This window comes from Asterias amurensis, chromosome 13, assembly GCF_032118995.1.
Source record: "Asterias amurensis chromosome 13, ASM3211899v1".
In the NCBI taxonomy this organism is placed as follows: Eukaryota; Metazoa; Echinodermata; class Asteroidea; order Forcipulatida; family Asteriidae; genus Asterias; species Asterias amurensis.
This window is the reverse complement of record NC_092660.1, coordinates 20,118,483-20,233,934: the sequence shown is the minus strand read 5'-3', so window position 1 is coordinate 20,233,934 and position 115,452 is coordinate 20,118,483. Positions and strand designations below refer to the sequence as shown.

General features: G+C 38.8%; 3 protein-coding genes across 3 annotated transcripts; 2 read left to right on the top strand and 1 right to left on the bottom strand.

The window, feature by feature from the left end:
* Nucleotides 1-3,873: 3,873 nt before the first annotated feature.
* On the bottom strand, nucleotides 3,874-30,932 carry LOC139946241 (uncharacterized). Its single transcript, XM_071943862.1, has 9 exons — nucleotides 29,794-30,932; nucleotides 15,612-15,695; nucleotides 12,140-12,361; nucleotides 10,693-10,879; nucleotides 10,018-10,094; nucleotides 8,849-9,697; nucleotides 8,086-8,162; nucleotides 6,412-6,531; nucleotides 3,874-5,904 (listed from the first exon to the last, which is right to left on the bottom strand). The coding sequence occupies exons 1-9, from the start codon at nucleotides 30,725-30,727 to the stop codon at nucleotides 5,698-5,700; spliced, it is 2,757 nt and encodes a 918-aa protein (XP_071799963.1). The 5' UTR covers nucleotides 30,728-30,932; the 3' UTR covers nucleotides 3,874-5,697.
* Nucleotides 30,933-31,949: 1,017 nt separating this feature from the next.
* On the top strand, nucleotides 31,950-83,532 carry LOC139946240 (dedicator of cytokinesis protein 7-like). The gene is made up of 41 exons (XM_071943859.1): nucleotides 31,950-32,007; nucleotides 34,725-34,821; nucleotides 35,277-35,452; nucleotides 36,220-36,412; nucleotides 40,511-40,720; nucleotides 41,409-41,494; nucleotides 42,363-42,429; nucleotides 42,964-43,188; nucleotides 43,793-44,182; nucleotides 44,398-44,491; nucleotides 45,258-45,420; nucleotides 46,001-46,118; nucleotides 46,925-47,137; nucleotides 47,690-47,791; nucleotides 48,615-48,665; nucleotides 55,881-55,967; nucleotides 56,585-56,801; nucleotides 57,303-57,470; nucleotides 62,552-62,838; nucleotides 64,004-64,099; nucleotides 65,239-65,379; nucleotides 66,056-66,169; nucleotides 66,901-67,205; nucleotides 68,399-68,717; nucleotides 69,438-69,620; nucleotides 69,877-70,024; nucleotides 70,918-71,014; nucleotides 71,580-71,676; nucleotides 72,827-72,961; nucleotides 73,372-73,524; nucleotides 74,198-74,356; nucleotides 74,603-74,715; nucleotides 75,118-75,298; nucleotides 76,196-76,339; nucleotides 77,399-77,530; nucleotides 78,019-78,153; nucleotides 78,887-79,067; nucleotides 79,933-80,078; nucleotides 80,657-80,800; nucleotides 81,090-81,196; nucleotides 82,135-83,532. Exons 1-41 carry the CDS (start codon nucleotides 31,955-31,957, stop codon nucleotides 82,361-82,363), a joined length of 6,456 nt encoding a protein of 2,151 aa, XP_071799960.1. The 5' UTR covers nucleotides 31,950-31,954; the 3' UTR covers nucleotides 82,364-83,532.
* A 9,717-nt stretch (nucleotides 83,533-93,249) lies between these two features.
* On the top strand, nucleotides 93,250-109,655 carry LOC139946034 (uncharacterized). Its single transcript, XM_071943617.1, has 16 exons — nucleotides 93,250-93,384; nucleotides 94,423-94,574; nucleotides 95,515-95,790; nucleotides 96,552-96,678; nucleotides 97,622-97,782; nucleotides 98,433-98,617; nucleotides 99,477-99,648; nucleotides 100,298-100,389; nucleotides 101,676-101,802; nucleotides 102,522-102,620; nucleotides 103,333-103,474; nucleotides 104,737-104,891; nucleotides 105,384-105,542; nucleotides 105,957-106,109; nucleotides 106,667-106,821; nucleotides 107,162-109,655. Exons 2-16 carry the CDS (start codon nucleotides 94,487-94,489, stop codon nucleotides 109,235-109,237), a joined length of 4,167 nt encoding a protein of 1,388 aa, XP_071799718.1. The 5' UTR covers nucleotides 93,250-93,384; nucleotides 94,423-94,486; the 3' UTR covers nucleotides 109,238-109,655.
* The last annotated feature ends 5,797 nt before the right edge of the window (nucleotides 109,656-115,452 follow it).

The window sequence follows — 115,452 nt, the reverse complement described above, 5'->3', positions numbered from 1 at the left end:
TCTCGGTTGTGTTGAGCCGCAACTATGCGTTTTTCGTGGAGGCCACCAAACTGGCAGTGTGAAACAAAATCAAAATTTCGGAGAAAATAACAAAAACGCCCAGAGTAATATTTTAAATCTATAATTCGGTTCAAGGAACAACTTCTTGTCGAAAGTTAGGCCTAAATTGTGAAAATTGGAATGAATTTACAGGCACAGGGCATTGGGCGTGGTTCAATAGACTGAAGAAAGGTAGCACTAAAAGTCAAAATACTACTGTTTTTTGTTTTATTGTAAGGCTTCATGCGCCATAAAAACGCATCATTTCACATGACTTTCATGGTTCTGGAGATTGACAGTTAAATCTGAGACAGGAGTCACTGTGTCAATCATCAATAACAACCAACCAGTCAGAGAGTATTAATATAGTTTTTCTGAGATAACTACATATCTTTGGTGACTTGAACAAGAAGAACTAATTTGTTGAAGAGTTTTTATTTTTTTGAAATTTATTACCCTGGTTTTTTAAGGAATTGTAGTTCGTGTAATAGTGACATACGTTTATATTCAGCAAAAATCACAAACCCTTATGTTAAAAAAATACCTGGGTAGTAGGCATATAAAAATTGTTTGAGAAAACAAATATTGTTTTTAAATTACTTGTATAAGTGACCTTTCGCACTGTAGAAAATTAAATACGGACCAAAGTTTTGATGATACGGCAAAAATGCTTTGAAGTCTTCGACTAAAATGTCAAAAAATGCTACTTATAAAAAAAAAATACCGCCACACATCTTTAAAATAAGCCATTAAGGGCCTGGACGAAATGCTAAAAATATGTAATAGATTAGTAAAGTAACCATTCGTTGTGGCTAGAAATTCACGACACGGATCGATAAATTGTGGATTATTTTAATGGACAGCTAAAAACTACATTGCTTCAGAGGGAGCCGTTTCTCACAATGTTTTATACTATCAAAAGCTCTCTATCGATCAATAACAAGTAAGTTTTTAAGTTAATATTATTTGTTTTGAGTAATTACCAAACGTGTACCAGATTTGTTATGTTTTGCTTTTGTGCTTACACGCATAATGATATTGGGCCCATGTTGCAAACGTATTTGCGAGCCATTGCAGAATTTATATAATTTTCCAAATGTTTGCTCTCATATCAGAAACAATTCTTTCACACAAAATCACAAATGAGCCAAAAAATATCTTAAGACAGAAAAAAATCACTTTTATTTATTCATTAATTTCAACAAAAATTTACATTTACAACATTTATGATGACTTCTACAATGTATTTGCACAAATAATACTATATACACATTAATATTTATATGTTTGATGCTGTTATTGCTTAATGGTACAATGGTTCCCAGGATACTTTATATGAAATTTAATAAGCTTATTCCAAGTCAAACCATGTTTTTTTAAACTCTTTGGAATAGGTAATGAAGAATGATTATGGCCAACAGTTCTCTACAATAACACAAATTCAGTCATTTGCAGACCAGAAAAGGTATTTTAAATGCTCCGAAAAAACAATTGTTTCAAATCAGGGCCCAATTTCTTAGAGCTGCAAAAGCACAAAAAGTACCTAAGCACAACAAATTTATGCTTACCAGAATAAGGTTACCAACCAAAAAACTATCTCACATGTTCTATCTGTGGCTGGTATCCTGCTTAATTTAAGCAGAAATATTTTCAGCTTAAGCAGCTCTATGAAATTGGGCCCTGGGCTCTAATTCAACACTTAGAATTCTTGTTGGCAGTAAATGGACTTGATGCTCCACTATAATACAACAACATGAACAAAATGAACTCCCTTTCACTACACTACTTTAAAAAAAATACAAGGAAAAAGAAAGGTCACAAATAATTGATGAAAAGTAATGGACTCTTCAAGAGAAGAAAAAGGAAAAAAGAAAGAAAACAACACCCAATGCATGAAATACATGTACAATGAGATACACATTGTGTGTACACATACATGGCTTCTATGTTTAACTAACTGTTACTAGGCCTAACTTTTATTTTATTCATAAAAAAGTAGCTTCAAAAAATGAATATCCGGCGATGCTCCTTTAAATGAGAATTCGTTTTACAGATGAAAATCATAAAGTTATTTCCTATGACTGTAGTACAGGAATAGACGACAGACACCAATGGTTTACACATGATAGAAGTCATGAATGTATCAGTCACAAAGACAAAGACAAAGTCTACCATGTGCCATGTTGTCATTTCCAAGAATCTTAAAATGTAGGTAGAATCGAGTCACTATGAAAATGTTAGAGTTTGTTAGGTTGGGGTACCATGGAAGTGTCCTGGCTAAGCGGTTAAGAGCATCCAACTCAAGCTCTGGTGTTTCTGATAAGCAGAGTCTGGGTTTGGGTCGGTCATGACACCTGTCTCCTGAAGCTAGACACTTAAAGGAACACGTTGCCTTGGATCAGATGAGTTGGTCTATAAAAAGGGTTTGTAACCGTTTGTTAAAAAAATGCATATGATTGTGATTCACACAAATTTACCTGAAAATTGCGTGGTTTTCCTTTTATTTTGTGAACTAACACAGTTGGCCATTTATGGGAGTCAAAAATTTAACTCCCATAAATGGCCGACCGTGTTAGTCGACGAGGTAAAAGGAAAGCCACGCAATTTCGAGTGATACTTGTGAGGATCATCATATTCTGCTTGTACAACACCTTTCAACCCATATGCATTTTAAATAACAAACGCTTTTCAAAGACCAACTCGACCCATCCAAGACGACGTGTTCCTTTAACCATTGCTTTGCCTTTGGATTGGACACAGAGATTAACGTCACAGTAAAGACCATAATACACAAGCTATCAAATCTTGAGTTTTTGTTTTAACATTGCTTTGAATAGAACTTAAAAGGTGAGATCTCACATGTAATGTCTGTTCTTCTAAGAATACCGCAAGTAAATTCCTAATTCCATTGCACAATAAAACAAAAACAACCTTTTAAAAAACACAATACAGTTAAACAATAATCTGCTGGTAAACATTGGTAAAAATAAAAACTGACAATACATTAATAAATTAACTGTTATTTTCATTTTTGTTAAGTATAAGCAGGCTTAGCCTCCGTGTGGTCAATAAACATACAAACCATATTTACATATTTTGCATTTTTTTTTAACTTAAGATTACATATTCACAGATTTGTCTGAATGCATCCTCTTTATTATTTAATGTTTTTGAGTTGTCAATTCACCAGGCAGGCAATGCATATGATTCAGGGTTCAAATGTCACACTAGACTGAAGGCCTGGGGCCAGTGATTTTAGCATCGGGCAAGTAAACTCAAGACTAAACAAGTTCGGCTGTCTTAAGTTTTCAATTGAATATTAAACAATACCGCACTGTGTAATAAAGAAACAAATTGTGTCCAAAGGCTGAGTTTGGGTCTGATAATGCCGTTCATACTTAGTATGAAAAACAAATTAAATAAATCTTCTCTTACATATCTTAGTTAATTCAAAAAAAAAGTTTAAGGCATTCTAAATATTGTGCAGCAAGTTTTTTTCTCATTTAAAATCTGATCTTCTAAAAAAAATCTGGTCCAGCAAGTATTTTGAGCTCCAAGCCCTGCGGTCTTGTGAATTTTGTTCCCAAAGTTTGCACCCTGTGATTGTGTTCTTATGAAAGAACAAATAAGGAAGAAGACTTTTGAGATATTGCTGAATTGAGATGGCAAGTGAAGAGGAACTAAATGTTTCAATACGATGATAAGTGAGGAGTGGCTCTTAGAACGGACCGGGCAACGACCAAACCAAACACTAGATTCCATGTAGTACACATGATTTATTCTCTTTGGTTTACAAGGAAGCAAGAAAATAATATATATATAGCTTTTACCAAAGCTGTTGCTATTGTCAATGCTTCCTAAGCATTAAGATGACGAAACAACTTGACGAAATGCAAAACAACACGGGGAATGACCAGGCACAGACAGCTTTGTACATTGTCTTTCAGTTTTCTGTGGCACTGCTTTATAGAAAAAAGGTTTAAAAAAACCAAAACAACAAAGAGGAAAGCAGCCGATCAGCTAAAAAGTTTGAACCAGAGAAAAAAACCCATTCCCAATCCTCATTTTGTATCAGGTAAGTAAACACATTGACATAAAAAATGGAAAATAACAAACAAATATATAAACACAATTGGACAACTACCGACTTGAACTTTCTTGAAGAAAATACAAATAAGGGAAGGGGAACAGGGTTAACTTGGACCAAGAGGCAATAGCCATGTAGCTGTTGAGGCAGTAGTGAAAATGACTGACTTTAATTCTCTTGAAGAATCTTTGATTTCACAGGGGTAGATTTCACAAAGATAGTCCTACCTTAGCACTATGTCTTAGCAGTTTTTTAAAACTTAAGTCTAATCCTACTGTAAGTTCGGACGAATAACTCATCCTAGCTCAAGATAAGACTAGTCTTAACTCTTTGTGAAATCCACCCCTGGGTTTAGACCAAGAAGACATTCAACGTGTAGCTGTAGTGTGTAGTGAAAATGACTGACTTTAACTGACTTGAAGGAAATACAAATAAGGGGCACTGGGTTAAAGGAACAAGAAGACAGACTTTAACTGGGTACCTGGTTAATTCAGACTAAGAAGACATTAAAGGCAGTGGACACTATTGGTAATTACTCAAAATAATTATTAGCATTAAAACTTACTTGGTAATGAGTAATGGGGAGCTGTTGACAGTATAAATCATTGTGAGAAACGGCTCCCTCTGAATTAACATAGTTTTCGAGAAAGAAATAGTTTTCCACGAATTTGATTTCGAGACCTCAGCTTTAGAATTTGAGGTCTCGAAATTAAGCATCTGAAAGCACACAACTTCGTGTGACAAGGGTTTTTTCTTCTTTCATTATTATCTCGCAACTTCGACGACCAATTGAGCTCAAATTTTCACAGGTTTGTTATTTTATGCATATATGTTGAGATACACCAAGTGGAAAGATTGGTCTTTGACAATTACCAATAGTGTCTATTGTCTTTAAACATGCATCTGTAGTAAAACCCTCCAATTAAGTAAGCTTCCGGTTCCTGAATCAGCAGCAAACACTACAACCTATCTTTCTATCCTGCCATATTAAGTCTGATATTAACATTCATACGAAAATAAACCAATATTCAAGACGAGTTACTGTCTCCTATTCTGAAACCTAATTTAAAGGGTCTGGGTACTTTTTGTAACACAAAACACAACGTCCACAGATTTATAAGGATAGCAGAAAGCTTCCCTTAAAATACTATTTGCTGAGGTGCTGTAGTTTTTGAGAAATACCAATACTGATAAATAGGTTTTACATTCAATTCAATTTCAATTTGATAAATATGTTTTACATGCTAAAATAATTTTCGTCTTCTGAGACGAAAATAATTTTTCGTGACATTGTTTTACTCGTTCTCAAAAACTATAGCACATCATTAAGTAATATTTTTTAAGGGAAGCTTTCTACCATCTTTATCTTTAAACTGTGTAAGTTTAACTTAAACCTGTGGACAATGTGTTTTGTGTCATACAAAAAGTACACAGGGGTGGATTTCACAAAAGAGATAAGACTAGTCTTATCTCGGCTTAGGACGAGTTACTCGTCCTAACTTAGGACTACCCATACGCTTTTAATATATCCTAACTTTTTATGAAATCGACCCCAGACCCTTTGTATCTCATCAGGAGTCCAAGAATACAAAGTCTTCAGTCTCTCGTACAGGTGCAATGAGTTGGCCGTTGTGGTCCACATGTCGCACCCTCAGGTAGCGTTCTGGTTTGTCCGTGTCGATGGCATGCTGGCTGTTCCAGTCTTGACACTTACCATCACGCAGAATGAACATGGGGTAGTCCCCTGATGTGCCACTTAAGCTGGGGGACTGGACAATCTAGAAAAACAATCAAAACAAATTTGGTGTGATTCAAGACTGTAAATCTTCTCTTACTAATATTGTTTTGTACGACGCCTCCCATCAGTACTTGTTTGGTGTATGTGAAAACCATATGATTTGAAACTCCAGTGGTGTGACAACTAGGTCAAGAGTAAAAGAACATGGCAAACTGCTTTATCAATCAAGAACCTATTATTACTCTGTTTTGCTAACAGCAGTCTCAGGTCATTTTTGAACCACATTTTTGGCTTCGACTTAGCATCCACTATTATTTTGAAGCTTCAAACAGACAGACAGTCCCTTAGTGGATTGATGGGACTTCTCGATATTAACTTCACTGCCGCAGAGTGAACAAAATTGTGCTTACCAGAATAAGGTTACCAACCAAACTACTGTGTCACATGTACAACTTGAGACTGGTATCCTGCTCATTTCTGCTAAGCAGAAAATTCTTCAGCAATATTTTCTGCTTAAGCAGCTCTATGAAATTGGACCCACTCTTACCTTTGGAATAGTTTCACAGAATCTATGGAAGTCCTCCTCCGTGCGTAAGTAGAAACCGACAGTACAACTTGGATCCATCTTTGAGATGGCCATCTTTCTTGGTGACATACAATGAAACGACTGAAGAGGAACAACAATTTAGAGATGTCAGGTTATGAATCGGTTGGTGCAGATAAATTTGATTAATGTCTGGTAAAGTGACTTGCCTGGTCACGAGTGAATGCTAAATTTTAATTCCTTGGGTCTGAAACAGTGTTGCATGGGTAGGGGGTAGCCTAAACATCTGGTATTTTGAGGCACATGAGTTATGTCAGGACAGCCCTTTAGAACCTACTGGTGGCATCTGGTACTTTGAGGCACATGAGTTAAGTCAGGACAGCCCTTTCGAACCTACTGGTGGCATCTGGTACTTTGAGGCACATGAGTTATGTCAGGACAGCCCTTTCGAACCTACTGGTGGCATCTGGTACTTTGAGGCACATGAGTTATGTCAGGACAGCCCTTTAGAACCTACTGGTGGCATCTGGTACTTTGAGGCACATGAGTTATGTCAGGACAGCCCTTTAGAACCTACTGGTGGCATCTGGTACTTTGAGGCACATGAGTTATGTCAGGACAGCCCTTTAGAACCTACTGGTGGCATCTGGTACTTTGAGGCACATGAGTTACGTCAGGACAGCCCTTTAGAACCTACTGGTGGCATCTGGTACTTTGAGGCACATGAGTTATGTCAGGACAGCCCTTTACAACCTACTGGTGCCATGCACACATGTGCCTTCAACCTAAAATATGCACAGGCCTGTATGCTTCGTTTTGAAAGAGCAATGGCACCAAGGCATTTTCTTCTTGGTAAAGGGCACCCTATGACACGTATGAGGAAATAGTAAATTTCTAAAGGAGCATTTCAAGGGCACCAAGGCAATGACCAGGGGGCATGGAGGCAATGGCCTTTATTGCCTCCAGGTTGCCTCCATGAAGTATCAGGCCTGTGCAGTGCATGCCTAATGTTGCATATTCATACACAACAAACGCTTTCAAACACCTGCAATTGGGAACCTACTATTGTCCCTCTTTTGTTTTGCAGCAGCTCCCATCGTTTTGTACACATTCCCCAACTTCGCCAATCCTGAGACCCTACTGTCCTTAAGGTTACAAGTCCCCGGTTTGAATGTGCTTACCTACCAAAACACATACAGTCATGTTTGTTTGTAAAATGGGATTCATTAATGAGTCAGTCAACTCACTTGATTCAAGTCTTAGATTGCGGTTATTCTTCTGCATCTCAGCCACGAAAAACACCCCCACATTAATAGCTATCACGCGCCCTAACTCGCAATCTAGGCTAAATGACGAAGGCTAAATGACGAAGAAAGATCACAAGAGGGCGCTGTTTGTAGCGGCTATCTAAAAAGCCACGATCAAAGACTTGGAACCAAGTCTAACTCACTGTGTACATGAATAACCAAACTTGGGATGAGAGGAAAATCAAAAAGTCCTCATTGGGAATTGAACCCAAGACCCCTGATACTCCGGGCTCATGCTCTACCAACTGAGCTATGAGGTACAGCGATATACTCCCTTAGGTTTCCCTAAAAAACACATTTTGTTCTTGGTGCTGCATGGATATGGATTGACAACTAAACACAGAACAATGACGTGACTACTCGTACTTACGCTGAGTGAGAATTCCCTGGTTCTCATATCTACAAATGGCTGGCAGTAGTGTGGATCCAGATGAATTAACTTCTCTTCTATAAATAAAATACATGTACATCACACGCTTAATTATTATATCTTTCTGGTACTAGTACAAAGGAATTTAATCATTGTAGCTCGCAAACCTGTTAACAATGGTGCTTGGTTTGTGAGCCAGAAACACCCCACTCTTCAACGATAAGTGTTCAGGGTTCTTTTACTGCACTGCGCTGCATAAATGTCTCATAATTATTACAACAAATCCCACCAGTACAAGGGAGTTATGGCTAATGTCTCATCCAAAAGACAAAGCAATTATGGTAAAATATCTTGCTCAAGGACACAAGTACCATGACTGGGGCTTGAACCCCCACTCTGCTGATACATTAATTCGGTGCGCTTAACCTTCCAGCCACGCCACGCCACGCCACGATACTGACGTCATATTTACAAGAACCAGAATGATTTTCTGATACATGTGGTTAATAAAAAGCTAAGAAAATAGAGTTAGCCGTTGCAAACTGCTTACCAACCAAAAGGACCTATGGTATAAATGCAAAAACTCGTTAATGGCTTGACGTTTCGACCCCAGCAGAGTCTTTCTCTTTAGCCTTCAGAAAAAAATCTGCTAGAAAAAATCTGCTAGAGTCGAAATATCAGGCCATTAACTATTTGTTGTAACGGAAAGTAACTAACAATGGAACTACAAATGGGGTCCATATAAGCTTCAATATACAAGTACCTTGGAATCCAACATAGTACAGTGAATGCCTCGGCCGTCCGCCCATTATCCCAATACAGCAGTCCAAAGTGAACAGTTTCTGAATGGAATTCACATAGATTGGGTTCACTTCATCACCACCGAGCCTAACAGGCACCAGGATCACCACGGCACACCACGGTGACCTCTCAGTCCTCAATGTCACCTCTTCGGGTGGTGTACGTGTAACGTCCACAGACGGTTTCACCACTTTGGGTGAGGTACTTGTATTTTCCACAGACGGTTTGACCTCATCAGTTGGATTGTGACTGACACCTTGGTGGACATTCAACCTAGTGTCATCGCCCCCCTGGGGTGATTGTTCATGGCCGTTCCTATTCCGGAGCAAATGGCGATTTGGTTTTGGGGAGACTACAGGAGGGCTTGTTGGTTTTCTCTTGGTTTGGTTTGTGTTTGAGGCAGTACAACAACTGGGGTAGTCAGGTGGTGGGTCTAGAACTTTGGTATGAGTTCCGTTAACATCACTGTTTCTTGTGGTGTGAGTGTGGGCCGGACGCTTGCCGTTGCGCTGATGTGACTCAACTACTTCCTCAGTCCTTCCGTTGACTATGATACTGGTATTCACCGGGGAGTGAGGCATCGGACTATGGACAACAGCCGAGTGAGTAGACGTGTTCACTGAGGCTTCCACAGTCTGTGGAATAGGGGTACGGAAGGAAGTGGTTGGGGAGGGCGTGCGGTTTGGAATGTTGGGGGATAGGGTAGAGGGTGATATCGGGGAGGATGATGTTGATTCTTGGTCACTGTAAACAGGCTGCAACGAACATGGACGTTTCCTCTTGCACAGGTCTAGAACATCTTGCTTGTATACTGAAAAGAAATAAACCCATCAATCCAGTTAACCATTGACTAGAGCAGGATTTGAACCCGTAACCTTCAGATTAACATGGCAGTGTTCTTTCGCCAACTGAGCTATCCTTCCCAAAGGTCATGGGTTTGAATCCCACCGAGTAATACATGTATGCCTGTAGTTTTGTTCATAGAACTCGGGAAAGTACGGAGTATACAATGCTAACACACATCGGTGTAAGGGTAAAACCAAAATTAATATTCTTTACATTGACATCTATTAGGCCCCAATGTTGGCAGTTTGGGTAAACTGATAATCATGAACCCTTCTACACACTCACTTGTACAGTCTTGAGCGACATAGACAGAGACTTGCTCTAGCAGTGGGTTCAGCTCTGTTGCTTTGTCCATAGCTTCCCTGTAATGAAGAAGAACACAAACCCAAAACACAGTTTTACATTAAAATGGGTTCAACCTTTGCATTCCTTAAAAAAACAGACAGGGTTTGCCCAAAACCTTTTTTAGTGACAAGCTAGCAGGACCAGTTCGCTTGTCATTTCACTAATTCGTCAGTTTTTTCACTAGTTCATGGCCTGACGTTTCGACCCTAGCAGAGTCTTTCTCGATAGCGAAAGAGACAGCCTTTAAAAAGACTCTGCTAGGGTTGAAATGTCAGGGCATTACATGTAACTACTTTATGCATTTATACAAATGGTCCCTTTGGTTGGTAAGTTGTTTGCAACAGCTAATTCTATTTTCTCAGCTTTTTATAGTTTGTATTTCAAGAAATATGGATGCTCTTCAACAATGAACAAGCCAGCCGGACCACTTACATGTAGAAGAGATTTTTGACAGGTCCTCAGGTGTTTTAATGGCCAGCGGACTACTGTTAAGGGAGAACGCTGATACAGGTCATTACTCATATCCTTGACTTACAAGAATGCTGGTCAGGTAGATACAACTACCCCAACTCGACCAACCTATAACAAAATCAAATAACATCTTTCAGGACTCACTTGAAAATATGTGCCACAGACGCTGGGCCGTACCAATCACCAGCTTTCTTGCCAGAGCTCCTGCCAAGCTCAACCAGTCTATGTAATGAGAATGGACTCATGTCATCAGGTTGATCACCAAACCATCTGACAATCTCATGATGGAAACGTTGCTCCTGGGTCGTCTGCTCATTGTAGTAGTTCCACTCTGAGGAGACAAAAGAACAGAATACTTTTACTCTTTAATGCGCTGACAGGCTTTAGCCACCGGTTTAAAGACACTGGACACCATTGGTAATTGTCAAAGACCAGTCTTCTCACTTGCTGTATCTCAACATATGCATAAAATAACAAACATGTGAGAATTTGAGCTCACTCGGTCATCGAAGTTGGGAGATAGTAATGAAAGAGTGTGCTTTCAGATGCTTGATTTCAAGACCTCAAATTTTAAATCTGAGGTCTCGAAATCAAATTCTTGGAAAATGACTTCTTTTTCAAAAACTACTCCACTTCAGAGAGAGCCATTTCTCACAATGTTTTATACTATCAACCTCTCCCCATTGCTCGTTACCAAGTAAGGTTTTGTGCTAATAAATATTTTGAGTAATTACCAATAATGTCCACTGCCTTTAAATCCCTTGAAAAAAAAAAGTTGAACAAAATAGTAAAAAATAAAGATCGCATGGCCACACAGTTTTCGGAATAGGAAAGAGGACTCTGTAAGATGCTGTGGTAACCTGTTTTTATGGGGTTGCCATTTGGCAAAAAAACCAACCCAAGTAAACAATTAATGAGTCCAAATGATAAATTTATCACTAAAACAAATGGTGCATGAAAGGGTTAAAATAGATGTGAAATTATTTGGTTTACCCATACACCTACATGGTGTGTTATTATAACAAACCTGTGAAAGTTTTAAGCTCAAACGGTCAGTGGAGTGACAAGAAAAAACTGGAAAAAATCCTTAAATGTTTTTCTGGTTTTTGGACTTCAGGATCAAAACTATTTGTTTTACTTTTAATCATTTCTCAAAAATATTTATATTTCAAGCATACATATGTTAAAGGGAGTTTCCCACCATGACCGTCTTTATATCATGTGTGCAAATTTGTGAAAATTTTAATCTTAACTCTTACCAATGTTACGCACCACCCTTTAATGAATTTGCCAAGCTTTTTAGTCATGACTTGTCTGGTTTTTTTTTCCCGAGGGCAAACATACCTAAAGCCAGGTACATACTTCCTGGGAATATACCTAAAGCCAGGTACATACTTCCTGGGAATATGATAACATTTCTTGACATCACAGGGCTATTTGTGCAGCGAATGTTCCACAGAAGTAAAACACAAGTCAACAGAGGCAAATTGATTTTTGCAAATGTGTGAAGTCACACAATTTGCATTCGCAGGAGGTATGAACCTGGCTTTACACAGGGTTAGGGCACTGTTGGGGATTCAAGTCAACGTACCTCTACCAAGAAAATGTTGCACCAGAGCCTGTGCAAGCATCATCTGACCACTACGGAGCATACAACCCCACCCACAGTCCGTGGTGTACGAGGATCCAGCTAATTGGGGGAACTCCCTTCTGTAGGTTAGCCAGATTAAGGAGGAGAATTCTCTCTTGAAGAGCTCCATGGCAGGTGACTTGACTGTATCCAGGCCAGGTACTAGACGCTCATCTTCTGAATCTGTACAGGTGGAAAATAGATAAAATGGTCTGGGTTCTAAGAAGATGTTTAATGTTTAAATAATCTTAAAGGAACACGTTGCCTTGGATCGGTCGAGTTGGTCTTTGAAAAGCGTTTTGTAACCGTTTGTTATAAAATGCATATAGGTAGAAAGATGTTGTAAAAGTAGAATACAATGATCTACACAAGTAAGCCTCGAAATTGCGTGGTTTTCTTTTTACCTCGTCCAATAACACGGTCGGCCATTTATGGGAGTCAAAATTTTGACTCCCATAAATGGCCGACAGTGATAGTTCGCGACGTAAAAAGAAAACCGTGAAATTTTGAGTGATACTTGTGTGGATCATTATATTCTACTTTTAAAACATCTTTCTAACCATATGCATTTCATAACAAACGGGTTCAAAAGCTTTTTGTAGTCCAACTCGTCCGATCCAAGGCAACGTGTTCCTTTAAATAATCTTAAAGGAACGAAATACGTTTGGTAATCACTCATAATGGCAATAAACAACTTACTTGGTTAGAAGCCTTCAGCACCTTATGATAATATAAAGTATATTGAGAATCCTTTCACTTTAAAGTGATGTGGTTGTGGACAAAAATGTTGTTATATGGAACCTGAGAAGTGTTTCTGAAAGTAACGTTTCAGATTGAGTTTTCCCAATTATAAATTGTTCTTCATGCATGGACAAATTTGCTCAACTGATAAGTTGAGAATTAATTTAAACTAAATTCTTAGAACTTTTACAATTTGTTGGTGAAAAATGAAAATGACCCCCCCCCCCCCCCATAAAAACTAAACAAACCTTGGGGCAGCACAACGATAATATGCCAAGATGTCAAGAAATTATTGTACTTTTGTCATATTATCATCAACTTTGATACAACAAAAATAAATGTACTTCTTCGCCCGTTAACTTTGGAATGCTCTCCCACATGCAATCAAGATCGCCAACAATACTGGTACATTCAAAACATTGCTCAAAACCCATTTATTCCGCCAGGCTTTTTATTAGATTTTTATATGGCTTTTTGACGACTTTCGTTTAGTTTCTGTTGTTTGATTTTAATTTCCATTTTAAAATATTTTTAAATTATTGTTAGTATCTGTATATTGTTGTATATATGCGCATCTGTACCCATATTTTTTATGAAACTTGCGCATAATAAATGAATAAATTATTAATTATTATTATAGGTATCAAGTACACACTTCACATCCTCTCAAATTTCAATTTGTTTTTAACTCTCTGGAAATTAATTAGTTTTTTATGTACAACAAAATTCAAGTACGGTTCTACTTGTACGTAATTAACCATTTCACCTTGGCATAGCAGTGAAAGAAACATTGCCAACGTACTGCAGGAAGGTATTTTAAGTGACCATATGTTTAACAATATAAGTCTATGTAACTTTTGAGTTCAGTGTTCCAGTGAATTTCACCCATTGTCAATATGGTATACTCTGTACTAACTAATCTAGATTAAACAAAGGTCAGTTCTAGGGCAAACTGAAGTATGTACACAGCAAAAAATCAGCAAAAAATAATAAATAAATACGGATCTATGTTACCTTGCACTTGCAGCACGTCATGTACATGTAGGTACATGCATACACGTAGCCTATTGATTTGTTGAAACACCTGGTTTCAGGATTGACTCATTTAAGCTATGATTTTGGTTTGACTATACACCAATGTATGATTAGTGTTATACACAATGTATACACAGTACAATCCCAAGTGGTTGGATTTGAACCCAAGACCACCAAAACTCTAAAGCAGATGTCTTTTACATGTATTACTGTGTGTCTAAAGACCGGTTCATACTTCCTGCGGATGCGATTGCGATACGAATGCTGACGTCACAAATTGTGCTCAACTCTCTTGCGAATATGGCAGCAAAAGAGGACTTGTGACGTCAAATTCACATCAAATTCGCATTGCATACGCATTCGCAGCAAGTATGAACCGGGCTTAACTCCTGCCCCAAATGAAAACACCATCATCGGGTGCCTAGTAGATCTTGGCATACTCGTTGGAGGCATTCCTGAGTTTCCAGGTATCCAAAGTTCTCCCCTCGATTATTTCAAGCCCTAATGTGCAATCTAAAGCATTATACAATGTAGATGCTTTGATTTGGATGATTCTGGTGAAATTAGTACTAAGAAATATTTTATACAGGGCTCGAATTTCACGCTGGACCGCAGGCCCGAGGCCAGTGATTTTAGCTTCGGTCCAGCAAACTTTATGTCGAACAAGTCCGGCGGTCTTGTGTGTTTTTTTATGCATACTAATATAATTATATGAAATATATTATCTTTCATTAAAAAATGTATTTCAATCTCATTTAAAATAGAAGTCTTTGCTTTACTTGTCGTCAAATCAGTGTTCTGAGCACACCTGCGGAACGTCAATCCGTCCTTTTTTCACGTGCATCAGGCTGCATACAAGTTTTCCATTCAGTTTACTCATGCCCACACCTTGTACATCTAGTCTCAAACCATTTATGTTTATGCACCCGGGGAGTGAGCAAGCGGGGACGAGGGAGTGATGTGTTGGTACCCGGCGCGGCGGCACAACTTAGTACAGCGATGTTTGTTTACCACTGACCATGTGTAAAGTCTGATACATTACAAAGGAGTGTTGAATTTGCATTAAGAAGGTCTGGTTGCAATACAACACATCCCTGTGTTGCATGGATTAAAAGTAAGGTCTTGTTGCCAAACGTCTTGCTAAGTATGGCTACCAACAGTGATGAGCTTCTGACTACTGCTGTCAAATTTTTAGTCAATCTTTTTATGACGATCTTTTTATGAATGCTGCACGTTGCAGTGTTTTGTTGGTGATTTGCCTGTCAAATCAGAATTTTTTTTTGAGGCGGCGAGAATGACGTGAAGTAGGTATATGGAACTTTATTGATTGGGTTTCACAGCAAAAAAAAAAGCCTCCTAAGGGATGAAAAAGGCCTGCTGTTCTATCGTGTTAACTTTTTTTTTCCTAATAAAATTTTGGTCTTGTAAAAAATCTTCCGGTCCAGTAAAAATTCTGAGCAACAAGCCCTGTGGTCTTGTGGATTTTTTCCCCAAATTCGAGCCCTGTTATAATACTTTTGTTTTTCTTGAATTGGCCAAAATTTGAGTATGGTATCGGCACGCAATTTGTGCTAGCTTTTGCATGGTGTCCATCGAGTACATTGTACATGATGTTTAATATTAACACCAGAGTGGTAAACCCTCCAATGGAACCCACCTTCAGGCCTGTGCATAAACGTCTTCCCAAAAATCCAGATCGGCTTAGCGAGACTGAACGCTGTTCTTGTCTTGACAGTCCAACCTGAAACATAAGAACAAGATAAACTGCTTAGGAGTTGGGCACAAAGTCAACAGTTAAAAAAGTTGAGAATAATTCTTGATTTTGTTTCATGTTGCTTTTATTGCATTTCACCGTTAATTTGCCTTAAACCCAAGATGGCGGTCGCATCCTTAATTTTGGCGCGAACCACGGGTATTGTTTTATCGTTTCATTGTTTATTATTTTAAAGTATAGTTTATGTAATTATTATTGTATATTTTGTATGATTCATTCTGTTTTTGGCCAAAGACCGGTACTGACGTCTTCGTGTGTCTTCACCCAACAGATTCACCGTTTTTGCAGATTCCAATTAAACCAAAAGGCAGAGATGGTTCTTGAGATTGATTTAGCCGAGTAGCGCATATTAATGTTGCACATGGTTGTATACTCCCCACCAGGGAGCTGAGATGGTTTAAGGAGTGAATTAAGGCCCAGTGACCAGGGGTAATAATGTGAAGCGCTTTGGGACGCCCTCCCGGTGTAAAAAGCGCTATATAAAAACAGGTTATTATAATTATATTATGTACTTATTCCGACGGTCACATAAAGAAAACCTGGTTGCTAAACACTTCAAACCTCAAGCCAGCTGTTATCCAACTCCGGGGAATATATGTAGAGTAGTGTGCAATGGACTAAAGTCAATGTCACACACAACTCCCTGCATACTGAGGTAAATCGAAAAGCCTCAAAGCGTAACTTGATGTCTTATTTATGAAGTAAGCAAGAGTCTCAGCAAGTGGGACCATCAACGGATTCAAAGTCTCATCATCAACATCAACGATTACATCACGATTACTCAGTTTATATTTTGTCAACGGAAGTACCAACGAAAGCACAAAAATGCGCTTAGTCAGGCTTAGAAGTCTCGGTCGTCTGTCAATAGCAGAGAATGGGGTGCGGTGTCACTAAAGTGCATTGGGGTAGCACCCTCTCTCTGGTTTTCAGAGAGCCCTGGAAACAACAGTGAGTAGGGATTCATGTCATGTCTATGACTAAACGTATCAAAACCTTTTAATACCGATATGAAAGGAAACTGTCCATTCCTGTCTCAGCTTCATTGAAAAACCGAGCTACCTTGAGAGAGGATAACATAGATAAACCAGCCAAACCTTGACCAGGTCAACATTCATTGTTGTACCGTTACTGTACCCTACGAAACTCTCCCGATAAACATCCGTGATAATTAAAGGGAAGGTATACGTTTGATAATCACTCTCAACATTAAAGGCAGTGTACACTATTGATAATTACTCAAAATAATTATTAGCATAAAAACTTACTTGGTAACGAATAATGGGAAGCTCTTGATAGTATAACACATTGTGAGAAACGGCTCCTTCTGAAGTAACTTAGTTTTTGAGATAGAAGTTATTTTCCACAAGTTTTATTTTGAGACCTCAGATTTACAATTTGAGGTCTCGAAATCAAGCATCCTGCAACTTTTGGTTAGAAGGCTACAGGAGCTTTCGATAGTATAAAGCATTTTTGAGAAACATTACACTTTGAAGTAATGTGGGTATGAACAGAATCGGTCTTTATGCCCCCAAATTTGAATCTGGGACAGATTGCGTATTCCTATTTAGGGATTATTTTTTCTGCAAGGGCATTATTATTAGCTGTATATTTTTAGGCAATCTCTCGAAACCTTTTTAAATGAAACCTTCACATGTTAGTTTTATTGTGTAACATCTACATAGGATTTAAACAATCGACAGTTCCAAAAACCAAACACCTGTTTAATTTGCCTTTAAAAACAATCAGAGTTTGAGTTTTCAGAATCATTTCGCATCATATCCTGGCAGGATGGACACTGATGGTTTGGCCTGAACTTTACATAGTTCATTGGTACCAAAAGAGCAATCCTCCAATGATGTCAGAAAGCTGTCACTGGTGAGTTGAAAGTTTTTCTTATACCGGTATTGACATTTCTGGAAATGTGGACTTTGTTATTTTTGGAAATAGAAGAGTGGCAAAGGATATGCCTTTCTGAAACTATTTGACTGAAATAGTCCATGAATAAGGCAATACAATGATCATGATTTATGTGTGTACAGTATTCGGACAGACGTCTACAAATTATTCTTGAAAATAACATTGTAACATAGAGTGAGTGAGAGTGTTGGGGGGGGAGGGGGAGTTGCCCAACACACAAAACTGTTTATGGTCCAGTATTTTTTACATTTTAAGTGGCACTGAAAGAGAGAGGAAACCAGCTGAACAGATGAGAAGTTGCAAGCATGCCAGTACAATAGCCCAAGAATGAAGAAGCTACAATAAAATAATTTGGGGGCTAATCATCCTTATTCGCAGCTAGAGCTAAATTGCGAACAACGTGTTCGAAAAGCAGGCATGCAAGGGCGCCTTCAGCTGCCAGCCACTTCAACCCATTATGACCACGGAGAACAGCCAAGATCGAAAGTGTTTAATTTTTTTCCGAGAGGAAAACCGGATGGTCTGGAAAACCCTCGTGGCACAGCAGAGAACCAACGCACAACTCAACTCACATATGGCCCTAGCCGGAAATCAAATCGGGGTTACCTTAGTGAGAGGCAATCGCTTTACGCACAAGCCAGCCGTGCCACCAATGTATTACAATGTATAACAATAAACCCAATTTCATTACACTGTTGCTTACCCTGGCATTTTGTTTATGGGTCTTTGCTGGAAACCATGGGCAGCATGTCGACAAATCAAATTCAAAAATCATAGAGGAGGGCTGCATGCTTGCAAAACCAGTAGTGTCGCTCACAACTATTCCTGACAAAAATATAATTTACTAAGGAAACACAATCAGACATCAGTCACACAATCCTTCAAATCAATCCTTTCAGCACAAACTTTACATCTTGTGATTTAAAAATTAGTTGTGACGCAGTGACGAATGTCGAAGTCGCAACTACTGTATTTGCTGCGTGCATATTCGAGTAGTAAATTTCACAAGTCACCTAGGCTTAGATCTGACTTACCATCTTTCACATTCTTCCCATAGAATATCTCAGAAAAGAGAAAACTACTCATTACGTAGTTTCTGCAGAGAAAGATTGTCTTCTTCTTTCCACTTCGGGCAACTTGAAGCACACGGTGAAGTTTCTTCTGAGGCATTTTGTCCGCTCACTTCTTGAACTTAAAGGTAATCACGCTGACTCTCTTGAAAGAAATTATGAGATATGATTCCGACACAATTTCTTTTTGTACATGTAGAACATCAAAGGTTTGAAGAGTTTCATCACTGATATGAAGGCTGATTAGCTATTTAGAAACAGCGAAACATCTCTGCTCAGTTTCGCTTTGGATTTCAAGTCCACTTTCAGTCACACGTCATAGTTAATGCAGCCCATCAAGATTGTGTACATACTCACAGTGAAGGCTCCACTCGTTTGATCTGAACATTGTTTCTTGATCAATACCAACTGCAGGCAAGATGAGGAAGGACCAAGTTCTCAAAATAAAGTTGTTGCGGTTTTGCTAATTTGTCAGTTAAGTATTTAGTGACTCATTCAGATGTCATTCCCTTTTATGAAAGTATTTTTGAAAGTGTCAGCGTTATATCTTTGACGACAGAAGTCATATCCTAGGACACTTTCACTCTAACAGTGTATTCCAATGATTCAGGAAATCCTATTGACAACAAAGTTCACAGTTTGTATTTCTGTAATCACCTGTGATCATGGTGACTGTGAATGTTGAAGACTCGAACTCAGTCGCTGGACAAAACCAAAAATCCCCTCAGCTTGTGAGTTTTTAAATGAAAGAATCAAACTCTCTGCTGACACAATATTGAAAGTAAGACAGCTTAAAATTCATTTCCTGCGACATACCAGAGCGAAAACATCTCACTACAAAACAATCCTTTTAGTTTCCAAGCAATTTTGCAGGGCTACATTTGCAATTACCAGAGTTTTGTTTTTTCGTAGGAAGCAGAAACGTCAAGGTTGACACCTATAGACAAGGATAAACACAGCCATCACAGACTTGCGTCGATACACAGCTTACTGTAGAACGTGAGCAGTCCTGTCTGATGACGAAGCAGAGTATGACCAAAAATCATGTGTACATACGGCAGTCAGAGGCCATTTCCTGTTGCCCGTTAGTCAAGTTCTACAGAGATCTTCCTTCGCCATCCAGTGTTTAAGAAACCACTCCCTCAACTAAGGAGCTCAACGTGGCTAAGGTTGAATGAAGATAACGTAAAACTTCCTCAAGGAAAGACGCTGTACTTAAATTCGGTTACGTAGGCAAGTCTTGTTTATTGTGCTCCAAAGGAACAACTTTCCTCAAAAAGCTCTTGGGAACAGATGCCAAGAAAAAAACACCTTATCAAAATAGATTTGAATAAATGCCAACTGCCTAAAACTACTTGATTCTATTTCTACAACTCTGAGCACACTTCTTTCTGCAGACTTTATTATTAATTGTTTGGGCTGATTCCCAAATTACATATTCCCATGTGACTGAAAGAGGGAGTCTTACATGTAACAAAACCATTCAAACATATCACGGTAAAACTTTGGGGAAGTTAAAGACAAAAACCTAATACAAAGTTCTGGCACGTATTTGGTGTAAAGTGTCAGATTTCTAAGCCACATCAGATATTGGCTTGATGACCTAATTATAAAAATATATGTTGGTGACAAAAAATTCTTGGGAGTTCCCTTTACTTTATGTTCAGAAAGTGATAAAGGAAATATTAATAACTTGTAGCTCATGGTGAGTAATCCTCTGCAAGACACAATGGGATTCTTGTTGGCCTCTGCATATGTTATGAATATTCAGTGAGGTCAGGCCAGATAGTATTTTAACTATGTTTCCTTGTTCATGTTGTGTAATAATCGCAGGCTTCACTGAATGCCCTTTATGTAGGCCTACTTAATTAGGATTTGGAGCAGACATGTCTGGACTGTTAAAGGCAGTGGACACTATTGGTAATTACTCAAAATAATTATAAGCATAAAACCTCACTTTGTGTAAAACATTGAGATTAACAGCTCCCTCTTAAGTAGCGTAGTTTTCGAGAAAGAAGGAATTTTCCAAGAATTTGATCTCGAGACCTTAGATTAAGAATTTGAGGTCTCGAAATCAAGCATCTGAAAGCACACAACTTCATGTGACAAGGGTGTTTTTTCTTTCATTATTATCTCGCAACTTCGACGACCGATTGAGCTCAAATTTTCACAGGTTTGTTATTTTATGCATATGTTGAGATACACCAACTGTAAAGACTAGTCTTTGACACACCAATAGTGTCCACAATAGTGGACACTGCAACCTGGGCCTAAGTTCATAGAGCCACTTTAAAGCACAAAATATGATCATAGAGGAAGGACCTTTTTCTATGATATGATCACTTATCAATCAATTTCGCGACCTCAATTTCGTGACTTCGCGACCTCAGAATTAGGTCACAGGAACCTACATGTAGTGTTGGATTCTCATCCATAAATCTCTAAACTCTAGCACAACTCTCTTGACCATTACTCAGTGAAGAAGGCAACCTGCAGCAGACCCCTGGGTCTTAGCAAACTGGCTGTATTCATCGCTCTGCAAATGGGCATACTCCGGGAAATGGCCATCCCTGCTCCGGGGAAGGGGTAAGCCTAAGCAGTAAAACCCTGGGGTAACCAGAAAAGAACCCTGTGGAATATGGGGCATACATGCGCTGGGATAACCGTGGGGTAAAAAGAGTCCTAGGGCTTCACAGGGCTTTCCCCAGAGTATTCCAAGGGGATAAGAGATACAGTGTGAAAACGGCTTTTGAGAGTGTATGGGCAATTTCTTTTTGCTAGGGTCACTTCCAAATTTGGAAAATCTTGGTATTTACGGTGAACTTTTTACAAGAAAAACACCAGGTCAACAGAGGCCATGGCTTCAGTCATGTAATTCCAGGCCCTCGTACATAATCCTCTGTACTGTGTTCAGCAAGACACAGAGCATCAACCGTGGTCTTACCATTTAAGCTGTCTTGTTCTTGTATTCTAAGACAGGGATATCCGACATTTGAGGGCAACAAACTTAATGTAACCACTTTAGAGTCATCAAGTACTGTACATGATACATGTAAGCTAAAGGAACATTACAGAATTGGTAAGAAATACACTTGTCTAAGGTCACCGATTTACATAAATCTTACACGGTCCAATGATGATGATAGTAAAAAAAATCCCTTCAAGTATTTTTGTCTGAAATGTTGTATTTGTTGAGAATTAAATATCACAACTAATTTCCAGTTTGGAGTTTATCGCTCAGTAGGCGTTTTATTCATTTTTTTGTATCAATGTCAAGCAAAATGGGCAATGGATTCTTCACTTTTTTCTTGTGATCCAGATGGTCGATCAATCTCAAACTTCTATATAGATTTGTCAGTTTATGGTGGATTACATAAAGTGCTTACATTGCCAGCAACTGTTTTGCTAACAAAAACCAATTCTGTAATGTTCCTTTAACCTCCACCACCAAGGAGTGCAATGGAAATGACACACTGCCAAGCTTCCTGATCCAGTTAAGGCATCAATGAGGGATACAGATGTGAAATGATGCTCAATGACGCAGTTTGCTAATCAAAGAAATCTTCCAGAGAGTATCTTCTTAATTGTGTCTTGGAATGGATCAGCAAGAATCTAAAGATAGCTAGTTTTTTGAAGTCCATTGTCCGCTTTAAATAATGGCTTAAAGGGAAAATTGATCTGAATGGTTTTCACAAAGAGTTAAAACTAGTCTTATCTCGAGTTAGGATGAGTTACTCGTCCTAACTTAGGACTCGCCTTAAGTTTTAATATCTCCTAGGACTAGTTAGGATTATAACACACCTCTTGCTCGTTCTGTATTCTGGTTGGCTGAAACACGGTCACGTGGGATTAACTAATATAGGCTTGTGATTGCGTGTTTTGCGGGAATAGTACCAGAGCGGGCAATAGTCTTTGAATATAGTGCCCTCAGTAACATCGCCCTCTCTTTACTTGAACCGTGAACAACTACAAAACTCATTTTTCTGTTCTTATTGACATTTAAGACCGAGCTGTGTTATAAAACACATATTGACTGGCATAATTCGGTAACTAGTGTTCGTCTATTCCCCTCGGGCCTGTGAGTGACCAGAATAGGGGCCTATTTCCCTCGGCCTTCGGCCTCGGGAAATAGGTCGCTCTTCTGGTCACTCAAAGTCCCTCGTGGGAATAGGCGTATACTAGTTACCTCGTTGCCAGTCAATATGTGTATACTAGTCCTAGTTGCATGTAGGACTAGTCCTTACTCTTGGTAAAAGTGACCCAAGGACTGTGTTAGCTCTTTTCATAGGAATCATCTGCTTTAGTGTGCCATATTTGCTTGTTTTATATCAGAAATAAAAGCTCCAAAGCCCTAGTATAAGGAGGCTGAATTGAGTTTTATTTTTACATCATTATAAGAACACACAAAAATATGAATAGTCAAAAAGAAAAAATACGTGGATATGATATTTGGACAACAATGACAGCAACTCAGACAATGACATGGTTCATCAAATGGTACAAACATTATTATGCCTTAACCATTGAGCAAAGTGTTCTATTAATATTGTTCAATCATTAGAGACAAGACTATTGAAGTGAATGTATTGTAAATAGTTTGCGTAGGTTTCTCTATGCACTGTTCTACATGACACTCACTCACTCACTTAGTCGACCCAAGTTGTCGCGTTGCCGCATGTTCGAGTCGGGCTCTATGTCTGACACGCCACACAACTATATCCTGACACACTAAGTTTTAAAATCTGGAATATTTTGAGGAAGCATCGACTTGAAAGTGGAACATGGTAGACCTAGCTGTATGGAAAAAGTTGAAAGTTCATGTTCATTTTATTAGCCGGTATTATTTGTTAGCCCCAACCAAGAGCAAGTTCGAGTGAGGCACTATAGTCGACTATAGTCGACCATTGGTTGATTTTGCCTGGTACCCAGGATGTATTGAATGCATAGGTAACCATGGAACATTGACCAGTGGTTGACAAATGGTCGCCACCCGAACTTGCTCAATGGGAACACAAGGCAATTCGTGTAAACAATACTTTGTGCGTAGTTCTTGGAAGAATACTGCTATTCCAAAAAGTCATGATGTTAATTGACATAAAAAAAGGCCCTTTCAGACAGTGTTAAGACCCCTCCCCCATTCCCCATTAAAAAAAACCCACCCACAACAACAAAAACATCAAACAGAGAGGAAAACCATCAACAAAAACTACCTCAATCCATTTAAAGCCAATGTACTTTTAATGAAAATTGTTTTGTGAACCAGTCATCTGTGCCTGTGAATATAATGAACACACTAGGTCTATAAATAACATATTCAGGGTTTTCTGGAAATGTCTGAACTGGGAATTGAAACAGCAATGCGAATAGCTTGCCATTCAGTTACAATTCAAACCAATATACGAATCATCCTTAAATGGTATCCTGTGTAGTCTACCTTGTGCTAGACTTGATGACAAGTCGTAAGTCAGTGTCTGATGCCAGCGCTGTCTATTACCATATTAACAATCAAGAACAATTTATAAAGCGCAAAACAATAGCAGATCCACTCTGCCTCAAGGCCCTGGAAAGTGGAAAAGTAATGTGTCTGGACCAGACAAAAATTTACAAAGCAAAGCGCCATCCACTCCAAAACACACAACCTGCCGTTCATGCAACAATCACAGTGCGATTATAATTTCATGCAATCCCCAATAGTCGTAGGTGTAATGTCTTGAGTTGGTCCTGCTCTAACACACATATTTTTTTATTGGGATCGAGGATGTGTGTACCGCCCCCAAAACTACTGTACGGTACACGTTACGGCACAACTACACGTACCGACTTGATTTCAAGACTAATTTACAAGCCCTACACCAATGCCATCAGTTGAGGCTAACAGATAAAGGATTATGTGATGTGTCATGGGGTTAAATGGATTATAACATGTCTTCAAGAAACACATGCTCAGACAATGACTATCTACAAATGTATGTAGCTTGTGGGTGTTACCTTATCTTCTATGGATTATCCTAACTAGACTTTAACCTACATGTACATGTACAAAATGAGGTCATGAAAATTGACAGTACATGTAGTACGTGTTCACCACTTCCTACGTGTATCTTTTTGAAATATTATGCAAATCTGTGTGAAACTGTGTTTGTAAACAAACATTTCATAATTTTGAAACTTAACAATTGAAGACATCATGTGATCTCCCTGTTCATACTGATGTAATGAAAGTATGACTATGATCCAACAAAATTCATGTTGACATTTCTTTTTATCTCTAATAATGTACTTTCTTTATTTCCCAATTTTGTTTAAAGAAACTTAATTAAAGAAACATATAATGCAAGATTATGAGCTCGTTTGTTTTCTATTAAGTGCATCAATGAACTAAAACTGCTGTCAAAGTTGAGGAAACCCCATGGATTGCAAGACGCAACAATCAACCATTGCTTATTTTATAAGCCACGATCAAATATGACTGCCTTTTACCGTGTGTCATGTACTAGCAGTTGAACACGCACAAAATCGCAATAAAAAAAACAGAACCTGGGGACCAGTTTAAAAATTTCGTTTTTTTTAACCCCCCCCCCCCCCCCACCAAAAATTGGTTGAATGGTGTAGGTTTTGTTGTTTGAGTCTGTGAGTTAATTTACAGCTCTAAAACCAATGATTTTCATTGCTGCCTAGAATCTTTGAACCAAGATCTTACAAAACAGCGCCCTCAGTTGTCAAGGAAAAACTACATTGCATTGTACATGTACCATGGTAATGGTACATCTTTGCAACTGTGGTTGTTATACCTCTGTACAAATTGTGAAGTTTGATTGGTCGAGAACGAATCACGTGCCGTGCAACAAATACGCATGTTACATGGCTGGCGACAGGCCGGGTAACATGAAAAGTGATGTACACCGCTGTACATCACCTTGATCGTTCCCAGCATTGGTCGATTTCGCGCTGTGTACGAAGTACCTGCGGGTTCGAGAAAATTGTTTCTCGTTCGTCTGCTTATTAAACAATGAATAGTCCGTCGTAATAATGTTTGAAGATGACAACAGAACTTCGAGAAGAGGAATAATAATCATTCAAAGGTATAACAAAACAATTGTTGCACGTTGTGACTGGGGTCCATGGGTTTTGTACACCCTCGAGGAAAAATGGCACCCTCGGCTTCGCCTCGGGTTCCATTTTCCCCCTCGAGTGTACAAAACACCATGGACCCCGTCCCAGCGTGCAACAATTGTATACTGGAACAGGCACACAGTCCTTTAAGTACATTTAGTCACCAATACATAGACAGGGGTGAGATTCAATACTAACAAAAATGCCTGAACCTTGGATACAAAGGATGGCATTTGAAATTATGGCATTTCCACCTTTTGATAACCCCCTGATTTTCTTCACCAGGCTGATATAATAAAAAGTCTGAATTCAGATAAAAGTCTGAAAATCTCATTCATTTTGCATACACCATGCTAAGAGATATTTTGAGAATTGAGAGCACGCCTGGAATTCCATGCAGGCCACCAAGGCCATGACCTCCTTTGCCCCTGATCTTGGCCTTGGTGCCCCTTTAAAAGTTTCCCATATACATTAAGATTTTCCAAACAGAATTGCCCTTTGCAAAATAAAAATGGCCTTGCCCTTTCAAAGTCCTCTGAATTAGTGCACGAAGCCAATGAACAAACATGATAAAGATCAGTCTGCAATCAACTTGTTGAACATGTTTCCCGGCAGTTTTCTGAAATAATCCTCAGAAATTTACAATCTTCAATCTTCCGTTGAAATTCGTGATGGTTGTAGCAATTTAATTACAACCAGATCCATAATTAGTTTGTGTGAAAAATAAAGCATTAAAATTGTAATGAGAAAATATTATTATCTGTTGCAAACTGCTTACCAAAAGGAACTGTGGTATTAAATTTGCTTTATTATTCAGTGTACTGTATGTTTCTCTGGATATTAGTTTAAATGAACTTGTAAACATGCAGTCAACTTTATGAACATGTTGATTCCCTGCGGTGTTTTGAAATAAACCGCAGAAAATTACAATCTTCAATCGCCAATCTTCTATTGAAACTAGTGATGGTTGTAGCAATTTAATTACAATCAGATCTATAAATAGTTTGCTTGAAAAATAAATTAAAATTGTAATGAGAAAATATTATTATCTGTTGCAAACTGCTTACCAAAAGGAACTGTGGTATTAAATTTGCTTTATTATTCAGTGTGCTGTATGTTTCTCTGGATATTAGTTTAAATGAACTTGTAAACATGCAGTCAACTTTATGAACATGTTGATTCCCTGCGGTGTTTTGAAATAAACCGCAGAAAATTACAATCTTCAATCGCCAATCTTCTATTGAAACTAGTGATGGTTGTAGCAATTTAATTACAATCAGATCTATAAATAGTTTGCTTGAAAAATAAATTAAAATTGTAATGAGAAAATATTATTATCTGTTGCAAAGTGCTTACCAAATGCAACTGTGGTGTAAAATGCAAAATGGTTAATTGGCTAATTTGCCATTATGTCAGGCTATTAATCATGTTTGCATTATTATGTATTTAGGGTTAGTGTAACGTATGTTTCTCTGGATGGTTGGTTTCCAAAGATAGATGAGAGTGAAAATTAAATATACTAAACTTGACTTTGACTGTACACAAATTTATGAAACATCCCCAAGAGTAAGATCTTCTTTTTAAACCCAAATAAACTTGAACAAGCAACAAAACATTGCACATTGTATATATATCTGTATCTGTTTAGTCCAAACTCCACTATCGAGATATAATGGGACAGGCTACGCATGGTGGCTACAGTAGTTGTAGACTAATAGTGGCCCCCCCCCCCAACCAGGGGTAGCATTCTCCCTTAACAGTGGCCCTCTAGCCAAATGCTTAAAACACCCGAAGACCAGTCAAACTTTTCTCCAAGTGGTCCGGCTGGTTAGTTCAGTGTTGAAAAGCAGCCCTATTTTGAAATAAGGCCAGTGAAAAATGTGATGGACTTGTATTTACAATTACGAGTCAATTGGTCCTGCTGGCCAGTCACTGCAAAAATTAACCCCACTATAACACAACTATGTGTGTAAAACATAGTTGTGTTATAACCCTTGGACCCCAGAGCGCTTCGTACCAGGTTTTGTTTAGTTACACTAGAAAGGTCAGAAACCTTTAAATACTTTGTGATGTACTTGCAAGTTTGATCAAGCATTCATGTATTTTGTCCACATAAACAGTTTGAAGCAGGGGCTGCTAATGCATTTCTGTAAAATGAAGCTGGAGTTTGCAATAAATTTAATAAGACATTTTTCCTAGTATGTGTCCGGTAGTGCATAGTTTTCTCTAAAAAGTTTAACAAACTCACTAAATATACTTGATTACGCTTGGCCTCCACTTTGCTCACTATAGATTCTCAACACCACACAAGAACCCCAAGCTTGTTTTGCTTTTATAAGCAATCATAAGGATTTGACAGTGCTGTCCACAATGGATTTGCATGGTTGTTCACTCATCTGCTTACAAGAACCTCCTGCAAGTTAGCATGTCTTTTGCTTTTTTTGCAACACAGCCATGCTACAGAACAAGATACTATGCTACAATGTGAGTAAAGTGTATTGCTTTATGAAATTTGGCTCAAAAAACCCACTTGCTTTTATAAGCAGTATCCCTTCACTCGTCATATCACAACATTCTGCTACGTCATTTTCTGCTAACAACTGAGAAAATCAGTCTTCTATCGATGACTAGAGCAAGCTAGTCGAAGCGTTGAGACCAACCCAAGAACTGACTCTGCGGTAGTACAGTTAATTACGACCCTATAAGCTAAAGTAGTAGTCCAAGGCTATTTCTATACCATCTGCCCAGGTAATACTAATTAATAAGCAGGACAGTTCTTTTCAGAACTGAGAAGTCTCCAAAACACCCTATTTCTAAACCATCCGCCCAGGTAATAGTTAATAAGCAGGACAGTTCTTTTCAGAACTGAGAAGTCTCCCGAACCCCCGAACAATTTATTCCGCGGTAGTAGAACTAAGCTAGACAGTTCTCTAAAAAAACAAACCTTACCTGGCATTTAGATACACACAAACCAAATATATAACTGAGAAAATGTTGCATTCATTTTGCATGATCAAAATAAAATCTCACTTGCCAAAATACGAAGGTCATGAGGGTCATGAGTAGTCTAGTCATGAGGTCATGAGGTCATTGATCGTATTGAGTGAATACAAAAAGCACCACTTGTGCTCAAAATTTGCTTATTGCCAACTAAGCCTGGGCTACCCGTGCAACAAGAGTCGAAGTCGCGACTATTGATTGCTTAGTTGAGTTGCGCGACTATCGTTTTTCAACTACTCGATTAATCGTGCCGCCACGACTACTCCAAAAAAAGTTGCCACTTCCTGCTTGGTGAACCAATTGTGTCGCTGATGAAAACATAATTTACTTACGAAATCACACATCAGTGACACTTTAACATCCTTCAATTCAATCTTTTCAGCGTGAATTTTACTCTATTGTGCTTGCAGCAAGCAATTGCCGCAATGTATCTTTGGCATGAAAAACGACTACATGTATTGTCAAAGTCGCTACTATTTGAGAGCGGGGCATGACTAGTCGAGTACCGGTACTAGTAAATTTCACTAGTCGCCAAGGCCTGTACTAGTGCCAATGTTGGGCACAAACTTTGAATTTGCGCACCTTTCAAAGTTTGCGCCCAACACCAACAAATTTGCTTTAGTGCTAGACCCAGTGACTGGGACGCTAGATTACTTTTTTCGAAATTTTGACATTATCGGTCAATGACAAAATTTAGAGGAAAAGTTTCCGTATGGCGCCACCACTTTTTCATTCGATATGAAATAATTTAGTATCTAATTTACCTCAATGAGATATCCTTTTTTGTAAAAATGAGTGAAAAAGTGGTGGCGCCATACGGAAATTTATCCAATTTAGAAAAAAGGAATCTAGCGCCCCAGTCACTGGGTCTAACCGTCTACCGATAATCTAGCGCCCAGTCACTGGGTCTACTTTAGTGCCAACACTGTTTCATTGCTCCACATGACACACCCACTTATACTTACCATATTTCATATTGTTCCACATGGATAAAAACTTGGTTTTCACTTTCTCCGTGGAGAGGTCATCAGAATCCTCCCCATCATCTCTCTGTGCGCCTTGGTCAGACAGCGCTCCCTCGTCAGACGCTGATCTGTGATAGGAGTGTCCCTTTTTCTCTCGGAGCTTCATCACCGAAGCCCGGTCTGTCGAGTTGCTGCGAAAATGCAAGCCCCCCTCGGAAAACCCTGGATTGGATTTGCTATGACTGTGAGTTCTATGTTTCCGCATTGATTTCTCACCACCCTCTGGCGGCACCAAGCTCGAGGAAGTTTTAATCACAGGTTTCATTTCTCTGCTTACTCGAACCATTCCTGAAGGTGTGCTTGCACCAATCTTTGAACTCGTACTCGTACTATGATGGTTTGTCTTTTTGTTTGATGGTTCAGATTTTGTCAGGTTCATCACATTTAAACTTCGGAAATTAATTTTACCAAAGGGATTACTGAGTGAGTGTCGAGAGTTCTGCTTGGGATTAAATGTTGTTGATGAAGACTGGGCAGTTTCTTCATCCATTTTCTTATTATAAATATCTTCACTTACTGGTCTTTTTGTTTTGGAAGTGGAATTTCGTGATGATTGGTTTTTCTCTCTCCGAGGGAGCTTTACTTGGCTGTGATTTTCCATGGTGGAATCTTGCACTTGCGTCAGCTTGGCATCCAGCATGTCGGGGGACAGTCCACTGCCGTGTCCAGTACGATGTGTCCCACCCTCTTTATGGTCCACAGAGCCTGTTGTTCCCCCGGCATCAGTGGGTGAACTACCCGTCCCATTCGCCGTGCTACCCGCCTGTGGTGTCTGTCGTCTGCCGATCACGCTATCGTTAAAATCCATTATCTCCGAAAATGTCTGTTTTGTGCTTTTCCAAACCTCTGACATAGGCTTGTTTAGAAACTCCATCGTTCTACTGGCTACATTGTAGCTAAAATCTCGAAAAAGCCCAACATTCCAGACGCAGGAATGAAGGAATTCACAGCGAAACTTTTTATTATTATGCGCAACTGAAAATACCTGTCACTTGGTAGCGGCCATTTTGCAAGATTGAACATCCGGAATGGTTGGTCATGTGACATAAAAAAAAAATAACCATCCATAATCCACACAGCGGTGTCTCATGATCTCACATCACGTAACAAGACGGATGCAAACGCACAATTAATCACTCATTTAATAATTACCCAGACAAATATTGTACTATTATTTGTAATATTTGTTCAGAACAAACCCTTCAAAAACAAAAAACTGAACGTTCATGATGAATTTGCAAAGAACGGGACCTCACTAGAAGTTTTTTTTTCTCCCGAACGGCAAATAAAAATCACAAAAATACCATGCAATGATGGATATGCCGCTGGAAGGGGTGTGGCTGGCCGCTAATTTGGGTGTGGTCCTGTGGGCGTGGTGCGGGAATCATTGGGTTGTTTCAATTATGATGAACATGCAGAACCAAGAATATTAGGCTTGGAACATCAGAAGGGGAGGGGTGTACAAGGTGTGCCCAACTTGGGTGTGGTCTTATGGGCGTGGTGGGAATATTTTAACTGTTCGAATTATGATGAGCAGTAGGAGGAATCAAGAATGTTATAAATTAACAATGTCAATGTCAAGGTATAGACCAATCCCGTCGCGCAAGTGCTGGGCGCCGCCATGGGTGCCGCGCGCCACTGCTGTCCTTGTGCCTAGTTTTGTGCACAAAGACATGATAAAATCGTTTTCCTTTTCACTCTTTATGAAAATTGAACATCTCCCTCGACAATCTATGCAATTTCCCTGACATGGCTACATGATATAATGATGTACTACATTCTTGATGATTTTTTAAATTATTTTAGACCGATCCGACGCGCACCAGAAATAAGTTTGCAGTAAAAAGGGTACTGGTGTGGGCGTGGCATTATTATACATGGTATGTGGGGAATTTTATTTATTTATTCATTTTATTTTAACAAAACAGATAGTGGTATGCATGAGATCGACGGTGGTATTTGATGTAAATATTCTTATAAACACAAGTTGGAGATTTTAGCATTTTGTAAAACAAAATCATTGAATGAAAACAGTTAATCGACTACCCGATAATATTGAGACCATGTAATCGATTCCAGTGGAAAGATCCCTCAAAACAAGATGGCGGCCTCCGGTGGGAAAGGACAGCGGGCGTTTGCCCAAAAGTTGAACAAGTGAGTAAATATGATCGCTAGATTTGTCTTCCTTTTTATTTGGTTTGATTTGCGGGTATAGTTTTGAAGCAATATATTGGTACGTATTAGATGGAAATAAAACAGTGAGTGTTTAGATCACAGAATTGGTGATAATCCCCGTCGGGATGCGGCTGTGTGCAAAAATCGTCTTGCATGCCTTGCGCGGGCCGCGGGATTAAGATTCAGGAAGTAAACAATGTGGTCATGATCTCAAGGATGGTCCTAGTACTACTAGCATGGAGGAATAAATTAGACCCCTCCATAGTACTAGCTACCTATCCAATAGCATTAATTGGCCACCATGAACCTTAACTACCGTTAACAAAACACAACAGAAAGAAAATATAAATCATGGGTTTTGTCTTTTCTCTTTTGTTTTGTTCAACTTCAACTAGGTACGTTCACAACCGCTAGAGGGCGCTGCGCGCGCTGGACCAATTTCCGTTAATGAGAAACTGTGCCGCGATCTCAAGTAGTGCGCCAGCCGTCGCATTCTGCATCGTGTTTTGCGGAGGGTTTTATGGTACTTCTACTTATGTGAAACAGTTCATTCATAAAATTAACCGGAACTACATTAAAGATGGCGATTTTCTGAAGTGTAAAAGTGAGCATTTTAACTATTCTTTCGGTGGATTTTTGGTTTGGAAAGTCAACGGAACGTCAAAATGTTGATAGTTTGGTGCACTTTTATTCAAATAAAAGGTACTTACAGACGTTAGGAGTTGATCAGAACTATATATTTGTTAAAATTGAGTCTTTTTTCATAAGTTACTTTTGGTTTGAAAACTGTTCATTGTAGCGCATTTTAGCGATCGGCAATTGAAAATGGTCATACGACCACGGGAAACACGCAATTTTAGGTCCCATGGCAAATTGTTGGTTTGGACGCTACGCGGCTTACGCTGGTCCCCGCTATGTTTGCGCGGTAATATATAAGCATAGATGGTACTCGGTATGGTTGATGTCAACAAACTTTGGATAGATTATTGAATGGAGGAAGGAAAAGGGGAATAATTTATTATTTTTAGTGAGATAAATTACTAGTTTTGTTAAAGATAAGACTGTTTGGTCTTACAGATTGCCCAAGGAGATAAATTATTTAAAAAACTAAGGTAACCTGACAGTGACATGATGATGAAATGAAACCTACCTCCATGATTTATATATGCTGAAACAAACATGGTATGGTTGATGATGTTATTCGGCTTGGGAGGGGGGGGGTGGGGTTACACAAATAAATAAATACATCATTCAAAGACACACCTGTTTAATATTTATTCTGTTATCAAAGCTTGGTTCATTCATACTGCTTCATGAAAATTGTTTGTGCGGAGGGAGTTCACTGTTTCATATTTTTAAATAAGCAGAGTGCGAACTAAAATTGAACTAAAAAAGGCAAATCAAATAGCAATCTCTCTAGAGCTTAATCTCACTGAAGCTTCACCAGATGTCATGGCTCTCGCTTCTTCTTGACTATCTACTGACCACATCCCTAGTACCCAGCAATAAATGGAAATCCTTTACAGAAGTACACTAAATGCATGATTGCAGCATTACGAAGGAAGATACCCTCTAGCTCGCAGGCACCCTACTTAATAAACTGCGACTTCACTGTAGTCTGCGCACATATTTGGTTAATACGCGCACAACCTAACAGTGCGTAGCCATAATATCTTCATACATTGAAGCCTACACTTTACCTGGAAGAAGAAAGAACTTCAGAATGTTAATATGTGTACACAGTAGTGATGATAAATGCAAATTTTCTCAGATTTTTCCAATCTTTTTGGTAAACGTTACCTTTGACCTTTGATTATGTGACCTTTCGACATCAAAAGGTCAAGTGTTTGACCCCATATCATTGACCTTGAGTCTGAGAAAGGTCAAGTGCTTGCTCTTGTCTTAATCTTGGAGTAGGTTGGAACTTTTCTCATTGTCTATTTAAGTTCCAATTTGATGTCCCTTAAACATGTACTCAAAATACACCTGTTCACATTGTATAGGGCATTTTAATACACAAGGTCACAGTTTTTTGTATGTAAATATGGGCCTAAAACAATGACCTTTGACCTGGCGTAACTCGTCATCCCATTGACCTATCCCCACAAACTTGGTGTCAAAATGAATGATTCAAAGAGACCTTTCCAACTAGACTAGTCACAGCTCCATCACATGTTATCTAAAATTTTGTGATTCTACCTACTTCAACTCAAGTTATTAATGATAAACCATGGGACCCGCCTTGGGCCAGTTAGCTCATTACCTCCTGACAAGTCCGTTAGTCTGGTGTTTCTCAATTTAATAATAGTCACTGAGTGGTATCTTTAACAGAAAGAAATGATGTTCAAGTGTTGACTATGTTTGAGTTTAGTATTTATACAATTCCGTGGAGTATAAAAATGTACTAACCCATAAACACAAAAAATATCAATCTTCTTATACTTAGTCCTTGTTCAAATAAAACAATTTACAGTGTAGAAAGCTCTTTCTCATGAAGATTTTGGTCTTTTGAAATAAATTCTGGTGCATTCAAAATGTTTAGCCACAAGCCCTGCGGTCTTATGAAATTTTACCCAAACTTGAGACATAGATTTACTGCAGTAGTTTTGCAAAAATGAGAATTTTTTGCATTATTCCCTTTTGGTTTTTTCCCCTTCAAATTTTAATATGTAGGACTTTGTTCTCTTTAAATGCAGAAACCAACCAGCTGCCGATATCCGTCGTCAAGTTTCATCCCATTATTCTGGTCGTGATCTTGCCCGTCTAGGAATAGGAACTTCAGCATCTGGCTCGGTAAAGAGACTTTTAACATTTTTTATTTCAATCTTCACTTGGGTTGTTTTTTGACAATACCTTAAAGGGAAAGTATACATTTTTTTGTAATCACTCTTAAAATAAACGACAATAAAATATTACTTGGTCAGACATGCATCAGCTTTCGATAGTATCAAGCAGTTTGAGAATCATTTGTTGTTAGAATGTTGTTAAGGAAAATATGTCAGTTTTTATCTGTATTATACAACATGGCTTAATAACCAAATAAACCAAATTCCCTTAGTCTTTGACTTTTTATTTGGTGATGTATTTTTATAAATCAAACCAATATTGAATTGAGTTGAATTGAAATACAAAACGTAAGGGTAAAAATAAATTATATTTCTTATTAATTGAAAGAGTTTCAGAAAAGATCTCTTGTTACTGTTTGTGTTCAAGCTGGTCCTTCAAGTAAGCTCTCTTCTCTTTTGTAGGTTCCGCTGTCAGACGTCGTTGATCCTTTAGACTTTGAAGAATTCCTAGAAGCAAACCGGATTCATTACAATCGAGATCCTTTACGTCATCTTCTTGAGTTTCCTGCTGATGATTTGGTCGTCACCTCTAAACCCAAAGAATGTCGGACAGTCAAACCATCATTGCCCGAACCAGAGTAAGAGATTTTACTCATTGGCTTTTATTTTGTTTAATTGTTTGTAATTTTAAAAAATAACATTGCCTAACATCGCATGGCCAGGCGTTTCAAATCAGCAGGCTACGACCAAACTTACAAAATTTGTCATCTTTAACGTGAAAATTGCCTGTGTTGCCGTTGTATAGCAGGCAGAATCTTTTTTGATCAGTTATCAATCATATTCCGAAGGGATGGCACATGTATGCAAGGAACAGAAGAAGGTTGGAAAATTGCTAGTGGAAAAATTTGCAGGAGGGCGTAGTTGGTCATTCTTGCCTGTGACCTCGGTTCAGTTTAGAACACAGTCAAAGTGGATTGTATTTGCAAAAATATTGGACAATTTGGTTAATATCAAAAAGCAAACCTTGAAGAGGTACAATTCTGCTGGCAGCCATTTGGTTTTCCAGAGTGTTTTCCTCATTGAGATTTATCTCTGGTTTTTAATCCTATGGGACATTGCGGTTGTTGAAAAATTTATGAGCAACAAGTTAAAAATGGATTGAATGTTTGTAAATACGTAATTATTCCACTAATGACAGTTAAAGTGAATAAATATTGTTAGTGCCAGCATCAACTGGTGGACGAGCCTCGAGGCAAGCCATACCCTATGATGGTGTAACAAATTGTGTACATGTTTAGAACAGTTCAAAGGAAAAATGTTGTAAAAGAATAGTTGTAATCAATTTCTCATCCCTAATTATTTTTCTCTTCACCTTTCCCCCACCCTTGCCTTGTCCTCATCTTAGTTCGGACAACAACATCCAGGTACGGGATTGTCTTCAAGCCTACACCTGTGACTGGGCAGTGGTCCTACGTAAATACCAAGACTGCGTCACAGCACACGTGGGCGACACACTCCACCAAAGGCAAATCGCACTGGGTTCAAGTCAGCAGGTGTTTGAAGTGGATGAACAGCTGCCGGAAGAAGAAGTTCCACAGGTAAGCTGAAAAATGTATAAATTAAGAATTCACACCTTACCAGGCATAATATTCTTTCCACTTAAGTCTGATATCCAATTTTTTTGCCCTTTTTAAAAATCAGAAAAATTTGATTAAGTAGCTTGAAAAGTGTATTAAAGAGTAGCTAAAGGATGCTCTGAAATATATGGTTACTACATTTGTCTAATAGATGGAGTCCATAGGTAACAGAAAAAGAATATAACGACTCTCTTACCTCACATTAAAACATGGTAAAAATGGTTTTTCTCCGAAACACTCCCAGCCAAAATTCTGAAAACGAGAAGTCAAACAAACCCGGGCGACCAAGGAATCGTGATGTCATCTGCGGCTATTTGATATGGAAAATAGCGCCCTCAATTTTCCAAAGCTGGAGAACTGTGCACAAACCCTATTGGGAAATTTTATCAGTGACGTCAAGGGGTCATTGCATATCATTATCATAGATAAGCAGTTTTTGACTCTCGGCTGAAAGGCTGCACGGAGATGTGCATTTTAGACTTGAACTATATATTACTAAATTACTAATTATTTAATACTAAAAAGCGTAAAATGGTTATTAACCGGTAGCTACGATGTCTATTTTTGGCTAAAGAGTTGGGGGGTGGTTGTGAAAAGAACCGTTGGTATCACCTCAAGACTTTTTAAGAGTTGAAACCAACGGTTCTTTTCAGAATCACCCAACTCATTGAGAGATAATCATTACATGATGTTACCACAGACTTTTCCATATCGTATTTCCACCATGCAAAGTTTGAAATGCTACTTGTTGTTCATGTTCTATAATTGTATATTTCTTGAACGTCAAATCAAGCCAATGCTAGACGCTAGCCGCTGCAAGACGCTGCAAGCCACATCTAGCTGTGACCTATTTTTGATTTTTCGTGCATTGACAGGCCTGAGAGGGCAATGCCGATTTTATTTTGCAAAGGGCACTTCTATTGGAAAATCTTAAAGTCTATGGGAAAGTTTTGAAAGGGCATCAAGGCCAAGACCAGGGCAACGGAGGCCATTGCCTCCGTGAAATTCCAGGCCTGCGTTGATGCTGTGTTTACCCGTACTACATGTTGTGGTTTGTGTTATGGTTGAATTACTAGCAGTTAACAGGTGGTGATGATATGGGTTTTGAAATCATGTTGCCATTCCTGTGGAAAGCTCCGCTAGCCATGCACCACCATACAGCCCCTGTCATCAGGCATCCAAAGAAGAGGGTGAGCGGTCTGCTAACCCAACAACAACAATAACAACAATACTAACAATACATCAGTCCATTCTTCATGGATATATATTTTTACTTATTTCGACCAAACCTCCCAAAATGGAGAAGCTAATATTCCCTGTTTCATGCATCTTTGAGCAAGTTTGAGTGTGCACCATGGTTAACTATTCTAACTCTAACCCAGGCTGGTCGACCATTTGCTGACTACCAGCCTCTGGACCATGGTTCATTTCGTGGTCCAGATAGATTGTTCTATGCTTACAATGTGTAAAGCGCAGAAGGGGAACCAGTGACTCTACAACGAAAAGCTGGAAGGCAATGGAAGTGTTGAATAGCATAGTACCATGGTTGACTAGGCTTCTAAACACGTCTTTTGAGTGGGTGGCACTGAGTGTGTCACTGCTATGTTCATTGCTCGTTATTGGTCAATCACAGGTCGACTAAATGTGGTCATTCGAACATGTTTCTTGACCAATAATTTACCGTTTATTACCATTTTACAATAAGTATATTTGATGTTGTAACTGTTTGCCCTTATGCGTTTGCCTTGCTTGCAGTATGGACCAGGTTTAACATTTCTTATAACTAATTAAAACACTGCCAACATTTCTATCAACTTGATTTAAGCATGGTCCTGCTTATGATTTGAAATCTATGATAAATGAGTGTAAAAATATGTTTACATTTTTGTGTTAGAGACACTATAAAGGTCCTTTATTACGCGGGGACCGTGGCCCAATTTCTCAAAGCTGTTAAGCACAACAAAATCCTGCTTAACAGAAAGTAGAATGTTTGTACTGTTTGCGACTGGTCCTCTGTTATTTTTTGCTAACCAGAAAAACTTGCCAAGCATCATTTTCTGCTTTAATAGAAGAAATTGGGCCAAGGTCTGTCATTATGTTAAAGTGTTTTTTTTACAAAAAAAAACGCTATTTTTGCTTTTGATTTTGTTTTGTTTTCTTGCAGGCACTTTATAATTAATGTAATTATTTTGCTTCATAGTGCCAAATTGACACCTTGTATCTTCTTAAAATTATCTTCTAGATAGCTTTCTTTGACATGTTAAAACTATCAATATTTTCAGTTGTATTTAAAAACAAGTTTCTAAATACTGCATGTTTACAGATATTTTTATTTCATACATAACTTGTAAAGAAAAACTTATATTTAAACATGATTCTTTATTTTGTTCATTTGAGACAAAAGTTAATGGGATGTTTTTTTTAAACAAATATTTTACCTTAAAGGATTTGGGTTTACATACTCAGTTTGAAGATAGTGATAGTAGCAAGCTTGCCTTAAAATATTACTTGCTGAGATGTGGTAACAAAAATAATTTTCGTCTCAGTGAGAGGGAAATTAATTTAGCATGTAAAAACGTATTGAACCAGTTATGGTAAAAATACCATAACTGGTTTATATATTTTTACATGCTAAAACTGAGACTAAAATGATTTTGGTGTTCAGAAGCTACAGCACCTCAGCAAGTAGTATTTTAAGGGAAGCTTTCTGCTATCATTATCTTTAAACTGTTTAAGTTTAATGTAAATCTGTGGACATTGTGTTTTGTGTTACAAAACAAATCCCAGACCCTTTAAATACTTCTTGTGGGGTTGATCTATTTGTTTTTGTTATTCGAAAATGAAAAAGAAAATGCATGTCATGATCTAACTTTCAGTGATTTTGCTGAACAAAGTTGAAGAAGAGTTTAAAATAATGTAAAATACCAATGTTGGACATCACACTATGGTCTAAATTTTTGTTCCGATAATTTTCTGTTCATTTTGGAAGGTTGATATTGTTCAGTCAAAACAGCATTAACTTGACCTTTTAACTGGTGGAATGTACAATGTACATACCTGTTTGCTTTTGGTGTCCGATGAATTATGTTTGAAACCAGATTAAATGACATTTTACACTGGTCAGAAAGGAGGTTAGAAACAAGCAATTTTCATCCACACTTCTATGAGAACTCTATCTATTATGAGGACTCTTATCTATTGGAAACTGAGTGGATCCCAAAACTCAATTTCACCCGAGAGCCTCTCTTTAAAGGCACTGGACACTATTGGTAATTACTCAAAATCAAATCAACTGTAAGCATAAAAACTCAATTGGTAACGAGCAATGAGAGCTCTTGATAGTATAAAATATGGTGAGAAAAGGCTCCCTGTGAAGCAACGTAGTTTTTGAGAGAGGTGATTTCTCACTCAAATTTTAAAAGGCTTCAGCTCTGAAGTTTTTTATTATTATTTTTTAAAGACACTGGACACTATTGGTAATTGTCAAAGACCAGTCTTCCCACTTGGTGTATCTCGACATATGCATAAAATAACAAACCTGTGAAAATTTGAGCTCAACTGGTCGTCGAAATTGCGAGATAATAAGGAAAGAAAAAACACCTTTGTCACGCGAAATTGTGTGCGTTTAGAACCATGATTTTGGGACCTCAAATTCTAAATCTGAGGTCTCAAAATCAAATTCGTGGAAAATTACTTAGCTCAAAAACTATGTTACTTCAGAGGGAGCTGTTTCTCACAATGTTTTATACATTCATCCTCTCCCCATTACTCATCACCAAGTAAGGTTTTGTGCTAACAATTATTTTGAGTGATTTCCAATGGTGCACTGCCTCTACCTGAAAGCACACAAAATTGTGCAAAAAGGGTGTTTTTTCTTTCTTATTAGCTTGCAACTTTAATGAGCAAATGAGTCAAAATTTGTACAGATTTGTTATTTCATCCATTTGTTGAGATACAGCAAGTGAGAATAATAGTCTTTGACAGCTATCAAATGTTTCCATTGCCTTTAACAATTCCCAGAATGAATCCTAATTTGTTCCAACTTGTGTTTTGCTGCAGCTTATGAAGCGAACCTCCATCCATCTTGACAGCACACCAAGAGGAAGCTGGGCTTCCAGTATATTTGATCTGAACAACAGCGAGGGCGACGCCCCGTTGCCACGCCTTCTAGAGCACACACCCGTAGAAAGGCAGGACAGCATCAATGAGGAAGTACGATCACAAAGTAGGCAACCGGATTTATTCTGTCTTTACCCTGGTGTTGAAGAGGTGAGTAAGATGTTTCTAGGCCGTACACTTGAGTCTTGTTAACCTTTTAAAATCAACCCTTTTGGGCAATTTTGCATCAAGTGCTTTGGGGTCAATTTCACATAGATAGTCCTAACTTGGGACCAGTCCTAGGACTCTTTAGGAGTTATTCAAAACTTAAGTCTAGTCCTAAGTTAGGACGAGTAACTCGTCCTAACTCGAGGTAAGACTAGTCTTAACTCAATGTGAAATCTACCCAAGGTTATTTTTTTAAACAACTCACAACTGGTTTACTTCTCATAAACTGGTTCACATTGTACACCAATATTAAGCTTACATGTACATATACATGTATGTGCGCCTGTAAGCAAGCGTGCATGCACTGAACCTACGTATATGCAGCATGAATATTCACTTACTTTACGATTGCAGGCCATCTACCCTACTCATTATTGAGCATATAGGTACATGTAGAAGAAATATATAAATAACAGACATCCTTAAACAGCCATATAATACTACAGTTTCACTCACATTCAAAAACGCATATCTGCCTTTCAAAAGGTACCCAAAAAATAATGTGCTTAGCATTTTTGATTCACACAATGAACAGATTTGAGAAAAATCCATCAATTAGAACACACAATTTGTATTGTATTTTCCTTTTATTGCAAATTTTCAAATATTTTCTAATAATTTATTTTCCAAGACTGATGCCATCGAAAGAAGGATGGAAGCTAAGATGCCGAGAGAGCACTTTGGATATCGCATCTTTGTCAAGTGCCTCACTCTAAAGTAAGTCAACCCATGCCAAATACATGCAGATTCAGCAGTCAGGAAGTAACCACTGGACCACTACACCAAAGTCCAGTTATTTTAGAACTTTGCTAGTGCATGATACTCCATAACTGAAGAAGTTCTGCACTAGTATAGCGATTTTTCAAAAACCTATTTTTGAAGATTTACACAGATTTGTCTCCTGAAGATGATGCGTACATTTATGTACACCATTATTGTTATCACTAAGTGTTAGTATCGATTCTCTTGTGGCAACCCATTTTGTAAACAACCCTGCCTGTATTTGTTGAGAAGAATTTCATATTATATAATTTGAGGCATTGCATGGTGAGGTGTCAATATATATTTGGTTTGCAGTAACACCATGTGTGTATCTACTTGCCATGCGGAGTTTGTTCTTTAGAGAACTGTCTTTCTATATTCTACTACCACGGAGTAGATTTATCGGATTGTTCAGAGATTTTTCAGTTCTAAAATGAAATGTCCTGGTTTTTAACTACATGTACCTGGGTGGAAGGTATAGAAAATTGGCTGGGACTACTACTTCAGCTTATAGGATCGTAACTAACTGTACTACCGTGGAGTCGGTTCTTAAATTGGTCTCAATGTTTTGACTAGCCTGCTCTAGTCATCGCCAGGAGACTAGTGGCAACCCATTTTGTCAAACAACCCTGCCTACAACCCTGGCTACAACCCTGCCTACAACCGCGGAGTGAGTTCTTAAATTGGTCTCAATGTTTGGACTAGCTTGCTCTAGTCGTTGTCAGGAGACTGTGAGGAGACTTATGGCAACCCATTTTGTCAAACAACCCTGCCTGTATACTTTGTATTTCTTGAGGTGATTTTCATATTGATATATTTTCAGGTTGGATCTTGAAGTGGAACCCATCTTTGCATCAATGGCCTTGTATGATGTCAGGGAGAAGAAAAAGGTTTGGTTTAATCAGCAGTCATTTTAGAAGACCTCAAAACTCCAGTATTGACCCCTTGCACGCGCGTCACACGCGGCGACTGATGCCACGCTCACCATGTTGGTGTGCAAGTTAGGTTTACATGTATTAACGCCGCGTTGCCTAAAACGCACACTTCATTGCATAATGTTTTACTGTCAGCTTAGTTTAAAGAGGAAGGGAAACATCAAATTTAATTTTGTGATGTATTCATTTTCAAATAGATAGAGTCCTCATGTGAGACAGAGTAACCTCGTGTTTATGTGAGGTGGAGAGACTTTGACATTTGTTTCCACTTGTAGGTACTTTTTCTATTGTAAAATGAGTACATCACAAAATCAAATCGGTAGTTTCCCCCCTGTTGGGCTGGACATGACATTTTAACACCCCCCCCCCCCAAAAAAAAAAGAAAAACCGAGGTTCAACGTTTTATACACTGATTCAACAATATTTGCAGTAAAAGCAGTTTTCTGATTACAAGAAAGTAAAACCGAAACCCCCCTTCCCCTCTTGCAGATTTCAGAAAACTTTTACTTTGATCTGAACACTGAGGCCATAAAGGGAATGATTAAGAGTCACCTTGGCTACCCCGACCCTTCCACCCTGGCCCGCATGGCAGTCTTCTCCACCACCTACCCTACTAATGATGTCTACATCGTCATCAAGCTGGAGAAAGTCTTACAACAAGGTGATATATCAGAGAGTGCTGAGCCGTACATGAAGGAACAGGACAACCCAAAGGTTTGTACATATTGTTATTGTTAATATCAAATAATAAAGCACAAGGGAAACTGACTAGGTAAATATTAAATGATGTGGGATTTAACAAAGAAATGTTTATTTAAGCAGGGTTCGAACCAACGGCCTCCGGATCAACGTGCCAGCACTTTACCAACTGAGCTATCCAGCCTTAAGTTGGCGGTTTCCCTATTTTGTCAATATCTTTGTCCAGGGTTGCCAGTCAGAAGCCATTCAACCGTTAACTGCCTTGCAGCCAGGGGATCACATGCAACTTTTTACTTCAGATATAAAAAAAAGAAACTTCTGAACAGAGATAATGACAATATAGGAGACCTAAGTGAAATGCTTTCAAAATGCTTTATACATTGTACCATCGAAAGCTGCTGTATAGGCTTCTAACCAATAGTTTTAATTGTCATCAATTGTCATCAATTTTACGAGTGAAAATTATACCTTCCCTTTAAAAACCCATAATAATGAATTTCTTACTTATAATGAATTTTTACTTGTAAACAAGGTTATTTCAGCCAGCGGCTGATAAACCGTGTATTTGTTTTTAATAATAAACCAGAATAGTGATAAGAATGATAATGTATCATTACAGCATGTGGATCGTGCCAAACAAAACGCCCGCTACTATTGCGAGAAACTAGGTGCCTACCGCATGCCCTTTGCATGGACTGCCGTGCATCTCCTAAACATCATCAACGGAGCCAACAGCATTGATCCCAACCCTGACAACACCGACGTAGACAAGGTAAAATCCAACAGCTTGGACAGTCGCAAGAAGAGTATCGGTGTTGATCATAGCTTCGGATCTCTTCCGAGAAAGCCAGGCGAGCCAGGGGTGTCGGCTAGCGTCTCGGGCGGGGCCAGTGGGAGCCTGAAGAGGAGCGGTTCGGAGAGGCGGAGTTTTTACAAAGTGGAGGATGATGCAGAAAATCTGGACACGTTCCACCCTGTGATGATAACAGTGTCAAGCTTTTTCAAACAGGTTGGTTTCAAATATTAACAAATATTTTTACTGTAATAAATTCTGTGTTGTTTACTAATTAGCTTGAAATAGACCAATCTAGAGATATACCGGTGGGCCCTTGTACTCTGTTACTAAGGCACGGCGATACCGTTTTTGGTTGATGACATGCAGCATCAATTCCTTGTTGCTGTTGTATTCAATGTATTACATATTTGTTTACTTCTTCTGTTCAGGAAGGAGAACGTTTGAGCGATGATGACCTTTATAAATTCCTTGCGGACCTCAAGAGGCCAACATCAGTCTTAAAGAGACTCAAATGCATTCCAGGTAAGACATACATTCAGCAGAGCATTTATAAAGCGCCTTTTCAAAAACATCAAAGCGCTATAAAATGACCAAACCAATGGAACTATACTACAACATATTTCATTTGATACAGATACGTTTGAAGAGATTTGTTGAACATTAGCAGAGAGTAATAATTTTTAATGGATATTGAGAGGTTGTTCAGCGTTTGGGGAGGAACATAGGTGAAAGTCTGGGTGTAAGCAAATGAGAGTGTTCTGATGGTTACTGCCATTGTTTTCACCTAGTACTCCCTCCTATTTCTTTCCACGCAATGTTTGTTTTACTGTTTTGGAAATTCATTAGAGTGGGATTTGAACCAGACACCTTCGGATTAACATGCCGGTGCTCTACTAACTCAGCTATCTAGCCCTTTGTTGGCGGTCTCCCTGTTTATCAATATCTTTGTCTTGGGGTGCCAGTTTGAAGCTATGCAGTCGTTTACTGCCGTGCAGCCAGGGATCACACCCAAGTTTATGATATAACCTGGGCCCAATTTCATAGAACTGCTTAAGCAGAAAATATCGTTAACACGTTTCTGCTAACACCAATAAGCAGGAACCCAGTTACATTTTGAACATGAAATATGGTATTTTGGCTGGTAACCTTATCCTGGTAAGCATAACTTGGTCGTGCTTAGCAATTTTTGTATGCTTAAGCGGCTCTATGAAATTGGGCCCTGGGAAGCAACAGCTATGGGATCACCTTAAGGGGATATTTTTATATGTATTTTATGTTTCCTTCCCAGGGTCTCTGAAACTTGATATCTCACCGATGCCAGAGAATCCGCCCTACTGTCTGACCCCTGACCTCCAGCAGGTCAAACCTTTCCCAGACATGAGAACGAGACCAACCCGTGAAATACAAGAGTTTCCATCCAGAGACGTGTACCACCCTCATAGTATCTACCGGTAAGACCTGAAAACAAAATTCCGCTGCGGGACTTAATAAATAATAATGATAATGTTTTTTGCTCGTCCAACATGCAGCAGTTCAGTTATGGGCTCAGTCTTCCAGAGGTTGATAAACAGGCTGAAACATCAAAACAATTCAAAACACTAGTGAAAACATATTTTGTAGAATCATTGATTTTCCCTTTACTGCCGTCTAGGAAAATGCACTCAAGTTCACTGCCCACTTTCATAGAGTTGATCATTTCAAGCAGAAAATATCAAAAACAATTTTTTGCTCAGCGCAAATGAGCAAATATACCAGTCATAGATAGTACATGGTTTTCTTGGCTGTTAACTTTATGCTGGTACGTATGCTAAATTTCGTTGTACTTAGCAACTTTTTGTGCTTAAGCAGTTCTATGCCCTGATGGCTTAATTATTGGATGGCTTAATTATTGGATGGCATAATTATTGGATATAATTATTGGGCATTATTGTTTGAATCCCAGTCATACACAAACTAGAGGTTACCAATAACCACTTACGAAAAACCAACGATGTATCATCCTTTAATTTTTTCACTGCATTTTTTTCACAGCAATCTGTTGTACATATACCCCAAGAATCTGAATTATTCCAATCGGTCAGGCAAGGCCAGGAATATCGCTGTGAAGGTCCAGTTCATGGCCGGAGAGGACCCTGCTACTGCAGTCAAGGTAAAATGAGACACCCATATACCCAATGCTAGCCTAGATGAAATTGTACTTGTTGGCAGTCAATGGTTCCCTTGTACAAGGGGGGTAAACTATGTTGTGGTAGGGGGTCATGGCCGAGTGGTTAAGAGCATCAATTTCAAGTTCTGGTGGTCAAGTCATCAGAGTTTGGGTTCGAATCCTGGTCATGGCATTTGGGTCGTTAAGCAAGATGCTTTACTATAGTTGCTTCTTTTCACTCAGGCTGTCTGGGGTATAAATGGGTAATTGCGAGGGTAGAGGTTGATATTGTGTGTCAAAAAGCCTTTGGATTGTTTCAGTTACTCTGGTGTATACTTGCCAGGGAGCTGAGCAAGATGAAAGGAATGTTATTGACACAATGACCAGGGTACTTGTGTCAAACGCATTGAGATGGTTATTGTTAAATGCGCTAAATAAGAATTTATCTTCATGTATGCGCTAATCCTCCAATCAGATTTGCGGAATGGGGTGTTGTTATAAACCTATGCTGCACGGCTAATATCACTACCTGCGTCTTGTGTGTTCTATAACACGCACCGAATTTGCTTGAAGATAAATATAGCGTGTCCGCGTCCCATATCCAACGCAGCTTTTGGCCTCGTTGGATATGGGCATAAAAAAAACTGAGCAAAATGAAAGGAATGTTATTGGCACAATGGCCTCAGCTCTGCAGAAACGCTATATTTTTCCGTATTCCACTTGTGCTTGTGTGAAAACTTGTATACTTATTATTTTTGTTTATTATTATTATTATTATTATATGTATACTGTTGATTTTTGTCTCACAGTGCATCATGGGTAAATCCAGTTGTCCAGAGTATTCGGACCATGCGTACACAGCTGTAACGTATCACGCCAAGTCTCCAGATTTCTACGAGGAGATCAAAATTGCGCTACCAGCTGACCTTGCTGATTATCATCATATTCTGTTTACGTTTTATCACATCAGTTGCCAACGGAAACAGGACGTTATACCAGTAGAGACCCCCATTGGACACACCGTGAGTACAAATAACCTCCGTTTACCACTTGAGCCCTTAGGCCAGTGGTTTTAGCCTCGGGCCAGTAGCCTCATGACTTGACAAGTACTTTGGTCTTGTGTTTTTCAATTGAATACCTCACTGTGTAGTATCTTGAACCGAAAGAAATCATTGTTAAATGTTAACTTTGAGTTAATAAACATAAATCTTTCAACTCTTATGAGTAATGAAGTATACATAAAAGACAGATGAGCAATGGAGAGTTGATAGTGGAAAACATTGTGAGAAACGGCTCCCTCTAAAAACACATAGTTTTTTAGAGATAAGTAGTTTCTCACTCAAATAATGAAAGACCTCAGGCCTAAAGCTTTTTATTATACATCTTAAAAGCACATAAGTTCGTGGCAAATCAGCTTGGACTACGCTTTAGCTTTTAGTAGATCGTTATTTACATCACTTCTGGGGAGGGAGTTCTGAATGGTCTCAACAATTCGACCTGCTTGATCTAGTCAGCGTCAGAATGATAAAACCTTCTTTCGATGCTCTGTCATTACTCTTATGATTTCTCCTCAGTGGTTGCCAATGCTACGAGATGGCCGTCTTCAAGTAGGTGACTTTGGCCTGCCTGTCTCAATGGATGTACCTCCCATGGGTTACTCTATGCTTAGTCCAGAGGTAAGTTTCAAAAACACATCCAACAGAAATGCAAGAACGTTTAATCATTATGTGATGTATTCTTTTTTATATTGAAATGAGATCAATGTGTTGATATCCATTCACATTTTTTCTTTTTTAATTAAATAAAACCTGGCGAAACAATTAACAAAATTTGACCATCCACCCAAAATGAACAAAGTGATGCTTCATCTCAAAGCTGTCCATGTTCAGGACATTTCAATGGCTCCCCAGGCTTCCAGATTCAGTTTGTAAGGACTTTGTAATCAGAAATGCAATTTGGTCAGTTAAAAAAAAAAGGAAAACTAACCAAGAAAGAAACTAGAGAACTTGTCAAGCACACAAAACTTTGTATGTTTTGCTATCTACCATTTGAACCAGGTTAGCTTTTAAGACTTGATGAACCAATGCCATGTAAACAGTTGATAGAGCCTTTAGGTATTTTATATTAATATTTGATTTTGTTTTTCCTGTATTGAAAATAATTGAAAATAATTTTCAGTTGTTAGAAAAACGAATTGACATAATGAGTGGCCCATTTTAAGGGGCCGGGCCATTCATTATGTCAATGCAAAATAGGGCATTCCATCTGCTTGCCTTCCTATTGAGCCATTTCACGACGCGCATCGCACTTCCACGCACATATCCTGTCCGCCATTTTTTTGGCGGATTTGTTGGAAACGCATTGTGTGGAGGTGTGTTCCGCGTCGTGTATGAGGGTCAATAGTCATGATGTTGGGGTAAGTTGTTGTAGGGTCGTCAAACACTTTGGAAGGATCTAAGTATAATTGCCAAACTCAGGGAGGAGTTTTTTGTCTTTTAGTTGCTCAAGTCACGTTCGTTATCCAAGCCCGACATCACCCGGTCACAACAGGTATTATTTCCCTTCCTACATAATCCAGCCATGTTAACCAACCCCGCCCCTCCCCACTCTCCCATCACTAACATCAGAAGTTAACTACTTAACATCTTGTCTGCCTGCCGTGTAAGAACACATACATGAACATGTAGTCTCCACAAAATGCCATGGAAGAGGTTTGGTAGGTTTGGCCAATTTCATAAAGACTCAGTGTTTTTTAACATGTAAACAAAGGTTGACGCACCACCACGCTTTCTTTGGCACCAATCTTTAAAAAGTTGCCACCGGGTTTTAAAATACGTCTGCCAACCCCCAACCACACTTTTTTTCAAGTTCTTGCTTTTTAAAGTTCAAATGCAATAAAACCTTTGCTCAAAGAGGTCAATGGGTAATGGCCATCAGAAAGATTCTATTTTGCTTAGCTTATATTTGTGCTTAAGCAGCTCCATGACATTGGACCTTGGCCTAAGGTAGGCCCCGGACCCCATGCAGATAAGGCTTCATGCTCACATAGACCCCCCCCCCCAAACCTCCCCCCCCCCAAAAAAAAAAAAAAACCAAAAAAAAAACCAAGAACCTTTAATTTTTACAAGTTTGAGGACACTGAAGAAACTCTGCTAAATGTCTGCGTATTTGTGCAGGTCATTCCGATTAGACATTTAATTTTGTAGTTGATGCTTGCGTGCACCCTTAGCAAAAATCAAAAGCATGCTGGCTGGCGTTTCTCACAAACACAAGAGTGATGTAACAATGCGGACTCATTGAGACGACTCACAACAAATTCCCCTGTATATACCTTACTTTTGTATCGTCAATGCAACTGTTTTGCCAACCTTGGTTGCAAAAGTATGGGCGACCTTCATCGCAAACAAATGCTTTCGAATGGCAAATAATACTGATATCTGCTACCCAAAACAAAAAAGTGTTTTCTTCTTAAAAAAAGGTTTAAATGTTTGATTTAAAAGGCAAACTTCTTTTGAACAAGTTATACTTTTTGTGATTCCCGTGGCTAGCCATACAAAATGGTGGTCAGTGGAAAGGTCGATAACCAATACTAAAATGTGCTTGGTGAACGGTTTTATGAAATTGTGCCTGTTTATTGCTTAGGTAACAAACTTCTGCTTACATCTACTAAAAGACTTGTCATCTGCACATTAAACAAAACTGTTTGTATCCCCTAATTTTTTTTGTGTTGAATAAATGATAAAATGCCGCAGAAACTTAAGACCAAGGTACCTGTTCGGCTAGGGGTTTTAGTATTTATTTATTATTTATTTTAAATCTTCGGACATAATTCTTTGTTGGCAGGGGCCGTCCAGGGTAAGGCAAAAGGTTTAAAAACTGCCATCAAAGCGACAAATCATCTGTAAATAGTGTAATTCCAGTAAGGTTTTTTTAATAGAAACTCCAGCTTATTTTATGAAGTAGACAACATTTCTTTTTGGAAGTTTGATTTTCTTCTCTCGATGATTAAAAACTGCCTGAAAAATTACCATTACCACAAGGTCTTAGAAGCATGACAGAAAAAGGATTTGCAAGTTTGTACCAGGTTTAAAGTAGAGCCTTGTTCATTTACAAGCATGAGTAGGAATTTAGAGTGTAAATAGGTTATGTGTCATGGCCGATTGGTCTAGTTTACCAGACCCAAGCTTTAGTGTTGTTGGTAGCAGACTGTGGGTTTGATAACTGGTCATGACACTCACAGTATCTAACCAGAATTGCTTTGTACAAAGCTAGGAAGGTAATGCATTCTGCTCTACCAGCTAGGCTCCTGTAGTGGATGATACCCATGCCTACATCGTAATGGACTGTGAAAGGGGCCTTTTTGTGTGGATCATTGTATTCTACTTTTACATCATCTTTCTACCCATATGCATTTTATAACAAACGGTTACAAACACTTTACAAAGACCAACTCGACCGATCCAAGGCAACTTGTTCCTTTAAGTGTAGCCCTCACCTTGAAATGGCCTTCCGGCCTTCCAAGGTTAAGTGATCTCTCATAAAAAAACTCTGTGAAAATAAGTGACACATACATGCATCATATGGAGACAAATTGTAAAGTCAGAACTTGAGTTTTTGATCACAAGGTCATTTATTTTTATATGGCAGCTGCTGAGTGAAGTTGCATTTAAAGGAACACGTTGCCTTGGATCGGACGAGTTGGTCAAAACAAAAGCCCTGTAACCGTTTTTTATATAATGCATATGGTTGGAAAGATGTTTTAAAAGTAGCATACAATGATCCACACAAGTTTGCTTCGAAATTGCGTGGTTTTCCTTCTACTGTGCGAACTATCACCGTCGGCCATTTATGGGAGTCAAAATTTTGACCCCCATAAATGGCCGACGTGTTAGTCTACAAGGTAAAAGGAAAACCACGCAATTTCGAGGCATGTTTGTGTGGATCATTGTATTCTACTTTTACAACATCTTTCTACCCATATGCATTTTATAAAAAACGGTTACAAACGCTTTTCAAAGACCAACTCGACCGATGCGAGGCAATGTGTTCCTTTAAAGGAACACGTTGCCTTGGATCGGTCGAGTTGGTCTTTGAAAAGCGTTTGTAACCGTTTTTTATAAAATGCATATGGGTAGAAAGATGTTGTAAAAGTAGAATACAATGATCCACACAAACATGCCTCGAAATTGCGTGGTTTTCCTTTTACCTTGTAGACTAACACGTCGGCCATTTATGGGGGGTCAAAATTTTGACTCCCATAAATGGCCGACCATGTTAGTTCGCACAGTAGAAGGAAAACCACGCAATTTCGAGGCAAACTTGTGTGGATCATTGTATTCTACTTTTAAAACATCTTTCCAACCATATGCATTTTATAAAAAACGGTTACAAACGCTTTTGTTTTGACCAACTCGTCCGATCCAAGGCAACGTGTTCCTTTAAGGACAAAGATGTTTCACCTGGTTTACCAGTTTAACTTCGGGTAGTTTCATGTGACTTTTCATTGAGTTTATGCCTGAGTGTTGTAAACATAGATAGAACTCCAGCTCTTCCCATTGTGCACCTTGCGACACTACACGGCAATGTACATAGTATGTTCACTTCAAATTTATGAAAGGATATTTCTTTCCGTTGTAGATCTGTAATTACAGATTTAGTTTTCAAAGACATTTGTCACTCATAAACCACTGGCAAGATGCCCTACATTCTATACAGCACATTTTCCTCCAAGTTCATTCTTTCAATATCAAGTACACATGTAGTTTCTAGAAGGATTTACACCAGTTCTCTTCCCATGCTCAAGCTAGCAAATCGGGCAGGTAGGGGCTATATTGATTGTACAATATTGGCTAAGTAAGTTTCCTTAAGGAGATGTACTTTATATGTACAACATTTTCTGTTAGACAAACTTCAGTTTCATTTACTGTACATGAACATGTACATAACAAAAATCTCCCCCCCAACCCTTCTTAACTTCTTACACCATAGGGAGTAAAACAAAAGTTATGTATAATGGTACATGTACATACTTATGTATAATAAAAGTAAAAAACTACTAGTTATAGGGCCTATTGCATGCATTTTATCCGTACAATTTATCCGTATTCCAAAGTGTGCATTTTGTGCCATAATTATAATTATAAATCATAAATACTTGGAGACAGGTTATCCTTTCTGATTGGTCGAGAGGACATCACGTGGTCATGTTTAAACATGCGATGAGAACAGGCGGAGAAGTGCTTAAAAACATATGCGTGGATCGCAAGCTTATGCAGGCAAACACAATGTACAGTCTATTAGCATGCGCGTGTACTCACCACCGTTGTGCATCAATGCAATTTTGACCCTTCATGAAACGGAGCATGGGGACATGACAGGAGTTGAAAATTTACAGAAATGTTTTACAGATTTTCCAATATTAATTTGCTTTTTAACAAAAAGGGCATTTACATTTATAAATGGGGAAAAAAGAGAAGTGGTTCGGTCTGAAACGGCTGTTTAAAACCTGCAGGGTCTTGGCCATGCGATAGATAAAGACTTAGCCTTCGGTTTGGTCAACACGACCACAACCCTGCCGATTTTAAACGCCGTTTAACTTGTCACCCACTCTTTCATTCCCTTACTAAAGGGAAGGTACACGTTTGGTAATTGTCAAAGACCAGTTTTCTTACTTGGTGTATCCCATCATAACCATAAAATAACAAGCCTGTGAAAATTTGGGCTCAATTGGTCATCGAAGTTGCAAGAAAATGATGAAAGAAAAAAACACCCTTGTCGGACGAAGTTGTGTGCTTTCAGATAGGAATAAAAGACTTCTGGCTTGAAGTCTTTTATTATTTTAGTGAGAAATTACCTCTTTCTCAAAAACTACGCTACTTCAGAGGGAGTCGTTTCCCACAATGTTTTATACTATCAACAGCTCTCCAATGCTCGTTACCAAGTCAGTTTCTAAGTTAATATTTGTTTTGAGTAATTACCAAACCTGTACCTTCTTTTTAACCGGTATTATACATGAGGGTATTATATATGGAAGCAGCTTCACACATAGTTGGGCTCATTAACATAATGATCACTACTTCTGCAAAGTAACAAATTGTATATGCATTAAAGGGCTCTGTCAGCGCAGAATTCCAATACCATGTAATTGGACTCTGCTCTGTATGGCTGATCTTTATGCCACTCTTTAAAAATAAAGAAGGCCAAACGAGATGAAAAAACATCTTAAACCCCCCCAACCTAACCCAAAACAATATTACGTAGGATTTAAGACATTACATGGTGGGTGGGAGTATAATCATGTCAGGTTTGTAGTAACACCATGTGTAAATTTCTTTTGAGTAGTGTTGGTAGAAGAACCGGTTGTTGACAACTCAACGTTTTGTTCAGTTTGCTCAAACCTTCCTGAAGACGATCGGAGCATACTGATCAAGATGTTGAGTTGTCACCCACCGGTTCTTCTCAGAACTAACACTACTCAAAGAGATTTTCACATGGTGGTACCGCAAACCTCACGTTGATCAAAATACGATTCAAAGTGGTGTAGACGTGCACATGTACATGTACTTCATATTATTTTCTGTGATGAGGCTCACTGAAAAGCAGACAAAGTTTGTGCTGTACATTTAAGTAAACTTCAGTCATAAAAATATTTGACTTTGTGAAATGTGTGATCTAAGTCATTGATTTGTCATTCTACATTGTACATATCCAAGGAACATTGGTTTTATATTATCAATCATTATCAATTTTGGTTGTTTTCTTCCACTAATACCACATAAACATTTCCTTTGAATTATGAATTTATCATGAATTATCAAATATCAACAATTAAAATAATTGAAGCATTATTTTGCCTTCCTTTTGTAAAAGTGTGGCTATTTACGGTGGCAGACATTTTGTTTATCATCATAGTGGTAAATTAATTTTAAAGACCTTAACGCAGCAGTTTCGTTGGCTTCCTGCAGGTAGCGTTGGATTAACATTACATTTAACATTACAACTTTGCTTTTATTTAAAGTAAATGCTTGTTTCTTCATTGTATTTAACAGTGGATTGTATGGTGGTTATATGAGCCATGGGAGTGACTGGAAACAAATTCTGGGTGCTCAAAAATTGTACGCTGGAGGCCAGTCTAGACAAATCTTGTGGGATAGACCTTTTAATTTTTGATAAACAAACCACCCTGGTTGGCATGGACCGTCGAATGTTAGCAAAACATTGAATCCTATTAACAGATAATATGATTAATTCAACACTTATGCAACTTATAATATAGTTTTCGCTTGTTGTCAAAAATGTCACTTATATTAGTTGTTTTTTAGTGTGATTAATAGAGATACATGTATTTTAGAATTTAATTTGTGTAAATTCTATTGAGATTTCTTTATGCATCTTAAATGGTAAATTTGAAGCACTTTCAACTTCTTAAATGTGTTAAAAATATTGTTGAGAATTTAGATGGGAAGTTACCATTTTAACATACTTTTCAGCACTTTAGAACAAATAATCGTTTGCGTCACTGTGTACATCATGGATTGCCTCACTATTTTGCCACGGATTGTGTCACCCTGTCTGTCACTATGTTTGTTCACAGCTCACCACTGTTTGGCTTGATTGACTGTTCGTGTTTTAAAGACAGTATACAAAATCACTGTAGTCAAGTTGTATGTTCTCAATCCTGATGTAGAGATGAATTCATCCAAGAGTAGAGACAAAATATATATATTTCTCAAATCTTTATCTTCCAAATAGAAATTCATCTTTATTCTGTAGTGTTTTTAAATTATGGCTCAAAAGGCCCTGTCACACCATGACGTTTTATTCAGGGTATGCCGACGTTTCAAACTTCTCAAAAACGTTGGCATACGCTGAACTATCGATGGATTTTTCAATTTTGAGCGTATATAAAAAGTATAACGTGTGAACATGTGTCAATGTGAACGTGTGTCAACGAACGTATAACTTACCTACAACTTATGTGGAATTTATGAGCCATACGCTGGCATACGTTGAGAATTTGTGTGCATACAACATTTCTAGACGACCTCGCCTTACAACAAGGTAAATCAGCGTGTTTCAGCGTGCTCTTAACTTATACAAAACTTACCCGTAACTTATTCAACGTACGCCAGCGTATTCGCCAAAATGTTCATACGTCGGCATACGCTTGCTTAATTGTCAGGGTGTGAAAGGGCCTTTACTTCCTGTCAAGTCAGGGTGTAGCTACACATAGCTGCAAACTCTTTAAATTAGTGAGCAAGATCAAAGAAGTACAATAATTATTTCTTGAATTTGTTTTTACAGAGCTCTGACCGCACTTAAGATACTTTGTAACTTCATTAGTGTAGAAACATAACTATACTAAATTTAGAAATAGTCTTTGTTGTAAAAAGAAAGACTATTTATATTTCGGAAGATTTTAATTCAATTAAATTCAATATTTTACTTGTCATGTTAAAAAGAAAATGAAATATCTTTTTTCTGGTGTGAACAAGTTATTTATAAAAAAAACAAGAAACCACATTACAACAAACCACTCTATAAACTTACAATTAAAAGTGTTAAAAATAACGATACTATTTACTGGAAATTGTCATTTACTGGATTGTAAAAATGAATTACATCTTTTTTCCTTTTTCATGAAACAATTTTGTTTGTCGTCAGTTTAAAAAAAGTAACATCACTGTATTTTGCAGTTTAACAAAAAATGATACAGTTTTTTAATTTCCTGTTTCTCTCTTCACATTAATGTCTTTGATTTTCTAGGTTCAGTTGCCAACAATGCGTTGGGTGGACGGCCACAAACCGCTGTTTAATGTTGCAGTCAAAGCCGTCTCCTCCATACATGCTCAGGTAGGAAAGAAAAGCCATTTCAATTCAAAACCTATAATGTTTGGTTTTACTCATGTTGTGTCTAAATCACTGTATACTCATGTCCCACAGGCATATTACTCAGGTGGGATCTGAACCCACAATTTTTGCCGATTCTAGAGCAGATTTCTGCTGGACCATCGATACCTAAAGACAGTTGCCCGATAGCTAGAGACAGTTGCCCGGTAGCTAGAGACAGTTGCTCGGTAGCTAGAGGCAGTTGCTCGGTAGCGAGAGGCAGTTGCCCGGTAGCTAGAGACAGTTGCCCAGTAGCTAGAGACAGTTGGAATCCTATGTTTTAGCAGCAGGTGCCACAACAAATAGATGTTATAAGAAGAACGCAGATTACGAGAACTGTCAGTGGGCTTAATTAGAAATAAGATACAACAAGTAGGAGCTACATGTAGACCATTTTTGAATGTGAATACAATTGATACAAAACCCTTCTCTACCTAGCATCCCCAAAGAGTGAACGTTTTGTCCTTTGTCTTTGAAATTGGACCCAGTTGTATTACTCGGATAGTCTACTGCCACCTAGCATCCCCAAAAGTCTCCATAGTAATCTGAATTTCTTGTTTGTGACTCCTGTTCAATCAAAGGATGAATATGTGGACAAGTTCCTGAGTCGTTGTCACAACGTGGAAGAGGGCAAGATCCCTCGGAGTATTGGAGAACAGGACATGAAAGCCAAGCTGGTCAAGAGCATCATGGAACTGAATAATGCTGTAGCTGAACCCCTCGTTAAATTCCTCCCCATCATACTCGATAAACTAATCCTGATGATCGTAAGGCCTCCTATCATTGGTGGACAGATCGGTAAGGCCATTCAGAAATAAATTATTGTTTTGTGGAACGGGTTCTCACTTTATGTGTTGATGTTCTTGCATGTAGCTAAAGGCTTGTCATATTCCACCACCCACATCATACTGAATGAAATAATCCTGATGATCGTAAGACCTCCTATCATTGGTGGACAGATCGGCCATACAGAAATAAATTTTTGTTTTGTGGAACGGGTTCTCAACTAATTTTCACTTTATGTGTTGATGTTCACAGGCTTTTTAACTTCACTATCGAAGGGGCCCAGCAATTTTCCTCTGGTATGGGTAGGCCTACCTCTATATCATGTCTATGAGGGAAATGTAGAATTTTACAGGAATCTTTCACAGGGCACCACAGCAAAAGCACAGGGCACCATCATTTTTGCACAATACAGAATTCAGGTGAAATTATTTACTCCATTGAAATATAAGTCATTCTGGTTGTTTCAAACTTAACTTCATTTCTGGGAGTTTTTTTACCCTTTTTCTTTATTAGTTGACCATGTCGGACAGCTTTGTTTTGACACCGTAGCTGAGATCGTTGATCGTATTCACATCTTATTAGACAAGGGCCAAGACAACCACGGTCGTAATTCCCTTCTCTGCTCCTACATCCAGTATTACTTCCGACCACCAGACACGGATGATGACACAGTAGTTCAAGGTTAGTGAATAGTATTAAGATTTGCTTTTTGGATTCAATAAGAGCTGAATTATTTCACGAAGATTTATGAGGTCCCATTGCATCCAAAACCCACCGCCAAAAAATTTATGCGACCATGGAATGAAGTGATAGTAGTAGCGTCTGACTGGTAAGATTTAAAATGATTGAACTCTGACATTTTTTCCACAGATTAACAAGGTTTGCCGTTTTATGTATTTGGTTTGTCGTACCACCATATATGTGTCTACTTGCCAGGTTAATTTGTTCTTTAGAGAACTGTCTTGCTTTATATTTTACTATCGCGGAGTATATTATCTGAATTCGGGAGACTTCTCAGTTCTAAAAAGAACTGTCATGCTTTTTAACTACTACCTGAGCGGAAGGTAGAAAATCAGCCAGGACTACTACTTAAGCTTTTAGTGGATTGTTATGAACTTCACTTCCGCGGGTGAGGACAAAATGGCAGATCGTATTACAAAGTAGTTCACAATGTAGAAGGAAAAACACACAAACTTGAGACATGTTTGTGTGGATCATTATATTGTACTTTTAAATCATATTCATTTTTTAACAACAATTCAAACACTTTTATTGCCCAAATAAACCCAAGGCATTGTGGAGACCTGTCCCATAATGAACACATTGCATGATAAAACAATTTGAAGTATCTAAAAAGAGTTTTGATAGTTTATATGCAGCCATTTTTTAATTAAACTGACAATTTGATTTATTTTATTACATATGCTAAAAAGAACATGAAAGAATTGGCACAATTGATAAGACATTTGATAACTGATGAACGTGTCTGCATTTGTTTTTGTTTGCATTTTTAACCCACTTTGCCTACAATGGACACATCTTATAATGGTAAGTACACAAGGACAAATATTAACTATCAACCAATTTCTGTTTGTTGTAAAATTATCTTACTAACAGTAGTGTGAATTGTTGTGTTGTTTTCTTCATGGGTTGTGGCTTGATTCTTTGTACTCTTTTCTTCTGATACTGGCATAAAGTTCAGACAGTTCAAAACATTTGAAAAATGTCTAAGTAGAATTGGTACCTTTGCCAGAATCATAGTTTCTCTTTGGCCTTTCCTCATCATCCCTCAACAAATTTTCTTCAATTTCACCTGTTCATTTCCCATTGAGTTAGTTTTCATTAACATTGTTCTCATTCCTTTGATCCAGTTTCCAATATTTAGTTCCGATACTTATTTATTTAAGAAAATAAAATGACATGACTTTTGCACTTCTCGAAATTTGGCTGAAACACTGTATAAAAGCAATCCTTGATTTGAATCACTGTGAGCCTGTGCACTGGCCTAAGCGAATGGCGTATATAAGCTGATTCTTTTGATGGGTGTATTAAAACAAATTTGCCAACTGGTATGTTCTGTAGGTATTTCACCAACTACTATTGTTTTCACTTTTTCAAGAAAAGAATCTATGCATGTGAAGCGCACCCAGCACGCATCCCACCTCTATTCAGTATTATCAAAGCAACAAACAGCTTCCTTTTTTTAGATGGTAAAAATTAATGACTGAATTTATGTCTGGATGCTCAAAACGTTGCCTGTCAACAAATATTGGGAGATTTAATCTTTCAGAGGGCAAGGTCATTTCATTTAGGAAAGGTCACTTCCATTGAAAAGTCTTAAGTCTATGAAAAACTCTTGAAGATGCACCAAGGCCGGCCAAGAGCAGGCAACTGAGGCCATGCCCTTCTTGGGCTTGGTGTAATTCTTGGTTTGAGGGATGTGGGTGACACACCCCTACACTCCCTCGTCCCTTCTGGTCCCCCGATAGTTAATACATACCACATGATGGCAGGTTGACCAATAGCAAAGCATAGCTTATGAAAATGTAGGGTACATTAAAATAGTTAGTTTAATCTTAGCCAATAGACCTTAAATGCATTAATGTCTTCCAGCCGCCATCTTAGAGGAAAACGGTGACGAAACAATCGAGACGCACAGATTTGTACGCCCGGCTCACAGGATTGACCAGTGAACAACCTCCTTTTTACCTCTAGGTGAGGCCGCCCTACTGAAATGATGTCATGTGCATTTAAGGTCTATAGAGCTGTTCAGTGCTGGGTTGTAGAGAGCAGTACTTCAGCCGTATTTAAATTCTTTATCTGTATAGACAATGAGTAAAAGTTGCTTACGTGTAGGTGGTGTCATTTTTGAAAATAGAATTAGCTGTTGCAAACTGTATCGACCAAAAGGACCTATGGTATAAATGCAAAAAGTGGTTAATGACCTGATGTTTTGAGTAGTTAATGACCTGATGTTTTGAGTAGTTAATGACCTTTGACCCTAGCAGATTCATTCACAGTGGTGTCATTTCAAACCAACATGTCAACTGTAGATCCCCTGGTGTAATTGTGAACGTGTACATATTATTCTGTCATTTCATGTAGATATGTGTTTTAGTTGAAAACCTTGAAGTACCAAGAATGAGAGTAAAACAACTACATTGAAACCAGGACCAAGACTTAAAGTTCAGACACTATGACTAATACTATACAATCAAAGCAAAATAATGACATTAGTTTCATTGTTTCATGATCTACTTGTAGATTTGTTTGTCAGGGGTCGATTTTACAAAGAGTTAGGACTACATGTAGTCCTAACTTAGGACTAGTCCTAGGAGATATACAAACTGCATGGATAGTCCTAAGTTAGGACGAGTAACTGGTCCTAACTTGAGATAAGACTAGTCCTAACTGTTTGTGAAATCCACCCCTGTAAGTACAATTAAGGTGTCATTTTAGTTGAACATTTCAACATGGTGTCCATACAGTATCATTTCATTTAGCAAGGTGATGGCATATTATTTAATAGTGTTGTAATTGAAACCTGGACATCCTGAGAACAAGACTAAAACAATTTGAGACGAAGACAAAGACTTGAGGTTCAACGACGTGACTGATACTTGAGAGTTTACGTTAGTTTCATTGGTTCCATTGGCTCATGATTGGTTAATTTTGGTGTCATGTATGTAAATGTGTATTTCCCGGTAATGGACCCTTCCCATGAAATATGCTAATCACATTCACGCATGCGTACAGACCCTGTTGGTTGGCAAACGCCATAGAGTTTTGCACTAAGCAGACGCGCAATCGCGTCTGCGTCACGCACCCTATAGCCGTGTACAAAACAGCGCGATATTCCCTCATTTTGCCCACCAAAACGTTAGTGCGCACGCGCTATGTAAAATTTACATATTTCATGGGAAGGGTCTATTGTTTTTATTCCAGAAAGTTGCACAATAGGCAGTTTGAAAGAATTCATTGTGTTTAGAACCGTTTCTCTGAATTTTGACAGCTGAGTGATGTTCAAAACAAAAACCAACTCTGTGCACACACCACGGATAATGCTCAAAATTACATGCTAGACCATGATGCAAAATTGTTTGTAAATTGAGATTATGGACATTAGAAAATATTGGAATCCTGACCATCCTTAATCAACCATCACTTATCATATGATAGTTAATTGTGTGCTTATATTTTCACCGAGTCTATAAGAAAAGCTATTTTAATCTAAATTTCATCGGCCTAAAATCGGTCCTATCACCTTGACAGATAGCAGTGTCAAGTATTGACCCATTTCACCTGACGTCATCATCAGAATAATCTTGGATGCGCCATTTTGGTGGCCAACGTCAACGTGTGTTATTCAGTGAAGTGCGCTTTTAGGTGACGCGGCGTTTACACGTAAACCTATTGACCACCAACATGGTGAGCGTGGCATCAGTCGCCGCGTGTGACGCGCGTGCAAGGGGTCAATACTATGTGATATTCAGTTTGTTGTTTGATATGTAAGAAGCACCTGTGATGCATGGATTGTGCACACAATGTCACATGAGACGTTTACTTAGCACCCAAATAGGCCTGGAGTTTCGTCTTTGATAGGGCAAGACATTTTTCATTTTGCAAAGGGCACATCTATTTAAAAATCTCATACTTGATGTGAGTCAAGACCAGGGCAACAAATGCCATGTCCTCCATTGCCTCTGTGTAGTTTCAGGCCTGCCCTTAAGGACGAGTCACACCGCAGCGAAAAAGATAACGATAATGATCAAGACGCAAAGAGAATGCATTCTATTGGTTGAATTGCTCCACGCAGAATACTCACACACTCGTTTAACCAATTGACTGCGTTCTCTTTGTGTCGTTATCATTCTCGTTATCGCTGCAGTGGGACCGGGCCTTAAGTCAAGATATTTCCTTTGCTTTGCACGAAAGTTGAAGCCACTTCCCCCTGCCCAGGGGAGCAAATACAAACTGGGAGGCTTTGGGATTCTTATGAGGTAGCAGACATGCCGCATATATGAAGACAATTTGTCATCTTTTATAAAGTTCTTTCCAAGAATTTACCTGGTAGGTCTGCTGCCACCTAGTGTTCCAAAAAGTCTCCCATTATTACACCTGTTATTTCAAATGACTTATCTTTAAATGTTTTGCACACAAAGTTTGAGAAAACAGCATGGCCGTATCACTTTCAATTTTTGTGTGAATCCACTCTAAAGCTCAATGGCTTCATCACCAATTGCCGTTTTGTTCTCTGTATGCCACTCTTTATTGGCTGGTGGTCTACTCTTTATTGGCTGACAGTTTATTGGCTGACAGTTTATTGGCTGGCAGTTTATTGGCTGGCAGTTTATTGGCTGGCAGTTTATTGGCTGACAGTTTATTGGCTGGCAGTTTATTGGATGGCAGTTTATTGGCTGGCAATCAATTGGCTGATGATTTATTGGTCAAAAGATAAATTACACACGAACAAACGCACAGCACTTTTGGAGATGGAAGTAGTTAAGTGTAAAAAACTAGAAAACCCTTATGAACTGTAAAGGGGGTAACCCTGTTTCAGCCCCATGAGTAGGTGGCAACGGTCCCCTGGTGACAGTTAATTTGGGTGGACAGCCTAAATCAGTCGGTCTTGTGATGTAATTAGGCGATACCTCATTAAAAAAAAATCCCAAAACCAGTGCATGATACAAGGACTTACTAACAGGGTTCTATCTGTAACCATTTCATTAAGTAGACCACTTTTCACTATCTACCGTCTACAGGCTTCTCGCCGCCTGCCCTTGGCAAATTCCGTCTAGGTAACTACGGTACGGTGGCTAGATCTAGCAGTTTCAATGTCAACCAACGAGCCTCGATGTTCTCAAGTACGAGTAGCTCCAGCCTGTCTGGACCAGGCTCACCTGAGGAGGATCTGGAGGGAATGATCCATGGACGGTTCGGCAGCGAGCGCTACAACGCTCACTCGTTCAGTCGCTCAAGTCTTTTGAATAACACTGGGATGGGGAATGTACCGGTGATGGGTCTCGGTGGCCGTGTGCCTCCCAAGAAGGTACTGGAATAGGATGCTTTATTATAGAAGTGGTGGAATATCATTAGTTTGTAGGAGAGTTTATATTTCTTTCCAATCACTAGTATGTAAGTAACATAACAAACTAACTGGTTAAACATTGTGTTGCACATTTTGAGAAAACGGCAAATAATTGTCACACGTTTGATACCGTTTCTGTACTTGTATATTGGAGTTGGATCGGTTATTAACATAATATTCTTGAATATTGTTTTTAAGTAATTACCAACACTGGAAACTGACCGGGTAAATTTTAATTCACTCTAGGGTGGACAAAGAAAAAATGACAAGGTTGAGATTTGAACATAAGACCTCTGGATTAGCATGCAAGCACTCTATCAACTGAAGTAAAAAGCGCCAGGGCTGAATAGTCCAGTTGGTAGAGCCCCTGCTTGTTAATCCAGAAGTCACAGGTTCAAATCCAACAGAGCACTGAATACTGTTGACTAAAACAGACACCCCCTGAAACAGACCCCCTTCGTATTCAAACACTTTTAGAACCTTTTTCCCAGGTACGTTCATGACATTGGTTCAATGGGTGTAAGAAAAAAATGGGTACTTTAACAGGTCCCCATATTGAAATACATACTAGACTTGCACAGCCTATTAACATGAAACTTTAACTTAAAAAGTTGCTTCAATGTATACCCACACTTCTTATGACCTTTAGTACACTACTACATTTAAACAAACTTTGTAACTTTTCTTGATAAAATGGTTGACTAATTTTAACAAATTTATTAATTGATCTTACTTAGTAACACTAATTTAGTGGTGTGTTTGAAGATACATGTTCATTACATATATAACATTTATTACATGTACACAACAAAATTTTATTGTCAACACTTTTTGTTTTGAAGCAGCTTTCCTAAGTTAGAACCAACATGACCAGGGCCCAATATTGTAGAGCTGCTTAAGCACAAAAATAAGCTAAGCTTAAAATTATTCTTACCAGAATAAGGTTACCAGCCAAACTACCATGTCACATTTACATTTTGTAACTGGTATCCTGCTTCTTTCTGCTTAGCAGACAATTGTAAAGCAATATTTCTGCTTAAGCAGTTTCATGAAAGTAGGCTCTTGTCAGACATGATGTTCTCAATCAGTGACTAATTATTACATTTTTTGTTTCCTTTGTATTCAGTTAGTACATGAGGAGATTGCACTGTTACTAGTTGTCTCCAACGGCTCAGCAAAGGAGAAAGTCTTGAATCATGCATGGTTCTTCTTTGAGCTTATGGTAAGTGTTAATGGCAAACTATACCTCTGGACTCTTAAAGGCAGTGGACACTATTGGTAGTAAAAATAATTATTAGCATAAAACCGCACTCGGTAACGAGTAATGGGGAGAGGTTGATATTATAAAACATTGTGAGAATTGGCTCCCTCTGAAGTGACGTAGTTTTCGAGAAAGAAGTAATTTTCCACGAATTTGATTTTGAGACCTCAGATTTAGAATTTGAGGTCTCAAAATCAAGCATCTGAAAGCACACAACTTCGGGTGTTTTTTTCTTTCATAGTTATCTCGCAACTCTGACAACCAATCGAGCTGAAATGTTCACAGGTTTGTTATTTTATGCATTTGTTGAGATACACGAAGTGAGAAGACTGGTCTTTGACAATTACCAATAGTGTCCTGTGTCTTTAACCATTTGATTGTTTGAATACAACAAAGGTGGTAGCATTTGTGATGTATCAGCAAACATCCAGAGCGGTGATGTCCACGCAGGAAGATTAATCCGTAACTAGAGTACAAAATCTGAGAAAGGTTTTTGTCAGTGACTTTTTCAGATTCAAAATTGGGGAATTAAAATTACCGCATTTTTTCAAAGTGGAATGATTCTTAAAATACTTTATACTATCGTGAGCTGTTGTACTTCTATCCAAGTTAGTTTAAAGACACTGGACACCATTGGTAATTGTCAAAGAACGGTCTTCTCACTTGGTGTATCTCAACATACGTGTATGCATACAATAACAAACCTGTGAAAATTTGAACTCAATTAGTCGTCGAAGTTGTGAGATAATAATGAGAGAAAAAAAACACCCTCGGCACAAGAAGTTTGTGCTTTCAGATGCTTGATTTCGAGACCTCAAAATCTAATTCTGAGGTCTCAAAATCAAATTTGTGGAAATTTACTTTTTTTTTCGGAAACTACGTTACTTCAGATGGAGCCGTTTCTCACAATGTTTTATACTATCAACAGCTCCCCATTACTCGTTACCAAGTAAGGTTTTGTGCTAATAATTATTTTGAGTAATTACCAATAGTGTCCACTGCCTTTAAATTTAATATAGTCATATTCTTTAAAACATTGTACATTTTCAAGATATGTACGTTGTGGTAACAGTTAAGGAATTGTATTTCTTATGATTCAGGTGAAGAGTATGGCCCAACATCTTGCCGAGACGGACCGTCTTGACTCTCTGCGTAAGGGACTGTTCCCTGAAGCTTACTGTCAAGATATCAGTAACATCGTTGGCATTGTTACCACTGATATTGTCGCTAGATACAACAAGGTATGTACATACAGAAATTATGTAATGGATGCTTTTGTTGTACTATTTTTTTTCTTTAAAAATAAATTGATGAGAGATCGCCTAACATCACAAGCCCGTACTGTCACTTCAGGGTGAGGACGACATTTAACTGATTTGAGCTATCAACCAAAATCAACTTCCACCAGCGGCATGTGCCATCCACTGCTAGGAATGAAACAGGGTTACCCCCTTCACAGTCCGTAAGGATGTAGGCATGGTATCATCCACTAGGAGCCACCTACTCCTGGGGCTGAAACAGGGTTACCCCCTTCACAGTCCGTAAGGATGTAGGCATGGGTATCATCCACTAGGAGCCACCTACTCCTGGGGCTGAAACAGGGTTACTCCTTCACAGTCCGTAAGGATGTAGGCCTGGGTATCACCCACTAGGAGCCTGGCTGGTAGAGCAGAATGTACTACCTTCCCACTTTTTACAAAGCTGTTTTGGTGAAGTGCTTGGTTCAAGTGTCATGCCGCCACAAATTTAAGAGATGTAGTTAATGTTTTGTTTTTCATTTTTTTTCCAAATCGATTATGACAAATTCATTTAAATGCTTAAGGTCAGCTTGTTGTAGTGGTAGTTGAACAGTAATGTTGATGAAACTGCTTTTGTTCAATTTCATCGTTGATTTGTTTTTACTTGTGTTTCATTCAGGATGTGCGAGCTATGCAGTTACTCAATGCCAGCTTAGCGTTCTTCTTGCAGGATCTCCTGTCCTTGATGGATAGAGGGTACGTCTTTGCTCTCATCAGGAACTACTGCAAACAGGTAAGTGTCTTAAAAGGGGTTCACTAATTTGTTTTCACTTCATTGGTGTGTGCCCGGTGGCATAACCAGACATTTTCATTGGAGCGGCAAGCAGGGCAAAAACATAAATTGTGTTTCTAGCGCTCAATTGTTTTCTTTGTTGATCTCATTTTGAGTAGGGGGCGGGGCAAGTTTTCTGAGCTGGGGGCAGTCTGATTACATCGCTGGCAGGGTGTGCGGATTAGTTTGATCAGCAAATTATCATACTGTTATTATTGGTGTACTGAAAATTTGTTGCACCCAGCAGTCTTTTTTTTTTTTTTTTTTTGTGTAAACCTTAGTTAATTGTTTATTCATATTCCACTCATCTAAACACATGTTTTAGTGACAAAAGCTTTATTTTGACAAAATACCACTTCCAGGTGACTTTAAGGTCTGCATGCTACAGTGCAGGGTTAGGACTCGTCGTAAGTCCTAAGATTAATCTTAAGTTAGGAAGAGTTTGGTGAAATCCAGCAGTCTGATTTACGGTACAGTTGAACAATAAAATGTACAGAGTACATCAAGATTTGTATACAAAAATTCATTGGACAATGAAAATTGTAGGACAAGAAAAATAGATAACAAAGCTGATATATAGTGCATAATGATGAGTTCCCCATTTTAACATTCTCCTACTCTAATCCGATATTCTGGACACTAAACAGTTATATAATGTTCTGGTTGTTTAAAATCCACTTTTGTTTATACAGGTTGCAGGAAAGATCACCGTCATGACAGACCCAACTAGTCTTGCCCAATTGAAGCTAGACTTCTTGCGTATCATCGTTAGTCATGAGCACTACGTCACCCTCAATCTCCCGTTCCTTCACACCGACATCTCTCGTCCCCCGTCCCCAACGCCATCAATCAGTAGTATGTCATCCATGATGTCTCTTGCGTCGACGCTGCCTTCTACTGTCAAGGCTAAGTTGATGCAACTCACTCCGGAGTTCCGGCAGCAGCATTTCTTGACCGGTCTGCTGCTCTCTGATCTTGCCTGTGTACTTCAGACTCTGTAAGTGTGTTAAATGACACCTCAGTCCCCCTTGCAAACAATGTGACAAGCACAAACCTGGACATCATTGAGGTCAATGAAGACCTATCATTGGCTGAGAGTTACTTGTTTCCATTGTTTGACCTTGGTGGTGGTGGCCAATGCAAGGGGTCTATTTGTTTGTTTTCAAAAGAAAACTTCAGTTTTAAGCCATAAGGGAATTAAACAATAAATATTTTACTAAATTAGTTTCTATACTCATTTGGAAGACAGTTGATATCAGCATTTTTTATTTTAATGGCAGCAACAGAAATAAGCACATCACCCAAATATACACAAAATCAGAAACAAAATAAAAGCTGTGTGTTGTATAGTCATTATTGCAAGACTGCCTAATTTGAAAATTCAAACAGATTCATGTTTGAGATTTGAACCTCAGACCTCTGGATTAACATGCAAGCACTCTATCAACTGAAGTAAAGCGCAGGGGATGAATAGTCTAGTTGGTAGAGCCCCTGCTTGTTAATCCAGAGGTCTGAGGTTTAAATCCAACAGAGCACTGAATACTGTTGGCTAAAACAGACACCCCTGTTCTTTTTCTGCCGATATAAATAAATCCTGCTCTTTGATCTACTTCTATAGTACAGAGGGTATTATTCCAAGAAGCTCCTTGAAATCTACAACTCCATGGTTGTCAAAAGGTGGAAATGCCACCATTTCAGTATACCTCATAAAACAGACATGATATTCTTCCTACCATATTTTCCTGCAGATAAGACGCGTCTTATCTGACTTTTTAGACCCCAAAAACATCGATGCGTCTTATCTTTCGGTGCGCCTTGTCTGCTGACGATTTTTTTTATTTTTTATGATCACTGCGTGAAAAAAAAATACCTTCATGTCCAGTTCAAATCAACGGTCTTTGTGTGAAGAATCCTTACTCAATAATGCGGTCAAACAAGGCTATTCAGACACCAAGACCGTATTTTAGTCTGATATCCGACTTTGTTCTGCTCTTAGAAACATCTAAAGAGTTTAGCCTGAAATAGCCCAAAAAGTCTATTAAAGCCTACACCATATGTCAGCCCTTGTACTTGGTAGAATATTGTCACTTTTTTGAAGGATCAAATATCATGCCTGATCAAATTGAGATCGTAGTTTCAGATGCTTTTGTTAGGAATGACTCTCATCCCTGTATATTTTCCCTGAAACAGGAACAGCAGCCTCCACCATCAGGCCATAGACACCGTCAGTAACCTCCTGAGCTCCCACGATGCTGACTCTCGCTTTGCTGACACCGACTGCCGCATGAGGGTAGCGGCTCTCTACCTCCCCCTACTGGGGATTGTCATGGACGCCATCCCTCAGCTTAACTGTCAGAGCGCCAACTCCATCAATCGACCGTCGGCCGCCATGGGGGATGACGAATCGGATATAGACGGCAATCCTGTCAATCAGACTGTTGCCATGGCCATAGCGGGGACCAGCGTGTACGCTCGGTCTGATGCCAAGGTTGAGTCTACACCTCTGCAGGTATTAGTTTAAACCAGGTCCCATTGTCATAGAGATGCTTGAGCACAGAAAATAGCTAAGCACAACAAAAATTATGCTAATAGTAGTAAGGTTTACAGCCAAACTACCATGTCACATACCAATATCTTGGTATTCTGCTTATTTTCTGTTAAGCAGGAATTTGTTGAGCAAAATTATCTGTAGGCATGATATTCTTCCTACTTTTGTCCGGTTCCAATTTTTCCTTTTTGCCTTGAAAAATTTTGTTTTTAAAATAAATAATACCTGAAAAGTCTATTAGAACTTACACCATCAGTACATGTTGATCAGCGATCATACTGAAATAAATGTTGTTTCTCCTAACACAGCACTTTTATTTAATTTTCTCACTTTAAATAATGTTGATGTACACTAAAAACAAGTATGCACCGAGATACAACAATTTTTTTAAATCAAGACCTTGCTCCTTTTGCACAGACGCTTCGTAGTATTAACTTTTCTGAAATTGCCATAAAAATTATTTTAGAAATAAGTTAGAGCTATATTAACACTTGGTTTTGAACTGTATGGTAAGTGAGATTAACAAACTTGGTAAAAGCAGAGTAATGCCACGAGATTAATTATGTATTTTTTAATTGTCAATAATATTTCAGAGAGGTATGCCTTCTGTGAAACCATGAGAGGGAGCAAAATAAACCTTGTACTTCATTTTGCCTATTATTTGTTTTTCCCACCAATCAGCGACCTCCAAGCCACACCAGACTGAGCGAGGAATCAACACGAGATCTCCTCTTATGTTTCATCTGGGTGCTCAAGAATCTAGATCCACGCACCCTACAGGATTCATGGGTCGCTCTGTCAGTCAGTCGCCTTAATCAACTTCTAGATGTGCTGTACTACTGCATATGTTGCTTTGAGTATAAGGTAGGGTACAAGACCTCAAATGGTGTTATCCGAGTGTTGGTTCTGTTCCTGACAACGCACTTGTGTCCTAAGCAAGACACTTCACTCTAATTGCTTCATCCTTCAGATAAGGTACTGTATAAATGGCTCTATTAAATCAAACATAGCTCTGCAAACATGTAATAAAACTAATGAGCGCTTTGAGAAGCCTGGTCGAGTGTGATCAAGTGATTTATATGAATTGTGCGTAATTATAATTTTTTTTTTTTTACTTCAGGGTCGTAAGATGATATACCGTCGGCAGTCTCGTCTGTCACTAAAGAAACATGATGTGAAGCAGCGTCTTGAAGATGCAATCCTAGGGACGTCTAATGCTCGTAGTGAGATGATGCAGAGGCATAGTAGACAAGGGTCGGGATCATTTGGTAAGGACATGAATGACAACCAGGGCCCAATTTCATGGCTCTGCTTACTGTAAACAAAAATCAGGAAATTCTGTGCTTACATCCAGCGTATTTCACGAATGGGCAAGGAATTTTAGCTTGTGTACGTGCATACTCATCCAGGGGTCGAAATTAAGTGTATTTCCATGGTAGTCAGCAGGGCTAGTGACCAATAATTTTTAGTAGCCCTGATTAGATTTTGGTAGCCCAAAAGCCATGTTATGTCTCGCGTCACGGCTCAAACTTTACAATACACCAATAACATAGTTCTTTATTGTGTGTGATGATGATTTTTGCATTATTATTCAACTAGCCCATCGGGCTATCAAACTGGAAAAATCAGTAGCCCGGATGTAAATCTGGTAGTCCCGGGCTAGCGGGCTAGTGGCAATTTCGACCCCTGTCATCGTTACTAGGCATTCTACGCTTACAATGTTAGGCAGAATATTGATCGTAAGTGCAGCGTTCGGCGGTTAGTAAAGCCAGGAAATTGGGCCCAAAAAAGCAGGTTTTACTTCTTACCATGGTTAACATATTTACCATGAAGCAGATTTAACATTATTTAGGGTTGAACAAAGACATACATTTACTGCAGCTTGATTTACAACTGACCTCCGGATTAACATGCCAGCACTGAACCAACTGAGTTACTTAGCTCTGATGTTGGTGTTTTTATCTAACTAATAACCATTGGAGTACTTTATTTCTAGTTATGAAACTCAATCCTAGTTTGCAACCAGACAACAGTAAGTTGTAGACAATAAAAATGAAATAAATGTAGATTGTACATAACTAAGTGCAGTCTTCCAATACTTTAGTATATTTTTCATTGTTAAGTAGTTTTTATTGTTTACATTTATTATTTGTCTATGCAGATAGACATTTCAATCCTGCCCTCGGTCAGTCTGAGAAGCTGCGATGGCGCAAGGACCAGACCCACTGGAAGCAGAACACTGAGAACCAGACAGAAAGGTAATATCAAAAAAACCTCAAGCTTATTTTATGTTTTTTTTTGTGATGATAAAATTTGTATCCCTTGTCTTCGATAGACATGGAGAAGCCATTGAGTGAGAAAAGAAATCAGCATTTGGTCGTCATTAACACAGACATATACCTTCTAGGTGATCAGCAAAAACACCACTTCTCACCTTGTCCTGTAGGCTACAAACAAAATGTTTAACCTACCTGTTTAAAATCCTTAAATTACTTCTTTTTCAGATGTGAATAATACTTGTTTCAAATGTGTTAAGCCCGGTTCATGTTTCCTGCGAATGCAACTGCGATACGAATGTTGACGTCACATCTTCGCAACAAATAATTCGCAGGGGTTGAGTTGTGCTCTATTCTCTTGCGAATATCGCTGCGAAAACAGAGTTGTGACGTCAAATTCACGTCAAAGTATGAACCGGGCTTAAATCTATTTTCGAGTGTGTAATCGTAACTTCATTTGACCATTAAACTTTGCCCACTGACCCTTATGGCTCAACCAATTAATAACTGTGGAATTCTGCACCTTTTTATTCCCACTGTTCCTCAGGCCTAGGTCAGCCCTTGAGTATGATGCCAATGTTGAAGGTCATCTCTCTACAGAGGTTTCTCTCACCGTCTTAGATACCATTGAACTTCTAGTGCAGGTAAGTGTATACTTCCAGTCAGGTAAATGCAAATATTTATTAAAGAAATGGAGATTCGGGAAACATTCTCAAGGTTTGAAACTCACCTTATTCTTTTGATGTCAAAATTTGTCTTTCCCATGTTTGTGATGAGTATCCCTGCCACACTCTGTCGAACCATGGTCGAACAATATCTTTGAACATCTTCGCGATGGAGTTAAACTCGCAAGGGTTTCTCTTCACTTGTTCTGAACATGACTTTTGTGTCACTCTTTTGTTTTTTGTATGCGCCATGAATGGTTTCCAGGAGATTTTTTTAATTTTTTTTTTATATTACACTTCACACTGGCAAAACACTAACAGGAATTAAAGATACAATCCTAAAAGTAGAACAGACTGAGAAACTAAAAATAAATACAAATATTCAATATTGAATGAAATTTTTAAGCCAGGAAGTGGCTATGAGGAACAGGTGGCCAGCACCTCTACCAGGCCAGCCAACCACAAAAACAATATGTGAAGATGCGCTTATCATAAGTCCATATTGTTATTATTGTTATTGTCAAATTTCATCTCGTATTCTTCAGACCATACAGAGTACAGACCACCTACAAGGAAGCCTGACTGGTGTAATGGAAGTCCTACTTCATTCTCTAGCCTGTAACCAGAGCATTGTAGTACTGCAGAATATTCTATTAATATATTATCCCATTTGCTATTCTTCATGCCACAGACCATACAGAGTACAGACCACCTACAGGGAAGTCTGACTGGTGTAATGGAAGTCCTACTTCATTCTCTAGCCTGTAACCAGAGCATTGTAGTACTGCAGAATATTCTATTAATATATTATCCCATCTGCTATTCTTCATGCCACAGACCATACAGAGTACAGACCACCTACAGGGAAGCCTGACTGGTGTAATGGAAGTCCTACTTCATTCTCTAGCCTGTAACCAGAGCATTGTAGTACTGCAGAATATTCTATTAATATATTATCCCATCTGCTATTCTTCATGCCACAGACCATACAGAGTACAGACCACCTACAGGGAAGCCTGACTGGTGTAATGGAAGTCCTACCTCATTCTCTAGCCTGTAACCAGAGCATTGTAGTACTGCAGAATATTCTATTAATATATTATCCCATCTGCTATTCTTCATGCCACAGACCATACAGAGTACAGACCACCTACAGGGAAGCCTGACTGGTGTAATGGAAGTCCTACTTCATTCTCTAGCCTGTAACCAGAGCATTGTAGTGCTTCAGAATATTCTGGCTACACAGAGGTCCCTGGTTTGCAAGGTAAGAGACCATTCTGGAGAAAACTACCATAAATTGTTATTATTTTATCTTTCTGGAGATGAAACCAATAGAGCCGGAAAAGTTACTATCAATGTTTTCTGTAGGCCCTGAAACTACTTGTGTCAAGCATGATTTTATTCCAACTTTAGTCTGATTTGGGGGTGGGTTTGTTTGTCCTAAGAAAAATCTGACAAATTTTGATTAAGTGGCCCAAAATTTGCAATAAGGCCTCCACCATGTGTACATTTGGTCAGCCCTTATACTCTATAAAATGTTCCTACTTTTTTCCCAAGGAGCAAATATCCTAAACTTTTATCTGGCACTTTAATCAGAAAGTTGTTGGTTCAAATCTGGCTTTTTTTTCCCACAATCCAAAATTTGACCAGTTTTTGTTAATGTTATCTTTCTAGTACCCTGAGTTATTATTTGAAGAAGAGACAGAGCAATGTGCCGATCTATGTCTAAGACTCCTGAGTCATTGTAGTTCATGTATCAGCACGGTACGATCCCACGCTAGCGCCTCTCTCTACTTACTCATGAGACAAAACTTTGAGATTGGGAATGTAAGTATATACCTTTTGAGTTTTTTTTAGTATTGTACTGTCACAACTTTGTTGCATCTGTTTTGATGGTGTTTTTTTTTTTGAATAACTATTTCACATTTCATTCTTTGTAATATATTGCTGGTGCTTTCATTATATTTTTATTGACTGTTTTTTGTAGGCTAAATATTTCGGCTTTTAGCCACTGTATTGCAGTATTTTAACAAACGATTAATAATAATAATACCTGTGGTCAACCTAGAAACAAACTCCCCTGTTAGAGTCATAGATTGTTTTTTTTTGTCAATGCAATGTTGATCTACAGGCAAAATTACAAAGATAGATGCAATCAAAGTATATGTTCAAGTTTGAGCTGAGTAAAGTGTCTGATTGAGAAAACAGAAAAACTGTCAAATATTCACAAGAAAGTAAAATCCATCTACGTTTAGCGAGGTGACAACGGGTACCAACCGCATCTCTGGCTGCAGTATTAGCAAATGAACACCAACCCTCAGAAATCTGAGAAATGATTCATGCATGAATCATCTAGGGCTAGATAGCTCTGTTGAGTGCCAGTACTTTAAACCAGAGGTTGCTGGTTCAAATCTAGCTCTGGTAAATTCGTCTTTGTTCAACCCCAAGTCATAGTTTTTTTATTCTAATAACGATGACTACTTTCCTCCTCCCTGCTTAGAATTTTGCCCGGGTCAAGATGCAAGTGACGATGTCACTGTCCAGCCTAGTGGGTACACAAACTAACTTCAATGAAGATCATCTCCGTCGATCACTCAAGACCATCCTCATGTATGGGGAAGAGGATATTGAGTTTCAAGGAACGGACTTCCCTAAGCAGGTAAGTGTATTAAGGGTACTTACAATTGTCAAGAACATTTGAATGTTCAAGTGAGAACACTCCTGCTTTTGAATCTCCTTTCCCAGTCTATGCTTTCCTTCCTTCCTACAATGTGTATTGTTTTAAGAGAACTTGCAAAACATCTCTTTTTGTTCTCTCTTTGTTTTTTAATGGTTACTTGCATTCCTGAATCATATAAAAATACTTGGTTTAATCACATTTTACTCTTGTGTGTAATGGTTTCAGGTGCGAGACCTTGTATTTAATCTGCACATGATTCTGTCGGACACCGTCAAGATGAAGGAGTTCAGTGAAGATCCTGAAATGCTGATTGATCTCATGTACCGAATCGCCAAGGGGTAAGTTTCAATCTACAGAAAAGGTGAATCTTTGATAGTTTGTTAACTTTCTAAATCATAAATATTTGGTTTGAGGTAACACCATGTGTGTATCTACTTGCCAGCTGGTTTATGTTCTTTTGAGAATTAGGGAGACTTCTCAGTTCTGAAAAGAACTGTCCTGCTTTTTTAACTACTACCTGGGAAGGTAGAAAATTGGCCAGGACTACTACTTTTGCTCAGTGGATCAAGGGGACTTCTGGTTCTAAACTTCACTACTGCAGAGTGAGTTCTTAACTGGTCTCAATGTTTTGACTTACTTGCTCTAGTCATCCTGAGGATAGCTCAGTCAGGAGGCTAGGAAATTCCCAACAAAGCTAAGGAATACATCTTACATATACAGTGCAATGTTGTTGTTTCTAGGTACCAGACCTCTCCTGACCTCCGATTGACCTGGCTACAAAACATGGCTGGTAAGCATACAGAGCATAAGAACCATACAGAAGCTGCCCATTGCCTTGTACATGCAGCTGCATTGGTTGCTGAGTATCTACATATGCTGGAAGATCGACCATATCTACCTATTGGTTGTGTGACATTTGAGGTAAGAAACCAGTCTTTTCCTGTTTTTCCCCCATAGATTTCAAGCATAGAAATACACTTTTTTTTTGGGGGGGGGGAAGGAGTAATGCCAGAAACGATTTTGAGATATGGTGGACACATTACTAGGGCGTTATTAGTTTGAGTAAATTTGTTTGTGATTTGGGGTTGACCGAAGAAAAATTAAAAAGAGAGGAATTTGAACCTGCAACCTCCAGATTAACATGCCTGCGCTCTGCAAACTGAGCTATCTAGCCCTATGTTGACGGTCTCCTTACTTGTAAACATCTCTTTTTTTGGGGTGCCAGTCAGAAGTTATCGTGTAACCAGGGATTATAATAACAGCAATTGTGGCTTCTTATATAGCGCACATGTCCGTCACACAGTGTCGCTCCTGGCGCTGTAACTACAGTATTTCCTCCAGGCTCACAATACAACAAGGGAAGCGGCAGCCAGGGGATCACCTAAAGGGGATGCAGCTTTTTATTTCAGATATCAAATTTTGACATAGTTCATGTTTGGTTTGATCCATCATTTTCATAAAATTTTAAACATGTGAAAATTTAGGTTTTATCCGTTGTGTGAGTCTGGAGAAATCATGTAAAATTTTCAGCAAATAAACACATTTTCCCTAATTTTTTGTTGTAACGAGCAAAATCAGCTATTTAGGTTTTGAGATACAGTTATCACGAATATTGTTTTAATCAGAGAGAATATTATCACATAAAAAATAGTTCTAGTACGAGCTTTATAATCAGTGAGCTTTATGACTGAAATTTAAAATTAATGTGTTTTTTATCGTAACCACCTTAAAAATCTGTAAAGTGTTAATGACCGTATTGTTCAAAATATATTTTGTACCTGGTCTTTAAAGGAGTTATCATTCTTCAATTATTCCCAGAAAATCTCATGTAACGTCTTAGAGGAGAGTGCAGTCTCTGATGATGTAGTGTCACCAGATGAGGAAGGGATCTGTACAGGGAAATACTTCACTGAGAGTGGGTTGGTTGGCCTCCTGGAGCATGCTGCGGCTTCCTTTAATCTGGTATGGAGAATGAAAATAGATCGGCCATAATCTTACAGGGCTTTAGGATTAGTATACAATGGATACTTGTATAGCACGGGTATCTGCCAATTTTTTACACCCATGGTGCATGAACAGTATTACCCCTGGGGTGTCGTAACCAACAACTGTTTCAGTTGAGTTCGCTATTGGTTAATCACTGGCCAATGAACGAAACTGTTATTGGTCACATGGCCCTTTGTTTCAGTTCTTAACCCTTTCATGCACCATTTATGTTAGTGATAGATTTATTATTATAACACCCCTTACAAGTATTCTGCCTGCTCATTGGTTTAGAGCGCGTCACATGACATGTCTTGGTTTTGCTAGACGACTGCCGTGTGATAGTGCGGCGGTTTGCCGTGCGCTAGTCCGAAGACTAGCACACGGCGTGCAGTACCCAGACGTCCGTTGAGTGTACGAGGATGATAAATTAATAGTCTGTAACCATTTCGGATTGCACGACACTACATGCAGCACAGTAAAAGTTTTTGCAATCTGTATTCGCGTCGTCCGTGGATTGTAGCTTTCAGGTCTGTATCTTAATAATAATAGTACAGTATTTAGAATTGTTTGGGGTGTTATAAAACAAATATTGGCTGTTTTTACTCGTGCAATGGTTTAAACGGTGATCCCCAGAGCGTTCTATTTTCCTTCGGCTTCGCCTCGGGAAAATAGAACGCTCCGGGGATCACCTCGGGAGTCATAGTTTTAACCATAGCACTCGAAGCAGTCAATATTTGTATACTAACATCATAAGGACACAATTGTTTACAGGACAGTATACAGCCTGTGCTGCCAAGAGTGTACATTAAGTGCATCAGGAAAGCTCAATCATCAAAACCATGTCTGCCCTCAAAGGAATCCATTAACCCCTGGTTGAAGAGAAGCAGTTCTTTTTCTCTCAGGGACACAAGTGTCGTCAGGCAGAGGGGCATTTGTGTTTTAGGGTTAGGCTTTGTGGTTTTTAAGTATTTACCAGTCAGTTTCCATATTGGTTTATTACTTAACATTTCAATATCGTTTCTTTTGTGTACCTAGGCTGGTATGTATGAGACAGTCAACCAGGTTTATAAGATTCTAATCCCTATCCATGAAGCTAATAGAGAATACAAGAAGCTTGCCATCATCCATGGTAAACTTCAAGAATCCTTCAATAAGATCGTACATTTGGTAAGTGACAGAATAATCTTACAATATTTCATGACTTGAGTAGCTTTTGTCACACAATGACATGCTATCTGGGGTTTTCTGTTGGAGAAGTGTAATCCCCAGCCTCTGGTTGTGGAATTTTTCAGGAGATAGTGGGAGCCGCCATACATCCATTCTTATTGAGAGTTCTCCCAAGTTTTTTAACAACTTTTTTTTTTCTGGACCAAAATTTTTGAAGTTTGGCCAAAAGTATTTGTTATGAAATGAATATGGTTGGAAAGATGTATTAATTTTGACAAAGTGTTAACATGCTGGAAATCACACACATTTGTTTCACTATTTTAACCCGACTCAAAAAACAGATTAAGCCCAAATTTCCACAGGTTTGTTATTTTATGTTTATGGTTGATCACACAAAGCATGAACACTGTCTGCCTATCTTGTATAATACATTTAAGATTAACTGAGGATCTCTCGATAGTTTGATATTTCTCATCTCCTTATTGTAGCGTGGGAAGCGTCTGTTTGCAACATTTTTCCGTGTCGGTTTCTACGGATCTAAGTTTGGTGATATGGACAGAGAAGAATTCATCTACAAGGAGCCAGCTATTACTAAGCTGCCTGAGATTGCCCACAGACTGGAGGTAAACAGATTTAGGCAATTCCATGGTTACTCATGTTAGTTAGGCCTTGTATGACACGCTCTACGAAAATGAGTTTCGTGTCGCATAGCCCTCTTTCAAGTACAGGGCTGTTGAGGGTTGGGAGGGTGGAAAGAAAGTTGAAACAAACTGTTTGTGATATGTGGTTTCGTGCCTCTTAGGGATATATATATATATATATTCATATTTCTCAAATGGAAACTTTATTTTTGATCGATAAAGATGAATTAAATCAGGGTTTTTTTGGTACCCTTTTTGTTTTATTCGTGTACTTTGAATCCTTTACAATATTTGATGTTTTTTTTATTAAACAGGCTGTTCTCCATTATGCGTCATTTTTTAGATTATGACATCGTTTATTTGTTAAAATATCACAACTTAAGAATAAAAAAGGACACAACATAATTGACCTCTGTGACTCAACTTCACAGAGGATCACATATCCAAATGGGCAGTGTTGGGCAGAGCTTTAAACTAACACTGGTCCACAGGACCGAGACAAAGTGATTTTAGTTTATTTGTTAAAATATCACAACTTAAAAATAAAAAAGGACACAACATAATTGACCTCTGTGACTCACTTTCAGAGAGGATCACATATCTGAATTGGCAGTGTTTGCGCAGAGCTTCTTTAGAAAATGTTGAACTAAATGTACCTGAGTGATTTACAAAACAAAGATGTTTTTTATTCACGATTTTGTCTTTGTCTGTGTAGAATTTTTACTGCGATCTGTTCGGTGCTGAGCATGTTGAAGTGATCAAGGATTCAAACAAAGTAGATCCAGCTAAGCTTGATCCTGATAAAGCGTTCATCCAAGTCACGTATGTTGAGCCTTACTTTGACTTTTATGAAACGCTTCAACGACCTACTTTCTTCGACAGGAACTACAATATCCGTAAGTATTTTAATAATATTAATTTTGGTTTTTACCCATACACCGATGTGTGTTAGCACTGTATACTCAGTACTTTCCCGAGTCCTGTGAAAAAATATCACAGGCATGTTACTCGGGGGGGGGGATTCGAACCCACGACCCTTGCAATTCTAGAGCAGTGTCTTGCAAGGGTCGTGGGTTCGAATCCCACCCGAGTAACATGCCTGTGATATTTTTTCACAGGACTCGGGAAAGTACTGAGTATACAGTGCTAACACACATCGGTGTATGGGTAAAAACCAAAATTAATATTCTTTATCCCCGATGCAAATTTAACATCTATTATTTTAATAATACCAATAAATATTTCTTATAATATTGCCTTTTACAATAATGTAAAGCCACTCACTCTGCCATTTTTTGAAAGTTAGTTTCCAGGCAGGATACGTGGACTGGGATCAGTCATCCGTATGTACCATTGACAGTTTAAGTTGTTATTTCTCCTATTTATGATTAATGATGTGTTTGTATTTCTATGTTAGCATGGGCATAGTGTAGGTGTATTCATATATTCTTATTCTTGTTTGGTTCCGGATAGGCATTTAGGTTTTTGGCGTTGTTTTTTTTTTTTTTTACACTGACGGTCGAGCTTCAAATACATATTTGATGTGCCAAATGTCTTTACATAACATGTATTTTTATCATTGTAAGTAGCTTGCTATGTTGTTGGTTTAATACCAATATTTTTTACTATTTTTAATATTGTTAAGTGCTCAGTGACTGTTTTGATGTTGGGTGCTATATAAGTCCTGCTTATTGTTATTATGACTATTATGTTTGCAATGTTGTTTTTAATAATTTTAATTTGCTCTTATTCCTACCCTAGGGAGGTTTATGTTTGCCACACCCTTCACCATCGGTGGCAAGGCCCATGGTGATCTGAAGGATCAGTACAAGCGAAAGACCGTCCTAACAACCTCCAAAGCCTTCCCTTACATTAAGACAAGAGTTGCTGTTGTACACAGACAAGAGGTACGTCTCTGTTGCTGATTCTAACAATATTATTATTATTATTTATACTATTTGGCGTCATAGACAGCATGACAAGGGTAATGCTCACCTAGGCCCAATTTCATAGTTCTGCTTACTGAAGCAAAGAATACGCGCTTACAGAAGAAGGGAATTCCGCGCAAATTTCACGGGTAAGCAGGAAAATTTTGCTTTTGCGCGTGCGTACTCGACCTTACTGGCAATTCACACTGACACAGCTAGCGCAGAAATTTGGCGTTATAACCCGTCTTGTGCTGTGACTTTAAACCTTCCTTATTGTTCATTTTGTTGTTTAGATTGTCAAGGATTGGTACTGGTATTAGCTCTGTATTCATTGAGCTTTCAGATTGAAACTACATGTAACCAATGTTATGACCCGTCTTGTACTGTGACTTTAAACCTTCCTTTTTGTTCATTTTGTTGTTCAGTTTGTCAAGAATTGGTACGGGTATGAGCTCTGTATTCATTGAGCTTTCAGATTGAAACTACATGTAACCAATGTTATGACCCGTCTTGTACTTTGACTTTAAGCCTTTCTTGTTGTTCATGTTATTGTTCAGACTGAGCTGTCTCCAGTGGAAGTAGGCATCGAGGATCTCCAGAAGAAGACAAAGGAGTTAACTCTAGCGACACATCAAGAGCCTCCTGATGCTAAGATGCTTCAGATGGTGCTACAAGGATGCATTGGGACCACCGTCAATCAGGTCAGAGGGAACAATGAAGTTTCATTATTTCATGATTTTCTCAAAATCTACTGAGGCTTCAAAATGTTCTTGAAAGAAGTGATTAAATCACCAAAGGGAGAAAGAAAGAGTTCACATTGTGTCCAAACCTATCATCACACATAAAAGACCAAGTACACACTTATCGCTAAGAGTAGGGGTTTGCCTCGTTGGGTCAGGCTGTGCGACTATCTTTAATCACGGAGGCTGCGCTAGAAAGGAAGAAAGAAGAAATTCAATGGTTTAACACCAAACCTTTGTGTTTTTTCAGGGACCTATGGAAGTAGCTCTGGCATTCCTCGGTGATAGCTTAGATGGGCAGCAATTGGACAAGCACACCAACAAGCTAAGACTCTGCTTCAAAGAGTTCTCAAAGAAGTAAGTCATTCGACATGTTTTAATCCTACTTGTAATTTTCTTAATGTTTTTACTAATTATTGCTAATTACTGATTGTAAATAACACCCCAAAATGAAATGAAATGAACTCCATACACAAAGACACCTTTGTAATCTCTAATATTGCCACCAAAACATATGGTCAATGTAGTTTTCAATTTGCTGCACCTCATTTTCAAACAAGCTACCACCGTCTCACGTTTCAAGAGTCTTCTCAAAACATATTTGTTCAATTCATCACATAGTTATTCTTTTGTTCATCTGAGCGCTTAGGGACTTTCTTTAAAAAAAATATAACCAGCTGTTGCTGATTAACCAACAGGACCAATTATATGAATGAAAACAAAATTTAATGGCGTGACGTTTCGACCCTAGCAGATTCTGTCTCAAAGGGCCTAAATACAATATAAACAGGTGTTATTAACAGGTGTTATTAAAGCAGTCAATAATCACAAGTATGGGCTCTGATGTATGTTTTTTAGGAATTAAATAACTCCTTAAGACTCATCTTTTCAATCAAGTATTTTGAGTAAATGGTTTGTTTTATACCCATTGATGTTTTCTTAAACATTGTATTTTGTATTTCTCTGCCACATGTACTGTATTCTGGATTTCTTCTTAGCTTAGCCTTTCGCTTCAATTGTACATGTGTATGGCATTGTTTGTATTTAGCATGTTTCTTAAACATTGTATTTTGTGCTTCTCTGCCACTTGTACTATATTCTGGATTTCTTCTTAGCTTAGCCTTACGCTTCAATTTTGGTTATTTTACATGTGTATGTTATTAATTGTATTTAGTGTCATGAGCATTTGAATGGCGTTTATGCTTTATAAAGTTTCATTACTAAGAATACTATATTTAAATCCACAATGACCCTTGACTATAACAATCTTCACCCCTTTGCCGTTCCTCCCCCAGGTGCGGTGATGCCCTCCGCAAGAATAAGAACCTAATCTGCCATGACCAGAGGGAATACCAAAAGGAACTGGAACGGAACTATCATCGCTTCACTGATCGCCTCATGCCTCTCATCTCAAACCCAGGGAGGGTTGGAACGGGAACGCTACGCAAGAGCGGACGGAAAGATCGACGAAGTAAAGGCTCTATCTCATTGTCCAAGGTCATCAAGACCAGCGAAACACTGTAATGACAGACTTTTGGAAATTTAAGGTGGAAGCGTAAATATTAATAATAATAATAATAATAATAAAAATGAAATATTTATAGAAGTCCTGATGCAAGGGCCTCATGGCACTTCACGGACAAAAAAAACAAAAAGGTAAGTAAAAAGCAAAACATAAAGAGCAAAAGAGACAAGTCAGTAAAAATCTAAAATACTCATAGCCTTAAATTATAAGTACGTGGAACAAGTTTTTAAAAACTCAGCCAAAAGACAATTAGCTATAAAATAAAACAGTAAAATGTGTAAATAATGGCACTTAGCGTCACATTCCCAGTTTGCAAAAGCAATAATGGGTACTGATGGTAACAAAGTTAAGGGGGGCCAGATTTGTTTTAATTCCAGTCTCTTCAGAGTATATATCAGCTAGTGTTTGGTTTTCACATGACCAAGCTGTAGAGGTCCATAGCAACACCCTTGGCAATAGTCATAGCCATTGGCAACAGCCCTAGGCATAACCCTTGCAACCAAGTCGGACTTAGTCTTTGAAACACCAGATGACTGTGTGTAGTGATCAATATCTGTAGAGTCAGAGAGTAGCCTCTTTTTATTACAATGTGTTTCTGTATTTTTACAACACAAAACAGCTTTTTAGGTGCTTATCCACACCAATTTATTGCATGACTAATGTTTTTAATAACTTTGTTTATGTACCTTAAATGTATTGGGGCACGTTTTGTATGACACAAAACACAATGTCCACAGGTTTACATTAATCTTACACTGCTTAAAGAAAATGATGTTAGAAAGCTGCCCTTGAAATATTACTTGCTTAGGTGCTGTATTATTTAAGAAATGAGTAAAATAATTTTCATCTCAGTGAGACCAACATTATTTTAGAATTTACTACCTATTTACGTGACTCTCCTGAAAACATTGGTGGGTGATTTTCACTTTTTTTCTTCTTCAAAAACCTGACACTGATGAAGCTGAAACTACAAGTAAATTATTACATACTTGATCTACAAAATGTATCAAAGCGCTTTAAAGGAACACGTTGCCTTGGATCGGACGAGTTGGTCAATAAAAAAGCGTTTGAAACCTTTTGTTATGAAATGTATATGGTTGGAAAGATGTTTTAAAAGTAGAATATAATGATCCACACAAGTATCACTCAAAATTGCACGGTTTTCATTTTACGTCGCGAATTAACACGGTCGGCCATTTATGGGAGTCAACTTTTTGACTCCCATAAATGGCCGACCGTGTTAGTCGACGTGGTAAAACGAAAACCACGCAATTTTGAGGCATATTTTTGTAGATCATTGTATTCTACTTTTACAACATCTTTCTAACCATATCAATTTTATAACAAACGGTTACAAACGCATTTCAAAGACCAACTCGACCGATCCAAGGCAACGTGTTCCTTTAAGTTAACTTGGCTTCAATAAAAGAAAAATGAAATGAAGTGAAACTACCCTGAAAAAGTTTTTGAAACAAATTACTTAGGTCAGCCCTTGGACCCCCCAAAAACACGTGATACTTTTTTTTTTTGGGGGGGGAAGAGCCACATATCATGCTTGACTATTTAAATAACAACCGTTGAGGGCAGATGCCTCGTGAATTTTGTAATTACTGAAAGAAGGGTTAATTAACATAGGCCTCATCGACCAAAGGAAACCAACAAGTTTGTGGATTGATAGGAGACATTTTTTTAATTTAATGTTTTCGGGTAAGAAAGGAACAATCTTAGCGATTATGTATAAATAATTCACATTATTTATTTGTTTTGTATGTTTGCTTATTTGTATTATTTTAAACAAAGTCTGCATGGCTCTCTGTATTTTGATAAACTTCGAAGTATTTAATAAAGTGTAACCCCTTACAAAAAATCCTTTGCAGTATTTATTTATTACCTGAGAGTCCACTTACACAAATCCTCCACAGGCGAAACTTTTTCTTTGTTCAACCCCTGAGTTTTCCTCTTAAAAATTGTTTGATTGTTTTTGTGATCCCTTGATATGTTGCAAGTACAAGTACACAAGTTGAATGGCTTCTGACTGGCACGCAAGCAAATATATTGACAAGAAGGAAATGACTACTAATATTGTTGTTTTTGCCTTCTCATTTCCCTAACACATATTCCCCTTTTTAGTCTGCTTCAGTCACTGATTATTAACCGTTCCCTCTTCACACCTTTGATTTGATTTGCTTGTCTGTACCTTTTAGAAATCTTTTTATAGGCGCTGTGTTAATTGTAGAGCGCCATAGAAATGTTTATTATTATTATTATTATAGTCAGACTGAACCTTTAGGTTATAGGTAAATTTACATTTCCTCCTCAGTCTTGCCTTCTCCATATCTTTTTAACTCTCTTTTGTGTTTCATTTGATTGAACTTAAGGAGAGAAATAATATTATAATAATAACTTCCTTATGGGGCATCCTTGGCATTTCAAACAAACCGATTGTGAAAATTAACCAACTGTGATCAGGAGATGAAATATCACACCCGTTCTCGCTAGATAAGAAACTTGTTTTGGTTTGATTTTTAACCTTGCTTTCTCACAGCTAAACACTTCATTCGTTTCCATTTAATGGTGTGCGCAGTTGAGGCATTCATTTTATGGATAGGCAAAATCACAAACTACACGCCGGACCACGCCCCCACTAATAAGGATACCGAGCGGACTGAACTCAAGCTCTTCATGTGTTTCTGTTCAGCAGAGTGTGGTTGGAGTCTTATTCGTTACACCTGTAGCAAGCAGGCACGACACTTAACCATTGCTTCGTCCTTCAGATTGGACGTAAAGCCGTTGGGCCCGTGAGTTGTGTAATGTACGCAAAAAAAAAACCAGTGCACTTATCGAAAAGAGAAGGGGTTCACCCGGTGATCCTGCCGTCGATTTCACAAAACCCTTCCTAACTTAAGACTAATCTTAGGACTCAGGACGAGTCCCAACCCTGCACTGTAGCATGCAGACCTTAAGATTAATCCTAAGTTAGGAAGAGTCACTCGTCCTAACTCGAGATAAGACGAGTCCTAACTCTTTGTGAAATCGACGGCTGGTTTGATTGGCAGCATATTGCGCCACAGCACCTTGTAAACCATTACACAATGCTATGTAAAAGGAGTAGGTCTCATAATTCAAAACGTAGTCCCACATACCTTGCAGGATAATATCTTTAGCGTCCATAACGGATACGGGCGCTTTATAAGAAGCTACTATCATTATCGTTATTAAAAACACAACTTCCTAGGAAAAAGGCAAGGCTTGAAACGTGCATTTACGATGAATTTACATCATGTTATTTCACATAACAATACTCTCAGACGAATAATCTACAGACATCAATATTAACCTTTCTTGCTCTCTGTGATCCTTAAAGAGCAGCACCAAGATGCTCTGAAATATTGAGTTTTTGTATGTTTCCAGTAGGTGGAGTCCACAAGAAAACGAAACAAATTATTATGAGTCCCTTACCCAACAATTATACCTTTAAATCGATTGAAATTAAATTTTATTTTTGTAAAAAAAAAACCACAAACACATTTCAATTACCACCAGGTTATTAACAGAATTTAACAATACTTATAATAAACAAAATCCTTCTGTTAATCGTTTTAAGCAATCAAGCAAATCATATAAAGCGACTAAAGGTTTGCTTATGAGTAATAAATAAGTAATTGATGGTAGGCCTCCTGAAACAAGTGGGCTTTCAGAAGTGGCTCGAATGTGTTGAAAATGTTGTGTCCCTGATGTGATCTAGGCCCAATTTCGTGGCTCTGCTTACCGCCGAATTCTGCGCTTACGATCACGATTACCCAGGTTACCAGCCAAAATTACCCAAGTTTACAGTGCTGTGACTGGTGCCCCACTAAAGTTTTGCTTAGCAAAGAAATTTGTCAGGCAGTTTTTCCTGCTAAACAGTTTCATGAAATTGGACCATGGCAGTTTGTTCAATAATTTGGTGACATTTGGACCACAAAGCTAAAAGGAAGGGCCAGTACATAAACAAAGTTTGCTAATCTTGATAATGGTTTAAACCCGATCTTATGTGCTACTTATATAGCTACGCACATTGTTCTAAAATGTAATTTTGGTTTATGACGTTTACACGCTAACTTTTGTAAAACACAGAATTCCTTTGCCGTAAACAATATTGTGTCATTTATTTTCAAAGAATTATAGGCTCCGTGTCACATGATGCTGGTGAACTGGTGGAACCCTTCCAAAAAAGAAATAACCGAAACAACCAAGAATTTCAAAGCCCTGTGACCTTCGGTGTGGTTTATCAGCAAAGCGAAACCATGACCAAGCCCTTTCACTTTAATCACAGTAATTGTTTTACCGAAAGTAATACTATTGATAACGTACAATTGTTTTAAAAACACGCAGTTTAGTTGTTGCGTGCACGAGATGCATTACTTTTGTTTTGTCTAAGTACGACTTAATAAAACAAAGTTGATCAACATGCAGGTTTATTTGTTGTTTTTATTTCTTAAGGTATTCTACGGGATTAGTAAGGATAAAAAAAAGTCATTGTAAAATTAATCTAATCGTGTAAAAAGCTTACTGATTGGGTATAGCTCATACTAAAGGTATTTTCTTTCGTGTGAAATATTTTCTTCTGCAATGATGTAGTATTCGAGAGGTCTGTGTCTGAGAAAACATTTAAAAAACCAAGAAACAGCTTCATGTTTTTCACTCATTTTCTCCTGACCGTCAAATAACCCAAATTTTCACAGTTTTTCACAAATTTTCACTTTTTGCTCTATTGTTCTTGCTGCACACACACACAACATAAACACCGTCTTGCGTATGTCCTGCGACTTTTTTGTCAGCTCCACAAATCATGTATAAATACCTTTACAATTGATATCTTGGACTTTTTCAACAACACTATACACAGAAATATATGAAAGGTGACGGGATTGGAAATCAGCAAACATTTGTTTGTTTTAATTCACTTTACATTTGTTTGTTCATCAACATGGTCATAATATGATGGCCTCATTTGTTTCTGCCTTTTGATCACAAATCGTTCATGGGTTTTTAAGTCACTCTAAAGCAAACTCTTATGGTTCTGTACACTAGACGGTCAAACATTTCACGCATTGCCGTAAACATGTTCAATCATTGTCTATCAAAAAATAATCACAGAAAATCTCTAAATTTTGTTTAAACAAATCGCCAAAAATCGAGCCATGCAGTTTGAAATCAATCTGAACAAGATCACTTTCTAAACTCTCAAACTTTCAAAGATATCGGAAGTTCAGGAAATTGTGAAGCCCTTCCCAACTCTTAAAAATTAATATCTATGACTTCCTCTGTTTTGCTTTCAAAACAAGGAAGTCGAACTGTAAACCGTTTGTGATCTCATTGTTTTTCAATAATGAGAGCTGTCATTTATGAATGATTACTGTTTAGAAACGGAAGGGGTTTTAGGGTAAAAGAACTTTCGTTTCGACCTTTTCCTCTCCTTTTTGTTCTTTATTTTCGCCCCCTACTAGCCATTGTATAACCAAATTTTGACCCCTGAATGAAGCATTTATATCCACCAACTGTTTTGAACCACATTGTGTGAACTCTTTGTGCGTGACACGATGGTCCATTGGTTATAATCAGTTCGACAACAATTATTTTTCGGACAAAATGTAGTTGACATTTCTCTGTGACGTAAATGGGTTTGACATAATGGGCTATCGTACTTTTTAAAATAAGCCTTTTTGAGATATGGTGGATTTGGATTGATTTTTCCTACACTATGTATATTTGTAAAAACGAACGAAATAAAAAGCAAACACCCAACGCCAACTTTATCTTTTTTTAATGGGGACCATAGGCTCGCAAATAGAATTACATTTTAATTTGTCTATTTGGTCACAAACAAACGGCAGCAGACTGTCAAATAACAGAAGTCATTCGAAACAAAACCAGTCTTCCAGACATTTGTACTTATTCACAAATTGACTCTTTCTTATCAGTCGAGGCCACGTTGCTTGTTCTCTTATTATTTCATATATTTTTTTTTCTTGGAAATGAAAACAAGTCAGCGGAACACATTCTCCGGATGTTTGGTTGTTGGAGTAAAACTATAAAACAATAAAACTATGAAACGGCAGCCTCCGGGCTTTTACACAAACTGCATGCTGCGTTGATTTGAGTGTGTATTGCAGTTTAAAGGTACTGTACACTAGGTAATTGTCAAAGACCACCAGTATTCTCACTTGGTGTACCCCATTATATGCATCAAATAACATGGATTCGGTGATCTTGTGAACATTTCTGCGTACAAGTTAGAGGAACACGTTGCCTTGGATCGGACGAGTTGGTCTATAAAAAGCGTTTGAAACCGTTTGTTATGACATGTATATGATTAGAAAGATGTTTTAAAAGTAGAATATAATGATCCACACAAGTATCACTCAAAATTGCACGGTTTTCTTTTTACGTCGCGAGCTATCACGGTCGGCCATTTATGGGAGTCAAAATTTGGACTCCCATAAATGGCCGACCGTGTTATTGGACGAGGTAAAAAGAAAACCACGCAATTTTGAAGCATATTTGTGTAGATCATTGTATTCTACTTTTACATCATCTTTCTAACCATATGCATTTTATACCAAACGGTCACAAAACGCTTTTCAAAGACCAACTCGACCGATCCAAGGCAACGTGTTCCTTTAACATCTTTCTTACAATTTTGGCTATAACTCAGCCCAACGTAGTAAAAACCAATCACTGAAATGGGCGCGCTCGTCTTAAAGGCAGAGGACACTATTGGTAATTACTCAAAATAATTCACCATAAAACCTCACTTGGTAACGAGTAATGGGGAGAGGTTGATAGTATAAAACATTTTGAGAAACGGCTCCCTCTGAAGTGACGTAGTTTTCGAGAAAGAAGTAATTTTCCACGAATTTGATTTTGAGACCTCAGATTCAGAATTTGAGGTCTCGAAATCAAGCATCTGAAAGCACACAACTTCGTTTGACAAGGGTGTTTATCTCGCAAGTTCGACGACCAATTGAGCCTATATTTTCACAGGTTGGTTATTTTATGCATATGTTGAGATACACCAAGTGAGGAGACTGGTCAATTGCTAATAGTGTCCATGTCTTTAAGATGTACTATCGATTTTAAACATAGGACCCTACTACCTGCTGTGGGTGCAGTTAGGCTATCGCATAGGCCATAAGGTTAGAAATATAAGTCACAAGATAGGCATACGGCTCGGAAAACTAAGGCAACATTCAAAGTCAATGTTTCACTCTTGCTTTCATGAAAAGTAAGTTTAGCAGTTTTTGTTGAATGGTGAATTCTAATCATCTTCTGCCACAAAATGACAGTGTTTTTTTATTCCCTGGCAATTATTTGAATCATGTTTCTGATCATACAGGGATGCTATATTAAGTTTTGATGGTTGGATGAGTGTAAAAGCCAAACTTAGAGTCAAATCGATGTCGAGGCTTAACCAGAAGTGGAAATAATTGTATTCTTAAAACTATCAAAAACGAAATATAATGAGGGAAACAATTTAATTTATGGGATAATTTGATCTGCTGATGATCGATTTTCGTTTTAAAACATAAGTGAAAGCATCAAGTAGAAACTGATTTTTTGAACTACAATTTATGTTGTGATATTATTCAACTTTCAATTATAGAGCAAAACTGCAATCCATTGAATTTATAAGAGTCAATACTATATCGGAATACATTCGGAATAATTCACCTGTGGTCGGGATTTTTTGTTTCCCCCAAGTGAAAATGCGTCAATCAAAAACCAAATTTGTTCTTCTTTGGAAAGCCTATGGGGGAAATTTATGACTGTATATTTGTTTTGAAGGTTTCTCTAAAGTCTCTGCTTTCCTTTCCGCAACTTTAGGGTCACTTTGCTCCTATCATGTTCTATCAATTCTGGTGTTCCACAGGGCTCAGTCTTACACTCTGTCTTGTTTACATAACGATTTTCCCCCAACAAATTTGTATATTTTTATTTTGTATATATTCAACGTTTTCATGCTCCCGTTAAATAACAACAGCCAATATTTTGCTTAAATTCTTCTGTAAATCAAATATTAAGTGGTACCAAATAATGCACGCGCAGACCACGTCATACACCTTTTTGAAAATAATTATGTGGAAGAAACGTGACCGGATTTACTGATCCATCTGAATGTTTCAACCTAGGGGTGTGGCTCTTGGCTTTGGGCAGGGTGTGGTTCTTGGCTTTGGGTAGTAATGCAACAATAATGTAACATTAAATGACGAGATTAGGCGTACATCTGTTACAACGTATACATGTGTAAGTTATAACAAAGGTAGGCTGAATAAATGCGAATCTCCCTTCCTATCCACCCTTTGCTAAATCGGTTCTTCTCTTCAATTTACATATAAACTAAATTTTCTCTATATACATGCAATTTTTTTTAATGAATAAGATATACAATATCCAACTTAATTTCTTGGGACTCGACCCGTTGAGCTTGAATGTTATTGTCTGGTTAATAACATCTTGGAATGTCTTCACATAGACCCTTTCTCTTGTGCATCTTATGAAAGAAATGTGCTCCACTTATGTCTTCAATCTTAGTCATCCCTTGACCTATGACCTGTTACACACTGACTTCCTATTTCGCAGACAAGTGACAAACTGGAAAGTACCTTTTCGAATGATTGGATGGAGGGAGTTCAACAATTAATTGTAAGTTGAGTCTTGTTAAGATACGATATCCATTTTGCTGACTACTTCCGCAGGGTTTGGTCAAGGGAAGGTAAAGGGGTGCGGATGAGAAGAGCTAAGGACCGTTGTCAGTTTTTTGCTGTTATTTTCCACCAACGCTTCAAGATATTATTTTCACTACTTCAACTCTTGGAATAATTTGTTGGTAAGTGACATCTTATAATATTTAAATATCTGAATGCTTTAAAGGCAGTGGACACAATTGGTAATTACTCAAAATAATTATTAGCACAAAACCTTTCTTGGTGACAAGTAATGGGGAGAGGTTGATAGAATAAAACATTGTGAGAAACGGCTTCCTCTGAAGTGCCATATTTTTTGAGAAAGAAGTAATTTTCAACGAGTTTGATTTCAAGATCTCAGATGTAGAACTTGAGGTCTCGAAATCAACCATCTAAACGCACAAAATTTCGTGCGACAAGGGTGTTTTTTCTTTCATTATTATCTCGCAACTTCCATGACGGGTTGAGCTCAAATTTTCACAGGTTTGTTATTTTATGCATATGTTGAGATACACCAACTGTGAAGGCTAGTCTTTGACAAATACCAATAGTGTCCGCTGCCTTCAAAGAACCTTATTAATTTATTAATTTTAGACTCACTCCATTGTCACATGTCTCTGAGTTTGACTCTTACTTATAGGGTCGAAACGTCAGGCAATTAACAACTTGTTTTTGTTTTTTGGAGGTCTCTTATGATAAACAAATTATTAACAACATGTAACAACGATTCGAGTTACCGCGTTTTTCAATTAAACGCAAAATCACGTGGCGCACTAAAGTACAATAATTGGTACTAGATTCAAGTTTAGTAAAAACATATGTTTTCTTTCACTAAAACTATATTTCACGGGGTTCGTTTCTAACAATGTTTTACAAAAGTGATTGATTATACATAGCACTAAGATTCACCAATGTTTATCAGGGTTTGCCTAAGTTGTTCAGTGACTAGCCTGCAAGACCAGGGGTCGATTTCACAAAAAACTCCTTAGGAGTTATAAAATGCTAGTCCATAAGATAGCTCGTCCTTATAACTTGAGATAAGACTAGTCTTTAATCTTTGTGAAATTCACCCCAGTGCTCTTTATCAAGTAAGTTTTATATTAATTTAATAATCACCAAATATATACCATCCCTTTAAAACACACCAACGGAGAGTTTAGACCTAGTTCCCGACCCATGACATGTGGGGAACTTTTTTTCCTGTCGTCAACACACCACGGAAATAAACCGTTTACAAACCAGGGGCCAATTTCATAGAGCTGCTTAAGCAAAAAAATTGCTTAAGCATGAAAATAGCTTGCTTATTTTACACATGTTGCTGGCCAAAATGTCATGCCATATACATTGCTTGTGACTGGTATTTAGCTGTTGTTTACTTAGCACAACAATTGAGTGGAGTCTTGGCCGGTAATCTGATTTTACTAAGCAAGGAATTTTTTGCTTAAGCAAAATTTTGTGCTTAAGCAGCTCTATGAAATTGGGCCCAGCATTGACCATGCCATAATGATAATACCCCGCTAAGACCCTCTTGGAAATCCCCCAAAAGATTCTGATATTTCCGGGTCCCACCCGTACGAAGGAACCAACTTATAACGATAGAAATCTCAACAGTCAGGGATCGAGTGATCTTTCACCCTATAGTTTGTCATCGCAAGGGGTCGGGGTTGTCGCGGGGGGGTTGACGGGTGGCACGCGCCGTAGCTGCACGCTTATGTCACTGAGAGTCGCAGTTTGGGGTCAGGAAGCTTGTGGTGGAGAGCTGTGCTCTCTATCTACTCCACAACTTCAGATTATGTTTCGGGAAATTCCCGTTGTAATTATTATCCATAGAAAAAACTGTATCTACACTGAATGTTGTAGTATAGAAGGTATGGCTGTTTTAGATGCAGAAAGTATCAACTGCGTAGAATTTGCGAACTGTAAAGTAATTTTTATCATTTAGTTTCAATGTATTACCTAGCGATGGACTACCTCGGACTAAGAAACCGTGTAAATTCACCTTTAAGAATATCAGCAACCTGTTTTTTCCTTCCAGGTCAGAGAAACATAACTTATTATTTGTCGAGCCAAATATGTACTTTGAAAACAAGGAAATGAGACAACCACGTGTAGATTTGATCCGAGAAGATCTTTTGTTCTTCGGTTTCACTGCTTGTTATATTCGAGTTCAAGTTGTAACAGGCTTTGTATGGGCATTTTGGGTTCAGTTGGTCATGGTACTGGCTTTATGAAGATTTCGCTCTGCGGACGTGAACTGTTCCATGATGGACCTTGTGGTATTCCTTGATCTTAAGGTAGGCCCTAACTGTGAATGTAGATTATGGTAAAATATCTGAGAATGGAAAAGGTAACATGGGTTACATAATAATGTTTATGTTGTGAGTTTATAACGTAAGGTGTCATGCCCGAGCGGTTTAGAGCATTTAACTCGTGGTGTGGGTTCTAATCCTGGTCTGGCCACTTGTGTCCTTGAGCAAAAAGGCATTTAGAGCGCCACAACAGCTCAGGGTTGTATACTCCCCAGGGAGATGAGATACTAGATTACAGAAATGTAATCGGCCAATGACCAGGGCACTAATGTAAAGCGCATTTTAATATTTGTTTGCATTTTAATCTGGTTTTGCAGAAATTTTTGAAATTTATATTATCCATCTTTCCCATGGAAGGATTTGCGATCAGTGTTTGTCACATTAATGTTTCAAAACGGGTTTTTATTCCTTCAAATTATCTAAACACGGATTAAAATCGACAAAGGCTGGCGTTTTAAAACTCGATAGGCCTACCACGGGTGCTGCCATACAGATACTGAAGAGAGAATCAATGTTACCGTTACCGAGTGTATCAAATAGTACAACATAATCTTGAATTGTTGTTTTAGCAGAAATCAGTGTTGTTTTGACACCCTGTAGGGCCATACGGTGTAAACTTAGATTTTTGTTTGTATCAATACGGTGTAAATTTTAACACCTCGTTTTTTTCAGTGAGAGTGAAAACATGTTTAATAATAATTTTTGAAATCCATCAGGTGTGCCACTGGTTTTTAGTTCTCCATTGTGTATGTTATGAGGATTCTTTATCGTTCTTATTTTTTGTACTTTGCAATTTTACCTGTGAAATTAATAAATGAACAGTGGAAAATGAATGAATGAATATTAAATTCCTTTAGGATTAAAACAAACGTAAACTGTTTTGTTGATTCCTTAAAAAAGTTATTCGTGCGAATACACACAATTTTCTTGAAGCTGTCCAGAAATACTCTTTAAAAAAAAAGAAAAAAAGATGAGGATTGGAAAAAAAAGTTATACTGAGAAAGTTTTGTATTCTCTCCTCAGATTCCTCACTCGATGACTGTGTTTTGATTTGACAATCGGGTGTAACCATCTTGTTTGGATCACCATGTTTGAATGTTTTACACTGAGCACAGCTGCAGTATTTTGCATGACGCTGTTTATATCAGTCCCAGGACATGTCTCTTCTGCAAAAGGTTAGTTGGTCAAAACGTTTAATTAATAAGGTTTCATAAACTATAAGTAAGTCTTCAGGCCCGACGTATTCCTCACATTGAATTATTTTTTTATGACAATTTACCTCTTTCTAAAAAACTACGTTACTTGAGGGAGCCGTTTCTCCCAATAATTTATACTATCAACAGCTGTCCATTGCTCGTTACCAAGTAAGGTTTTATGCATGGTAATACATATTTTTATTAATACCAAACGTGTCCATATAGTACACGATGATGTCATGACTTGTAAAAAGGCAAACAGCCCTGCACTGTCTGATTTAAGCCATTTGAAACGTGAAACACAAATTGCCAGATTTTATCATGCATCGTGACTGCTTGCTGAAGGCGGAACAGACATTCAGTTTGCATCTGGGGTTTCTCACTTTATTTTGCCGTCTGTATTGTGGTCGAAACACACTGCACTTAAGTTGAATTTGATTGTTTTTTTTTTTGGCAAGGGGATCGGCCTTTAGTGAGTTATTATGATTTAGAATATTCTGTGCCGCGTTAAAGGCAGACCGAATTGGTATTGTCAAAGACCAGTATTCTCACTTGGTGTATCTCAACAAATGCATAAAATAACAAACCTGTGAACATTTAAACTCAGTTGGTCGTCGAAATTGCGAGATAATAATGGAAGAAAAAACACCCTTGTCGCACAAGTTGTTTGCTCTCAGATGCTTGAATTCAGGTCTTGATTAAAGTCAAATATTTTAGTGAGAAATTACTTCTTTCTCAAAAACTATATGTCACTTCAGAGGGAGTCGTTTCTCACAATGTTTTATACTATCAACAGCTGTCCGTTTCTCGTTATAACAAGTAAGTTTTTGTGCTAACATTTATTTTGAGCAATTACAAATAGCATCCAGCATGCCCTCAACACTGACGTGAGATTGTTTGCTAATTATTATATAATCAGGTTCGCCAGAGCCGGAGCACCTTTACATCGAAAAAGGTTCCGAGCTTCACCTCAACTGCACCGTAAATGACGCCGTAAACACCGGCAATCTAACGGCAGAGGACATCGTCTGGCACCGCTCCTCCTCGCCATTACCCTCGTCATTATACAGTGCAGTAAACGACACTTTGTCGCAGTTGTCGTTCAACGTCACCTTCGATGACAGTGGCGACTATTCGTGTGTGTTGCCGGGGAACATAACTGGTGAACCGGCAACCTACGTGGTACACGTTGGACGTAAGTCTATCATTACAACTCTTTTTTAGTCCATTTGACATACAAACTCATGTGCTCTCTCCAGTCTCCACGTTCTCAAATCAAAGTTGGCTGTTGTGTCCTTTGTTAAATGGAAGTGTGTCCAACAAATGTTCATGAGGTTTGAGGTGTTACGCCATCTTTGATATTGAGTTTACATGGGAGATGAAGATGAAAGCATTCTGATATGCAATTAGGCCTAATAACAACAACAACAACAACAACAACAACAACAACAACAACAACAACAACAACAACAACAACAACAACAACAACAACAACAACAACAACAACAACAACAACAACAACAACAACAACAACAACAACAACAACAGCAGCAACAGCAACAGCAACAGCAGCAGCAGCAGCAGCAGCAGCAGCAGCACCAGCACCAGCAACAGCAACAGCAACAGCAACAACAACAACAACAACAACAACAACAACAATAATAATAATAATAATAATAATAATAATAATAATGAACATTTATAAGGCGCCGGTATCCGCCATGACTGACGCTCATGGCGCACTAACAAAAAGAAAAGAAAGAAAAGAAAAGAACAACAAATCGTCCTGCCTGCTCTTTAATTGGCCACACTATACACTGGTCTTTAAGAAAAGCTCAAACTTTCTATCTAAGTGGCGGAACGTAAGCCCAACCACTTCCAAGACCTCTTGTGGTTGTTAGAACTTCAAACCAATGAGCGAATGACCAAAGTTATCCCTTTTTGTTGGTGTCCTAGTGAAACCACGTCCCGTGCGATTGGAATGCATCGTCCGTAAACCCGACGACTTCTACTGGTGTAGATGGAGAGAGACGGAAAACACACATCTTCCAACTGTACACACTTTTCAATTTAAAAAGAAAAGGCAAGAAACATTATTGATCATTACGGGAAAGCTTTATTACAGATTTTCCAAGTTGGCCACAAAACTCGGATACTATCTTTTGAACTGTGGGAATGTTCACATTGAAGGAACACGTTGCCTTGGATCGGTCGAGTTGGTCTTTGAAAAGCGTTTGTACTCGTTTGTTATAAAATGCATGTGAGTAGAAAGATGTTGTAAAAGTAGAATACAATGATCCACACAAACATGCCTCTAAACTGCACGGTGTTCCTTTTACCTCGTCGACTAACACGGTCGGCCATTTATAGATAAATGGCCGACCGTGTTAGTTCGCACAGTAAAAGGAAAACCACGCAATTTCGAGGCAAATTTGAGTGGATCATTGTATTCTACTTTTAAAACATCTTTCTAACCATGTGCATTTTATAAAAAAACTGTTACAAACGCTTTTTATAGACCAACTCGTCCGATCCAAGGCAACGTGTTCCTTCAATTTACTTGGGTAATTAAACTTGGATGGACAGTTAAAGGGTTTGATATCTTTTGTAGATTGGCCATGACATGAATCTCTACTCACTGTAATTGAAGATGGATGTAACATAATTTACCCGTAGAAGTTTCAGCTTTATTAGTCGTCAGGTTTTTGAGGAAAACAAGTGAAAATCACAGAGCAATGTTTTCAGGAGAGTCGCGTAAATACGTTGTATATGCTAACATAATGTTCATCTCCTCCTGAGACGAAGATTATTTTTGTGACTTTGTCTATGTACAGCACCTCAGCAAGAAATATTTTAAGGGAAGCTTTCTACTATCATTATCTTCCAACCGTGAATGTAAATCTGTGTACATTGTGTTTTGTGTGATACCAATTTAGGAGGTTATTCTCACCCGGATCGTTTGCACCAAAGCAGCCAAAGTCAAAATAGACATGAATTAATTAATTTGTTAACCTTTGCAACAACAGAAGACCGTGGCAAGACTGTCCTGACCTGACATCTAAAGGGAATAATACATGTTACATCAGTCAGACGGACAACCAAGGAGGAAATCAAATAGTGCGGGTAAAATCAACCAATGGACTCGGGGAAAACTCATCGTGGACAAGCTTCTGGTCCAACCATGATGGTAGGATGTTTCAGTTCAGTTATTGAAGGCACTGCGGTAGATTTCACAAAGAGTTAAGACCTTTATGGAAGGCACTAAAAACTAACCTCTACAGCGGTTCGGAACTTTTCGTGTGCTCTCGGAACATTCCGGCACGGTTCGCGACGATCCCCCACGCAGCAGGTTTGGGGAGTTGTTACATAAGAGTGGACTAACCACTAGGACCTGGTTGTTAATGATTTCATGTCTAAAAGATCAGTCTGCTTCAGACCTCTATATTAAAGTACATTTGTAGCAGCAGGTTTGGGGAGTTGTTACATAAAAGTGGACTAACCACTAGGACCTGGTTGTTAATATTTTCATGTCTAAAAGATGCAAGCATATGCAAAATGACGTCATAAGGTCATTCTCGCTCGGGTATTCTCCGATGGGCCGAACCGCTGTGGAGTTTAGTATTTAGTGCCTTCCATAGTTTGATCTCGAGTTAGGATAAGTTTAACTCGTCCTATTTAAGGACAAGCCTTTAAATTTCAATAACTCGTCAATGTTAACATCCCAGTTTACGCAGTGTTTATGGCTGCGAAGTGTGAATGTTTTTAATAAACCAATAGTAACAGCCGTTGTTAGAATGTTGTTTTTTTCTCCAATGGTATGTTGTATTTTGCTCTCAGTTGTTGTTAACCCGCCAAAGCTAGTAGCGTTGAAGCCAGGAACTGAAGAGACATCTTTGAAAGTACAATGGACTCGTCCTTCGGATTGGTTTGCCACTGAAGCCAGTATATCATTGGAGTATACGATTCGATTCAAGGAGATAGATTGTGTAGAGATCAACAACACATGCTGCTGCTGGGATGAGGTATGTAACTCATCATCGTTGTTACGAGGGCCCAATTTCATAACATCTGTAAGCACAAACACTTGCTAAGCACAGGAAAATAACGCTTAGCAAAAAAAGGTTACCAGACAACATTCCATTCAGTTTACATTGTTGAGACTGGTTCTCCCCTCATTTTTTTGCCCTAGCGAATAGATTTGTTAAGCAGTATTTTCTGTTCTATGAAATTGGACACAGGGCCCGCATGGTTCTGCTTACCGTTAGCAAAGAATCTGCGCTTACGGGAACAGGGAATTATGTGCTTAGGGTATTTCACAGGTAAGCAGGGAAATTTTGCTTTATGCAACTTTCGCTCACATAGCTAGCGCAGGAATTCGGCGCTTGCACAGTAAAATTCGAAAGGTGGTCGCAAGAGCAGAATTCGGCGGTGAGCAGAGCCATGAAAATAGGCCCAAATTGAGCGTGTTTCTTCTAAGGAAAACAGTGCCCTATGTTGCAAGCCTTTGTTCTATCTTATATTGACCACTTCACTCCTCGCATACATTCCAGCATCTTTTTTAATAGAACGCTTCGGCTAATACAGAATTGGGCTGCATGCACTATCACAAAGAGCGCCTTCTATATGACCTCATACCAAGTCCAGCATTCCCCTGAAGACGATCAGAGCATACTGATCGAAGCGTTGAGTCACCAACTAACGGTTCTTTCAAGAAACCACTGTGTCCACTTGCATTCTTATTTTAGTTTGGCATATCGAAATAAGAATCGACGTTACCGGGAAAAGGGGGGGGGGGGGGCAAGATTACTGATACCTAATTCCATAATGCACCATACCAAGAAACCGCCAATAAGCCTGCTTTGTGAACTCTTTTTTTGGCAGGTTGAAACTACACATGCCGAAGCCTACTCAGAGGAACTTAGTATGTGTATGTACACATTACGAAATCTCCACCCGTACACGGAGTACATCGTGCAGGTTGCAGCAAGACACAAGTACAGCAATTATTGGAGCGTCTGGACTGCGGAAGACTCCTCGCTAACCCGCGAAACAGGCGAGTACCAACAAGCTTTTGTGCCACTCTTAAGTTATGTTTATGGATATACCGCTAGCAATTTTGTTTCTGCAGTTTAGAATTGCCATCCTTGAAAATTGTCCAGAATTTGTTGTATGGCTGTCCTTTTTTAGAAGAAGAACAAATTCCCCATCGAAAAGCACTACGACAGTGGCAATTTCGAACTGAAGAAAAAACAAATTTCTACAAGTTTTCGTGCCACTCTAAAGTTATGGGTCTACCGCTAATCATGGATACAGTAAAAACTAATATTGTATTTCTGCATCTGTAACCCCGTTTCGAACTAATATTACATACATGTACACGCTGCGTCCAGACGATCAAAAGTGCAAGCCGACACACTTCGGACCAATAAAACACAGAATATGGAATGCTTACATCGCTACACGTGTTCCGATGAGATCGTTGTATCCAATGAAATAATTGGGCCTGTAAGACCAGTGCATGTCTTTTTCCTTGTACCAATCCATACATCTTGACTCTACCCTCCCTGACTGTTTTGAATTACGGGGAGGGGGTGGGGGCTGTTCACCAACACAGTCAGCCTCATAGAACTGCATGTAATATTTCCCCTCGATGCAACACCATGGTATCACTCTAACTCCAAGTCCGCCATTTTGTTTGACAGAGCCTTCGGAGCCTGTGCAAGGACTCAAAGTCAATCAAACCGACAATGCTGAGGAACCACTCTACCTGAGAGATATCTCCGTGACATGGGAGGTATGCAATCATTCAATATGACCATGGCTCAAATATTTCACTACATTCTGATTATAAATCTTTAAAGACCACATTAAAGTCACCTGGAAGTGGTATTTTGTCAAAATAAAGCTTTTGTCACTAAAATATGTGTTTTGATGAGTGGAATATGAATAAACAATTAACTAAGGTTTAAAAAAAATTAGTTTCCATGTTATTTAATTTTTTTTTAAATAAGCCCGACTCGAGAGGGCGCTATTCGTGACATCAATCGAGGCGCGATGAATCGCATGCAGTGCCAACACAACATAATGACGCTTGACGCAAGCTAAAAACATGCCCTCAAAGTTGAAACAATACCTGATTTTGTTCACGTTAAGCAAATGCTACTTTAGGTTCGTTACGTCTTTCACGTACCTTCTTCGACTTCCCCACTAGCTGGAAAAATTGTTGGGATGGCGTCATGTTTTAGAAAAGAACTTTTCTCGTCATGTCAAAATGTGTAGTGTATTCCGGATTCTCGAAGCACGACGGCTCGAAGTGTTTGCTGCACAGCGCTGGAAAAGACATCGGACCGGACCACTTTGCAAACTGACCCATCTTTAGTTGTTTTGCTGCAGCAATACACCTGGTCGACATTGCCGGGAAAATGCAAGAAAAAACTTTTTCGAAACGTACAAACTCACGACTAGGACTCGAATGAACTTGCACGTACGTGTTTTCGATGTTCGATCGAGGCAAAGTCTGCCTCGATTGACGTCACAAAAGGGGTAGGCGGAATTACTCAACAAATTACTTTATTGTTCAGAAACATATACTCTAATGTTTGAACAAAACAAAATTATATTTCCAGGTGACTTTAAAAAAAAATACGTGCCCTCTCACAATATATAATCAACTAGAGCTACATACCTAAAAGCTAAACAAAGAGGTCGTTAGTTCAAACTTGTTGTAGTCAATTTTTGTTTTTCAATCTTTGTTTATCAAAAATTAATACATAATAAACATTACATAAAAATAGAATGCTAGATTGGAATGTTAAAAAAAAGGCAAGCAAAAGCACACTTACTTGTACTGTAAAAATCACGTTATTAAAGACTAACAATCTGGAAATATCTGACGTCACCGACCGCGTCAAAACCAAGACACTGCCTGCCGACATGTGTAGCTTACCCATCATGTTCTGCATGAACTGTGTGGCCAAATTCACAAAGAATTAAGTGAGATCCGAAATTATTTTCTGGAAGATAAATGGCAGCTTCCAACAATTTTTATTCTTTTAAAATAACTTTGCCTGAACTTGACAGTTTTTAGAAGCTGAAGCCCAGAATGGTCGAATACTCGACTACCAAGTTAGTGCTGAGCCACGAGAGGGCGCTGATGACATTGGTATACACAACCTGGTCTCAAATGATACCACATGCATTATCAGAGGTAAGATAAAGGGAAGACAAAACCACGTTTGGTTTTGGTTGAGTTCGTCTGTTTACACGAAGCTTTGAAGTAAACATCGTGAACGCAGTGGCATAATTAATTAGGTGGCACGGTAGTCCCCCGACCCACCCCATCCCAACCCGGGACCCCCCCCCCCCCCAAACAAAGTTAAGTTTTAGTGAGCATCTATGTAGTGGCAAGTTGTCTTACAAACTATGTTAGACTATTTTGTTCATCATTTTTAATATCATGCCCTGCACGTAGAATCACAAAAGCTTTCTTATGAACAGTTACCACAGCCTTTCTTAAAGGCAGTGGACACTATTGGTAATTACTCAAAATAATTGTTAGCATAAAACCTTACTTGGTAACAATCAATGAAGGGCTGTTGGTAGCATACATCGTGAGAAACGGCTCCCTCTGATGTAACGTAGTTTTCGAGAAAGAAGTAATTTTCCACGAATTTAATTTCAAAACTTCAGAGTTAAATTTTGAGGTCCCGAAATCAAGCATATGAAAGCACACAACTTCGTGTGACAATGGTGTTTTTCTTCCATTATTATCTCGCAAATTCGACGACTAATTGAGTTCAAATTTTCACAGGTTGGTTATTTTGTACGTAGTTATGTTGAGATACACTAAGACTGGTCTTTGACAATTACCAAAGGTTTCCAGTGTCTTTAATCGAATAAAAACAATAGTTACGATTTTTTTTCCAGGCCTGCGTAAATACTCCAGCTACGAGATACATGTAAGAGCTCGTAACAGCGCCGGTATGGGTCCAGATGCAACCAAATCAATCGCAGACAGAACAACAGGTAATTATTGTCTGCAAAGAAAGCTACCATTCCTGTCTCATAGAGCTCCTACGGAGAATGGTATTTTGATAATGTACAAGTCAGAGCATACTGATCGAAACGTCGAGTTGAAACCAACGGTTCTTTTCAGAACCACCACAATTATATTATTATTAAAGGGACACGTTGCCTTGGATCGGACGAGTTGGTCTATAAAAAGCGTTTGTTATGTAATGCATATGGTTAGAAAGATGTTTTAAAAGTAGAATATAATGATCCACATAAGTATCACTCAAAATTGCACGGTTTTTCCTTTTACGTCGCGAACTAACACGGTCGGCCATTTATGGGAGTCAAAATTTTGACTCCCATAAATGGCCGACCGTGTTAGTCGACGAGGTAAAAGGAAAACCGTGCAATTTCGAGGCATATTTGTGTAAACCATTGTATTCTCCTTTTACAACATCTTTCTACCCATATGCATTTTATAACAAACGGTTACAAACGCTTTTCAAAGACCAACTCGACCGATCTAAGGCAACGTGTTCCTTTAACTCACTTAGAAATAGTCATTACACGGTGTTACCGCAAACCTTTCCATATCGTATTTCCACCATGCAAAGTTTCAAATCCTACAAATTCAAGTTGTTGTTTTTCTTTAAGAACTCTTTGTGAAAAGTACTTGAAGTAGACAAATGTTGGGAAAATGTATTATTACTATTTTGTTTTCAAGCACCCAATGCTCCGGATGAGGTCACAGCCGTTCCCTTGAACACGACTGATATTCTTGTTAAGTGGGAGGAGCCAAGTCAGCCCAATGGGTACATACTGGGCTACATTGTACAGTGGAGAAAGCGTAACACCAATGGACCGATGTACGTATAGCACACAGATCAGGGGTGGATTTCACAAAGGTAGTCCTAACTTAGGACTAGTCTTAGGCAATGCTAAGAGATAGGACTGGTCCTAAGTTAGGACCAGTAACTCATCCTAACTTTGGACCAGCCCTATCTCTTAGCATTGCCTAGGACTAGTCCTAAGTTAGGACTACCTTTGTGAAATCCACCCCAGGGCCCAATTTCATAGAGCTGCTAAAGCACACAATTTTGCTTAAGCAAAAAAATACTTGCTTATTAAAATCAGATTACCGGCCAAGACTCCACTCAATTGTTATACTAAGTAAACAACAGCTAAATACCAGTCACAAGCAATGTATATGGCAGGAAATTTGGGCTAGTAACATGTGTAAAATAAGTGAGCTATTTTTGTGCTTAAACAATTTTTTTGCTTAAGCAGCTCTATGAAATTGGCCCCTAGGCACAGAAAAAATGTTGCTTAATAAGTTTCTGCTAAGCTAAAAAGAGCAGCATACCAGTCACAAATTGTACATATGACATTTGGCTGTTAACCTTATTCTGATAAGCATAATTTTGTTGTGCTTAGCTACTTTTGTGCTTAAGCAGCTCTATTAAATTGGACTCTGTCCTTCCAAAATTCTACAAATTTTGGCAACTGTTATTTTCGTCTGCTCAGAACTAACCTAATTGCAATTTCAAATTTGTAATTATCAAATGGCCAAACAAATACTTACACAATTTGTGCAACAACGGTGTTTTTTCTTTCATTATTTTATTGCAACTTCGATTACCAATAATGAGTCCAAATTTTTCACAGATTTAGCATTCTATGCAAGGACCGGGATACACCAAGTGAGAATACTGGGGCTAATTTCATAGAGCTGCTTAAGCAAAAAATTCGCGTAAGCACGAAAATAGCTTGCTTGTTTTACACATGTTTCTGGCAAAAATGTCATGCCACATACATTGCTTGTGACTGATATTTAGCTGTTGTTTACTTTGCATAACAATTGAGTGGAGTCTTAGCTGTTAATCTGATTTTACAGATTTTTTTGCTTAAGCACAATTTTGTGCTTAAGCAGCTCTATGAAATTGGGCCCTGGTCTTTAATAATTACCAAAGTTTTCCAGTACCTTCAACAAGGTTTTAAACATAAACCTGAGTGCGTTGTTTTTCATAAACATGACCTCTACTGACACACAATTGGTACAAATGATGGGCGACAGAGCAACTTTTCTGACAATAAATAACTTTATTTCTTATTCTATCCTTGATTCCAGTGAGCAATACAATATATACAATGCCAGTAAGAGGTCCTACGTACTGGAAGGTCTGGAAACCTATGCCCTCTATGAAGTTAGCGTGAAGGCTAATAACTCACGTGGTTCCGGTGGAGCGGCGTATGTGCCCGGTGGCGCACGCACAATGCAAGGAGGTAATTTTAAACTCTATAACTTCATGGCGTGCATTAGCACCGCTATGACACCTGAACCACAAATGAATAAGATGTGTTCACATTGGACTTTTGGTGGATAATTTAACTGAGAAAAAGGATAACCTGACTACTTTGAGCACAGTGCGAACAGCCAGGAATTCCCCCCGGTTACTTAGACCTACTCAAACCACTGACGTTGTGCCCCTTGTTTCACCATCGTCCGGTTAGTTAGACTGGTCCCCTGTCTTTATCCGCAAGGAAAATGGCAGGTATTGGCTTATGTACACACATGAATGTCGGATTTAACTGCGAATCCAATGAAGGCCATATGAAATGATGCGAGGTCAAAGGTGATTATGTACGTATGCTCAACAGCAGAACTCTGGCGTAAATCACGAGCCTCGAAGTGTGATGTCAGATGTTCAGGCTACGGGATAGTTTACCTGCAATCGATGCGAACGATGCTTAATTTCCTTTGTTCGTTTATTTCAGTTCCCAATGCAGCACCATCTTCAGTGAAACTCAAGCCAGTCAGTAACTTACCAGACAGCTTGATGTTGACTTGGGAGTCGCTTCCCGTCGCTAACATCCAGGGCGTCTTGAAAGGTTACTCAATCTCATACTGTAAGACCAACATCAGCGGGTGTTCAGGTAGGGAACTTCACGAGTTAACCCTTTCATGCACAATTCATTTTATTTATAAACTTATCATAGTAGAAATTAGTAGAAAGGAGTTTTCAAAAAAAGAGTGTGGATGTGCGCTTTTTTCTTCCCCCCAAACTATTTAACCAGTGAGCGCATGAACGAGTGAAGTGAACTTCACTGTTGCAGCAGCTAAGGAGTGGAATGAACTTCCCTCCTATATTAAATCTGCTTCATCAGTGGAATCGTGTTTAAGCAGATCTTCAAAATATACCTCTTTCTTATTGATGTGTTCCCTGTGCATTCTGTGAGTAGATAACTTCACCACCAAACCACCAGTCTCAACCGCGCTGACAAACTAACAGTCTGAATTGTATCATTTAAAATTCGTACTCTTTTTATCTTGTACTTTATGTAAAACAGTTCAGCGTTACAACCTGACCCGCCCGGATAAAACATCACACACATTAAACAAACTCACCCCCACAACAAACTATACTGTGTCGATAGCGGCATACACTGAAGTTGACATCGGGCCCTTCTCAGACAAGGTTACTGCAGTGACGGGAGGAAAGGGTAAGTTAAGAGCGACAAATACAAATCAGTTAACAATTCCAAAAAGAAGATAGAAAATCACTAGGCCGTTTTTGAGGTTTAGTGGAAACATTACTATAGGACACTTGGATTGGGTAACTTTGTACATCTTATAGTGACCACATGGCACAATTTCATAAAAGCCTGTAAGCATGGAAACTTGCTAAGCACATACAAATCTTGCTTAAACAGAAACTGGTTACCAGCCCAAAGTCCAGAAAGTTCATTTTGTTGCAACAATGGTTCCCGACTCAATTTTTGCTTAGCAAAACATTTTTCTTTGTTCAGTCCCAAATCTACACTGACTCAAGTCACAATCCCGTGCCATCGCCTGAAAACTATTGTTTTGTGGAGCTCGGCATTCCCCAACAACCTGTTCAGCAAGCGGGACCACATTATTTTTGGCGGCGAGCGCGCGCTGTACAGTTTGTTCGTTTGCGCGATATGTGTTAAAGACCTCTCGTAAGAGAACGGGAATCAAGTCTACCTCAAATCAGTTTACACTTTCAGTAACTGTTGTGCCTTATTTTTATCTCCAGGTTTAGGGATTTATCTGCCGGCCTTCTTTCTCCTCTTGGCACTCCTGCTAGCCTCAGTCGCAGTCGCATGTTGCATCTGGAAGAATTTCGATCGTCTCTTTCGAAAAATTCCCGTCCCAAAGTTCAGCAAGAATGTCCATGCATTCAAACACCGGGTAAGTCAAAAGTTTGGTAAATAAAATAAAATGAAACTACTATAATGGTTGCGTCTATCTACTAGATCACGATTTTGGTGGATACTTAAAAAACGCGACTGTGCATTTTAAATTTCGTCCGTTGTATTGTATGAAGCCCGGTTCATACAACTCCTGCGAATGTGAATACGAAGCGAATTTTAATGTTTCGCAGGAGTTTAGCACGTCTCAAATACAGGAAGTATGAATCGGGTTTTAGTCGCATTAAATTTAATTAATCTGAAGATGTTAACAAAACAAAATCAGTGTTTTTTAAACACACGTAAATATCTTCGACTTGTCTTTATTATCTCCAACCTAGACTGATATAAATCTGAGAAGGATCAACAGCAGAGTTGAAGAAGAACAGTTCGATGAGATCACCATAGAAGTCACCTCAGGAAGGTTGCACTCAGTAAACGAGCTGACTCTTCCAGACCTCAAGAAGTTCGTCCGCACCGAGAGCGGAGACAGCGGCGTCCCTCCATCACCAGCGAGTGACACTCTGGACTTCGACGTTATACGGGACAAGTCAGGGGTCACTGGTGAGGGTGAAGACAGCGTGTTTCTTGGGGAGGATCAAGACGACAAGGCAATGGTGCCGTCTCTCCCACTTACCGTCAGGATTGGTCGTGTTGAGGAAGGAGCTACACGTCATTTTCCAAGAGGTGCGACCTCCCCGTCCTCACCAGAGAGTGTCGGCTCCTACACACGAGTAGGTGAGTTCCAATTCTCCATCAAGAAATCATGCTCACCCGGTACGGTGGGGTTAACCAGGAAGGTTTCTTTTGATTTGCCAGATGTGGGACCAGCGCTTACAATAACAGAGAAGCCGTCGACGGGAGATGAGTACAAAACACAAAGTTGTATGCTGACTACTCCAATTGGTTATCCCCTTGAGGCATCTCCAAGCATTGACCCTCAGAAGCCACCCATTGGACCCTTGCAGCTGACAGGCCCAGCGATCGATTCCATCGTGCTCAAACGCTCATTACCTTTCAAGAATCCTGAAGCTTCATTTAACCAAACCCCTTCCCTTCCACCCACCTCCACCTCTCCAGTCTCACCGTACATGACAGCCTTTGAAACTCAGATGTTTCTCCATCCATGTGAGAATGGTAATTCTCGACATCATGTCAGGTCCATGGGCTCTGTTATTGATGGTTCAAAGCGTCCAAGCACCAGCATGTCCCCAACACCATCAACATGCAAGTCTCAACATTTAGATCAAAAAGATACTTCTAAGACACAAGAGCAGATTTCAGGCAGTGCTTCTGATTGTGGAGGCAGTCTCAATCCAACACCACGCCTCGCATTAAGCTCAAGCTCATGTGAAACACAAACATGCCAACCAGTCTCTCACAGTGGCTACACTCACATGTCTGCCATCAGAGATCCACGTCAGCAAAACTCATCTGAAACACCAACAAGCCAACCAGTCTCCCACAGTGGCTACACTCGCATGTCTGCCATCAGAGATCCACGTCAGCAAAACGCATCTACGTCAGAAGAGTCTCAAGCTGGTTTGGCAGACAGTGACCGTGTCAGCCAATTGGTACAACCTTCTCAAAGTTCAGCATTAGTCAAACTGGAAGGCAGTAATCCAAGTTCGTACTCTCAATTCCCTCATGTTATGTTCTCTATCAACAAACAGCTTGATACATTTGAAGGCACAGATACCATGGCAGACATTGACGGGTTCAAGGCACCAAAGTCACGGCTCGGCTTGTCGGCTGTTCAGCACAATCCCTGTCGTTCTACATCTACAACACACTCCTCTCCAGTCTCACTAGAGTACGTCAAAATGGAATCCTTGGGAAGAGTACAACAGAAACATCACGGTGAACTCAGGCCAACTATGGTCCCAGCTCAGAGCCCAAAAGCACCGACTAAGCAACATCATCTTATCAACTCATCACACATAGATGTTGCCTCGTCCGAAAACCCTGGACGAGACCGTGATGAAGCCCCGGATGACAGCAAGACGCACAAGCAAATCTCTAAGAAGACTGCTACGTCAAGATTCGGAGATAAAACCGAGATCACAACAATTTCAGGTGGAGTGCTGACACCATCTGGCTATGTACAAGCGTCTTTTAGCAGGTTCAATCTACCGACTTCTTCTATCCACCAACTTGCTGACAATCAATCCAATACACCCATCAATGCACCCATCCTCCCACCAGGCTCTACTTCCGATCCTGAGGATGACGTGCAGGAATATTGGAAGGTATCCGCTCCTGTGCCGGAGCCTGAAGCCGTTTTAGCTCTGCTTCAAGCGCACTCAAACACAAACAACTTCAGCTCAGATTCTGTGGTAGCGGACTACACTCGAACTGGAAGAGGAACCACTACTAGTCTATCTCGAGCTCAAACGTCGATGGGTTATGTGCAATAGTCTCTTACAACATGACCCTTCGTGGTGTCCTCCACAACGTTCATATTACTTTGAATTTGAGTCGGTCATAGCAGAGATGCATCACAGTCTGACAAATGTCTAGAACAGAAGGGATTTTTCTGATCAGCAGAGTGTATACAGGTTTCGAGTTCCGATCATAACATTTAACCATGGTGCTTTGTCCTTCGGATAGGACGTAAAGCTTTTGATCCCGTGCGTTGTGTAACGCAAGTGAAAAGGGGGCCATAAGTGAAGTCTATAGCTGACACACCTTTGACCTCTGATTGGCGTTGCACAAAAAAGGTGCACAATGAAGTTTATAATCGAGTGCAGGTGTCCTATGCCGACCGGAGACTCTGTCCCCCTCGCAAATTAAAATTTGCTTATGGTTGGTTCAGAAGAGGGAGCTATCAGAGGAATTAGCACACGGGGGCGGGGGGGGGGGGCGGAGGGGGGGGGGGCAGTTTAAGACGGACCAGCCAGAAGTTGGTTCTGTAAGATGTTAACGTTGGTTATGAAAGCAACTTATTTCAAACATGTCTTTTGTATGTTTTCCTTATTGGTTGTACAGCTATAAAGCATATTTTTTAAATGTGTTATATACAATATTTCTTAAACGTGTATGTGTATACGAACGAGTAGCTCGATTGATTCTGAGAAAATAAGCACACTTACAGTAGAAATAGTTTCTTTCGACGGTGCAGTCAGATTAGTTCCAAAGAATTGTGTGTGCATTAGAGGGACACCATAGCTAGACCACTTCCCTGTGGTTTATTTTAAATTCAGTTGCATTAACAGCAACTAGGTTTGTTTTGGACATAACCAATTGAATGTGTACATATCTTGATTCGAAAAATGCACTCATTGTATAATCGTTACTATTTCGTGTTTAGATTTATTGACTTTGGTTTATACATCCTTACTATAATGCTGTGTTTCATTATTCAAAGAGAAAACACATCGTTTTGTTTCAATTGTAAGGGTCCGAAATGGAGGCTGGTCCGAAATGGAGGCTGGTCCGAAATGGAGGCTGGTCCGAAATGGAGGCTGGCCCTCTAATTGAACTTGGGGACGAACATTTATTAAAGTACAGCTAAGTCCATACCATGATGGGAACGTCTAAATATAAATAATATCCTGCACTTAATTGTATTCCTCAAATCAAAATCACGCAGTACAAATAGCAATTTCACAGCACAGTCACTAAAATATCTGGAGGGCAAAAGTTCAACACGAGGCTAGCTACACACTACAAGTTTTCAACTAGCCCTCAATTGTTTTTTTGTTCTGATAAAAATATAATCTAAACACAAAACAAATATCCCTCCAAAGTAATGGGTATTCGGAGCATGGTCAGAGCTCTACAATAGGCCATCCACAAAAAGTATGAGGTCACTCTTGCTTAAGAGTGAGTACAGAGGGCGCCGAAACAACTTACATTTTATTGTAATTAATGCTAATTAAAAATGTTGATCAAACACTTGAACGCTGAGGATGCACATGGGCCCTCTTATGATTGACGAAGCACTTAAAATTTATGGAAAATTGCAACGGCCAGTTTTTCAAACGATCTTTATATGTTTGTTATAACAATCAAGGGCATGATTTTTAAAAGCTGAGTATACATTGATGTTTTTAAGAAGAATTGGTTAATTTTCACATTATGATAACTCATGAATACTTGACATCTATTAACAGTATATGCATATTATTCAAGTATTATTTTGTACATAATTTGTATATTTGAAGTGAATATTTTGTTTTTGAGAAACCCAAGTGGTTATTATTTTATGATATATTAGGTTGAAAATCACAAAGGAAACTGACTTAATCGACATAGAATGTAAATATAATTCAGGATTACGCAGGATTAAGTTGTGAATGCAAGTACCTTCAGGAACTATTTAGAAATAAACAGAGAGACAAGTTGACATTGGGATTCTTCCCCCTGCCGGTGTCACGTGCAATTGTGTCCGCCATGCAATACTGTCCGCTCCGGACACTTTGGCACATGCAATCGTGTCCGGGGCTATGCAAAAACCGTCCGGCGGACATGTACATATAATATGTGCGCGCGTAAGCGAGCGTGCATGCATGCACTGAACCTACGTATATGCAGCGTGAATATTCACGTATTTTATGATTGCAGCGAATACCCAACGGCCGAACATTTCCCATGTCATTCATGACATGCACTTAATAGCTTGTGAATAAATGGCGAACGTGTTTCGTCGACCAAAGGCGTTTAACTTACTGCAAGGACGGTTTTGCACGGGGCACACACAACTGCATATGCAAATGTGTCTGGGCGGACACAATTGCATTATGCAACAGCGTCCGGGCGGACAGGATTGCATATGCAATACCATCCGGCGGACATTATTGCATGCAATTATGTCCTCCGGATAGTATTGCATAGGGGACATAATTGCATGCGACACCGGTGTCCCAGGAAACTCGGACCGCGGAAAAATCTGTCCCCAAAATGGAAAATTAACATGGGCTGGAGGAGGATGTTTCAAAAGAGGGCGCTATCAGAAGAAGTTTGTGCATAGTTCACAGTTGGGGGACAGAATCTCCGGGGGTACCTTTCACCCCAGTGTGGACCCTGGTTCGAATCCCGTTTGGTATCAGAGACATAGGCTTGTGGACTGAGCACTCAATCTTCATAGCCGATCGCGTGGGTTTTCCTCCCACATCTGAAACTGAGTATTTATCCTTGCATTTATCTTCAGGCCCTACTGATTACAATATAAGTCACTTACTTGGTTACCATAATCAGAATATTAATATTGCATCAGTTTAGTTATAGTTAGTAGGAAAACTGGCAAACGACGTTAATTATATTTTGCGGTTTTATTTGTATAACTTAACATCAGTCTTTTATGGATTTTAAGGCATTGCATGGTGAGGTCTGTTTGCGTATGATGAATGAATATATAAATAGTCCAATTATCAACGTGGACTTTGCTGTGTAAATTAGAAAACTTATTATTAGAGTTCTATATGAGTTCATATGCAGGGCAGTTCTGTTCAGTATATTAGGCCATATAGTCTCCCGAATTCCGAAAATTACCCTGCAGGGTCGTGGGTTCGAATCCCACCCGAGTAACATGCCTGTGATATTTTGTCACAGGACTCGGGAAAGAGTATACAGTGCTAACACACATCGGTGTATATGGGTATAAAACCAAAATGAATACCCTGCAGTAGTAGAACAAACGGCAAAGTAGATTTTAATACTCATGGTGGAGTTACCGTGAACTGAAAACATAAACATCAGTCTGTGGAAATGTCTATTCTGGTGAGAATTAGGATTACCGAAGGTGGTGATTAAAAAAAAAAACTATTCTCATGTAGCCTTGCTCAAGGCAGTCGCATTATTCGCTCCGAAAAGACGCAGCTGTAAACCCACCCGCCGTATACCCTGTGCATGGTGTGTGCGATCACACCGAATGACCCACCCGTATACACACTGTCACATCGCACGAATACTGTTCACACAAGTCATCGCACTCGTACACCACTAACCGCATGCGGAGGCCGTCAGGCCGACAGCCTTGTCGGATCTGTATCTTCCCGTTTTAATGTGTTGTATTGAAAAAATTCCAATAGTGGACGAAATTGGGGGGGGGGGGCTCTAGGATATGCTAGTATGCAGCTCATGAATATGTATATCGTTCGTCAGACCTATCAGACAACACAGGATGTGAGGCAAATGAATTATTCATTTTGACGTCCAATCACGCACTTCCCTTATCACGACCTTTGGACCCTATCATGCGTCCGTGGTGGTGGTGTGTGAGGTAAACATGTCTCGTTTTTCGCGGGCATTATGGTAATGAGCTGACCGTGGGAACTCTTCGCTTATTATAGTAATGAGGTCAGTGGCTTCAAGACAGATCCTACAAGGCTGTCGGCCTGACGGCCTCCGCATGGGATGCGGATAGTGTATATGTACGGGGGCATCGTGTCGTGTGATGTTACGCACAGTGAATACGGGTGGGTTTTACGCACAGTGAATACGGGTGGGTTTTTATACAGCGGCGGTCTTTTTTCGGAGTGAATAATTCGACTGCCTTGAGCAAGGCTAATTCTCATGCGACGAATTTCAGACAGGGCTGACTGTGGGGGAAAACTATTTAACTTTAGAATAATACTAAGAATCAAAATCTCAAATGTTTTTTCGAAATGAAATAAAAGCCGACTGAGTGACTGCTATATTCAAATTCAGGAAAACCCCATAATTATCATTATGCTTTAGATGAATTGCCTATTTTTCAACGCATGGAACATAGAAATATATTTTGCAACTCAAGGGAAGCTTGTGGGAGTACAGCCATGGTGTGTGAACGCTTTCAGAAGACTCATTTTCCCGAAGACACATTTTCCTGAAGACATCACTCGAAACGTCGATCTGCTACCAAACCACCTGCTATATTTCTCACCTAACTATTTATTTTCAGGGAAAGTGTTTTCCGTCCCGTATGTAAATTTGAAACTGATTTGGATCATTTGGGCCTAAGTCGGACTTGGTGATAGAATAATTTTTGTATGATTTGTTTTCGCCTTTTTTATGTTTTCTCTTTTGGTTTATGTCTTGTGATATCTGTCATCATATCAAAATGATCAATACAAGTTTATTGCTATAAATAAAGAGAGTTGTAAAAGGAACAAGTTTTAGATGGAGTCATAGGTTTGTGTCAATCCAAACTTAAATTAAGGCAATCTTTGAAGATACACAACTGATTTGCTGGGCCTGCTTCGCACATTTATATTGTGAAAGTCGCATGCAGAATTTACTCCAGCCCAACCAATAATAAGTCCGACCTACAATGATACGCACTCTTTGTTTGCATCTTACAAAAATTCCAAGCTGGATTGGAATTCCATGTATTTAAATGCTTTGATCTTGTGTCACATTTTCTTTGTGTTGTTTTGGTAAGTAACAATGTTATAGGGTTGAAATATGGTTACCTGGTTATTACGCAATTAACACCGGTGTAGTTTAGAAAACACTTAACGAGTGTTTGGAAAAAAGGAAACAATACTTGAGTATGTTATACGTAGTTATATAACATAAATAAAGGGCGTACAAAACCATTTAACACGCCGGCAAGAAAAACATTGCTTTGCCATTGAGAGAATGGTGCTGACCAATCGAACAAAAATAATTCCCCAGTTCGTACAACCATGGAGGAAGGAAGACCCTCCATGGTGTACAGCAACATTTTGCAAGGGGAAATTTGTATGTATTCTACCCATAGGGATTCGAACCCATGGTGGGACAGCCTGGTTCCGTGTGCTATAGGCCTACACATACGGAAAGAGGTACGCATATTTGTGAACAAAGTCAATGGGAAACTGTTACGTACAGAGGTACAAAGGAAAAAAAGAAAAGAATGTTCCACGAATGCTTGCTCCTTAGTTCTTCCGATGGGCGGATGCCTGGACTGCTGACCGGTGATTTGGAGTTGCCACTACCCCCAGACTACTAGCCGTGCCTGCGCCACTTTCACAAACAGAAGGTAAATTGTTATCACATGTGTTCCCGAAGATTCGGTAGGATGTTTTTTGTTTGTCATTTTCATTAAAGAATATTGTGCTTGCGAGGTCGTTTTTAACAGGACTCTATTTTTAATAAAGCAAAGACGAATGACACTGTTTTTTAGTGCAACGTTGCGTTATTAATTGGTCGGTTCACCTTGACCGTTTACGGTATTTATGCAAAGGCACTTCGGGGTGTTCTTTTCTTGGGTAATCAGCAAACGTTCCAAACGGCTGACCTACCGAAATTTGAGGCTAAGAGATATGATTTCAGTACTTTTAGATTTTGTAATTCAGCGTTGGTTTGGAGTTTATTTAGTGTGGTGCACCCAAGATTGTGCCACACCCACATTAAATTAGCCTTCAATCAAGGCGCACGAGGTGGCGGCACACCCAGATATCACGCACGCTCGCGCTGGTCTTTTTTCGTCCCTGATATTTGGGGTCGTGCTTTATGTCTGGGGGTGTCGCGTGCGTTTTGACTAAAGGTTTACTATATGGAAGCGTTCGTTTAGCTGCCCTGGGTCTACCCCGTTGTGTGGCATTTTTTATTCCAGGACAAACGTGGGTAATTATCTGCACACGTTCGTCCTGGAAAAAAACCCGTCACACATCGGGGTCGACCCAGGGAAGCTAAACGAACGCACCCACTAAAATGGTCAAAGAGT

Bases quoted from the DNA above. Each gene is read 5' to 3' on its own strand.
- LOC139946241 (XM_071943862.1), bottom strand. From the start codon at position 30,727: ATGGAGTTTCTAAACAAGCCTATGTCAGAGGTTTGGAAAAGCACAAAA. The intron at 9,698-10,017 runs GTGAGTGTGTAG...ATTTCTTTTCAG, and splicing joins TGTCGCTCAAGACTGTACAA to TATACAAGCAAGATGTTCTA. The intron at 8,163-8,848 runs GTACTTGTATAT...TTTTATTTATAG, and splicing joins GTACTATGTTGGATTCCAAG to AAGAGAAGTTAATTCATCTG.
- LOC139946240 (XM_071943859.1), top strand. From the start codon at position 31,955: ATGGCGGCCTCCGGTGGGAAAGGACAGCGGGCGTTTGCCCAAAAGTTG. The intron at 34,822-35,276 runs GTAAAGAGACTT...TCTCTTTTGTAG, and splicing joins GAACTTCAGCATCTGGCTCG to GTTCCGCTGTCAGACGTCGT. The intron at 74,716-75,117 runs GTAAGTTTCAAT...TGTTGTTTCTAG, and splicing joins ATGTACCGAATCGCCAAGGG to GTACCAGACCTCTCCTGACC.
- LOC139946034 (XM_071943617.1), top strand. From the start codon at position 94,487: ATGTTTGAATGTTTTACACTGAGCACAGCTGCAGTATTTTGCATGACG. The intron at 99,649-100,297 runs GCGAGTACCAAC...TTTGTTTGACAG, and splicing joins CTCGCTAACCCGCGAAACAG to AGCCTTCGGAGCCTGTGCAA. The intron at 105,543-105,956 runs GTAGGGAACTTC...TATGTAAAACAG, and splicing joins CAACATCAGCGGGTGTTCAG to TTCAGCGTTACAACCTGACC.